The following is a 144,179-nucleotide window of genomic DNA, read 5'->3' as shown; positions in this document are numbered from 1 at the left end:
GCCTTTTATGCCGTTCTCCTGCGAGGGAAGTAAGTGGATAGTGTCGGAAACAGTGGAAGAGGGAGTGGGGATGACACGCGGCAAACGGCCGAGGTTGGGAGTCCAGCATGATTTAACCGCTGAGCTAAAGCGGCGCCCCACAAAAACAGATGTTCGATTTTGCTTCAGAAAATTAAACCTAAGCTAGGCTAATCTTTTAAACGTAAATTATTACCTAGTAAAACTTCAGTTAATAGTGCAAATATGAAATTGATTCATTTAAGATATCCAAAATGCTATTATATGACAAGCAAAGTGTTTTAAGTACATATATGTAACTATAAGTCATGCAAGGCAGAAATTACCAGCACTTACTTTAACCCTGTCTTTGATGGTCAGTAGTACACAATAATAATGCTCCTGCAGAATGCAAAAGATTCGAGGGTGGTATGTTTGTGACCTTGAAACTACTGAGCTTCAATGCTGCTCAGGCAAACAGGAAGGTCACTGTTGTGTGGGAGGAAACAGAGGACGACCCTGTGGTGGAAAGCACCCCCTCCCCAAATGAGTTAAAACATGAAACATTCCTCATTAAGGTTTTTAATGTTTGAGTTGAGCTTTTCACGTCATCGTCACCTCCTGCTCATGCACTCAGTCGTCCGATTATAAGAGACAGCTAGCCAAAAATAATGCAGCCTCTGCAACAGCCCTGCAATAAATCCCTTTTTATTCAGGCTGTAATGTTCAGCAATTGTTTTAGAGGAGTGTTGATTTACCTTTACCCACTTACAGTTTTTCTGGGAGCATATATGCTACATTTAACGGCCGTCCAAGTAATAAAAGGGGTATCATAAAGCAAAATAGTCCCCTTTATCGTGCCCGATCATCTTTTTGGGCGTCTCAGTGCACATTATAGCATTATTCTTGACATCGCAGAGAAAAGCTGCTGACCCACCCTGCATAAAAATATCCTATAAACGGCGTGATTTATTTTTTATTCGGCTTTAAATGGAGGGTTTCATTGTCATAGAGCTCCTAATGCTATTTCAGAGGCCTCCCCAGCTCCCAAGGAGCAACATTTGGAGGAAACACTAGTATATCAGGATATTGGCCTGGAGGGTAGGGAGGATGTTCCTCCGCCTGGCCTCTCTCTCTGTGGATCGTAGCGTTTTAAATGGGAGGTTTGTCTTGCACAGAGTTTCTGCAGAGCAGGCCTCTAGAAGGAAGCGGGTGTCAGGGAGCAGCTACCACACATCCACTGTGTTCGGCCCGGCTAGAATATCTCAAATACCACATCTCTCAGAGGTTCATGATCTTCAGGGGAGATAAGAAGATTGGGAAGAGTTCATGTTTTGTGTAGAAAAACAAACAACAATCTGTGACTAAAACTTTAATAGATACAAAACTCATTTATACAAATAAAATAAATATCAAGTCATGACCAGGACCGGTGCTGCTGTTCTGTTGGAGTGTGCTACCTATACATTTTGCACTTGCAGAATGTGCATGATTTTAGATAGAGAGTCTTTTTTTGGTTGGGGATAATTTTGCTATCCCTAAAACCTTAAAGATCTTATAATGCATGCAATACATCATCATCAAACTTTGCTCCCCATGCAGCACACTTATACCTCTATGTAATCATAAAACTATGCCATTACACTGTGAGAGATACACAACTAAAAATGGAAACCCGCTTTGGAAGCATTTTTTAACAAGGCAGCATAAATCATCAGACCAGTTAAGATGACAGAGCAGTCGTGGGGCTGATCACCCGCGGCGACGAGATGGCCTACAGAGAGGAACGTCCCGGAACGTCTCCAAGACCAAGGGGGGGAAGACACTCACCCCCTAGTCACCATCAACGGCACAGCGGTGGAGATAGGGGACCTTGGGGTTAACATCCTCAAGGACCTGACATGGGCCTGCAAGTTTTAATGATGATAAAATCAGTCTGTTCTCTGCTCTCCCTCACAGACCAAATAGCATGTGACCTCTGATTCTCTTTTTGAGCTGCCTTGAAATCAAACATATTGCAAAATTACACACATCTGTTTGTAATAACCTGGAAAAAATCCTCCAAATAGTCGTCAAGGGCACCTTTTAAGTGAAGCATCAAATCCATTATTCTGCTACGACCAACGTTCCCATGAAAATCCATTTGTGTGTAAAGGTCAAAGGCCGTCTTCAAAGATTTGTTCTCACTGCTAACAGGAGAAACTGAGATGTTGCTAACGTAGACGAGCTAACAAGGCCCGGAGTGTGGAACACCCTTAAAACCACTGACACTGGGAATACGTGAAACTTTGACGTTAGTAATGAGGATGTCACTCAAAACTGCACACTGGTAATATCCTTTTTTGTAAATATGAAGGCAAGGTGTTTCCTTTTTAAATTTATTACATAAATCGTGCATTTTGTTGGACGTCTAAACAGTCAAATTATCATAAAACTACTCTGTAACCCAGACAAATGACTCCCAAGTTATCAGCCGTATAAAGACTTGTACAAGTAGGCAGTGAAGTTGTTGGATGTGGTCTCCAAAAACACACATTTCTTCTGCAGGTTTGAGGTTTAATTCACAGCAACCAAAGGATGTTTTATCAATCAAGCAATGAAGCCCAAGAGAGGGAACATGAGCAGAGTAGCACCAGTAGGCGACTCTCTGTCGATGTCATCAGGACGTCCGTTAACGTCTGATAGAGTGAGAGCTCCCACGCGTCCCAGTAACCGGAGAACGTCCGCGGCAGGAGTGAGCCCCCGCAGGCCTCTTTACACGCTTGATTTGAATTTAAAACTTGAATAGTGTGCGACTGTGTGCGTGTTTGAGTCTCAGTTTCTTTGGATCAGAGTGAGTAGAGTTGTGATCTCTTAGTGTGGGTGCTCAGGCCTACACATTGATCTCATTCACAGAGTGATATACTGTTTGTGTATATTATTTTTCCAAGGTCAGTCTGACTGAGAAAACATCTGTCAAGGAAGAGACAAAGAGAGGCTGTGGATATTCACCTCCACAATACAGAGATGTTGAAGCTGCATCTCAATTCACAGAAAAATCCAAGTTTCATTGTTAACATTTTAGAGATTTGTAAAAGAATTGTTTGACTTTTTGGGATATACATTGTTAGATTCACAAATAAGAAGATTGATACCACTCTTATATCTGTCACCTAATGAGAAGCTACCACCAGCCATTTGTTAGTTAATCCACTGTCTTCCCTCTCTGGATAAAGGCACTAAATATTCCTGTGCGCTAGATTGGAAAATCTATATCTCTCCTACGTCCACAAATTAGCCTAAATATGAAGCTACCGCTAGCAGTTGTTAGCTTAGCTGAAAGCTAGCTTTAGCTTGCTAATAAACACATTATAGCCGTGTCCCAATCCAGGGGCTGCATTCCTCGAAGGCAGTATTTGAAGGCCGACTGCGTATCGGCGGCACGTTGAAGACTGTCCCAATTCGAAGGCAGCCGACAACTGGTCCTTCTTTTCCCAGGCCAAGAAGGATCCATAGGGTGCATCCTTCACAGCCCAACATATCCCAAGATTCATTTCGTGCCAGTTCAAATGAGATGACGGACTCTTACGTGGCCGAGGAATACACTTTTAAATGTAAAACAAATATCTTAAAAAATATAGGTTAAGTTACGTGACGTTAGTTGTGCTAAGTAGCTAGCCCACTAGCTACCTGTTGCTAGGCGACAGGAGCGGCGTTTGGTGACGCAAGGGTAATCCTCCATAGACCAGACTGTCTGATTTCATTTCAGCTTTAGCGGTCTATGCAGGCTACGAATGATTGTGCCTTCCTAGACTGCCTCCTCCGAAGGCTGCAGTGCCTGAATTGGGACACAGCTTACACTGTATCTTGTTTCTTTATTCTGTACTAAAACTGGGCTGTAAAATGGTCAGTTGTAGTTTGACTTAGGGAAATGTGCTGGACTAGCTGAAGCTAGGCTAACTGTTAATTTGCCATGTCAGAAAAAGGAAACAAGCAAAAAGGTCGAGGGAAGTATTTTTGTCAGTCACAGCCAACCTGAACCCAACAGTACCCCAAACCCCAACCCAGGGAGGAGACTATTTGACGGGGTAATTTTATCTTTTATCCTGTCGTTTACCTCACATCGTTCAGCTCACAATTACGATGGCTTCCAGAACTCCACCACCATTACCTGAAGATAGCTCAGCCATGCTGTTAGCCACATAGCAAACAGGTACACACATGGATCCGCTCACTCCCCCGCATACACACACTGGCAGAAATCCACACACACATGGACACACACTGTCACAGTAATCCCTGTGGGAAAGGAGGCAGGGGTTGTGGGAGATAGGGGGAGCATTCATTACCTGTAAGCGATATCCCCTGAACCTGAGCAGAGCCGCCACACAGGTCAAACTAAGCTCTCCGTAAAGTCAGCAATGATTTTTCTTTCGCCTCTTGCTGTCCTTTTCCTCTGTTCGAACTAAAACTTCTACTCCAGTAAGCCAAAACAGGAATAATGTGTGTGCTTTAACATCATAAGAGACAGGATAAGAGGTGTCACAGTTACCTTCTCCTTTCCGAAGTTTCCCAAACTGACAGGACAGTTGCTCTCTGAAAAATCTGCCCGCTCTGGAAACTGTTTCTCTTGAAGGATTCCTTCCCCTTAAAGGCCTGTGCTCCCCGCATGCTTTCAACTTGATTCATTTGAAGTCGGAGCTTATGTAATCTTGCTCCTAGCTTGGCAAGAGTTTCGTTGAGGTGAAGGCACACTGTCCTGATGACTCACTGGCAACACGACCTGATTTTAACGAAGAAGGTTTTCTGTAAGTTCAAGCACATTTTAATGACCCCTGTATGGTAATTAGGTTAAAATAAATACACGTTTGAAAGAAGTGTGACCAAAAGGAAGTAGGTCACTGATATGAAGACCAGCAGGATGAAAACGGCTCCAACACTCCAGAGACTCTACATTTCCTGACTTTTTCCTGATCTGTCACTGTGTGCGTAAAACAAGCTCTGATGGATTTCCTGATTCCATTTATCACGGCTCACTGTGTATTTAACTGTAATTGCTTTCACCCCCCAACTTCCAGCCTTTATTTAATGTCCTCCAGTGAATGCGGGAAGTCTTTTTATCCAGGTCTTTGGAAATGTACCGTGGGACGTCGCTTGAGTTATGCAGTTTAAAGAGAGAAGTTTGTTTGAAAAGTAGGACAAATGTGTGATTTCATGTTGGTTCAAAATGACTAAAACCACCATGTGTTTCCATGGTCGAGTCTCAATGCACTAAACAGAATTGATGTTTAGTAGCTGGTGTATTTTTTCCATTAAGCTCATGAAGTCATTTCAACTTTTGAGGTTATGCGAGGTCATTAAATTCTTACATGCAAAAAGCGGAAACAACTAGTAGCTACTGCATTATTTATTATTACTTTTAAGTGATAACCTCGAAGATTTTCACGTTGATAAATGTCTGTTAAGTCACTATCTATCGCCGAATGAGGTAACACAATGGTGAGTAGTATTACGGACTTGTTGTCGGTGGTGACAGTCGTGGAAAAAATCAGATGCGGCACCCAGTTAGTGACGCGTTTTCCAGAGAGGGTAGGCGGAGCTAAGTGGCTGCTTTTCCGCTCTCTGCAGGTGTTGCGAGTAAACGGTAATCTACTATGGCTGAACAAACAAAGAAAAGATGGATGACTACAGATACAACTTCAACAAGAAGTGAAAATCCAAAGAAAAAGAAACAAACTCGACGCTCAGATGAAGCAAACAGTCTAAAAGGGAAAGCGACCGTCAGCAAGGAAAATCAAGAGTTACAACCGGAGCCAACCGTGGACGTCACACATGCAGCACTGTCTGGATATCTGGGAAGTGTGCTCCTGCAATTTTCGTTTATCGCCATAGGTGCCGCCAAAGAGAATGAAACTACTTTAACTAACAACCTCGGAAACGACATCTCACATCTGTGAGGTGTTCTTCGGGCACAATAAAAGCTACAGACGATTTTCCAGCTCCCATTTTTCCAGCATGGCGTGGTGTTTCTCATTACAGTTTTTCTCTTTATAGAATTACTAATCTGTATTTATACCACACCTTTTATACATAAAGTGAAGCTCAAAGTGCTCTTTAGAAGAAAATACAATCAGGAACTAAACAGTGCCAGAGGCCCCAGCCTGTTAGAGGGCGACATTTTAAAACACAAGTGTTGCCTTCACAATGCTGCTGCTGCTTCCTTAAAAGGTATCAAACCCTGTGATGCTTTTGGTAAACCAGACTTTTGGTAACAGGAAAACTGCTTTCTGATTTTGGACAGGAAGATAGTGGTTTTATCTGCTTTCCTGGGCTCTATTAGGGTGTTTGCAGCGGCTCTGAGTGCCTTTAATGGTCTGCACTTTGGATCTGCTCGGAGAATAAACAGGAACAAACAAAATGAATGAAAATGAAAGGCAGAGGCTTAGTAACACACACACACACACACACACACACACACTTCTTCCTGCCTGCACTGACGCACATTAAGACACAAGCAATGCCATTATTGCTAACATGCTCTTATGCACACAGTATTATCATGAATAAACACACTCAAAGATATTTTTGTATAACTAATATGAGTATGAATTATAGTCTGAGCCTTCTACATGTGAGGTGGTAATTGAGGGAAACAGCGCCCCTGTGGTGAGCAGAGGATAGTACACTGCAGTCAGTGCAGAGAAAGGTAGCCTGGCAGGTCTACTGAGGAAGCCAGCTGAAGATGATATCCTTTGATTTTGATTAACCAATCACATGTAAACACTGGGAAAGACTCTGTTTGACATGGGGTCAGAGAATGACTGGTTTGCCCTCAAACTACTGGAAGTTAAAGATTTAAGTTAGCTAGTTGTCCAGTGCTGCTAATGTTGTTAGCTCAAGTACAAAATAAGCTAGCAGTAGGTGTAGTGAGATTATACAGCATGATGGGTATAAACCACAGTACCTCCATGAAGTATCAGGTGAGTCAATCAGATTCACACCCTCTGTTTCAGTCTTTTGGCTCTTGTCTGTTTTCTCTTGGCGATATCAGTGGCTGAATTGTTGACCAGTTACACCCTGTGTTGTACATGCTAGTAGCCTAGCTTGTAGCCTGTGCTTGTGGTTGTTTCTAAGCTTTTTACCTTAGAGTGTTTATTTGAATAAGTACTGCTTAGTTATTAGTTGGCTATTCCATCCCTTACTATATAGTATATTTCAACACTGAATGTAACAGTATGTAAAAAAGTTAAGTTTACTTAAAACAAATTTGGAAAAGTAAGTAAAATAACTTAGCTGTGTCAAGTCATGTGACACGATTATGTGTTTAGAATAAACATGGGTTATTTGAGTAAGCTGTACTTTTTTAAAGATGTGAGCACTTAATGTGTCCAAGTACACTGTAAAACCTGATGAGTTAGTTCAACTCAAACCATTTGAGAACTTTTTTATTTATTGTAAAGGTAACTTAAATATATTAAGTGAACAGTACCCATTCTATTCAATGAATTGCACTTAAAATGAGTGCGTAAGATGGACTTAGTTAAGTAGTTTATCTCAACTCACCTGTGTCGACTCATTTCAGTTGAGGAAAACCGATTACCTTAAACCTTTTAAGTTGCAGCAACACAAAACAAATACCGTAAAATTCGGTGTATAAGACGCACTTTAAAAAAAAAAATTTTTTTCATCAATTTATAAAAAAATTCAACTTTTTTTTTTTCAATAGCTTCTATGTCATGTGACCCAGTGTCCTCTCATCAATGTCAGATGTTAATACTCACCTCGACAAATAAGACACATCTCATTGCTGCTAATATTTGTATTTTATTTTTAAGAGAAATTGTTTTTGTCAATAGCTTCCATGTCATGTGACCCAGTGTCCTCAAATCAATATCAGATGTTAACACTCACTTTAACTGCTAAATAATTACATAACCCACATACGTATAAATAAGTTTGTAATTTTTAACATGTGGTACAAACTATTGCAAATATCCCACAAATCTTAATTTGTGATTATAATTTAATGATTTCAATGTGAGTTTACAATAAAAGTAGATTAAGAATAGGTCAAAGGTCAAGTCCAGTGGTCAGGGAATGATTTTAGTCTAATAAATGTGCTCTACATGTGTTTTTGTGCGTTGTATTTCCACCCCCGGTCAAATGGAAGGACCACCTGTGTCACCCACTCTGTTCCTATCAGCTGCAGTGCTGCTTTTCCTGCTGCTGTTTCCTCTCAGAGGCAGACTGGAAAAAATCAGCAGAAAAACAGGCAGCCAGATAACCAGACGGTCATCAGAGCACAGCCGATTACTCTCCTTTTAATAGTCTTTATTCTAAGTCTGACCATCTGCTGTGGTTTCTGTTTTAAGTTTACATCAGAGTGGATTTTCAGACTAAAACTAAGGTTTTAAGTGAGTCCTTTCTATTAATTAGCTTTATTTTATATCTTCTAAATGTGTATGACTTAAATTTAGAGGCTTATAATGAAAAAGAAACACAAGAAACCGTTCTTTCTGAGGTCATATTGTTCCCACAATCACGTTTTCAACTTCATCACTGATCATGACCCTGTAGAGACTTTGTGTCTCTGTTTGATCCGCACTGATCCGCAGAGAGAGTCATGTTTGATTTACACTGAGCCAAATAGAAATGACACTGTGTTGACACTCTGACGACATGTCTTTATTATTACTGCCAATCAATTACCAGTGTCTGCGTGAATTCAATAATGGCACATAAAAGTGTCAGGATGTCCAACCTCTGTAACAGAAACAAAGCGACCCGTCCTCAACCTTAAGAATCACTCTTTGTTAAACAACACCGCTCTTAAAGCCAGTCTTCTTCGGCTGGCATACATTATTTCCACTGATGAGTGTTAATGGATTTTTTTCTTGCTAATTCTTGGATTTGACCGAGCTGTTAAGACTTTGTGATTCACTTTTAACGTTGATCTTCTGGGATAGAGTAAAGGCTCTGGTATCAATTACTCTCCCCTTTTTATCCATTAAAGTGCGAAGAATATGTTTGGGAAAGTGGGACTGGACCAGGCCTCTTTTGAAGACGCTTAACCTGCACAAATGAGACAACGGAAACGGACTGAAAAGAGATGCAGCCCAGACTGTGCTGCAGGTGAAACGGCATCTCTGTTGGATTTAAAGTCACTTTGTCTTATTTAAGCATTTCATATTATTTTCTATCTAAATAACTCATCATGCAGACATTTGAGCCTCATGGCAATAAAAGACCAAACACCAGCGCTAACAGCCGTCTGCAGAGAGCTGGTGGACACTGCAGTGGCGTATTTATAGGAGGTGTCACGCTCAGACTATCCGACCATCATGGGAACAATTCCACCTCCTATGTGACCTACGAATCACAGGCCTGTGTAAATAATAGTTTGACATTATTATATGTAAAATCAGGGGTTACACTCGCCCCGGACAGTCACACTTTCCCCGATGCTTGGAGACAGTATGGAGCCGTTACAAAGGAGCCGTTACAAAGGAGCCGTTACAAAGCGTCCCAGGAGCGTCATGCCATCATCTTGTGTTGCATTTACTTGCACTTGAACATTGGAGTTTCACTCTTCTGAATTTCCGACCAGCCTCAAATACATGCATATATATGTTTGTTTTGGATGATGTTTAATGTAATCATTCAAAATTTGGGTGGCAGCTGGGGTGGCAAGACGTTTTTCAAGGGGGGCAGCTGCCACCCCATGCCACCCTGTTAGATCCGCCCCTGGACCGGATGCAAGAAGTAAATGCACTTTGTAACTTAACAGTGATTGGTTTGGGATATTCTTCATGAATATATTGTTAAAGTAAATAAGGATTGGCTTTTTTACATCTTTTCCAGGCTCACCTGTCCAACTCCTAATTTATATTTCCAGGATGGCGTCCATCTTTGTTCCCTTATCTTTCCAACTGGAGCACCTGGAACTCGTAGTCCCTCTTTGTAACTAAAAGGTTCCTTCAGCCAATTTCCATAACGCTCTAAAGACCCCTGATTAGCAAATTAGTCTGCTGCTTTATAAAGAACAATGTTATTTTTCATCTCTTAATTTATACCCTGGTCTCTGAACACGCGGACAAGGTTCCTCTAAAGGTTAAAGGTCCCTGGGGAAAAATCCTGCAGTGGAAACATGGCTTATGGCGAGATTTGATAAAGGGTGATTTACAGGAGGTGATAAAAAATAATTTAGTGTCGCAGATGAGCAGAGAAAAGACCAGAAAGAGAATCAGGCATATTAAGCGATCTGTAAATGTGGAGTCCTCTTCCACAACCTTCTTAATCACCCGCCTAATTCTTTTCCTCTTTAACGTTCGACTTCAAAGCAGACTAAAACACACACACTTTGTTTTCGTCTGCCGGAAGAGCGTCCCTCCCCCCTGCCACCCAGCTGAGGTCTGGTTTACATCTGTGTGCCACCGCCATAGCAGGCCTAACACAAAGGTGTGTGTGTGTGCAGATTCCCTGGTGTTCTCAGCAGTGGGGAGTGTGTTTGTTCATGGTAGCAGCTTCCTTAAGTCCTTAACACCCCCACTGAGGAGAGCCAGGCCACTCTGGTTGTTTGATATCCTTACACACACACACAGCATCCACAGCTCTGAACCAAACGAGATGCTTTCCATTGCGGTGATACTCACACCAGTTAGATAGCAGAGAGGGAGTCTTTCGCTGTCTTTAGTCCAGAGGAATGCTTGCGATCTGGAAAAGCTGGGTGTTTTCAGATGACAGTTGGCACCAGCAGCGTCCTACATCTGACAGCATGAGCAGGAATTTATTCTGCCTGTAAAGCTTGCGTTCTGGTGCGACTGGAAGCAAGTGTTTGTGCCAGAGATAGAGAGATAGACAGTGAAGATAGAGAGATGTTAATCATAATGTTGGGGCGATGTTAAAACTGAAAATTTAGGGCCCATCGAATCTCTTATCTTATCCCGCCTTCTCGTTGTCCTCTAGGTTATTACCCAATAACTGCGAAGGTAAGAACCGTCGTTTTAGTGAAGCTTAAATCACGCTTTATACCATCCTTGTCCGTTTTAACCGAATGAATCAGTAGCAAATAATTAATGTAAGGGCTGGAGATTCTCTCATCACAGGGCCGATGTTTACTAAAAGACCTTCAGACAACAGCAAGACATTCTCACTCCCAACGCAGCTTCATAATATGATCTAGGTACATCTCCAGCATCAGTTTGGCACTTGCAGGACATGTCTGACAAGTTACTAATAATAAATATACAATAATACGAGACACAGCAAGTCACCAAAACTAGCCTACTTGGTTATTTTTAGTTTTAATTACCTTGTAAAAATCCTCCCAAGGCACCTCCTCCTTCTCCCTCATTAAAAAATAGTCCCCGCCCACTATGTGCTGCGCTTCTCCTTTTGTAAGATTACAGGCGAAAACAAAACACGTCTCTGCCATCATGTAGTGGCAACTTGTTAAAACTTAGTGAGCTGGAATTTTAGTCTGGAGTGAGTTTGCAAAAAGCACGACGGCGGTTACAGCTGGCTCGCGCATCGCCGAAGTGGTTGCCGTGGGTTGCACGTGATGATATGCATAGCGTCACCCCGTCCATTAACGGGATTGGCTCCTTAGGTTTGTGACGTCTTAAACCTGCCAATCTGAAAACGTGTCGTTCAGCCTGTCCTTGGTACACTGCAGTTTAAAAGCAGACAGGCCCAGCCATGGAGATGACTTTCCCTGATATGTGTTGTAGCACATGAAAACACTGGATTTTCACTGGAGGGGGTCTTTAAAGGAAATTTAAACAGCCTTGGCCGACTGCTTTGTATGGGACTTTTTCATCCCATCCGTTGCCCATGACCCCCACCCCAAGTGGACTTTCCCACTCTTCATACCGTGTTCCTCGACTTCAATGCCACATTAAAGCATTAGCTACAGAACAAAGTCCGGAAATGGAGCAAGAGGGGTACCTACAGCGTCATATACTGACGTGTTGGGCCTTCGACCAATCTGCCATATTTGACGACTTGGTAGTGTGACAATAAACCTTTTATTTGAGCTATGACGATGTGAGAATGTGAGATAAATAAATCATTCTGAACAGGGAGCATAAAAGAGATTATTTGTACTTGAAGAAAAGATTGTGTTGGAAAAAATGAGGGGGGAAAAGGAGATTCATGGGGGAAAGACAGCGGGAGGCGCCTCTTGACGTAATGAGGTGTCTTCTACTGATGGAGAGAGGGAGTCAGTCCACGATCAACACCAAGTCATCATTATTAATTCTGCTTCTTCAAGCATCGCCTTTGATTTATTTCAAATACAATGTTGGAATTGGCTCAAAACCTTTCCACAGTTCCTTAAGAGACTATCATTGCAGTGAACTCTTGACCTGAATGTAGTAATAGTATAGCTTTCATTGCAGTGAATTTGCTCATTACTGTTTTGCTCCACCGATTCATGACCTCATTGTGTTTTCTTTGGTATAAATCCACTACAAAGGCTTCATCTTGACAATTTGAGTACATAGAAGTTTTTCAGTTCCAAAGTCATGATGTTGTTGTTGAAATCTTTGGCGTTCATATTTAATAAACCCAGAGGGATTTGAAAGAGACTTCAGTGAAACCCAGAGTCCCTCGTGAATCTGGAGGCAGCACAGAGTGGGTAAACGTCTCCCAGGAGTGGATTTGATGTTTCTTCTGTAAACAGTAAATGTTTGCCTGCAGTAGGTAGGATCCCTGGAGGATAGGATCATACACCGGGGAGGTAAAGCATTATGGGTAATCCTGAGCAAACCTAGCCTTTGGTGTGCATGATGAACTTTAAGTGACTGTGAAATGCGAGGTCATGGGAACAAATGGAAACAGGCAATATCCTCTGTCATGGCTTGTTTTGTAGATGTACTCACTCCTCATCTTTGATAGACCCGTGTTCATGTCTATTGCCTTTTCTTAGTCACTTTATTTGCTCTTTATTTTTTTGCTGAGCATTTATTTCCCTTCTGACTTGATGTTACATTTCATTCAATATCTTTTGCACCTTTGGAAACAGACAAATGGACGAAGCCTCAGGGAGTGAAAAGTGAAACAAATACAGAAGTGCATTAAATCTGCTTTCCCGTTAATGGCCAGAAGTGGGCAAATCCACTCCACTCTTCTATAGAAGTCTAGCAACAGAACTAACCACTGCACCAACGTGCAGCCCCATTCGCATCTATGGCAGTCTTAATCTATCATCCAAATTTGAACAGTTCATAATCCGAAATCCAAGATGGAGACGTCCGAAATGCTTCAAAAAAGTAGTCCACAAACCAATTGGTCATGCTGGCTCCCTGTTACGTAAATACAGGGGGCACAGTGGCAGCATCATAACATAAACGTCCTTTAATCTGAATCTAAAGACTAAATCTGATGCATTTTGAAATGTTTGACAAAGTGCCCCAGCAGCCACTGTCAGGTTTTAATCACCAAAAGTGTCAGCCAACTAGACTTCAGCATCCTGTTGACAAGATTAGAGATGGTCTATGTGGACCAAATTTTATGCAAACGTGTTAAGATGTGGTTTATCTACTTTTTGAGGACTCTGAACACTGTCGACTGTCGGGGGGGCTGAGTGGCTGATTTCCAGCTCCCTCAGTCTACATGTCAAAGTGTCCTTGGGCAAGACACGAAACCCCAAACTGCTCCCGATGGCCATCAGTAGGAAGTTCCACTTTGCACACTTCCTGTCGCTGTAGCTCAGCTGTCTACTACGGGAGAAGGACCGGTTTGCCGTCGTCAGTACAACTTGTTCATGTCATAAAGTAATGTGAACTCCTCATCTGTTATTAAATTGTCATCTAAAGCGTATAACAAGTGCCCTTGGGCAATTGTAGCTTTTTTTGCAGGAAGCAGAATTAGCCGTTTTTACGCGTTGTTGCTTAGTGACATTAGATTTCTATCACTACGGCAACCCCTTGGAATGTTTCACGAGCGCTAGCGCTAGGCTAGTAGCCATCCCTCAGCCGTCGCTGCTTCAAGTCCCTAGTGTGTCAGTTTGATGACTGATGGACAGTTGGACACTTTACGTAGCAGCCTCTACCATCAGTGTATGAATGTGTGTGTGAATGGGTGAATGTGACATGTAGTGTAAAAGCAGTTTTGAGTGGTAGCAAGAGTAGAAAAGCGCTATACACGTACAGTCCATTTACCTGAATGCCTGTCCGTAAGAGGTAGATAACAGGCTTAAAAACGAATGGGGAGAAAATTATAGTTTTCCTTCTGATCATCTTTTTCCACATCCTTGGAGCACACGGTCGCCATTTACGTCCACACACACACACACACACTCACACACACAGTAGGCTATGTGGACAGGACGTGTTAAACATCTGTCTCCATACAAAGATAACACTGACTGATGATATAATTCCTGCCTAATGGAGATAAATAGCCTGCAGTTACAATAGCACACACCCCAACACACACACACACGGATGTGGACAGTGACACATGCACTGAGGTATCAGCTTGTAGTCTCTGCTGCGAGAGATAAGATGGGATACAGGAGATTAATGGCTGTGTTATTGTTGAAGCGGTGGAAAGTCTGGGTCACGCCGGGCGGGAACAATCACTCTACTGTACTGCAGAACCATGTGGATCCCTGACTCCACTAATGCCCTCTTTCAAATGGAATTAATTAAGTTTAAAATCTCTTTCCACTTGAGGAGGATTAGATAATAAAAGGCACGTTTCTTTATAATGAACACAAGACTGATTTTGGTCGATTTAACCGCATCAAAGGGAAAATCCAGTTTCACCTGTCAATGCAGAGACTTACTGGGCAATTTCAGCACTTTAAAGTGTCACTTGGTGGAAAATGTTTTACACTTTAAACTATTCAAGATCTGCAGGTGGAAACTAAAGATTTAAGAGCCACCAAACATCTGCTCTGGTGTTCCTCCGGGCTGGACAGGAAGAAGAAATATGAAACAAATCAAACCCAGGACTCATTGATTGTTTCTTTTTATGAGCCTGTGTTTAACTGGACCCATGTGTGTCTCATGTTAAACAACAGCAGCTACAGGAACTTTGTTTGATCAGCACAGGAAAAAGCATCAGGGGTTGATGTGGAAAGACGCGTGCTGAGCTTCAGACCTGGCAGCGTGACGCTTCTCTCTCGTTACATGCCGGCAAATGATCCCCAAACTTGGAAACTACTGAATTCTGGTTGAAATTAATTTGCCAAAAACAGAAAATATCTGCCAGCACGGAGGCGTACGCCCTCTCATCCCTCGAGAAAACACTTCGCTGAATCCAAATCCGAGCAAAGCAGAGGTTTAGTGGAAATATTTTTGCATAATGCCTGGCAAAAGCACAATGTCTGGCAGAACAGAAGCGTGGATTGATTGGGATTGTTCGGAAATATACACCCGTTTTAATCCCAGACCTGGCAACCCAAGGGGTTGCAGTCTGTGATCGAAGCCTCTCTGGAAAAAGACTTAACCTGAAGCCAGCGAGACAGAGAAAACTCCTCAAGACTGATGATCTGCAGTTTACAGAGTATCCCCGCTCTGAGTCCTCTGACAGCAGAGTCTGGCGCCGCTTTTACTTGTGAACGGATGAATTGCCAGCCCGGCGGCAAAGGGAAAACAAAGGAACGTTTGGAGAGTATGTTGACAAGAAGTGGAGCCTCACTCAGCAAAAAAGCATCAGGATGCAGTTAGATCAGCTACTCAGAGTGTCTGCAAAACAACAACATCTGTCAGTGTCTTAATATTAACCAAAGAATATCATTTCAGCCAACAAAAATAAGCTTCCCTCAGGATCCATTTAGGAGCTGTTCCGCAGCTTTGGATGGCACTGCTTGGTTGTAATCAGCCGACTTGGGAGTTTTACCCAGATGTTTAGGAAAGTATATTATTACATTTTCATGTTTTTGCAAGCATTTTAAGTTCTTCACAATCCAAAAATATGGCAACATTTTGCAGTAATTAATATTGTTAGCTTGAAGTGGAAAAATGTGTCTCTCTTGTCAGCGTGTAAAATACAGTTTGAGATTAACTGTTGTCCCGCCTCTTCTCTTCAGTCAACGTCCTCCTCAGTGTTTTCAGCTCTCTATGATGTCGCCTTCAGGCTTTGCCGCTCTTCTCCCACGACATGGTACCCTCTTCACCCAAGCTATAGTGCAAAAATAGGCCTTCGGGTCGTGGAGTATCATCAACGTTAGAGACCACAAAATTAGGGCCTGTTAACGGCGTTTTTTGCCCTGGCAGCCCTCACAACCTCAATTTCAGAGCGCTTCTCACCGGCGCTTACTGTTGCTAGGTTACGAAAGTTAACTCGCGGCACTTCCGCTCCCCTTGGTAGTGACCGTTAAGTTTGTTTTTAATCACTCTGAATGCTTAAAATTTGCTTTTATTCAAGGACATTTTGCAATAAAAACAATGGACAGGAATCGTGTCTTGGCATTAGCAGCAGCTCCACACCTGGAAATCGCACCCTTGAAAAAACGAGAGGATTAACTTCTCCTCCGCCATTGTTGTTGACAAAGTTGAGATCTGAAGTTTTGATTGGTCGGGGAGGGAGAAGTGACAATGATGAGTGTGGCGGTTTTCCAAAAGTTAAACTATTTTCAACTGAGAGCGCAGCGACAAAAAACAGCTGATGCCGAGGGCGTTTTTTTGTGCTCAGGTCGCTGAGCGCTGAAAATACTGAACCGCATTGGTTTTTGTATTGAAAATAGGTGCTGCCAGGCCAGCACAAAAAACGATGGCAAGTTTTGAAGGAAGGGAAGGGATGCAAACATCGAATTGGACAAATTTGTACACTTTTAATAGAGATACTGTTGGTGTTCCTTGTGCAGACGGTCCTTTGGCTACCATTGGAGCCATCTGGCTGCTAGAACTGGAAAAACAGTAAGACAACATTAACAGCTTTGTTTTAATAATTTACTGTATGTCCAAAAAGACTTCCCAAGTTGAGCTTTATTGGAACTCCTTCAGATGTGGCATTATGTAACAGCCTGTAATGTAAAGTAAAATGTTATGACCTTAGCAGGCAGGAGGATTACATTTCATTACCTTTACTCTATGACGTAAAACACGGACTCCACTGCGTCCACTAAGAACTTTATATTCTCCCCAAACATTCAGTATAAAGCTTCTTCTTGTCTCCTCGCTCTGAAACAAATCAGAGCAGACAAACAGCTCCTCAACCTGAGAGTGACGTCCATGAAGCACTTATTATTTCCATGTCCTGTCTGTTTCAGGCCCTCTTCATGTATACTCTGTGTTTGCGAGTGTGTCATGGAAATGTAAAGCGGCCTGTCGGTGGTGTGTTCATCAGGGAAAGAAGAGGTCACACACAGCCGCAGTGGAAGCACAGAGAGAGGAGGAGGAGGAGGAGGAGAGGGCACCATGAACACAACTGTGTGTGTTCTCTCTGCGGAAAGAGACAGTCACTTTAGTTTAATTTAGTGTGTGTTGGTGTTGTTACATCTAAACGGCACGGGTTACGTCAGGGTCATAATACTGTTGCAAATGTTGTAATGGCTGCGAGACACAAACAAGCCTATGCAGAAACTGTTAAATGTACAAAAACACAACCCATCTCCTGAGGACTTTTTATAATCCTTAGCATTTTCCAAAAGACGTAAGACGTAAGGCTAACATTTCTGCTGTTGTGTTTATTAGCTGCTTCATTGTAGACAGAGGAAAAAAAGGAGCAGCAGCATGGTAAGCCAGGTGCCGAATTCTCCACAACAACTCCGTCTCTTCATTACAAACTCATCTGGTAACAGGAAGTAGTAAAAACACTAAAAATAGCACTTTCACGTAAAATTGTGAGTTTTTACAATGCTCTTTGGTTTGGCTCTCTGCTTACTACCTCTGATGGTGTTTAGCAGCTAGTTAGCATTGACGCAGCATTGTAAACAAAGAAGTAAGCTTTGGTGCTGAAGTGAAAAAAGATATCCACTAGTGAAATCCATTAGACATGCTGTGAAACTTTAATTTGGAGTTTGTAAGTTCCTGCTCTTACAGCCTTGATACATTTGTTTACACTTTCCGACTCATATGACCTCAGACAGTTGAGGCTTGTGGGACTGAGGGTGACTTTCACTGTGGTTCATGAGTTAAATGTTTAATTGCCATGTCTTCCTCATGAGGTCATGTATGGTCAACCGTCTGTACTGACAATATGGGCTCAAGACGTTCTTTATAAAGTGAACTTCTCGCACAACAACATAAAAACAGTTTTACAAAGGAAGTAAAAAATATGTTGATAATCTGTGTGTGGTTGTAGTTCCTGGTTGTACCCGTCCTGTCGCCCAATGTTTGCTGGGAAAAGTTTTAACCCGTCTTATTTATTTATCACTGGGCCTTCAGGACCACTTTAAAGGTAGTATTGATTAGGACAAACAATCAGAACATGCTTAGAATGAAACTGTATTTCTGGATGTTAGTGATACTCTGGAAGCCGTCTTGAGGCAGAGATACTTCATACCTCACTCCTTCTAGATAATTAAACTCTTAAAGTGGTCGTCTCAAAGATCAGTTTCGTTGTCTTTGGCGACACCTGTGGCGATAAACGGTAATTGTGGGAGCACACTTCCCAGATATCCAGACAGTGTTGCATGTGTGACGTCCACGGTTGGCTCCAGTTGTAACTCTTTTCAGACTGTTTGCTTCATCTGAGCGTCAATTTGTTTCTTTTTCTTTGGATTTTCACTTCTTGTTGAAGTTGTATCTGTAGTCATCCATCTTTTCTTTGTTTGTTCAGCCATAGTAGATTACCGTTTACTCGCAACACTCGCAGAGAGCGGAAAAGCAGCCGCTTAGCTCCGCCTACCCTCTCTGGCAGACCAACCACTGCTGGGTGATGGAAAACGCGTCACTAACTGGGCGCCGCTTGTGATTTTTTTAACGAAAGTCGCCTCCAGACACCCAGGTACATTAAATCAAAGAATCTCCTATTGCTAAGCTAACACGGTGGATTCAAGCCCTACTTGGAGTGAATTCAACTGAAAATCTAATCTTGAAATCTCCTGAAACTTCTTCTATGCTGATGAACGCTCAGCTGCACTGATGAAAACCTCGACCCAGCAGTGACCTCAGTTAAAAGAGAAACCTTTGTCTGCTCGTCCTGCAGTCAGACGTCCTCTTTTATTGGCTGCCAAAGTTAAAAACTGGAGCTTCTTCACCTGCCTGCAGCCTCCGTCAGCTTTTAGATCCTCGCTGAAAGTCGAGTGTGTTTGGCGACTTTCATCAAGGTCTTACCTCACAGCCTTTACAATAACACTCCGCCATATGTAGTCAGGCATGTCCTTGAAGAGGGCCGGGGAGATAATGGGGAGTAATATAGTGCTGACAGTAAGCTGAATGGTTGTTAAGCACTCTGGGCCGTCTGTAGACACAAAGAACAAAGACGCTATCAGTCAGGGAGGTTAAGAGAAGAGGCCTCTTTGTTTTTGATTATTTCCAGTTTCATCATCGGGCTAACAGGTGTGTGTGTGTGTGTGTGTGTGTGTGTGTGTGTGTGTGTGTGCGTGTGTGTGTGTAGCAAGCATTCGTATTGCAAATCCTCCATGTGTGAGCATTTTCCAACCTCGGCCTTAAACCTGTCTCCACTGATAAGATCATTTCTCACATGCACACATTTACTGTCAGATCTTCCAACAAAAGTCATTCTTTTTAGGCAACTTTTAGTAACTTTGAGGAGTTAAAAAAGGCGAGCATATTAATCATATCCGGATGATCACACACTTCCCGATCGTAAAACAAATCAGCCTCAATTAAGAGACTCCGCAGACATTCGTAAATGATCAGGGAGGTCCGATCTAACCCACAGACCCTTTCTCCCAGCTGATTTCTCCTCGGAGGGCAACTCTGGTACTGATTACTCCAAGAATTTGACCACTGAAGAAATTGTTTGCATCCACCCTTTGTTTACATCACGTCTTCTACTTTGACAAGCAGTTGCTTTCTTGCCAAGCTTTAAGTACAGCTACAAAACGCCTCTTCAGCCGTGGAAACCAACCGCAGACGTAGATCCGCTGATGATATCTGGGACAGACTTTGTGGATGACCTCAGCTGGCGTTGCTGTCGACCATCAGTCTTCTCCGCTTAAACAAGGGCCTCGCTGCTTGTCAGGAAGGAAACTGACCTCTTTATGAGGCTTACATTTTGACAAAGTAACCGTAAAATCTGTAGCAAAAGTGGAAAAACCTTTGCAGTTGCGTCAGAAAGGGGAAAGTCCGTAGTCATTTTAATTCCATCCAGTTTTAACATCATATATTCCATGAGGTAAAGGGTGTTGGTTGGTACCACCATGAGCTAAAGCAGTCCTCTACGTCAGTTTGGAAACATCCCAGAAACATGCCAGTGCACTGATATGTGCCAAAGGAGTGAAGTAGTTGTTTCATGCAGATGCTTGACCATTTCTTCATCCAAACTCTGTTTCAGTCTTCTTCTTCTTCTTCTGTCTTCTGCAAAATGCCATATTGGAAGATGATGTTCTGCTCCAGTCGTCCAGTTAGAGTATAACAGCCCAGGTTGCTCCCATTGTTAAGGTTTGGCCAAGTTAAAGAAACCTGAGCGGGTTAAAAGAAACACAGGGGGACAAGATGTGAACCTTGGCCTCTGGCCTCATACGTCCCAAATAACCAGACATCCATGGTTGGCTCCCTTTGTCACAGTTGTAACTCTTGATTTTCCTGGCTGACGGTCGCTTTCCTTTTCAGACTGTTTGCCTTCATCTGAGCGTCGAGTTTGTTTCTTTTTCTTTGGATTTTCACTTCTTGTTGAAGTTGTATCTGTAGTCATCCATCTTTTCTTTGTTTGTTCAGCCATAGTAGATTACTGTTTACTCGCAACACTTGCAGAGACAGGAAAAGCAGCCGCTTAGCTCCGCCTACCCTCTCTGGCAGACCAACCACTGCTGGGGGATGGAAAACGCGTCACTAACTGGGCGCCACACACCAGGCACCCAGTCTGTAATACTGCAAATGTAGAGGCTTTCATCAGTGGGCCATAGGCTCAATCACCACTGTGTTACCTCATTCAGTGATAGATAGAGACTTAACAGAAAAGATCATATCTTTAAAAATGCCAGTTTTAACAAGGGTGGGAATACGAGCTGTATGCAGTTCCTTGAAGGCCATGTGTTTGACACTCTATGCACGTACTCATGAGATAAAGCAGCCAATTATAGCCAGACTGTTGCAAGTCAAACTTTAATTTGAAAGACTAGTGTGGTAGAAACAATGAAGGCTGAAGTCATTTCATTGAGATTGCTATGATTAATTGAAGTAATGCTACATCATAAGTATAACCAATGTTGGCTTAATGTCAAGTGTGATGCAGAAGACGAGGAGGAGGACGTACCTCAAAGAAACTCAGAGCTCAAAGTCCCTGGCAACCTGAAATGAACTCAACTTTGTCATTTGGCATTAGACAGCAAAAACACTCCTTTTGTTGAAGCATAAACTCTTCCTCACCTCCACTGAGATCTAAATCTTTTCTAAAGATGACAAAAGTGACTGAACACAGTATAAAACCTTCATGAATACTTCAATGGTCTTTTATCCCGAGTCTGCCCCCATCCTGGCTCATTCAACAACCCACAGCTTCATTTCACACATCACTGCATGGTGTTGAAGTTAAACTCAGCTCTGCTCCGTGCACGCTGTCTGCAGAAACATATACCTTCAGTTATAAAATCAGAGGATTCTTGTTTCCCCATCTGGAAAAGTGACTTTTGATCGATACTCAAATATGCGATCCACCCACAGCTCAGACGTCTGTCGTCCGAGATGTGAATGGAAACGCTGGACGGAGCGATGGAGATTATTTATGGTCCGGAGGGGCTTTTGTCCGGGCAGCAAACACGAGGGGGAGAGGCCGGGCTGTCCCGAGTCAGATGTTAATACCAGACATTTGGAAGAGACGATGCCAACACTCGCTTGCAAGGAGAAAGAGTTCCCTGTAGATGATTCCTCACCTTGACAACATTTAGCCTCCACATTTGCACAAGAGACATTTGAATGAAACATCTGGCCCCAACTGTCTGTCTTTCCCGGAGCATTCTCCAAATTGTCTGAACAAGGACGGCGCTTCTCCCAAGATAACTCGTAGTTGTTGTAATCTCTACTCGTTTGGGTAATTGGTTCATTGTGTCTTCTTTTCAGACACATGTAAGTGTTACACCCCTGAGTGATTCAGCGATGTTTCCTCAACAATAGTGTTTAGTAGAGTGTACAACTTTTACAGTATACCAGTAGAGGTAGGAAGTACACAGCTTATTTAAGCAAAATATTTCACAGTAATAAATCACTTACGCACACATTACGGTTGAGCATAAAACATTAAAGCTTAAATCCTCACCAAACTCATAAAAGTGCATGAATCAAAACACACAGAAAACAGTACAACAAACGTTTTAAACATGAACATCTACCAGCTGAATAACTGCTACCCTCGGCGCAGCTACGGAGTACCCTGTTGCATGGAGCAGGGGCTAACGAGCTAACTTCTACTGTTCACAAAACTTTCTCAAACATCACAATAATACCGTCGAGAAACTCTCTACATGTCAGCAAGACATTTCCAACATGTTAGCTCTGTTTGTGACACATACCTGAAAAGGGGAAAAAATAGTCACGAGAGTGATTCAGCAATGTTTCCTCAAAGACAGCGTTTAGTAGAGTGAGGAAAACACAGCAGGTAGGGCGGAGACAAAAGCAATCGATCCCAGACAATCTAGCTCATATCACTTAGTAGATTACAGATAAACATCGCTACATATTAATTTCAACATTACAGGACAGAGTGAACCATGTATATTAAACACTCTCTTTGCATCTTACCTGTTTTTGTTTATATACAACTGATATATTTATATTGAGTATACAATCTTTTTATCCACAATTTAATTTCCACTATTACAGACGATGAACTCGCTATTTTATTATAAATTATTAAAGTCGAGGTGAAATGAAAAATGTCATTTAAATCCTTTTAGATCACATCCCCGGTCATATTGTGCATCTATTTGACAATATAGGCAAAAAAAAATACAGAAAATCAATTTCTTCGTATTCTTATATCAAAATTTGATCATTTTTTCTTCCTGTAAAAAAAATATATCCTGTGTGCTGACGTAAGCTAGAACCAACCAATTTCAACCAATCAATCTGCAACATTTAGCCGCAGATCACCAAGAACGCTCGGTCAGTGAGCTAGCTACTGCGCTGTGGAGAACGTCTGTCTACGCCCACTTCTCAACGATCAAATCAAATCCCTCTAATGATATGTCCCGCCTGCACGTCCTGTTTCACTCGGAAATACGTCACGATACGAAAGCTAGATACTCTCGAAAAGCCATTTCAGCTCGACTTTAAGTGTATAACTTTTTAACATGTCACATATGGATGTCAGCAAGCTTTTGATACTAAGCAGAGGAGAAGTGAACTAAACAAGGAGTCAAAAAGAAACCGAAAATATTAACTCATTTCCCATGATGCATCAGTGTAAATTATTGTTTTGGACTCTTGTGTCTCTTCAGTAAGAAAATGGGGGGATTTTGGAGGAGTTAGAACAAAATAAACTCTCTGATTGCAGTGTGTATGGTTATAATTAACACAAATCCAAGCAGCCCAAACTTGTTAATCATCATGTTTACATGTGCTGATGTAGAAATAAACTCCAAGCAAAGGGCGAGGAACAGTTTATTTTACGTTTGTTTCATTTGCAAATGTTCTTGCATAGAAAGATCATAAAAGTACGGTTACATTAAGAGAGATTTCAGCAAACTTCTTGACCCCGTTCTCGCGCTACTTGATCCGGGAAGGTGATGATGTACAAAAATGTTTGAACAGCCTCTGCTTTATGAGAAATAAAATGTGGTCCATGTTGAACTTCTTGGCAGGCAGATGTCAGTATGTGAGAGAAGGCAGTGAATATATTCTCCTGTCAGCGGGGTGAAATATGGCAGACGCAGAGCTTAAGGCCGGACCGCGTCTCTGTGTTTACCCGCCGTGTTTTTCTTTAACATCAGAGGAACGAACGGACGCCGGGGGGGGGGGGTGCTGTAGGTGTCAGCAGCACCTGTACACACACGCTCACGAATATATATGCACATACATGCACTGGTGGATTTACAAGACACACAAAAAGGTGTTCTATCAAGGTTGTGTTTCACTATCACACTCCCTCTCTTCAAAGTAGCTCTTGCAGCCATATTAGAGGTCAGCTCTGAGTTTTCATGCCATGCGTTTAATCAGTTAGTGCTGTAGCTGTTTCAGATTATTTTACATAGGATTAAGTCTTGTGTTTAGACAGCACTTAGCTAGCAGAAGTAGCATTAGCACTAAGCTGTAGGGTTTACATGTGTTGCTTTGATAAATTAGCCGGCTAGCTAGCCAAAACAAACAGTTAGGCTACACCCAGCTTATTCAGATAATCTGATGAATCTGAAACGTTTATTTTGGCATAAAGACAAAACACATAAAATTTTATTTTATTACATTTTTCCTTAAAGCCAGCCTGCAAAAATCAGCACACAGTACTTCATATTTCCTGGTTCATGTCTCACCATCAGGTATGTTGCATGGTGCTACTTTAAATGCAGACTATGCTATCTTTATTTTAAGAGTCAGCGCCCATTTATTAAAATGAGAACGTTAAATATCCATCAAATAAATGGGCCAGTTTAGCAACACAGGCTAATTTTCACCTGAAGTCCAGAGATTGATATACAAAAATAAATAAATAAAAGCATTGAGTCTGACTCAGAATTAAAACACACCCACAGACAGTATATAAGAAGTAGATGCAGCCTCTTGGTTTCAAATGTAAGGCCTTAAACCTGCATTGTTTCTAATGGCCAGCAGGGGGCGTCTCCACTGGTTGCACAGAGAAGTCTGCTTGTATGCAACCAAATTAGAAAATGACCCTACTGCTCAGCTTAGTATTTTTCTATACTGTATAATGTTTATTTTACTTTAAATTAGACAATAATGTGCAGTATGGACAATTAAGCAGGATATGCTAGGGTAAGGCTACCATTGAATTTAGCTGTGCAATCAATTTTCTATTATTCTTATGTGTTTTTGAATCACGTTGGTATCAAGTTTGTTTCGTTTAGAAATTGTATACATATTTTAATTTAATTATTTTTCGGAGCCTCTTCTTCCTCCTGAAACCAACAAGCCGTTTTGCCATTCAAAGGTTGGACCTCAGCGACCATTGGCTGACAGTATTTGGAGTGACCGCGTAGCCCCTCCCCCATGTGTGCGATCCCATGTGGGGGGAGCGGCCACACTGCACTGTCACTCCAATGTTGTAGAAAACATGGCCACTCTAGGATCGATTATTCGGCTTCGAGCCAGAATCATCAGGAGGTATGGGAATGCTAAATTGAAGTCTTGACAACGACTTGATGGTGAATGACGATTGGTCGATTCCAGCGAAAGCACGGTTCTACGTAGAAACCTGCAGCTGTTCTGCACGGCCCGTTTCAGAGGCGACCTTTTTAAAAATGTAATTCTGGAAAACCACGGAGTTATGCAGTTTTCACTTTTTCACTGTGAACGATAAACACCCAATTTAAAAGACATGGCCCCTTTAAGAAGAACCAAGGTATAGCAATGTGTATCCACCCTGTCATCCAGCTATGGTCTCTTCCGGCTCCAAATAATGGCGAGAACCAAAATGCCAAATTTGTGGTTTCAAAACAACCAATGTTTGATTCTTATCAATGCTCATAGCAAACAATCTGACAATCTCTCAAAAACCTTTGGTCTATGCCTTTAAGAGGGACCTCCAAGAAGCCAAACATTGCTCCTGTGACATATTTAATTTAACACACTTAATTTAAAAATATACAGCGTTTTTATTGAAGTGAACTAGAGAGGATCTTAGCAGCAGGCAGAGCTGGAATGCATCTAATCCTGAGCTGCTCATTGAAAGCAGCTGCTGCTCACCCACGTTAATCACCTGCACATCTGAGTTTGATCTCATAGATCACTAAAAAACAAAAGGAACGTCTCTCTCTCTCTCGCTCTCTCTCTGGTCACTTGGGACCTCCGTACAGCAGTCTGTCTCCCACGCTTCCAGGCAAAACTCCCCTGAATTTCAGCTTAAATTTTATAAGCCTTGTTTGACTCATAAATTAGATTAAATTCAGATGTTATTGAACTCTTATTCTCGTGTCATGCATACCAGAGGCGACCAGGGATAAATCAACAGAGAAATCATTGCCTAGTGATGCCCCCACGTGCTCAAATACATCACTGTTAGCTAAATTACCAAACAAATACCGGTGGAGGAGGAATAATCTTCTGCATTATTATGCATGTTGTTTTAGAGGAACCAGGCAACCAATTCCCCAAAATGAGGTGTAGGGAGTACAAAATGTGTTTAGAGTGAGTCATACAGGAACCTGAACTAAAAATAGATTTTTTTAAAACAGTTTTCAGTTGAAAAACGAATCTGTGTTTTTTTGTATGACTGTTGCTGAAGCATAAACATCTTCCAATCTTCCTACCTCCAAATAAAACACCCGTCATGTTCTTATTTTTCCACCTTGTTTTCCCCTCCTTGCTGCAGCTGCAGCCGAGCGCAGGATGAATGAACAATGTCTGGCTGCTGCTGCTACTGAATCCTCCCCTGACTGACGGTTCCATTACACTCAGGCTGCTTACATTTACCCTTTAAATTCCAAGCAAAGCGCTAACACGCTATGACAATTTAACATCATAATTACCACGCAGAGTGCTGCCTGGTCTTTTACACGCAATCCATCCTATCATCACCCGGCGTTACATACAGTAAGAAAGCCTTGTGCATTGTTTCGGAGTCAAGGACGGCTGGTTCAGAGGTCAAGCTTTTGGCATTTTACAGTTCCGTATATATGCAGCCAGGAACACCTGTTAGGATGATTTCACCTGCAGGCAATAATTGCATCCACACTGGAGCCGTAACTCTAAAGATAAATGGGATTTAAAATGCAACCTGACAACACTGGCATCTCTCCCTGCCTGGCCGCTCTCTGATCCAGCAGTTTAAACACCTGTAAACGCAGCCACGCTCCTATAAAGTAACAAGAGTGGAAAGGAAACATTAGTGGAGCTAGTATGTCTTTTTCTGAGTGGAATTTGGGCTGCATTTTAACTCTGGAAAACACTATTAGTTGCTGACCATATTTAACTAATACCTACAACGTTGAATAATGTGACAAACTTCCATAATCCCAACAGGGTTTTGTCTTTCCAAGTTACATGCTTTGAAGAGCTTTCTATCTGCAAACATTCCTGGATCCAAATCTTTCTTAACCCATCGTGATTGAAAGTATAAGTCTGTTTCTTATGGCTATTCAGCGTCTTAATCCATGTGTTCTAAGCTCATCTTTCGCTTCTACAAAGCAGCTTGACCTTCTTGCTCATGTCCCTGCCAATCACTCCGAGACTCAATATCGGACTCCGTGTGTGTTTTCAGTAGCGGGGCTACCCCCTTTGTTAACATCGCGTTTGAATTTCAGCTTAAAAAAACACCAGAAGCACTTGTTATTTTCTGCGGGACCACGTACTGCAACCTCTACCATCATCCCACCCTCGGAGACAAAGTGTGACCTTTGAACCCACAACACGCCCCCCCGGCTTTGTGAAGAAGCTTCATAACGCTGCAGACTCCTACTCCCAAACCTGAGAGCAGGGGAGTCTGTGTCAGTCATTCTGCGTGTGAAGGAAGTGAAAGTGAAAAGCAAAGAAAGAGAGGAGGGAATGAGGGGATAAAAACACACAAAATAAGTAAGGATTGGTCAAGGTAACAGGCAACACATCATCACCAGGACAGGCATCGACTTTATTGCTCTATTTAAGATGTACGAGATCTGGTAAAATGGTAAGGAGCCGTCACTGCTGCATTATGGAAAACTGACCATTTCATACGTCTCATTTCTAAGGAGCTCCATCAAGAGCTCCAACAAACCTGAAAGGCCGTTGTTTTCTCTTTGCATTGGCAGCACCAACAGGAACGCTGAAGTAACTTATTCCTGACAGAAGTTGGTATAGCAACACAAACAACAACCAACCAACAACCACCAACCACCATCAATCAACCACCACTATCAACCAACAAAAACCACCGCCAATCACTGCACATTATGTACCTTGACGTTTGCATTGGCAGCGCAAACACAAGAAGAAGTGCCTCCAACTTCTCTTAGAACTCGCCTACTGTCAAAAATCACAACGGTAAACCACAGAGACAGATGTGCTTGTTACTTGGTGCGAGTTCCATGATGTATTTGGTGGCATGGATGGTGGCACCTGGACATGCTACGATTAAACCTGTGAATACCAACTCGTTAAGAAACATGCGGTAAAGTCTTTAAACCGTGAATGATATTTAACACACAGCAGATGAACTGGTAAAATATGAATTCGGGGGAAGAACTAGATCGCTCACACTCTTTTTTTAGCTCTTGAAATTACATTGCATGAACAGGAATCTAACACCTGATGATGCTTGAATGAGCCACAGACTATCTGGATTTGTACATATTAACCACCTCAATCAAATCTGCTCAGCATCCCTGTGCTCATTCTCTTCACACAGCATGCATCACTGTTTCCCTCCCTCTCTGGGTTAATAGACACCTACAGTGGGTCAGGGGTGCCGTGAGGAATCCTGGCCTCCGTGATAAGAAATATTTCAAATATGAGCAGCAGAAAGGTCTGCTTATCTGGAGTAAAGTTGATGTTTTGGGGCCTCATTCCAACCTCCTCTCACTCTGTCCAACATGTATCAGGTCTGCCTGCCTACTTCTGCTTTATACAGTTAAATCATCTTCTCTCAACATCAATTAAGGCTGAAAATCCAGGATTGAGAGATGGAATATCTTCGGGTTTTGGTTAGTGCTTCCATTGATTTGGCAATGAGTTCTATCAAATTGAACTCTAGGTGGGATTGTCCTCGACTACATCTCTGACTGTCTGTTACAGCCACAAACCGCCTGGGTCAAAACATGGAAATCCCCCTTAAAAGAAATATGCCCCCTTTCAGAATCAAAGCCAAGCCCTGCTAGCAGATGTGTTGTCTTTCTCTGTGTTTTGTTGTCAGCTCACTCTGGTTTCTCACAACCGCCGGCTAAACAGCAAAGACAATCTGGTATCTTCACTGACTCATACCAGCAAGACCTCTAACTGGACCCCTTTTAATCTGCAGCCACCCACAGGCTGAAATCCCTCCCTTTCAACATCCCCCCTCCCTCACTAGTCTGTGTTACTGTTTTCTTTGCATAGAAACGCCGGCCTGTTTCTCTTTGTCTCCTCGTCTCTCGACTCACAAAGAGTGGGCTCACTTTGTTTACCTCTAAATACACAGACTACTATGGAGATCTCCGAAGGACACTCATCAGAAAGTCTGAGTGTGGGTGTGGTGGGGGCGTAGAGTAATCTTGGCAAACCACAAAATGTATTTTTTCCACTTGAGATTTTGTCAAGAACAAACATCCATTAAGAAAATCGTAGCTTTCCCCACAAATTTATGAGCTGATAATCCATCTCCTTTTGTTTTAGCTGCCATGAAGCATCCACTTTATATAATGTTCCCTGGCAAATATACTTGGGAGGAGATGTTATTACTGCTTCTATTAGGTGCCCTGGCATCATTTTGCTCCAATGGACAGAGTGTGACGTTCTTGCGAAGTCTTTGTTCTGGACGATGGTTGATTTTTCACAGCACCTGTGATTTCTGGGGCAGCACGGAGCGAAAACACTGGGGCAAATTTCAAGGAAAAAATGCCTTCCACTCATTACATCACCAAGCAGCTGTGTTGTAAGGTAGACAGAAACACAAACACTGACTCCTCTTATGTGTGAATGTCTCACTCGAAACCTTATTTTTACCATAACAGACCTCCATCATCTGCCCTGACTCAGACACAGTGACTGGACACCTGTGAGGCAAAGTGAGCACCTGCACGTCTTTTCCGTGTTGGGTCATTAAGACTTCCAAGTAGTCTAAACAGGTTATTGCAGGAAGCACTTAATGCTGTTGCAACAACCCCTAATAAGGCCAAAGGTCTCCAATGACAAACTCCAATTTCAACATTCCAGCCCTTCATTTCACGGTTGCAGAGTCCTTGATAATGACTGCTTTAAAACATGGCATTCAGCCGAAATCCTAAAAATGGATGCAAGAAAGGAGCCCCCGTCACTGTCAAGCATGGGGAACTCTGACCTTTATTTGTGACCCAACATTTAGGCTATGGAAATTAGATAAGACCATCATCTGACATAAGATGGGCTCATTAGCCAAACACAGCATTTGACAGACTTGCAACAATCCTGCGAGGAATGTCGTCTGACAGCAGCACTGGTCAGCCCGCCTGAGGTCAGTGGAGTGAGGACGGCTTATCGCTGATGCCGCCTCTCTCACAGCATCACTCGCAGGCTGCGATGGCTGTTATCTGTCCAAGCTGTCAAAGACAAGGTCTTAACACGTCTTTATCTGTCCTCCCCACCACCACGCTGGCTCCTGCTGCTAGACTGGTTGATGTTGGTGTGTGTGTTGTTGCAGGCAGATTCCATTTGGCACCACTGTGCAATGCTCTTGAGTCCAGACATTTTGGCAGATGAGTCAGTGATAGCATCATCCCAGCAAAGACGTGTTAACTTATTTTGACATTTCTGGAGATTACGTTATTGTGTTCATCTCTTATTGAGTACATACATTTGTGGTGTGTGCCAAAGGTGTTGGTTGCCATCAGTTCACTTTAAAGCTGTCTGTCTAGTCTTAGGATCACACCTCTATGCAGATGATGTTATTCTTTCCATTGCATCAGTTTATGCATCGAAGTGTCATTTTATAGAGTGAAGTGAGACTGAAGGCAAGGCTTACCATTTGCTATGGTGCAAATCTCACTTTCGGCCATTAACTGACTGTTGCATCCCCGCATGGCGCCAAAAAGAACAAGCCACACAACCCAAAGACAACAACCAGGGGACAACTAACACATACATTCTGTTCCTGCGAGAGAAAATAACTTACCTTACCAGCAGGTGGCGTTAGTCTTTTTTCGTTATTCAAAAAGAAAATCCAAAAGACCTACGACTGCTGATATACAAACCATCATTTTTACTTCCATGTTTCTCTTCTAGCACTAATTCTTTTAGCTGAACTGCTAATCGGAGGTATTTTTCTTGCCAACAGCCTCCGCCACCAATTCAACTTTGCTCACGCTGCCAAAAGCTGACCAGTGCCAACCGTTGGCGGGGACGCATTGGGAAATCTAGGGCCACAGACACTTAACGATGGCACAACATTTTGCAGATGGCTAACCTTTGGTCTGGTGTGTCAAGGACCTCAGGAGCGGGATAGCGAACTCTGAGATCATTCTAGATGTCAAAGTTGAACCAAAAATGATTTCAAATAATCTGTCAATCAGGGACAGCTGGGATGTTATGGGATCTGATCTGCTTGCCTCCTGGATGCCTCCCTGTGGCGTACAAACTGGGACACTCCACGATAGACCGAATGCAGACTGGGATAAAATTTCCAATTTGCCCTGGAATCCCTCAAGATCTTCCAAAAGGAGCTGGAAGAAACACTTGGGTAGAGGGAAGCCTGGACTGCCTTGCTTATCCTTCTGCCATGACTGGGACCTTTGAAGCAGCTTTAAAACATTGAAAAACTTCAGTGCTTTTGTTGGCTGACCAATAATCTTAGATTTTATAGGAAGTGAGAGTTGGCATTTTAGTCTGACAGCAGATTTGGTTGTCACAAAGAAACACATTCCTGTAATGCCAGTGATCGTGTGAGTGTGTTAACTTTGATCCAACGACAGCTTCTTATCTTTACTAGATACACTTAAAAGAAAGGTTTTGGACATGATGCTGCATCTCCTGAGGCATCTTCTCCCATAGGTCAAGGCCACACAAGAAAAGTGCCTGAAAGCACGGGGAAAGTGAGAGAAACCACACCAGTGAGGAGGAGCAGGGGGAGCGCGGGGGGGGGAGGAGGACTTAGCTGGAGTGTGTTAATTTGTATTTGGAGTTGTGATGTCTGAGGGGTGGGCTGGATTAGAAAAGCAGTGGTCCATAGAGAGACACGAGGAGTCAGATTTCAGCTTTTGCAAGGGCCCCTTGAGTCGGGACGCACTGAAGCTGCCTTTGTTTGACCGGGAACCAAAAAGAGAGTTAGGGAGAGAGAGAGAGAGGAGGAGGAGAGTGAGAGGCTTTTAGTTTGGTGTGAGTGAAAGAGAGAGGCAGAGCGGGCTCCATCTCTCTCTCTCTAACCAAGGCTAACACACATGAACAGGACAACTTTAGTGTGGATCTAAGCTCACCATCACTGAAGATGACTTCACGGTAAATGAAAGGCACATTGTTTTCTCTAAAGAAGCTATTTTAAGTCACTTTTCCAACTCTTTACTCTTGTTTTTATACAGCATTCCTCCCTGGTTCTTTGGATTACTTCTACTAGTCCTCCGGTTCTGCTGCCATTGCTCCTCTGCCTATCAGCTGTTGGACGGTATGTTCTGTTTCTCTCTGTTTCTCGCACATTGCCGGATGAAGTAATTTTCTTTCTGCTGGCTCGTGAGTTTTCATCTGCTGAATGTGATTGGTAAAACTTTTGTGCTGTGGTGCTGGAAGCTGAACTTTGTTCCAGTGAGGCAGAGGATGATATAACTTTGGGAAAGATGCTTAAACAGCAGAATTACAACACGACCTGCAGGCTTGTTGCGGTGACACCTTCTGTATATCGTGCAAAATGTGATTTTGTAACTTACAAACTTTTCTGAAAGGCAAAAAAAGTTCAAAATTTTGAGACATTTTAGTCAATTGGGGGAGATTATTGGAGCAATGCCACTGTTTTTTAATTTCCTGCCATTCATTTTGTCTCTTTACTCCGGTATGGAAGATAATTAAAGTATATCCTAAAGACATTGGGAATGTCTCATGGGCTTTTCAGTCGGCGATTAGATGGCATATTTGCATTAGAACCTCATTTGAAAAGATCAGAACATCCCATGGGATTCTTCATGATGCATTGGACCTGATCCAAATTCAGTGTTTATACTTGAAACAGGGAGGTAACAGTGTGCGGAGAGAAACCTGGCGTTCCCAAAACTCTTTGGAAACTTTGGGAATCTTTGGAAACCAGATTAACTTTGGGACATCAAAGCCCATTAAGGAGATACCTGCTAGCTTCTGTGCGGATGATGGTTTCAATTATATCCTGACTGATGTGTTTCTCAGAGTCCCTGCGCAGTGCCTCGCTGTCTTTGCAGATTGTTTTCACAGCTTAAATCAAGATTTTCTCCATGATGAATGGATCAATCAGGACGCTTCAACGTGTTCCCAATTAGTGCCAGAAGAACTGCAGATTTTCTTTTCCACTGCAATTGGAAGCAGGCAAAACCTCACAGCGTGCGCATTGGCAGGCTCTGCAATCAGTAGCACTGCATGATTAAGGTGAAGAAGATGATGTAACGCTGCTGATTTTTTGAGCGTGTGCTGGAAGGTGCTTGTCAGAGATGAAGGTCATTGTCAGTTATGTCTTCTCTTTATTGGCTTTTCCTCGTGGCCTTGAGACTGCTTTCGTCACTGTGCTGGAATCCAGATTGACATTTGCAGCCATGTGTGTCTATTTATGTGTGTGTGTGGGGATATGTTGACCTGTGATCACCACAAGGACCTCCGTGTCACAGAAGCAGCATTGTCTGGGCCCACTGAAATAATTACGGGGTCTCTTTAGCTAATGTGGCCCCACAGAGCTTAATTGCCGGAGTCTGACATTTTGAATTAAACGCCACTTTGGATGTTTGTGGCTAAAAAAAAAGAGTAACCGCTTTGCTAGTGAAATATGATCCTCTAAGAATGAGTTTTGCTCAAAAGCAGTCGTAGTAATGTTTGAGAAAGAGTGGAACTTGGGAAGGTGGGAGGACTTTGTTTGATGCCTGACTCAAGGAAAGTTTTTAAAATGCGATTTCATGGTTCAGTTTCCTTTTCTGAAGATTCTGCAGAGGCCGGCTGAGCCAAAAGCTTCGGTTTGAAGCTTTGTTTGTGCTTTTGCCATATTCATAATCCTCTGCCATGATTCACTGTTTCAAGAGGGGGAAAAGATACGTGAGTGCTCACTTGCCAGAGAGAGAGAGAGAGAGAGAGAGAGAGAGAGAGAGAGACTTGGGACAAATATTTCCAGGCTGCATGCTGTAAATATTCTTGAAAACAGAGCTGTCGCTGTGGCAACACTCACATTTCTGCGCTGGATTCTTGAAATAAAGCTGATATAATCCATTTCCTTTGTGTGAACGAGTGCACGCTGCTTATTTCAGTCGGGCTGTGTGAGCTGGGGCTTCGAGGTGGATACGACAGAACTGAGAGCCGGAGCTGTGTTTTGTCACATATTGAGTTTGACAGGAATAACAGAAGAAGATCAATCACTATCAGCAGTGTTTGGAATCTGCCCATGTAGGCTTGGTTGTACAGGTGAACACCAGCAGGAAGCGAATGAATGAAAAAAATCTGAAAAACAAAAGTAAAAGTCACAAAAACATGGAGAAAAATAAACAAAATAATGAATGATAATGTAATAAAGATAAATGAATTAGAAACTGTGTGAATACGTGAATAAATTACTCACTCTATGAAACTCAAAATAAGTGAAAGATACAAAGATATATGAATGAATGAGTGACTGGTTGCAAATGCATCAATGCACATTTTAACAGATCCTTAACTACATGAATCAACCTTTTTTGTACCAAGCAGATAAATAAACCAATGGTTAAATATCTGAGCACATGAATGAATGAAGGAGTGAATGCAAGCTAGAGAAATGCATGTGTAAAAAGTGGATAAATGGGTGAATGAATGAATGGATGGAGTCATTAAAAGATCAACTTGAACATGAGTACACAAGGGTATTAACGGCTACAATGTGTAGAAGTGGATGGTATGATGAATGAATGGTGCCCTAATTAATCAGCATGTAAGCAATGAATGGGTGAATTAGTGAAAAACAATATGGCGGAACATGGCGCCAAGTTGGGCGGACTGTATGCACCCATTGCTGTGGAATATTCCCAGTACATAAACAAGTAGAGAGACCAACATGAAAGCAATACGATGGCTTTTATCCAACATCGTGACATCAGTGCACATCAGTATAGCCTTTGTTTTCCATTCTACAGAGGAACCATAAAGAATCCTCTTTGGCTTTAAGCTGCTTTGAATCTTCGCTAATCAGAATCATGCAGACAAAAGCAGCATTCATCAAATCATCTTTACCCTTAGGTGGGAAAGATGCACACGCGTACACTCGCCTGTACACCACAACCCAAAAACAACAGAGACATGCAACTCACTTTTGTTGATCTCCATCTGCAGGACACATGGAAATTATTCATAAATGAAAGTGTTTTTAATTATAGATGATGTAACCGTGTGAATACCCAGGACACAGTTGGCTATTAGGGATGATGAAAAAGATGATGATGTGGCTGACGATGTGAGTCTTGGAGAAAGGGGGTGTAATGAATATAAAAGGGTGATCAAGGCGGGGTCAAAGGTGACAAAGAGAGTGCTGAAGATAAAGGGTGTATAAAACTTGAAAGGCCTTTAATCTAGAGACAAAAGGGGCTTCAAGTTAATTTGAAGATTTATATTTTCAAAACAAGACTGATGCTATTTTGAAAAACTTTGTATCTGACCTTAAAGTTAAACAAAGCCTGCTCTGCCATCAAAGGCAGGACTCATTATTCTCTTCTTGTTATCTTGTGTTTGTTTAGAGAAGGTCGACTGAGTGTGTTTGCTCTTTTTCTTTGACCTCACCTCCCCTCCTTACTCAAGGTCTTTCAATTTTCCCGCTGTTGTGGGGTCAATTTACGGCCTCAAAAACAAGCCTAAATCACCACCCTTCACATCACCTCTGGTCCTGAACCAAACCAAAAATTCAGTGCAGGTGACGTGATTCCAGAACCATCTTAAAAACCAACCAAAACCCATTGATTTCAAAGATGAAAGAGTAAAGGGAAAGAGATTCTGGTCTTTTGTAGTAAAGAGAAAGATGTGATTGTAGTGTAAACTTGACTTGGATGTAGTTGGCTAACTGACAAACCAGCCCTGCCTGTGGGGAATGTGAGCTTTTTACATGCGATCGTGGAATTCACTTGATAATACCTGCAGTGCTCAGCGAGTTGACGTGGGTTTTTCAGACTTGGAAAGACCCGCTAATAAATGCCAATTGTCTCTTTTCCCTTTGCTAGTGGCGTGGACTCCTCTAGGTCTCTTTTCTGCTGCATCACTCTCTGACGTCACAAACGTGCCAGGAACAGATCACACGCATTTGTGAAATTGTTTGGTCAGCGCACATTTCTGTTTCCTCGTCTCTCCCACACGTCTGTCCTCTACTCATCTTGCTGCCCGGCTGTGTGTCTGTCTCTCCAAGTGTCAGCACCCTTTAACAACTCACAATCAAATCAAATCAAATCAAATCAAATGCACAGTGTTTTGGTTTGCTTCCTATATTAGGTCCTACTTTAAGTCTGTTTATGTTCTCACCTGAATCAAACTGGATTGTGGTTCGTTTGGAAGCGGACTGATGCTGCGTTCCAGACAACTGGGTACACGAGAACTTCCCAGTAGAAATGTCCAACTTCCGATGGTGAAGTCGGGGTAGATGAATCTGCTTCACACAGTTTGGACATTGGAAATTTCTACTGGGAAGTATTCGAGTTCCCAGTTGTCTGGATTGCAGCATGAGCCCCCTCTATCAGGCGGACTGTGGTCCAGTGGTTTGGTCCACACCAGCATTTAATGCGTGTTCTCACTTGTCCAAATGAACCGGACCTTCCGAGTAAAGTCCGAAGGTCCCTACCAAAGCTGTCGGGTGTTTGGTGTGTGGTTTTTTGGTGCCCATGGTTTGCTAGTTTCTTGATGAGATGAATGTTAATAAGGCTCCAAATATTTCTGTCAGCAAACCGTCATACAGTATTCCATACATTATGTTAGAAATACACAATACTGTCTTTGTGTTTGTCTGCATTTTTGAGCTCGGCTGCTGCAGTGACTGTACCTTTCTGTTTCCAAGTTCTGGAAACTATTAGGCAAAGAAAGCTAATATCTTAGTGTGCTAAAGAAAGAGTGTTTCCTGTGTCCAGACAAAAGCAGGCGAGAAAACTGACACAGAAGTGTTGATGACGGTTACACAAAACCAGAGAGGAGACGGTAAAGCACAGAAAGGAAACCCAGCAGTAACACATGAAGAATAGACATTAGGTTTTCATTCCGGATTCGTCAACAGAATTAAGATGACCTGGAGTTAAAGGAAGTCTTCTGTAAGCTGTTCCACATCCATTTGGTCTTGATTCTGTCATAATGAGTCTCTGGTTTGGCTCCAGTTTGTTGTAGGTCATCTGGCCCGCAGCCCAGTGCAGAGGTAACTCGTCAGGGTTTGATTTAAAGCACAGTAAGATTCTCAGCTTTCTCCAACGATGATTTCATGAATGAGCAAGAAAAAAACACACACAGCACTGGAGACCTTTAAAGTGTTTGGCAGTTTCCTCTAAATGAATGTCCAGTTTGTTTCCATCCACCAAAGTATGAGGCAACTTCTATCTAAGAAAAGTCCTGGAAGACGTCTTGGTGATAAAGTCTTTTAAACATTCAATTCTCTGAAATGTTTACAAGACTTTATGACTTTATCTCCTCTCGTGAACTGTATTTCTTCGTTTGTTTATTCATGGTAGAGTATTATGACCCCTTCCTGTATCCATTTACACTTTCATGTGTCAGCACGCTCAAACTAATTCAAGATGCACTGCAGGGTATGTGTGCTGCACATGTCTCTGCATCCATGATTATTCCCGTTTACTTTTACCATCCGCCAAATTTGGTCCGTTCGACAGCTGTTCTCGTCTCATAATTAGCTTCTTTCGCTCATAACTGACGCAGTTTGTTGTTTGCGTGGCCCCCTCCCGCTGTTTCGACGTGCAGCCTCGGTTTTATTTCTTGATGTTGAATCTTTTGGGTTAATAAATTTGATAAACCTTTCACAGAGGAACAGGAGATTAGAACAGCCCCTGGATTCTGCTGACTTCACACTTTGAGGAAAGCTGCTTCACAGTCTCTGGCGTTCAGTTGAAGTATCTGCAAATAATTTGAAGCCATGAAACGTGGGTTGTCCTGGAGGGTGAACAGGAATAGCTAAACGTGTCCCAGACAAATACGGCACTATTTTGAGACGTGGACACAGTTTGAGATCAGCATCTTTAAAGCATGAATGCAGAGGACAAACACAGGATGTGTTAAGTACAGGATGGATTCTGTGTGGGAGGGTGAGGGTGTGACGCATAGTGTCACTTTGACCACCATCCTGTGTACGCTTATAGTTATTTATGTGCATCCTATTTAACACGCCTAATTTTAGTGTCACAAAGAGATAATTAAAAGCTCTTTCAGTGAGAGATTTTGACGATGTATTGTTGCTCTTGAGATAGCAACGCTTTGCTAATTAGGCCTTTATCTGAACATCAGTCAGCAAATCAAAGCTTTGGCCATCAAAAAGCTTTTAAACCAAACAACTTTCTTTGATGTGGACGACTGTTTTCTTTCTTCTGCCTTCTTTTAATGTTTGATGATGCAGATCAAATGAAGCTAAATTTTGACTCCTTTCATGCAGCTGTTTTTTCTTATCCCGTCTCTCCATGCTTTCATGTTTTATTTAGAAATTCTGATACAGCTTAATATTGATATCTTTCTACATCATTCCCATTTCTCTGCTTTGTTGTTGCCTTTCATACATTCAACAGATAATGAAATCCAAAGCTTGTATGTCTTAAAGTTCCCACCTAACCATCTTAGGTGATCAACAGGCGTTTTTTTAAACCAGTATGCTGTGTTACCTGTGCTGTCTTAAAGCAGCGGTAAGATTTAGTGGGATTCTCGGTTGCATGGCGATAAACGGTAATTGCAGGAGCACACTTCCCAGATATCCAGACAGTGTCTCATGTGTGACGTCCACGGTTGGCTCCGGTTATAACTCTTGATTTCCCTCGCTGACGGTCCTTTCCTTTTTCCATCTGAGCGTCCAATTAGTTTCTTTTTCTTTGGCTTTTCACTTATTTTTGAAGTTGTATCTGTAGTCATCCATCTGTTCTTTGTTTGTTCAGCCATAGTAGATTACTGTTTACACTTGCAGAGACCAAAGCAGCCGCTTAGCTCCGCCTACCCTCTCTGGCAGACCAATCACAGCTGGGTGATGGAAAACGCGTCACTAACTGGGCGCCAAAGACACCCAGTCTGTGATACTGCGAATGCAAAGGCTTTCATCAGTGGGCCATAGGCTCAATCACCATTGTGTTACCTCGATTGAGAGTCTTAACGTCCACGCATAGGTCGTAGGTCAAGATCTACTTTGCAACAGGGTTCTGACAGTACATTTATAGAGCTTAGGGGAGCAGGCCTGTGACAAGAGGACTGTAAACTCAAGACCAGCTGGAACAAAGTCGAGGAAAACAACTTTCTGTCACTTCAACAACCACTGGTGAAGTTCTCTTGAGCCTGTTGCTCATGTAGAGCTGTTTAGTGGCTCATAGTAGTCTGTTGAAGGTTTGAGTGAGTGCAACTGTAAATGTGACGCAGGATGAAAAGAAAATTCCCCTCTGTAGCTGAGTGTCGGAACATCACAGCACATAAACATGGTTACAGCTGTAAAGGGCAGCGTTGTGACCGGACTACAGAACATCCTGTGTGCTATGAGGAAATTTAACTCGATAAAACTTGACACTTGATATAAATAATGAGCCTTGATGCATTCGTGGAGGAAATACCACGCTCATGTAGTAGGTTTGCCGTCAGTAGGGATTAGAGGTGCATCGAAACTTTAATTTACGTTAACTCAAAGTGGTCTGAAATAGCGTGTTTGTTTTTCTGGGTGAGGCCGGCTCGCTGCATTTCTGCACTGCACGCGCCAGATCGGGGAAAACATGGAATTTCTAACAGTCTGGAAATTTACTGTCAGGGAGGAAAGACGGATGTGAAACAAGCAGGTGTCTGTTCAGCTGTGCGGAGGACGCAGAGCGAGAGGATGCATCGCGTCACAGAGCGACGGAGCATCTGAGTGTCTAATGAGGTCATGCAGCTGTGTGTGGCTCTGAAACATGGAGAGGCATGTGGGACATTAAGATTTAAGTGTCCCCAATTAATTTAAATCCTTGTTACTTTAGAAATCTGCATTCTGTATGTATACATGCTTGTGTTTGGCTGTGCATATATACAGTATGTAGATGAGTGTGCGGCACATTTCTACTTGAGGGCTCAAATATCACGTTTTCAGCCCTCTTTCTATATTGAACTGAAAATTATATCTCACATTTCACCCATATTATATTGCTGAATGTCTCATCCCAAAACCATATGCTGTACCTTGGTCCTTTAACTGTCTTAAATTTCCTAGGAAGGCTTTCCACGAGCCTGGCTCCAATAATTTGCTCCCTTGCAGCCACAAGAGAACTTATGAGTTTGGCCACTAAATTTGGCCGCTCCAATTCATCCCAAAGATGTTTAATAGAGTTGAAGCCAGAGCTACGCGACAGCCAGTTAATCTAATTGTCCCAAATATCTCTCTTAGATGTGGACAGGGGTGTCAACTTAATTTTGGCCCTCATAGTTTAAAGGCAAGTTTATCTCTGCGGTCATCTTCGATGTTGTTTTGTAAATCAGAAGACATTTTTGAAACAGGGCCGTAATGATGCTCTGTGCTCATACTTCCACAAGGTTCCACCAGGTCACAGCTCAGCAGGGTTTGCTGGCATGTTGACCCAACCTTGAACCTTTAATGGCTCTGGTTCGGCCTCCTGTCCGGCTGATGGATGACTTCTGGTCATTAGCAAACCAAAACACAGACTTCAAACAAACGTTTCTCCTCTTGAGCTTTGTATCTTCTAAAAAAGCTTTTGATAAATGTTTGTTGCGTGTTAGACGTCTAAGACCTTGTATGATGTAAGTTTTCTGATAAACATTGTGTTTTATTTGAAATGCTAAAGTGTGATAAAGGGAGAGATCAATATGACAGGCATCTGTAGGGAGGGTCCTGATTGTTTCCCAGTGGGAGGTGGGATTAGCGGAGGCGTTGATGGTGTGTTGATGGTGTTTTGTGACTTGTGTGTCCCTGTGTGTGCGCACAGCTGGCCTGCAGCTGCGTTGCTTTTGAGCAAACTGTCAACTTACTTCCTGAAAGTCCCGTCGAAAATCTAATTATTGGTTTGGTCCTAGTTTACTCGGTTGCTTCACCATTACTTGCAGGTAAATATTAAGCATCTGTGTCTGTCTCCTTCTCCCCCTCTCTCTTTACCATCTCTTTGATTGTTTGATGACTATTTGACATGTCACTTTCTTTGCTTGTAAACCCTTGTAGTTCTTAAAAAGCTTGGTTATTCTGCCTGTTCACTCTGGAAATGAATGTAACTATGTGAAAATCCCAAAGGCAATTATGTCCTTGGTTTGCGGTTAGCTCCTCGCTGTTGTGTCTGCTGTTGGCCTCTCATTAGCACTTCCAGACATTGTGTTTGTGCATGCTGTAGACTCTTTTACGTCCACCACCATTTTTGTGACATATACAGTATACCTCTTTCCTCTACATTGAGGTTGTTGCTTCCAATTTAAGTTCACAGAATCTGCAGCAATGTTGACTTGTTCGATGTTGTTGTACCACAGTTTACTGATAATACCAAACTGGGATTTGTGCCACATATTTCATAATATTTTGAGCTGGTTAATCTGGATTCAAGAAGCCTGTAAACATGACCTTAAGTTTTACAGAAAGGAGACCAATGATCTCGCGAGCGGTTTCCTGGTGGTGCTTGTAATAGATAAGATGTTTCTCATGGCTCTGGTTGGCCTATTTCTGAATATAAAATGTATTTTTCTGGTATCCAACATCAGGGTCCTTAGTTGATGACGTCTGCATAACTATAATTGTTGATTGTCTGCAATAAAGAACTTATTGAACTGGTCAAAAGGGCTCACATTAGTCTCCCAAAGGGATCCTAAATGTCCATCCAAACAGCTCCGATGTTGATGAGAGAGTGTGTTGGATGTTTTTCATCTCTTCCCTCTCTTTCATCCTCGCCAAAGCCGAATCCTTGGCTTCATTAAATATGAAACACTTACAATGACGAAATGTTCGAGCGGCCAGAGGTTTGATTTACATTATCACCCTCTTTGTTTGTGGTCTCACAACAGACAAAAAGTTCACTTACAGAAAAGAAAGTTTCACATTTTGTCACGGCCAAATGTAAAATGAAATCCAGGTTTATGTACTAAAGTTGACAAGCAACAGTTCAGCAGGAATCGGCCATATTGATTACTTTAAACTGATTTATTAGTCCTTGTAGGATAAGAGTCATGTTTTGTCATCCGGCAGATTCAAGTTTCTGTTATATCAGTACATCTGTAACTTAAGTTAACAAATGTGATAGGAAACGTGTATTAAAAAAACATGTTTCTTGTCCTCAAGACTTCAATAATTCCAAGGAATATTGAACTTGACTGCTGCTCCATTGGATGAACATTGCAGTAACCCTCCCTTTGGGATCAACTTCAAAAATTCAGCAGAAACTTGCCTGTTGTGAAAACCATCGCTGGTCTGGTTGGTCCATTTCTGGTGAAACCTTGAAATATTATTTCAGGAGCGTGTAGAGAGCCTTTCTTCTTCTTCTTCAGGACTTGCTTGAACAATGCTGTCATCAGTCCGTCCATCATGGCGACACCAGACATCCCAGTCTGGTGCTCAAACTCCTAAAGCTTTCAGCAGCTTCCTTTGACCACAGTAAAAGGAAAAATTTTGGAGGTTTAAGGGGCTGAAAATGTGTTGACGTGATGTTTTTATTACACTTTACTGGAAATGCCTGGTTATTTTGCGTATATTTTGTTCGGGCTTTGGAATAACAGGGACTTTACTGGGATCAAGGGATTGGTTTTTTAATATAAAACCACCCTTTTGTGTGGCGCTCTACCAAAGAGTTGGGAAAAACAGATCTGTTCTCCGACCTCCAAAGAACATTAGAGCAAAGGTCGGTCCTGATTTAGCTCTGGTCCCCCCAAAGATGCCATTTCCATGCTGTTTCAGCATCTTCTTTCCTGTTCAGTTAGCCACCCCTGAGTCATAGCAGCTTTATCCAACAATGGGATTTGGAATAAATGCTATTTAATAGAACACAGGCTCAAAATAAGCATAAAAACAGAAATTCTTTTAATAGTTAACTTAATCTCCACCAGATTGGAATGACATAATCAGCTACATTTTGTGTTTACTTTTCAGAATTGGTGCTGGAAAGAAGTAATTTGCCTTCCACCAAAAGCAGCTTCTTTCAGTGACGTGGTACCATAAAAACTGAATGAACCTTGGCGATGTGGAGCAGCTGAAGAAAGTAGTGGAAAGTCGTGGTGGTTAGAAGCATGTATTTGGCAAGCAAAAGTTATCGGCAGTTTACATGAAATTCCTGCTAAATGTTGCCTGTGGTTTGTTTGGCAATCGTGGAGGTTTCTCCGGTAGGGAGATCTTTTCTCATTCTGCTGTTTTATTCTTTAATGCATCACAGCTGTACAGTTTCTTCCTTTGGTAAAACTGTACTACAGACTAGAACTGTTTTGTATTGATATTCTCCTTTCATAGTGAACAATGCCCTCTACATCCCCACATCAGCAAACTCGAAGAGCAGAGTCAAACCTGGCAACGTGTCCAAAGGGAAGAGAACCAATTTAATGCGTTGCGGTTTTCTGACGAGACTTCTGACTTCTGCAGACAACCCTGGATTTGATAACTCTCCCGTTGGCAGCAGATGCAAAACAAAGGAATGAATTCCAGCCCAATTTCCCTCAGCAAAGAACACCAACTGGGAAATGGCTTTACTTCCATTTCATTATTGAGCATCAACCTGACTGTGAACGCTCGTGGCAAGAGCTCCAATTTTGGCACAAGTTGTACCTTTTGTTTTGATGTGTTCCTTTTCTTCTTCAGGCTAAGCTGAAGGAAACAGAGCAAGCCTTGTTAAGCAGATAGTTATGATCTGTGAAGGCATTGCCAGAGTTTGTGGCAATCAAAGTCGTATTTTGGTTTGATAGGAAGTTGTATGTGGTGGGCAACCAAAAGGAAACCTTAGGCGTTTGTTCATTTTCTTTCAGGATGTTGTGGTCAGGAGAAACATATTAACACAACTTAAGAAACGACATGATACTTAAAGAAAAGTGAAGTTATACAACTTCTTGGCAGCATGTGTTGGGTTTTCAAATAAAGTTAGCAGGCTGTATCGTTAATTCTGACAGACTTGAGGCTGTTACTTGGCGTCAAATTTACTTTTTCTCTTTGACAGTTTCCTTTCATCCCTCTTCTCCCTCATCTAACTCCTCAAGACGTGTTATTGATGGCAAGATTGTAAACCTGACCGCTCACCCCTGACCTGTAAGTTTTGAACAAGCTGCTGTGGGTCTTCAAGGTCTTCCTGTAAAGTTTCCAACAGATGATGCAAGAAGATGTAATGGTCTGGAACAAGAAAAAGGGGGACAGGCAATATCATTATTATTATTACAGCTTTGGCTCGTCCTGGAGAGCTGAGGTGGAGGGTAGCATGGAGTTTGTCACGGTCATGAGTGAGGTTTCCTCTACTTTATGATGGGAAAGGATTTGTGGTTTCAGATACATGTTTCCTTCATGTTTGTTGAGCAGCAGTGGTCAACCATGACTAAAAATGTTTAGAGGATGTGACTTGGATTTATTACGCCCCGAAAGGATGTTGTAGACTCAATTAAAGTGTAATCGCACCGCGGATCTTTGGTGTTCGCACCAACTGGGAATACCATGCGGGAAGTGATCCTCAGACCAGTTTGGTTTGGTTTGCTCAACCTCTAAGCACGACTAACTGATGCCTACAAGTTGCCAATATCGTACTTTTTTAAAGTGCTTCTTGAATATAATTGGATGAAAATACGCTGTAAAGGTTTGGGGAACATTTTGAAAGTTGTAAGAACTACGATGCCTTTTTAACTGCATAATGTTTTAAACGATTTCCAGTATGTCGACATTTTCCAATTAGTTTTGGGCAATATTTTATACACCTAATTGCAGAGACTATATTAAGCCTCTTCTGGTCAAATTAGGCAAGTAAAGGCCAAAACTTTGCCTTTGCCTTTCACTGGACTGGGTCATCCTGCCTCGAGGCATACATTCCTGTCGGTTTCATCGTTGCCTCGTCGGGTCAGACTCTGGATATGAGTAAGTCTTTGGCAAAGACACGAATGGAAACACAAACATGTCCGCAGCATCCAAGAATAAGAGCTGTGTGATGAGATAGAGGCAGCGTCTCAGTGTTCAGGACACGTGGCCGTCCATCCTGAACTATCCCAGCAGGTGTTTTGGCTTTTCAGCATTTGTTACTCATTTGTAAGCGTTGTCAGTGCAAGGGAGAAGAGCTGGAACCAATTAACTTTGAACAATCTAATTTATATACAGTAAGTCTTGTCTGGAAACATAAGGGCCACGGCTAATCCTCAAAAGCAAATCCTGATAATCTGTTGTTTGAGATACTTAGTATGCAGAGTAGAGACTGTCACTTTGTGGGTTTATGTCCTGGATGAGGAAATGAACTCGAGGTCGGATGTTCAGGATCAAAGAGTGTGTCAGGTTGCCAGCAGGTACTTGTTGAGGATCTTTATGGAGGTTAACAGCTATGTGTGATCTCCCCTGTTTGAGGATGACTGTTGGCCAGAAGAGAGGCCAGCTTCTAAATCTGGAAAGCTTTACACCGATGCAAGAACTCACACCTGCAGGTGGACACCTTTAGAACAGCTGATCCACGCTTGAGTTGTAACACTCGCTTCTGGATTAAGTTACCACAACATTGGCCCCGTAAATCAAAGTGCTCATTCTGGAGAGTCTGTTCATTATTAGAGACAGAAAAATAAGTCTGTGTGTTTATGTAAGAAAGAATGATTGCTTCGTACACATGCAGCAGGTTTTAAGGGTTATGAAAACAACATGAGACGCTTTCCACTCAGGCGCTGTGTCAACCAACATCTTAAGTTTATTAAATTATCTTACACTGTAAATTTTTGTGCTGGCTGAAAACAACATTACAAGCAGGATTCCTCCACAGACAGTCCTTAATGTTAAAGAGTCAGATGAAAACCTGAAACATCATCACTCTGCTCAGCGCCACTCCATCGACAGTAATTAAACCTCGCAGAACGCGGGAGGTACTTGTCAGCGGCTGCCTCCAGAGACCAGCAACGTCCTTCTCTGCGAGGGAAAGTGACAGTTATTGTCAGTGGAGTCTCGTGGTTTTTAAAGAAAGCAATGTAACGTTTCTAATTAGAAAAGGGATCTCACCTCAGGTTGCTTTGTTAGAAACTTCGAATAACGGATCATTTATGAATACAGTGATAGATTTATCACCGGCAGCATTTTAAGTTATTTGAAACACCTGAGGTCTGCTGACTACAATCGAAGTCTTCAGCATTTTGGCCGCTATCTGTGCTTTTTATTAGTTCAATACAATTTGCATATAGAAGAATCAAAATTGGTGTTTATTGCCAAGTAGGTTTACACATACAAGGAATTTGTTTTGCCGATTTTGGTGCAGAACAATTAACACAGAACTAGAATAAAATTAAGTAAAAGACTTAAATAGAATAAGATAAAAAATAGGGTTAAGAATAAAAATATAAAAAGCAATACGTATAATACAAAAAGTACAAAATATGTACAACAGGTGTGATTAAAAACTGTACAGGTGTGCAGGATATTGAAGGAGATATTGAAGCAGAAGGAGTAACCAGGTGGATCCAGTACCAAAATTCACTTTATGGACCTTCTCTTTTTGCTCATCCGTCTTGATTGTCCAACAACAAATAAAGACGGGACACCACTTATGAGTCAAGCTTCGCCAAACTCTTTCCATGTGTGCCACTCGCTGTAAAAGATCCAGTAGTAACAAAACAATAGCTTTCTATTTGTTTCTTCTTTGGTGTAAAAATGAAGCAAGCTTTCTGATTATCTCCACAGCTTTCCAATCACCCATAAAATAACTACAAAATCTGTCATCAAGCTAAACATGATGTACGTTTTACGTTGAGTTGACCATGGGGATACACAAGGCAAAGATATTCTCTGTGGACTTCTAAGTGATAATATGGCAAATAAAGTCCTGTTGGATCGGGTTGACTGTAAAAACAGTGCAGATGTTTCCAACAGGGACAGACATCACAAGGTTCAGGGCTGCTAAGGAGCTGGACCGTTACAGTGAGCACGAAACAGGACTGTTGGGATGTTGGTTTTGAAGCTGAGAAACGAACACAAGGCCGTTTGTCTGCGGTATTTTATGTGCTTGTTTTAACCAAAGCCCTTTTGGCTCCTCTTTGATTTTCTTCCCCTCAAGCCAAGACCAGAGGAACAATCACTAAAGTATCTGTAAGTCGTGCCTTTAAAACTTTATTAAAATCTAAGTTCAATCAGACTTTGCAAATCTAATAAGCCATTCAGAGCATATTTGTGGGTCATATCTCGCTCTCCGTATTCATTGTTTGTTTCTTCTAATCTACTGTATGCTTTCTCTTTTTCACTTTCTCACTTCCACTAATCCTCTTCTGCATGCACGTCAAACGCAAGGCCAAGTTCAACACACTCTACGCTGTCTAAACCCTGCAGATTAGTAGAATTAACATACTTTCCTGAGCTTGCCCAGACGACTAGAATGTGACCATGTCCAACTAACCCTGCAAGAAAAATCCACCCACTCTGTAAACAACTTCAACGTCAATCCACCTCCAAATAAATCCTACTGAATCGGCTTGTCCTTTGTTTTGACCACACCGATCCAAGCACTTGGGAGACGAGAGGAATTTCAAGTCAGAATAACAAGCCAACGAGCTTGACCTGGTTCTGGCCTGACAAATGATGCTAACAGCTGCTGAGTGTTCTAGTTGTTGTAGGACGCCGGGGTCAAGGATTGGGATCATTTCCTGTCCAGGGTGAACCTTGAGTGCATTTTGACCCAATTTAGCAACTAATTGACCGACGCATGTTGAGACGGTTGGGATACAAGAAGGTTCATTCTGTGATTTGCTCAGAGACTTTCTGACTGCAGACTTCATGAAATTGGGTTTTCTTTAACCCAACGTAAACGTCTTTCAGCGCTGGGCACTTGTTTTGGGTAACAAGGCCGTGCTCTGGAGGAATTGGCTCCCAGTTTGAGCAATTAATCAATCAATTTAGATTTTTACAGTTCAAAATCATAACAAAAGGTATCATTGACACTGAAATATAGAGCAGGTCTAAACTGTACTCTTTGCAAACTTATTTACAGAGACCCAAATCTTGAGCAAGCACATGCACAACAGCGGCAAGGAAATTATTCCGTTTAACAGGCAAAAACCTCGACAGAATCAGACTTCTAGTTGGACAGCTGACCAGTTGGCTTTGGATAAAAGAGAGACAACAGACAACAGCAACAACAATAAGTGGGATTGGGGTCAGGGTTTCCCAAACCTGAGTGGAAGTGTTTTTCATGAACCTGGATTTGTGTACATGGGCCTTGTTTTATTAGCACAGGAAAGGGCCTTCTCCCAATTGCCATTGAGTCTAAAGTCCGTTAATGTCCAAGAAGGATTCTCCTTATCCTGGGCGGCTGTGGCTCAGTGGTAGAGTTGGTCGTCTTTCAATCGGAAGGTCGGAGGTTCGATCCCCCGCTCCCTCAGGCTACATGTCGAAGTGTCCTTGGGCAAGACACTGAACCCCAAATTGCTCCCGGTGGCATAGCCAAGGGGTATGAATGTGATAACTGATTGACAGTTGGGCACTTTATGTAGCAGCCTGTGCCAACAGTGTGTGAATGTGAAAGTGTGAATGGGTGAATGTGACATGTAGTGTAAAAGCAGCTTTGAGTGGTCGCAAAGACTAGAAAAGCGCTACATAAGTACAGTCCATTTACCATTTACCATTCACATGGACCACATTTCAGCTTTTCACGTGGCTCTAACAAAGTATTATTATACATATGATACATCTAGACATTTAAGAGATACTGGACAAACATTGTATCTCCTTCTGCATTATCTGTGTGACTAAAAGAATATTTTATAGGCAGCACTTAGCTCCATGACTATCTTCAAAAACATCACTTGAGAGGGGCACATTGAGTTCAGGTCTCTAGGTCAATCTCATCTGAGTCCGCCCAGCAGGTCAAGACTCTTTAAACAGTGACAGTCGAACGGCGCCATCAAAGCTGCAACACTTGAGTCAACGAACGGACAGGACTGCGAGTGCATTGGCCGAGGGCCCGCTCTTTAAACCGCAGCAAACAACTCGCACTGCTGAGCCAAAGCAGATGGTATCACTCAGGCTCCTCCGCCCCTCCACCTTCCCTTTGTAGGAACAGTTTGGATAAGCTACACGAGTATCTCCTATGTGATGAATGCAAACATGCCAAACCTTCCCCTGCTAGCGAAGCTTTGGCATCCATCACTGGAAAAGAGGGAAAGGGGATCTGAAGGGATTTCTTTACGGCTTGAGGAGCTGCTATAGATGGAGATGAAAAGGTCACAGTGAGATGTTGACTTGCAGATGTTGATCCCTCAGTTGCACCTTAGTACATTTGCTACGGTTAAAGTTTTTCTTGCTCTTGTCTCGGTCTCTCTCTTTGTCACTCAAGCAGTCAGCACTTTTCCATTCCTTTCCTACTCCTTCCTTTTTTAATCCTCTGGCAGGAGCCTTGACAAACCGCAGCCATGTCAAAAGGCTGCAGTTTTTTTCTTGATTAAGTGGGAAAGAAGCCTTTACCCTTTCCTTCTTCTTTTAAACTGATGATAGAGTGCTCCTATCTTTCTTCTTCGCATTCTCATTCGCTTCTCTCTCGCACCATTTCCCTCTTTCATCACATCTATTTCTATTGAGAAATCACCCATTCATCTTCCCACCTTTTCCAGAACTAAGTACGGAAGAGGCTCCTCTCTAAAAGTTCTGCTGGCTTGACCTGGAGGCGGCAAGCTGCCAAGAACAGACAGACTTTGTTTTTAGTCGGCCAATGATTCCTCTGACACTTTGGTCAGAGGGCAGTTTCTACAGCTGGTTAAACACAGCTTGGGGTAAGCCGAAACAACGTGCCGTTTACACGGAGCCCCATGACATCTGACCCCTGTGGACATCCGCTTTTACCACCAGCCTCTCGCTGCTTTAATTAACTTCAAGTCAGAGTAAGAGGATTCCTTCGAGGACTCTTTCAACACTAATGGTTGTCACTTTATATATTGAGTGATCCAAATTGAATGAGAGCTAAAACCCTAATGAGCGTAGGCCTCTTGCATAGATGCATAGATCGTCTGCTACATTTACTTTTTGGATGCTATTCTGAGGCTTTGCAAGTTAACCTGTGTGTCTAAGTTCCCTTTACTGTCACACAAGGGTCTTTAGTGTTTTTGTATTCTTGAGAATCTCTTGAAGTACCTGTGCTGTGAACTCTTCACAGTGAGGACAACTGTCAAGAGCTTAAATCTTGGTGTTCTAGTGCAGGGGTTCCCAACCTTTCTGACTACATGGACCAGACAGTAGCAATAATATTTTTGACGGACCGGGGGGGGTTTCGACACACATGCGCATAAATCACGGTCACACGCATGGAAATACAGATAGATCGTATCTGTATTTATTCAGTGAGGAGACTGCTTCCAAGTTTTTTATATTACGGGACAAGCCGTCGAGAGGGACGGCGTGATCAATAGTGTGATCCTGGCAGTTTATGTGAATTTATAATGAGATCCAGCAGTGAGCAGTTTATAATCATGCAGCGCAGCGACTGATCTGTGTGTTTCTCAGGGTCTGCCCCTGACTTAATAGCATTGTGATCGGTCCCGTATTTCCGTGAAAACCCTTCATAAAGCATAAAATACGTCTTCACACGCTGTGACTGAGATGAGCCGGAGTCAGAGTTATCATGCCGCGCAGGGAGGAGACAGCCGTTAGGAGAGGAGCGGATGTGACGCAGACCTGTGTGTGTGTTTGATGCTCATACCTGAATCAATAACGTTGCGATCCGTCCGTATTTCTGCGCACAGTTAAAGTATAAACTTCGTCTCCACAGGATGCCCATATGCGGTGTAGTTCATATATTTCACTGATAAACACAGAGCTTTAGAGGGGCATCAGGCTTCATGATCAAAGTTTCATGGGATGCAACGCCAGGGTTGCCAGGTTTGCGCTTTTTCCAGCTGAATTGGGCGACTTTTGAAGAGTCTTTAGAGGCGCGAGGCCCTGTGCGGCTGCACACTTCACACAGCCCATTCGACGGTTCTGACTCCGCGAATGTTTGGAATGTCACAGACACATATTGGGTTTCGCGGCCCGGTGCTGAACAACCTACGGCCCGGTACCGGTCCGCCGACCGGGGGTTGGGAACCCCTGTTCTAGAGCGACTAGCAGACTTCATTAAGCTGCATAAAATCACATTCCAAATCATGCCAGGATTTCCCTCTATTGATGTGTGATTGAATAAGCGACTCAAAATTTGGCATGACCACTTCTTGAGAACATTCAGTCCCAAAGCTGTTTTTGGCTCGTCTAATCAGACCATTATGTGTTTAGCTATAGTGGATGGTACATTAAGAATACAAACCATGCAAGTACAATAGGAAGCAGAATGAATGTACGGGCCAAGGACACGGTTTGGCTACAGCGATGCAGATGTTTCTCTTTACGTGTTTACCTACACTGTAAAATAGAAAGAAACGTCCGCTCTTCTTGTGTTTCCAATGCGCAGAAACATGCTCCTCAAAGCTGCATGTAACTGAAAAGTGACCTGAGGGGCTTTAAGTGAAAAATTAAGGAAAAACATGGCAAATATTCTGCGTACAAAGGTGGTACTGTTCTCTTGCCAACTGTGCCTAGTCGGTTTTCCATATTAAGATTGGACGATAAGAATTCTGCAGGAGCAGGGAGCTGGCGGCTGCATGTGTGTATATGTGTGTGTGTTTTGGGCGAGACGGACAGAAGTAATACTTGGCTCCGCTGACCTAACCGACTAAACTATTTGGCCTTTGGCTCTCTGCAGCGTTGGAGCTGCCAGCTTGTACGGGCACGGAGAAAAAAGACCCTTATCAGTGACCCCAGACCTGTCCAGTGTTGGCTTATATGGGCACAGTCCAGAGCTTTGAATTACTGGTGCAGACTTGCACCTAAACAACTTTAAATCTGCAGGGACACGTTGAATTTCTCCTCGCAGAAATAAACCCAGTGTTCACCTGTGCTGTTGCCAAGAAGAAAGCAACTATTTCCTGAGTGTAACTCTACATGGGAGGGCATGAGCAGTAGGGATTATTCACAAGTTATTTGAAACAGGAAGTGGCCACCCTGCACCAAAGAAACAGTCAGCCCATTCATGTTTAGAAATAAAGTCTTTAAGAACACTTCAACATGGACATAAATCTCGACGCTAAAAGCCTTTTCTGTCCTGACCTGCAACGACCCCGATCCTCCTGCATGCTACAATTACACGGTTGTCATTAGGAAGTCATTATATGCTCCTCTTCCACGGTCTGCTGGAGTCACACTGGGACCTTTAACCCCTTGTGAAACCTACAGCAATGCTGCCATTAAACCCCAGAGTAGCTTAGCAAGGCTTCCTCTTCACATTTGCTCTGTTTTTTGAAGAGGATACACCATTAAAATGTTTACTAAAGATTGATGCTTTCTTTCCTTTATTGCATTTAAAAGTTGCATTTTCCTCTGGTCGACGTTTTCAATACACCGTCTGCAAACTGCTTGTTTTTGCACAAAACTGCACGTCTGCCCTCACGGAAGAGAAAATGCATCAAAGTGTAGATTCCCACCATATGTAAATGTATATATCTAATGGCTTTAAACTGTATACATTATCATACATTAGACGGGCAGTAGTCTGTAAGACCACCGGGTGAGCAGGAGCTGGTTCGCCTCACTGAGAGACGGTCAACTCGACTCCCTAAGATGAATGTTGGATGGTACACAAGAATGCGCTCCGCTTACCGCTCAGCCCCTTTCACCCTGGTCCAGACCTCACTTTACCTGTCACACATAAGGCTCCCGTTGTGTGTGCATATGTGTAGGGCAGTGTGAGCGCCGTAGAAAAAGAAACCTCATTCAAAAGCTGAGCTAAGCAAGATTTCTATGTAGTAATAAAATGATTGTTGCAGCTTCCAGCGTGTGGCAGAAATCATAAAGACCTCAAGCAGTACAAAAGTTGGGCCTTATGAGGAACGTACAAGGACTCTTCTCAGAGAAGTCTGGACTCTCAAGATGATGGATGAAATGTCCAAAACCGTCCCCGAAAATCATCAACAAGAGGAAGAAAACTTAATGAGTAATGATTCCTTAATCCTGCTGAGCACAGCGGTAAAGCTCCCTTTCTTCAGCTCGGGGATTACCTGAAGTGAAAGTTGCTGTTACAATCTCCATACTGCTATAATGGAAGCTAATTGGTGCACCTCTTTTTTAGTGTAAGCGGTGCTGCAGAAGTGCAGGGAACCGAAAAACAGACATGTCATCCATACATTTTCTGCCCCTTAACCTGCTGCTCCTGTGGCTGAATCCATTCCCCCCTGGCATCCGTCTACCCAGTCATGTCTCCGGCTCTTCATGGGTGATCCTGAGGTATTGCCGGGTCATATGGGATATATAATCCTCCCATTATGTTCTCTGGTTTCCCAGGAGGACTCTTTTTCCCAGAACGCCTCTACAGGAAGGTTTGTAGGAGCCATCATGATGAGATGTCTGAACCACTTTAACTGCCTGCTTCATTTATTTTGGTGAATTGATTCCACAGTTTAAACCTTGTTACAACCTGCTTAGAAGTCATTACAATTTATGAGGGATGGGGTATAATGGTCGGCCGATATTTTCCTGCCAATATAAGCCCATCAATATATATTGATAAAGGCATAAATGCATAAAACACTGCTTCGGACGACTTTTAAATGGCATCATCACAGAGTTTGTCCAGCAGAGTTTACGATACTCTCAGCGCTGTCTGCCACACATGTAGCAATGTAGCAGAGCGTAACGGCACTAGTTTGAGCTACAATTGGTTGATAATATTGTTAAATATTGATGTGTTGAAATGTCTTTTAGTTCAGCTGCCTTTTTGAGAACCTTTATTGATGCAAAATCAAGGTAGAAAACATTCTTAATACGTCAGCGCATTCCCTCTAAAATTGAAATCTGTATCGGTCTCAGAAGTCAAAAGTCAGTCAGGCTTTAGTTTGGATTGTAGATGGCCTGGCCTTCATCTTTAGGAGGCAGATCTCTGCCACCAGGACAGTAAAACGCCTGCATTGCTACGAACACCTCACCTGTTGTATTTCTTGGTGAATAATATGTAACGCTACTTCATCACCGTTGGTTTTTGCACCTCTTACTTTAACGCTTACTAATCCCAACACTTACCAATCCAATCCACAGAGGTCACTTTCTAACAGAGCCAACAGAACTACATCATTGGCAGTAAGTTGATGCAATGCTGAGGTCACCAAACTGCACACTGCTCAACTGCACCTACTAACCAAGTCGGTGACGAAGCCAACAGTGTGCAATAACGAATCCCATCACCTCACTCGATGGTTTCAGCCCTGCAGCTGGCATCAATAAGAATGAGACAGTGCACTACCTCATCTTGCTGCGGAGGGTACGGAGTCATTTTTTGGAGCAGAAATTGTTAGATTGGAGCTGGATGTGGTTCACTTGTTGAACAGCAACACATGCAGGTGGTGGATTGGGCAACAGCTGCAATATAGTGATACAGTTCAAGCAGGTCTGAATTTGACAAATTGTTGCAAATGAAAGTGATTTAAAAGAGTTTGTTGCGTGAGGTTTGCTGGCTGCTCCCTAAACACATTCACAGACAAGAAGAGCAAAGTATTGTCATTTTTATTGGACGAATATATTTACTGCAAGAACAAGGAAGGCTTGTTGGAAAGTTTTCCTGACTTTTGGAAATACTTACCACAGTGATTTGTCTTCCTCGGCCTGTAACCAAAGCCACCAAACGTTAGCTCCGAATCCAGCTTATCATTTCCTCCCTGCGGGATCATGTATTATTTATACTGGTTTGGCTACTGTGGAATTTCCCAGAAAACATTGAAAGTTTAGGCTCCGTTTCCCTCTCCCCGACAAGGTAATTGCCTTTCCTTTTTTCTTTTCTAACCCTAACCCACCCTGGGAACTAATTGCTCGTGCCCGAATAATCAGCCCCCAGGACAATGCTGAAGTAGGCCTTTTTTAAGCGGGGAAGGGGATTTCTGTAAACGGGGTTAACTGGGGACAGAGTTTTGGTTGAGTCATTCTTGGCAATCTGACTTTGCAGAGCAGCACGACTGCGCCAAGAGCAGAACATGGAAAACTGATTGGTTATGAAATGTGATTGGTGGTGATGTTGTTAGTAACAGCAAATTATTGCAAACAGGATCCTCTTCCCTCCTTCAGCGTGTATCATTTCCACATTGCTTTGGTTCGTGTTCTCAGCAGCTGCATCATGAGTGCTTTGTTTGTGTAACCACTTAGATTGCATGGAGCACACCTACTCAGCATCGTCTGATAAATGTGGCATGAAACAAGAGGAATGATCTCATAAAGTTTGAGTGGGGAAATACCCCAAAACTCTCTCTCGTGGACGGTCTGTGGGAGGCTGATTAGCTCCTGAAATTAGGCCTGCATGTTTCTGCCAAAGCCCTGATAAGCGTGCTGAAGTGGAGTCTGCTGATAATCTGAGAAAAAGACAAAAAAAGAGGGTTTTTAAATATGAATGAGCAGTGACCGGGGCGATGTTTCCCGTAAACCATCTGGTTCATCTCACAAGCAGATGAAATTTAAATCGCTGTAAAAAGCTGTTTCCATTTGATGGTGTAATCAGCTGCGCTGTGTCCTGTTGATGTCCTGTTGCAGTGCTATTAGAGCATTAACTCATGTTGGCTTTATTGTGGAAAATGTCCTCCTACTTTACGAGGAGCCGAACAGCCGGGCAGAAACAAACATCTCGTACTTCTTACTATAGTATGTTTGGATCTTGTGTATAAAGTGAACTCTCTTGCAAAGGTCACTTTGCTCAAAGGAACCGAGAGTCGCTTGACATTAGGTGAGCTTCCTGACGACTCTGACATTCAACCAGCATGAGAACAAGCTCCTTTTGTACCTGCTGTACATTAAAAGCTGCACTCGGTAACTTCCCACTCTGGAAACCAGACATGGCAGCTCCAGATATCTATTTGCATTTCCGAGCATATGAAGGCCTTCATTGTAAGTGTGCTTCCTAAGGACTGAAGTGATGCATCTAGGGTGAATTCATTGCTTTACCTTGAAGCCCTTATTTTATGAGGCTTAAAGTTGCGCCATTATTCCCCAAAAAGTGCAAAAAGTTTTAGTTTTGAGGCGCCGACACTGTCAGCAGTTTTTACAGAGAATCTTCTTTGGGTAAAAAAATAGTTCCTATGGATTAATTAAGGTCGCTTAATCTTAAAATACTTTTTTTTTTTCAATACATCACCAACAAAGATTCATTCACCTCCACAGTATGAAGGCAAACTTCTTTCAAATCTGGAGAGTAGAACTCAAAGCTATCTACATTAAAGCCCGACAGATATATAAGCCAACCGATATTATCAACGATTTGGGATATTACAGATAAATTGGTATCGGCATATATTTTACAGAAAATATAATGAAGAGAATAATATTTGAAGTGGTCTAAAATTGTTGTCATCACATAATCTGTCCAGCAAAGCACGCTCAGATTGCATGTCGTTAAATGCAGTGCGTGCAGCAGAGCATCACACCTGAAATCGATGATGTATAATAATGTTTAATACGAATTAATAAAGTTACATGTTGAAGAAAGCAGCGTCATACGGGTGCAAAATCCTCAAAGAAAAGAATGTACCATATTAGCTGCCATATCAGCAATCACCATCGATATCGGCCTCAAAAATCCCATATCAGTCTGCCTCTAATCGCCATGGTTACAACAGATAGAGTGAGAGTATTTTGTGGGTAAAGTCGCCATTTGACAGCAGGATACATTTTCCCATACAAATCATTATTTGTCACCATGTGGGGCTCATTTGGTACAGCTGCTTCAGTAAGGTGCTTGCAACACCATGAAACCCATTTCCCACCAGCGGGAGCAATAAATTGATGCAATATCAACCACAAACTGTCTGTTTCGGATCAAACATGTCTGAAAAGCTGCATCAAATTGAACGGATCTGGTAGCTTGCTGACTCTGAGACATTCTTTCTGTGTTACACCGTTCGTTACCGTGCAGATAGTAGCACTCAAAGCCTCCTGCTGCTATCTGAGCATGGCTACCACATTCTTTACATACAGGACGGGAGCGTACGCAGGTGGGAGGTCATTCCTAGAATATATGCAGGTCACATTTCTGCTTGAGCACATTCAACAAGCATGATACAGTTATGACCTCCCTGTTTCATTGGTTGGATTTCTTAGAGTCTAAATTTCAGAATCATTGGAGGAAAATATAGAATTTTAGGCGATTAGATGAACATGTATCAGCAGTGCTAAATGACCCTCTTTCTAGGACATACAAATGTTTGGTTAAAGCAAAATGTGACATATCAAGCCTCCCTGAAGTCAAGAAACACAGTTACTAGGGAGTCTGTTTGCTCTGACACATATTTAATCTCTGCCGTCAGACATCCATGTAAGTGTAAAAAAGTACCTTTGTTAGTGACATCACCCTGAACAGCATCCATTCATCGCTGAGCTAAGCGCTGCGAGTCTTTGATCACAGCGAGAGCGTTATCACTTAAGCTTGCTCCCCTCCTCTTAATGACCGTGCTCCACTTCAGCGCAGCGCTGACAGAGCAGCTTTGTGCTAAACGGGAGGCCTGCAGACTCACCTGGTCACACACACACGCACACACATGCTTGTGTACGTACTAAAGCTAAACACACAGGCTGTGTGGTCTTTGCAATTTACTTTGAACTTCCTGCTTCGCGCTAAAGCACACAGCTGACATCACCTCTGCTCTGTCAGTCAAACGCCCGAATGAAAGGGTGTGAGGTGGCGTGTTTTGTCTACCTGAGGCAAAGAATGGAGGCCCTTTGGAAGCAGCGTTAATCTGTGTTTGCGGAGTGGAAATCCCGTCTGAGTCTGATTATTTAACTTAACTTTCTTTAAACACAGAGATCTGAGGAGCACATCTGGATATCTGCAGTAAGCCTTGTCCGTTAAATCTTGTTTTCTTTAAGCCTATGAACCACAAACAATATGATGCTTCTAATTTCCTAAATTCAAATCAATAATTATAATAATAGCATATTTAAAAACAGGATTGACAAAGTGCAAAAAGCAGGATAGTCAGACGGCAATACAACAACAGAAAGAGCCATCCATCTGGAGCCAATCCCAGATGTCATTGGGCGAGAGGCAGGGTACATCCTGGACGAATCACAGGGCTGACTCATCGACAGAGAACCTTTCACGCTCACACCTACGGGCAATTTTAGAGTCACCAGTGAACCTAACAAGCTTTGGACTGTGGGAAGAAGCCGGAGTACCTGGGGGGAACCCACGCATGCAGGCCCGAACTGGGATTTGAACCAGGAACATTCTAGCTGTGAGGCGACAGCGCTAACCACTGCACCACCGCACATCTGCCAAAACCAAAACAATAAAGCCAAAGTAAGCAAGAGTTAGAGTGAGAAAACAAAAGTTAAGTAAAAACATGTGAGAAGAAAGACGGATGATGAAAAATGAGAGAAGAAGAGATAAAAGACACTAAAAATATAAAAGTATTAAAAAGCCATCATGTCTAAGATTTGTTTTCTACCCTCAAAACAGCCGTTAGATTTAATCAAACTCACATGAGGTTTGTTGGGTTTCTATGTTTGTCAAAAACAACTTCTTGTTGTTGTTGTTGTTGTTGCCTGGTAATGCAATTCATAGCAGGTGCATTCGCCTGCTGCTGCATTCAGGGACACTCAGACATTCAATAATTCAAATTCTGCTGGCAAGAAGCAACTTTTTGTGCAAGAAATGAACACTTTCACTTTCCTATTGAATCAGTGTCTCTATTGTGTGTGCCGTTAGCTTCAACTTTCCCTGCCGTAGCTCTTAAACCACGATTATGACATTCACATTTTATGGATGATGTGCTTTTATATAACTAAAATGTCCGAGTCAATCAAACGTAAAGATGTTTGGGATCAAAAAAGGGTTAAAGTAATCCAACAGTGAGGTAGAGCAGGGGAGAGAGAGCGGTGTGTTAGTAAGATGTGGTGTCACCGCAGCCACAGAGGGTCCTCTGTGTGTAACAGTGAGGTTTTGTGTCTCCAAACACTTGGATAAACTTTATGAACCTTTGTGAATGATTGTGTTTGTACGTGAGGGAACTTGCACATTGCAGTGGTAGCCTCACTGCAGAGCATGTTCCTATCCGAGTATCTGAGATGTGGAGTTACAGATAATTGAGGCTGATTAGATTCAGTCTCTTATTAGATGTGACAGCTCATTACAAACTGCTGCCGACTGACTGACAGCTGAGGGACTTTGGCTGGCACCATTAAGAGCGGTCCAAATACTGTGTCCATCATCACCACATTATTATGACCTTTCTTATTCTCTTTCTTTCTTCATAATGTATCTTTACATCCGAGCCAACTCCAAGGAAAAGCTCACATTCCAATCGAAAACCTGAACTTGTATATGGTCTACCCTTTAGCCATCCTTAAAACAGAGCATTGATTTTGTTTGACATGGTGGTCAGCACACATTCGTCAAGGGTCTGTGCTCACTATGTGTCCGAAATACGGAAGGCAACTGAGCTTTCCATTTTCTAACACTGAACTTAAAGGCTGCTTTCACACTTAAGTCCGTTTGTTTGATCCGAATCAAAGACCAAATTGTTACAGTGTTGCATTTTTTTTCGAGTTTGGTTTGTGTTCACACAGCAGCTTTTACCAGCCAAGGAAACTGCTCTCTGATTGGTCAGAATTTCCACGTGGGAAAACTCCATGAAGTAAACAAAGAGAGAGCACACTCCTCAATCCCTCTCAACACGATCCCGGACTTTAATTTGTTGTTGTCTGAGTTTTATTTTAATTTTTACCGACATTGTTCCACAGCTCGCTCAGGTCCACTCTCCTTTAGTTTTTCACTAAACAGTTTGAACGCCTCCGTGTTCTCGTGCACTTCGACAGCATTTGTGAAATTGTTTGGTCAGCCCATTTTCCTATTTCCTCGTCGCTCCCTCACGTCTGTCCTCTTCTCATCTTGCTGCCTGGCGGCGTTTCTGTCTCTGCAAGTGTCAACATCCGTCAACAACTCTTAACGTGCAGTGTTTTGGTTTGCTTCTTATATAAGGTCCTACTTTAAGTCTGTTTATGTTCTCACCTAAATCGAACCGTAGTTTGTTTGGAAACGGCCCGAGTCCCGTCTTTTCTGGCGGACCCCCGTCCGGAGTTCGATTGCTGTCCATTCTCACCTCACCTGTCCAAACGAACCCGACTTTCCAAGTAAAGTCTGAAAGTCCGGCCCAAAGCTAAATCACCTGTTCGGAATACAGATTCCAAACAGTAGGTGTACAAGAAGCCAGCAGTAAGTTTGGTTTTAGTAAAAAGAGTTGAAAACAAACACCAAACTGCATTTCTACTATTATCCGGTTGAAATTTGTCTATACCCTCAGGATGACGGAATCTGCAGCATCTGTATCTCGAGGTAACAACGGCGCACCAACGTAAAGTCAGATGATCATAACTCGTATCCCCAGAGATCAAATGCACAAAACAAACAAAGAAACCGGATTAACTAACCTCATCAAGAAAACCAGCTTTGTTATCTCGAGATAACGAGAGAAAATAAGTCTAGAGCTCGAGAAAACAACCAGCTATGTATGGATGTATGTCCGCTTAGGGTTTCCGTAGGTAGATACAAAAGGATTCTCTAAAGTGGCATTAAAAAATCCAGAGATATACTGTCTGTTCATACGGCCTTTACTACTGGAAAGAAACTGCTTATATGCTAAACATCTTAACTCATTAGAAGTACTAGCAAAGCTCTTTTTCTTCTCAATTTTGAAAATCCCCGCGCTTATAAAACAGCAGAGAAATGAACTTTCTGCTCATAACTGTCTGGATTTTGCCGTAGCTGTGAGTAACCCGGGGACTTTCTCAGTCAAGAGACACGCACTCTGTAAACACACTGACCCATTTAGGAAACGGGCCTGCAGAGCGCAGGCGGCTCTGTTTGGATCGACTGTTGCTCATTTTGGAAAGAGAGCAGGCATGCAAACACTAGATACCATGTAAACAGAAACACGGACACACACACACACACCCTCACTTTCACTCACTGTCAATGGTGATTTCCTTTTCTGTAATGCAGCTGTGCCTGTTGCATCATCTTCTGCTGTGCCCACCTTCAGTGGAGACATTGATGTCAGTTGTCTGTTCTCACTCCTAAGTCATTTATCACTCCAGCTTGGTCAGTGGCTGAACACATTAAAATCTGACCGTTTAGGTACCCCAGTTAATTTGATAAAGGTGTGTTGTATGAAGAGTGTAAAAGTTTTCATTCAGGAGACCAGGTTTGATTCCTGTGCGAAACAACAAGTCAGTGTTGACTTCTTTTAAGAAGTTGGAGTGCAGCTCCTAAGTTATGTAACTAGTGTAGGTATGTTTGTTGTTATTAAAACTCAAACCTCACCATTTATTTTGAAATTTTAGCGGATGTTCCTTTTTTATTGTTGCACAGTTGACTGCTTTATTTTGAAAGTCTAACAGAAAGTTACATATGTGTTGTCGCTCACTTGTTGGCTTTATTTTGAAAGCCCAATTGACTGCTTTATTTTGAAATTATCATTATCATAGTCACAGAGTGGAAGCTGTCCAGGAAGTCCTTGAGCCAGTTGTTTTTACTACAGCAGTCCGGTTTACTAATTTCCCAGTTCATAAGTATTGTCCTCTTTACAATTCGTTGAGTGGTTCTTGCATGTATACTTTCTATTCTATTTCCCAGCATGCATACAACAAGGCATTGAAGAATATGAATATTATCCCCTGGAGAACATCGATTACCTCAGACAAGAATTTTTCTACCATTGGACCGGACCACAGTAAGTGCATAAAGCCTAAATTCCATAGGATCCGTGTGCGCCGCGACCTCCGGAGTCGATCGCGCCCATTCAAGTCAATGCTCATGATTCCACATCACGTGTCGCGGCCCGTCTCCGGTGTGTCCCAGATGTGCCTCTCCACTCTGATACACAAAAGATACGCGTCGAGTCTATTTTTGACGGCGGCCGATTCAAGCACGCGTCAGAGCTGAACAGAGCAGATCGTTCCAAACAGGAAGTAAAACAGCATAGAGCATCCGGTCATTTCAAAATAAAACACCATGTACAGACCGGTACAGACTCTTTTATAACTTTTTATGACTTTTTATAACATCAACACACTGAAATCTTGGAAAAAGAACACTTTTAATTAAGTAGTGTACTCACTCATGGTAGAAGCACAAAAATCGCAATGAGCAGATAAACAACCTCAGAGGTACAAACTGAGCTCTTGTTTGTGTGTTGCTCTGTTTGACATTGATGTTATCACGTGATTTTGCAATTCTTGCGCAATAATGTAGTTCGACTACAATCTTGCAAATCCAGCTGCTTGGGCCAGCGCTCCGCTGCGGACCAGACACGCTTCCTGTGGGGTAGGACGCACGCTGTCTGACGGACCAGAACTGTGCCGAAGACATAACGCGCCAGACACAGATCCTGTGGGATCCAGGCGTAAGAGAACCAACCGAACCGCAGCCATGCCAGCAAAATTCAGAAACATTTGGATCCATTTTTTTTAACTTGCTCTGTGAATGACCTTCATTGAATAATTTTGTATCTCACACAGATGTTGCACGCTTCAGTCTGGAGTCCCATTGATCCCCAGTAAGGGATGAACCAGTGCCTCGTTCCCATTGTAATTTGGTGGGGATAGTGCTGTCAGGGCGGGGTACAGTATGAAGCAATTTTCCAATTAAGCTCCATGTAGTTTGCTGGCGACTTGTCCAACACGACGTCCGCTTCCCAAGAAATGGGAGTTCCCCGTACAAAAGCCAGTGGTATTCCTCAGTGACTCACTGAATCACTGTACTATCTTGTATTTATTACCCCTACTTAGAAGATTCTGCATCTCCTGAGTCGTCTTCTTCTCTGCTCTCCTTCTCTCACCATGTGCCAGAGCAGGTGTTGCTCCGACTCAGCCAAGCCTGATTACTCTGAGAAGTCCCACCCTGACCCGATTACTCCCGAGTTTCCCACAGCTCTGGGATGTTTTACATTATCCCTGCTCTGCTTTCATTTTTCACTGTATTCTTAAGATGCTCTTTGATACATGACAACAAACATGGCTTTGGGGTGATGCATGAAACAGGACAGACAGTGAGTTGGCGAAGCTCTCGTTGCATCATGAGAACTCGAGCGAGTTCAGGGAGTGTATTTCAGTCCATGGATGTCCGTCCAGCTGTTCAGCCTCTGACCCAGCGGAGGAACATCTGCAGTGATGTCACTTTCGGGCAAAGACGAAGCAAAGCGACAGGCCGAGCAGTGGGATCGTTGGCTGAAACACTCTGGCAGGACTGTAACAATGACTAAATTAAAAAGAAATACAGCGAAGTTCTTGAGTAGTGGAGTAGAGGCCGCCAACAAACCGATCACCGAGTCCAGGCTTCTCTGGAATCAGGAACGGGTCAAAGACAACTTGGAATATAAGAGCATGTTTTAGGTTGTTTCGTTTTCACTTCATCAGCTTCATAAAAATGAATGCCTGAGAGTTTTAAAGCCTCAAATGAAGTAACTAAGAACTTTAACTGTGGCAGTGGGGCTTTCAGTTGGCAAGCGTGTCTTTCAAAAGAGTGTAATGCTTTAGTTTAATGAAGTATTTCACTGTTCAAAGGCCGCTTTATTACAATCACATCCAGATTTTGGCTTCACTCTCACACCCAAACAGAGCTTTCCAAAAACACCCCACTTTCGGGATACATTTGGTTGAAGAACACTGAACTTGTGGAAACTCAAATAAGCTTTCTCTGACAGTCAGAGCCATTTAGGTTGGTTATATAGTGTCTAGCAGTTGTTCAAAAAGTATGATGCAGAAGATTTGGGGCGGCTGTGGCTCGGTGGTCTCGTGTCTCTCAATCGGAAGGTTGGGAGTTCGATCCCTGACTGCGACAGTCACATGTTGCAGTGTCCTTGGGCAAAACACTGAACCCCAAATTGCTCCCATTGGCACTTAGGCCTTTGCCATCAGTGTGTGAATGTGTGTGTGAATGTGTGTGTGAATGTGACGTAGTGTAAAAGCAGCTTTGAGTGGTCGCAAGACTAGAAAAGCGCTCTATAAGTACAGTACCATTTACCATATTGTTTTTGGCTGACTCGGATAAACAGCCATATTTATTCCAGCCAGTGGAGCGACACTGACACAGAGCCTGAGGTTGCTCAAGCGCAATGCATCCTGGTGCGTGTAGGCACCAGCAGGAGGACGCAGCACAGGACAGCACACTGAGGGTTTTAATGTGTTGAATGCAAACGTACCACCAACGCAGATTATTTCATGGAATTTCTTTTAAGAGAGACAACTTTTAAATGCAGATATAGCTAGATCGCATGGTGCATGGTGTTATCATCGACCTTTATGCTCTATCTATGAAGTATCTCTCCCAGAAAGCTTCGGAAGAAAAAGAGGCTGACTGCAAAGTTCTCGTCCGTCTCCATTTTTGTGACATATGAGATTAACGGTGGCTATAACCATTAAAATCTTATCCCAGAATCCCAGAGGTAGAAGTAATTTTAAACTACACCCCTGCTGAGGTACAGTATTCAGCTACAGTGGAGGTTACACAAGCAGAACAGTGTGGGTTGCACTTCATTGTTATTCTTTAATTGCACCGTCTGTGGGGGTTTAAATCCAATTAATGCACGGGGGAAAAAAGTGTGCCCCTCGTCCTGTGGGGAGCCTTAGCGGCCACACACACACACACACATAGCTGCACTCCTGGAAGTCTTAATGTTTGCATTCTCCGGCTCTGTCTCTGTTTTTCCCCACTTTTTGTGTTTCTGCACACACACACACACACGCCACGCGGTAAGCCTAATTAACAGGAGCTGCCACTGCGCGGCACGTGTGTATTAGTCTAACCTAATGCCTTCCAGATGCCCGGCCTCTGTGCCCTGCTGCCCACTGCACACTCTCAGAGAACAGACGATTGTTCCAGGGGGCTTCCACGCTAAGGAGAACCAGGTGTAGACGGGACTGTAAGGGAGGCTGGCAGAGGGAGAGGGAGGGCAAGAGGTGGGAAGACGTGTGGTAGGTGGGCATCCACAAAGTGCTTAAAGGAAACATGCCTGTGCTTGTATGATGGGAAAAAAATGGAGCAGGAAAGCATGAATTCAGCTCCACATACAAACATGGTACATAATAATAATATGATGATGATGGGTGCAGCCGTTAGACAGATGGAAGCCTCTGCGCAAACTTAACGGAAGTGCACGAAGCAACAGTTGGTTTGTGCAACAGCCTTTTTCGGCATTTTGCTGCCGCCATCTTGGGGTTTTTTTGGAATCAGAAGTGACTATATTTGGAGGTTGGATTTGGAGGTTGGATATGCATTGTTAAGTGTCTTCCATCCTGGTTGATAGCAACTTGTCACTCACGAGCAGCCATGCCCTAAAGCACAAACACTGCTTTATCATCTATTTTACTCTGAATGGGTCCATGATGTGCAAGATGAACATCATGCTGTTTTGAAGAAGACTCAAAACAAGACCAAAAGCTAAGAAAATGTTTATTTGGGTCATAAATCAACCTAGGAAGTAGGTTCATGTTCTCATTTGGTTCTGTAATCAGAATCCTTTTTGCCACCAGTGGAGCTGCCCCCTGCTGGCCATTAGGAAGAATGCAGGTTAAAGGCACTTCCCTTTTGAAACCACGTCCACTTCTTTTATACATAAGTGTCTATGGTTGTATCTTGCAAACTTTGAAATGTCTCAAGGCAGAAGCGAGGACGGTTAGAACCTCCCAGACTGAAGAACAGGTGTGGATATAGATATCATACATGATTGCAGATTGCTACCATTAATTCAGATCCCCCGCAGCTCCCATACTGTCTGACATGTGGAATGCTTTAATTTCTAGACTAACACATCCGCCCTCTGACCCACGGCCGGATTAACCCACTAGGGGGCTGCAGTGCAGAAATGATCCGGGCCCCTCCTTCCTCTGTATGGATCGTGTACGCTGTCATCTTCAGGCGCATCAAACACTGAGCACACAGCACACTGCTTTAACAGCAAGGGTTACAACTTGAACATTGTCTAAATAGCCCTGACAAACTGAACAAACTGACCTTATCTTTGTTTTAGTGCTTTAACAGTAGCAGGAGTAGTGTGTCTTCTTGGAGGTAATTATGGCATAATATTTTTTAATACTTTCATTGATGTTTGTCATGTTTCACGGGGTGGATTAAGGTCACTAAAGGGTCGGATTTGACCCGAGGGCCGCCGATTGAATAGTTCTGTCCTATTACCTGGCCCCGGGTTTGCCCTTTGTCTAATTAGTTTAAGGTAATTTTATGAAGCACTAATGTAATAAGGTATAAATGGCTGAGTGTGTTTTAATAGTGTGTAATCCTGCACAAAAATATGCACCGTGTCAATCTACCCCAGACTGACTGACACTTTGCAAACTCTGTGCTAGTGCAGCCCACTGAGGGCACCTGCCCTCTGACCTTTGCAAGGTACAAACTGCACAATGATCAGCATGTTTAGGCGCGTAAGAAAAAAAGTGTGTTAATCATTCACAATTTTACACTTCACTTTAAAAGATGTTTGAGTCTGGCTGCAGGTGCTTTCAGTTAAACAGCATTAATACACTAATTGCAGTGACTTGGATGAGATGCCAAATGTTTCCTTATGAAAGCAATCAGTGTTTTTTGTTTGATGATTGACAGGTCTCAGTTTATTTTGGTTTGTTAACAGTTATTTACTCTGTTACACTCATGTTTGTATGGTTTATTTATTTTCTTCTCCCCTCCGCTGACTTGGTTTCCGCCTCTGTGTTTTGCTTTGTTCCAGATCGCGGTTCTCAGGGAGCTTTGGACCTGACGGAGCTGATCGGCGTTCCCCTCCCTCCCTCCGTCTCCTTCGTCACGGGGTTCGAGGGTTACCCCGCCTACAGCTTCGGCCCGGACGCCAACGTGGGCCGCCTCACAAAGTCCTTCATCCCCGACCCGTTCTACAATGACTTCGCCATCACGGTCACAGCTAAGCCCACCACACGGCAAGGAGGGATGCTGTTCGCCATCACAGATGCTTACCAAAAGGTGGGAAATATAAAACTCAACTTATGCTTTTTTTTAACTCTTTTAATCTTTTCTTTTAACAAATGTCTCCATCTCTTTTTCTCAGATTGTACACCTGGGTGTAGCCTTGTCCGAGGTGGAGGATGGTTCCCAGAGAGTCATACTGTACTACACCGAGCCAGGAACCAGAGGTGGTACGCAGGAAGCAGCTTCCTTCAAAATGGGAGACCTGACAGGAAGGTGGGCGAGGTTCACCCTGACTGTGCAGGGAGCAGAGGTGGGTGTAAACATGCTCTGTGTGGCCTTTCAGCATCGATAAACCATGATCATACTGTGCTGTAAGATGTTAGTGTACTGATTTCTGTAATCCACTGAAAATGATGATGAACGTTTTCAGATACTTTTTTTAAATAAATACTTTTCTGGAAAAGCTAGGCGCTGTAGTTTAAAGTTAATAATGCTCCAAATCAGTGGTTCTCTACTGGTCTAACCTCGGGACCCACCACCGCCTCCTTAATGACAGTTGGTGACTCAACCACTCAAATTTATTTAGGGAAAAATGTTGCAGTTTGGACCTGAGACGGAACAAAATGTCATTATCACAAAACACAATATAATGTTCAGCCAAAATGACAAGCAGGAAGCAGTGTGAGGAAAATATTTCCTCTAAAATTCATTCAATTTAAAGCGTTTTTTCAACCGAAATGAACTAAAAAAAGTGCAACATAAATGCAACTATCGTAATACTGCATGCATGTCAATGGAAACCAATGTCCTTCAAAATAAAAGCGCAGCACGGTTGAGAACCACGGCTCTAAATGATGCAAGTGATGAAAACTTGGGGACTATTTTCACCTATGGATGTGTTGCATTAATGATTATTTACAGCAGAAGCATGCTGTTTGTTGAATTTACACCAAATAAACTACAGTGCCTGTGGTGTCTGATATTGTGTCTGATGTGTTGTTTTGGACTGAAATGGAGCTCTATGGCTCAGAAGAAAAAGAATAAGGATTTGGATACAGAAGTAAACCTTTCTTTAAGGTTTAATATGCTATTGGTTTTAATCAATCATGGCATTTTTTGACAAAAATACAGAAACATCATATCATCAGACTTATCTTTTCTCTGACTGAAAACATTATTAACAGAGAAAAGTTTTTGGTTCACGCCAAGAGACATCAAGGAAGTCAGAACTTTTCCAGTCTTACACACGAGTGTTTAATCTTCCACATGCGGCTCTATATCTCGTACAGACTTTCATCTTTGACGTGAGGATGTTTCTGTAAAATGAAACGAGACTGAGAGCTTCTGTAATGTGATGTGGATATGTAACGACAAAGATGTTATTTATTATTTATTTATTTTGTTTGTTATCAGCTGGTTAAAATAAATGTATGTCCTCGTGTCACTCAGGTGCGTCTCTTCATGGACTGCGAGGAGTACCACCGAGTGGACTTCATCAGGAGCCCTCAGCCTCTGACCTTCGAGGCCAGCTCGGGGATCTTTGTGGGAAACGCAGGCGGGACGGGCCTGCCGAGGTTTGTGGTGAGTCCGCATGGTTCTGGGTTTCTTCTCATGTCTGGTCACAATAACGCTTTGGGGTTTTCCTCCTCTGCATCTCATTTGTCGGCCCTGTATGAAAGCTGCGTTTCTGTGTAGTTAATCCCTCCTTCCTGATGTCACAGAGTTGGGATGAATGAGTCGACAATAGATGTCAAATCCGCTCCCTGCTGCAGAAACAAACGTGGCGTTTGGGCGGCTGCCTGTTTTACATTTGACACATGAACACAATAGTCTTTGTTGGCAGCTTAACGACCGCCATGGGAGACGAGGAATGAATGACCACATGTGTTTGTGAGCGCTGCCTTATCCTGTGAGAGCTCATAAATGACAAGCTGTATGTGATTTACATTTTTTGGAATATGGCTGATGTCTCATCCTGAATGACTTACAGTGAGTGCAACCGTGAGAGCAAACGCCAAGATTTAATTAAAAGGAGCAGAATCGAACAGCCGTACGGATGCAGGGGTGGATGTTCCAACGTCGTGCATTCGTTGAAAAGCCTTTTGGTGCAGTATTCGGCTCTCACTGCTCTTGTAAAAGAAAACAAACCAGTGAATGCTTTGGCACTTTCCTCCCAATCATCTATGATTTGCTGTTTTGTAATTGCAAGAGAGAGGCAGAGTTCGTCCCACAGTAACAGGAGGGATGATGAGGAGAAAATAGTTTAGTGTAAAGGGAATACCGTTCAATTATGTATGGGATAAAAGTAAGGAGATGGATTCTTTGGCTCGGATGCGAAATCGACTCATCTGAAACTTGTCCAGAGCTTTCAGAGAATATTAAACTTTAACTAAAACATGCCAGAGATGACTTCTCTGAATAAATTAACTCATTGCTGGTGGCTAAACTACTAAAATACTCGACCTTTGACCTTAAAAACAGAACCTCCTCCATGTCGTCCACTGATTTGTAGTGATGTAAGTTCATGTGACGGACAAACTGAGAGATGTTGCAGACGGAGGAAAGAGGTTCTCGCAGCCATGCAGCTCTTTTCCTCTCATTAAGATTTTATTAGAGAAATCTGAGGAGAGTTTCGAGAAATGCAACGAGCCAGGGAGGAAGAAAAGTGTTTATGCAGGATTTTCTGGTCTCATAGGGGAGTGTGTTTTGTTGCTGGAAGGATTTCTTAAATAGGTTTTTCTACCTTCTGTAGTTTAAAACCAACTCTGATGTTAAGAGCTGGAGTTGCTCTGCACATCAGAATCCCGTCTGTCTTGCAGCATTTAACATTCAGTTCAAATTCTGTTTGTGTTATTAAGCAGGAGTGACACTGGCATTCTTTGACGATGTTTTAGTGGCTTGTTGGGGCAGATGGCGACACAAGAGCGATAATAAAGACAACAGGAAGCTGTTTTCTCCATAGTATTACTATTTAATTTACCGTCATCTCAATTGAGATAAAATTATTATTATTTTATCCCAAGAGTCTGAGCCATTAGGACTCTGACTAAGTGGCATGGGAACAAAATGTTGTTGTAGTATCTTTGCCAAAATACTGAAACGAGCAGCAGTGAGGTTTTAACAAACACAGCAAAACAGCTGAGAGGTTTTGAATGGCACTTTATGAGCCGTCCACAGTCTAAATTCCCCTATGACTGCGTGTGCACCCAAACACTCCTCCTAAATGTAATAACTGCATGTTTTAACATTGCAGGAATATTTAAGCTGTGTCCCAATCCAGGGGCTGCAGCCTTCGAAGGTCATATTTGAAGGCCGACTGCGTCACAGCGGCGCATCGAAGGCAATCCCAGTTTGAAGGCTCCTTCAGATGCAGCCAACAAATGTGTTCTCCTTTTCCCGGGCCGCGAAGGATCCATCGAGTGCATCCTTCGCGGCCCAACGTATCCCAAGATTCATCGCACACCAATTCAAACGAGATGGCAGCCAAGGAATACACTTTTAAATGTTTTTGGTTTCAACTCAGTCGAATAGCTGCAATACACGTTTCACTAGCAAGGATCAAACCACCAACAGGATGTGATTTAACAATTTATTGATGACTGAGATTGATGATGGTGATGCTTGGGCATGGAGATGCCAAAGTTCTTGGAATGCTTTACTGGGGATCCGCCGTAGCACCCGGGCACGACGAACCCCTAGGTCAAGTTAAGTGACATTAGTTATGATAGCTAGTTAGCCAACTAGCTACCTGTCGCTAGACGAGAGGAGCGGCTTTTTGTGATGCAAGGGTAAGGGCGGAAACAGCTTGTAACGCAAAGAGGAAATCCTCCGTCGACTAGATCGTCTCATTTCAGTTCGGCTTTAGCGGTCTGCGCAGGCTATGAATGACGCATCCTCCGTCGAATGCCTCCTTCGAAGGCTGCAGCCCCTGGATTGGGACACAGCTTTAGTTACATTAAACTTATGTCTATTGTCCCACAATTCCAAGCAGCTGTCCTAACACACCCACCTGCCAGGACGCTACAATACCAATAATTGCTATTATAATTATTCTAAGAACAGGTGTTATTATAATAGTATTGAAGATAATATGAAATTAAGGAATAATAGGTTTGTTTTAAAAAATTGGTAGGGGCTGATTCCCCTTGTTTCCATTATTTATACTAAGCTAACATAAGCTTAAGTTCATATCTTTTAAAGCAGATTTTCAAAGCAGAAAATCGCCTGTCTGTTCACACTGCTCCTTTCACCCAGAGGCACGCTACCGCCACTAAGCTCCATCCTTTACACGTCTCCTTTCCCCTCTCTTCATTCAGTCCTCCCCTCTCCTCCCTCTCTCCTCCTCTCTTTCAGACAAAGTGGAGCAGTCGTGACCGTCTGTTTCCAGCTGTTCGATGTTTGAACTGGCTGCTCCGTCACAGATCTTCTATCTGCTCCCAGGGAGAGCAATAACAGACACGCAGCAGCAGTACACTCACACACCGCTTCACATGCAGACAGGCTGAAATATTTTCTCTTATTCACTCATATGTGGGAGAGGAATAGAAAGAAATAGAGAGAGTGCGCAAATCACTTTAGTTTTCTGATCCTCTCTGAGCAGCTGAATGTGTTTTTTATCCATGACACTGGGGGGGAAAGTCAAGTATCAAGTTCACTTGTGTTCAAAATGTTGCCCTTAAAATTCTGGATGCAGACTTGCTTTCATTTTCAAGCAATTGCAACTTTTTTCCCCCCAAAAAACAGCTGAATTTTCCTTTTTAAAGTTGTTGGCCTTTATATCATGATTTTAGCTTTTCAGAAAGATTTTGACTGGCACAGCTAGCATTAAAAACCAGCTCATACGCCTACTTCAGTGTGACAGCAAAGTCAAAAGTTTGGATTGAACAGTGAAAATATATTCTGAGGTCTGTGGGTTCTGGATAACATTCCTCAAAACATTTACATAATAACAGAATGGGTATCTAATCCTATCACTTTACAGTCCATGGGTCATGGTACATTTTTGCTATAATCAAATTAAGTGGTGACCCCTTGTGGCGAAAAGAGGCTCTCAGCACATTATGTGATGCAGAGTGTTGCCAGTGTCTGTGTGAAGTTACATGTGTGTCTGAATTCAGTTAAAGGTGGGTTGCAGCTGCAGCAGTGAAATTGTTCTCAGAAAACACACACACTTGGCCAGCAGCCGATGAAGTTGCCTCCCTTCTTTTGCTTTGGCAACAACGCTCTCCTCAACATGGCGACTGCCAGGAGCTGCAGACGCAGAACAGCACCGTACAAGTCCTTAACCTTTTTCCAAGTCATCCCTGACATCTGAAAAGTACCAGTCTGTGGACACTGAGCAGACTGCAAAATACACAGGCTGTCTTTATTCATATCCAGGACTACAGTCAGCTAGAGCTCCATTAAGAGTTAGACCAAAGAAGTCTCAACCAGGGAATATTTGTACTTTCTCACAGATGATGTAGTAAATACCTTGTCTTTAATACCAACAAATGAATTAGCCACAGGGATTTATCTTCTAAGATAGAATCACCCTGACATTGCGCTAACACCAGGGGTCACTTCCTGGTAGACAGCTAGCTTAGATAACCACCAGTCTGTAGAGATAAAGCAATGTGACATTAGCAAGGTTGTTTATTTAATGTCATGTCCAGCTGTAACTATAAGGTTTTAACATAATACAGTTTTATATATCGACCTGTTCGATGTTTCTGCTGTGCTTATTTAATGTAAAGTAGTGCTTTGCTAACGCCTAGCATCATCTCACCGCCCCAACTAGCTTAAACACAGTTCACCCTTAGGCTCTAACATCAGCTAAACTAACTTAATGACCTGCTGAAATACTTTTAAACCAAACATGTGATAATTAAAATCAAAAGATATGATTATAAAAATGTCCACTAACGCTAACATTATTTCAAAAAGAAAAGAGCGTTGGCTAACTAGCCTTAATGCTGAGTAGCGTTAGCCTAGCTTACCTCATTATCAAACACTGAATCTACAGCTGTCTTTGAGCATGTTTTCTTTTCCCTCGTTGAAATCTTGACCCTTCTCCACATTTTATTGATAACTTAACCCAAGAAAACATGTGTTTTCTCTTTGTTCCTCGGCGTGTATGCTACGTTTCATTAGGCTAGGCTATGCATGACTCGGGTGTTTTCTAGCCTGAAGTTATACTAAAACAAAGAGTCCTGAGCCTAAAATAAATTGTTTCCAATGTTCCCAAATCTACGCTTTAAAAATCTCCTCTTTTATGTGCACGCATGCAGCATGTCTGCATTTTGTATAACTTCTGGATTGTGTATTACAGGCATATCTGTGTTAGCTTTTAGCACGCAGCCATGAACGTGTCGATCGAACAAATCCTCCTGCTGCCTCCAGGTGTTTACATTCACTTGATTAAAAGTTTTTACAAAGTGACCACTTCTGTCATGACTCATCCTCTTTCTCGTGGCTCGGTTTACGGGGGAATTCAGAAACTAAGATGTTTGAAAGAAGTTGGAAAGACATAGCCTACATGCTGCATTCTTTGTTTATTTCAGATGTGTTGTTTACAGCACAAACAGATGTCTCTGATTTGGTTGCTTCACTCGCTCTTCTTTCCCCTCCTTCTTTATTTCTCACTTCTTCACCACTATTAGATTTCATAGACTGAACTCTCTTATATCAGAAGCAGGTGTCTGTTCTCTGGCCTGAAATCAATGTCAATAAACTTGGCTGGAGTTAAACAGATCTAATAAGATGACAGGCACACTGACTCCCACATTTAAAGTTCCATTTTTAAGTTGCATGTGCACACACTCATAAAAACACACTTGTATCACGCAGATAAAGTGCTCTGTTGGCATATAGAGGTTGCATGCATCATGAAGAGATTAAAGGACTTAAAACTCTTTGTGAGAACTTGAACAGAAGGTCAGAGCTGTCACACTTCAGCACATTTGGCAACCAGACTCTAAAAACACGTTTGTTCTTACAAATAACAGTTGATTAAGACACGTTTCAGAATGATACTGACGTCATTTCAATTCTTGGAGGTGCATTATCACTGACAACAGGACTGGAACAAAAGGAGTGGATTTATTGAAGAGCTGTTGAAAAGTATCGTTTGTATAAGTAACATCATCTGAAAATGATCGAAAGAGTGGAGCTCGGGTGAAGAAGATCGGGGTGCAAAGGCCCAGACACTGCCTCTCACTCCAAAGTATTAGCAGCAGACATCACATGAAAGCAGTGTTGTAGGCAGAAATTTATTATTGGATAGGCCTCAGAAAATAATAGGTCGGCATGCTCTCAGGCAGCCCAACAGCAGTCCACACCATTACGGTTGAAAAAACACGCAAGCAACTGTACGACAGCGAATTAGGGCCATTGTAATTAGAAGAAGAAGAGGTGTGGTTGTCTAGCAATCCCCCCGACGATATTCATTCCACAACAATGATCCGCTCCCTGTACATTATCTCTGACTTAGTGTTTAGTGGAAACACATCACAATAAGCATCTGGAATTTGGCCTATTCTGACGTAAACAACATAATTTATGACTTCATAAACTCAGAGAGTTTTTCAAGTCTGACAGTCTTTGCCGATTTTCAACCTCAGTCCCATCATGCTGTTATGGGGAACTAATGCCATTAAGATGGAAATATGGCTCTGTGCCTTTGAGGAAGCTATCTGCTTCTCCAATGGGCCTGGAAAACCTCCACCAGACTACGTAACACGTGTCATCTGGCGGAGGCCAGGGAGCTCGCTAAACTACACTTTCTCAATCTAGTATGCCCGCCTCCGATGTCATGTCTCGTTCAAAATCGTCAGGTTTGAAATGTAGACTGCCGACCTGCAGATTTTTTAGACAATCCACCGGTATATTCTTGTCATATTTTGGATTCTGTATCGCTCTGAGCCATTGCCTGCAGCGATACAGTAGTATTTCACTCCAGCGTCTCTCGCCGGGCCATTCCTTTCAGAGGGAGGTGCGCAATGCACTCTGGGTGTTGTAGGAATGTAGAATGGGCGAAACCATGAGCTGTTAAATATTATTGCTTCTATCAATTACAGAGAACACCAGCTTTGACTGACAGTGGCTTTTTCCAGTTGCTACTTTAATGGGCACGCCTGGGTCATTTGTTTGTGGGCCAAGGCACAGCCAGGTCTACCCTTCCCTACATGCCTGCATGAAATACTCTGCAACTGGCACAATCAGTCAAGGTAAAGTCATGAATCTGTGTGGAAGACAATCATGATATATTTCCTGCCAAGGAAGGTATTAGTCACTCTGTGACACAGGACAATAAAACCAGTTTGCAGGGTTACAACTTCCGTGTTCATACTCCCTGAAAAACGGGTACTGACGACAAAATAATGCTTCCTGTTCCAGCACAAAACCCAGAGGTTGTTCTGTAAACAATTGAAATGGATTCTAACCCACTTTTTTAACAAGATGTAACATCTATTGATCCACTCAAATACAGTTGTCTACATAAAGGAGCCTCCACCTGTTTATGTTGGCGCACTGATGTCTGTATTATCCGCTCAAATGATGGTGAACTGTTGCAGTGTTGAAGTGTTAACACGACTACAGGTCCCTCGTTGAGCTCGGACATGACGTGTAGCAGCTGTTAGCAGGCAAAACGATTATTTCTATTGTTTTGGACTCAATATTGTGTAAAACTAAGTATTCAAATAAGAGCAGGAAAAATCATAGTATATAATATGAGAGTTTAATTAATGAGTCCAAGTACATGGTATTTATCCACTATATAAACATGGATGAGCCTGGGACACCTGTTCAACTGCCAGATGTTTGTGAATGTCCATCTGCATGTGCGCGTTATCTCTGTGTTGCATAATGTGCCGAGTAATGAGGGAAAGAGAGACAGATCAACTGTTATCATGCTGAAAGAAAGGGGCAGTATAATGGTGTGTGGGAAGCGTACACTAAAGCTCTAATAAAATTTAATGACACAGAATGAACTAAACTACAAGAGAACATAACCCAGCTTCTCCTCTGCTCCCCCCCCAGGGCTCCATCCAGCAGCTGGTGCTGAAGTCGGATCCCACGGCCCCGGATGACCAGTGTGAGGAGGACGATCCGTATGTGAGTGAAAACACACACAGAACACAGAGTCTGAAAGACATTATGTTCTTATTCTGTTAGAACATGCAGGCGCCGGTGCCGAAATGTGGAACTAGTCCTCCCTCTAGTGGCAGAAAGGGTGCACTACAGTAAACCTTGTGGACAGCTTCTTGCATGCTTCAGTGTGTTGAGTCCTTATTTTTCCAATTAAAGGAGAGAAAGAGTGTTTCTAGAAGGTTCCGGATGACCCTGTTTTTCTCCCCTGCACAAAACCAGGTCCATAATATAGAAGAATTTGACTTGGCTGCCCTGAACCTTGACCTTTAACCTTATCTAAAACTTTTGGACACTTAACACCAAGAAAAACCTCATCGCCCAGCAGACAGCAGTGCCAAAACTAACTGGAAACAGAAAATGTCACATCAGTGTAATGTGAAGGGATACTTTTGGCTGTGTACTTTATACTGTATATGACCCAAAGCATTTAGATTAGTGTGCTCATAAAGATAAGGGACAGTTTAATGTCAGGGGGAGTTGATCTTTTGTAGCTAAAATGGAAGCAGTGAGAATTTATTAGCTCATTTCTCTGTTAATTCTTCTGTCAATATCTTTTGAAATTTTAGAACAATTTTATGCAAACAATAAAACATCCATCCATCCATAATCTGCACCGCTAATCCTGTTCAGGGTCGCGGGACGGCTGGAGTCCATCCCAGTTGTCATTGGGCGAGAGGCAGGGTACACCCTGAACTGATCACCAGTCATTCATAGAGACAGACAACCTTTCACGCTCACACTCACACCTTTAGGCCAATTTAGAGTCACAAATGACCCTAACGAGCATGTCTTTGGACTGTGGGAGGAAGCCAGAGTACCTGGAGGAAACCCACACATGCAAACTCCACACAGAAAGGCCCCATACATCCAACTAGGAACCTTCTAGCTGTGGGGCAACAGCGCTAACCACTGCACCACCGTGCAGGCCAACAGTAACACTCAAAAATAACAAGACTAGGTCAAAACCTAGTATGTGGCTGACCGCATCAGGTCAATGTGCACTTTTGTGGGCAATGTGTTACAAGGGCTGTCCTTATGAGGCCGATGACAACGTGTTTGAAAGCAGGTGCAGACGTACTGTAGGTGAGGATAGCGGACAAGCAGCGGAGGAGCAGCCCCGCCTACTCCCCGAACAAAGTATCCAGAGCCGTATAGACAGAGAGTCGCGTCAGCGGAGGTCCAATATGCTCCATGATCCGCCATTGCGATGTCGCAACTCTCTCTCTCTACGGCTGTGAAAGTACTGTCACTCACTCAGTCTGTTACTCAGTCAGTCACACACAGACCCGTGTGTAGGGCAGTCAGCCAAAAACAGTGATTCATAAAGTGTGGATTAAGACACACTCGTAGCTGTAAGGCACAAAAATTGTAGCCATGTCTGTTTGTTTCCACTTGAATGAAACAAATTCATAGTGTGTGTGTGTGTTATAAGGAGGACCTAATCTTCTCTGTATAACAGCAATTACAATTGACCCTTCGCTAAGTCCCGCCCCCCTTGGTTACTGTTGCTATGCATGTCAAGCTTTTGCATCGGCATGTAAATATCATGGCGTTTTCAAATATAACAGTGAGAGATGTTTAAGGGAAATAACAGCAAATTTGTGGAAAAATAGTTCCCGAATATAAGTAGACAGAAAGGACGACAGTATGCATTTGAAAGCTGCATCTATAATATCATTTGTCAGCAGAGTGTTGAGGAAGAGGACATAAAAATCTGGTGAGGTCTTCCACAATTTTTAATCCATGTCCGACATCTCTCCTCTCGAGTTTTTGGCTTAGGAAAAGCAAAAAATATAACCCCCCCCCCTAAACTTTGAGGACATCTGCAGATTCCATATACACACCGTTTCAGCATTTCTCCTTGTTCTGGAAGCTTGACAGGCCTCCCGCGCCTAGTTACGGTTGCTAACGTAGAATTTGACAGCGGGCGTTCAAGGGTGAATTCAAGCGAAGGGTCAATTGTCAATTTTTTTTATTTCTGTACACTTTTTCCGCAGAAGATCTCAATCAGTAAAGGCATCCATACTAAATGAGGCACAGCAGTGTCCTTGTGATGCTAAGCATGGTTTGATATCTTCCTGAGGATAAACACTTGGCCTGCGCTCCGAATCAACAGTTTCCTTCTCCTCCTATCATTGTTTGGAACATGAATAAACTTTGATATCCAGTGTTTTCATAGTCAAAGTTGAGCTATAAACAGTACAATCAGTGTCATGATGGAAACTGTGGGAAAACAAACACTTGGTACCCAACATTTTCTTTTATTAAATGAGCGTAACTGCGTTTTTGGCGAGCGTCCTCGTTTGGCTTCCTTGAAGGGAGCTTTTAATCATTTCTGTCTGTTCATCCTCTCACTCCTTTTTGTCTGCAGGCGTCTGGATACGGCAGCGGTGACGATGCTTATGAAGACATGGAGGGACGAGAGGAAGTGAAGAAGATTGTGGAGGAGAGAGAGTATACCATGGTGTGTGTACACACTCACACTGACTCAATACACTCCACACTATCTCTGCATCCTCTTTTCCATTCAGCTGGGTTGGACATGGACCAAAGAAAACAGCTCTTATCCTCTCAGGCTGGTGGAGACTGGAACACGGTGATATGTGCGGCTCCCTGCCAGCTCTGTGCTCTCTGAAATAAAGAAAAAGAAAAGGAGAGACAGAGATGGAAAGGATACAAGATTATTTAACTTTGAGAAAATATTTTAGGATTTTTGTCCTTTCCTTTTTATGCTTTGAAAAGGATGACAAGATTAGTGCAGGAAACAGCTTAACAGCAAGCAGTGGAGGCTGCAGAGAGTCACTGAGCCAGCCAAGAAACAGCAACTCCCTGTACCACCTTTACATCCTGGTTAGTGTAGCTAACAATATATTATGTGATATACTGAGTTAGCTTTAGAGCTGCTGGCAGCTGAAGTGAGGCTAGCTGTCCCCCCCCTGCGTCCTGTCTTCATGCCAAGCTAAGCTAATTGTCTTCTGGATCCAGCTTCATTACTACGATACAAACACTGTCGGCTTTACATTTGGGGTAGATGGTAGCTCAGTCTGTAGGTGGCTGGTTCAAGTCCTGGTACAGACCAACCATGGCATTGGGGCTGGTAGCTGGAGAGGTGAGAGCTGTTCCTTTCCTGGGCACTGTCGAGATGCCCCGGAGCAAGGCACCAAATCCCCCAACTGCTCGGGGCGCATGTCCATGTGCAGCCCCCTCACTCTGACATCTCTCCATTAGTGCATGTCCATAAGGTCCTGTTCGTGCATGTGTGTATTTCAGGCCTACGTGTGTGTAGCATGTTTGTAAAAACAGAGTGAAAAACAATTATTTTTCAATTCTTCTTCTTCTTCTTCTTCATGATTGTCTTCTTTTCCATCTTTGTCTTCTTGTCTTCTTTTTCCTTCTTCTACTTCTTCTGTCTTCCTTTTTTTGTTTTCTTCTACTTCTTTTGTCTTCTTCTTCTTCTGTCTTCCTTTTCCGTCTTCTTCTACTTCTTTTGTCTTCTTCTTCTGACTTCCCTTTCCGTCTTCTTCTACTTCTTCTGTCTTCCTTTTCTGTCTTCTTCTACTTCTTCTGTCTTCTTCTTCTTCTATCTTCCTCTCCTCCTCCTCCTCCTGCTTCTTCCCTTTCGTCTTCTTCTGCTAACACTCAGCAAATAAGCCGGAGAATCATTTCCTAAACAACATTCAGACTTGATGAAATGATTTACTCCCAGCCTACCTGTGGCACTCCGCCCCTGCACTCAATGCGCATGAGCAGTCCCTCTCTCTACCACAAGCTAAAGCTAGCAAGCAAGTTGCACAAGAAAGACGATAGTTAGATTTGCTCACTGCAACTAAACTGATTTAAACTTGTGCCTACATTATCAGGAGTACTTTTACTTTTACTGTTACTTTCCTCCCCTGCAGGAAAACCAGCCTTCAAAAAGTGAAATTCAGTAAAAGCAATGTCACTGAGATTTGGAAGTATGAGGTGTTTTCCAGAAGTCTGACAGCTCTTATCCGGCACTCTTCAGGGAAGATGATATTTATTGCTTTTTAGCTGCTACTCATTTCCATAGATCATTCACAAACAGGCCGGCAGGACATGAGCTCAAGATGTTTTATCGCCGCATTGTCAAAATAATGCAGAAATGATGATGTACCGCAGCAGTGTGAGTCAGCCTGGTGTAATGTGAGGAATGTGTCTCTCCGTCTGACACTGTAGTCGCATCTGCTCTGAGAGAAACATTTCCTGCCGTCTGTGGCAAACACTCATTTTTCTCTTTTATTCAGAGAGACTGTTTTTGTTGGATCTGAAAATAAAGTTTTTATGCAAGTCAAAAGCTAAAATATGTATAATATACTGTAAGAAACTCACTCTTTGGCTTGTTAATCTTCTTTTTGAAACATTGTTGTGGAATATTTTACTCAAAAACATGCTGATTGAACAAAAAAAGCCCTAAAAAATATATATATGCAAATGATTTCCTGTCAGATTACGAATTTCTAATCTGGTCCTATTTACATTTAATAAAGAAAATGATACAATTTCTTACAGACCATCAACAACTACCAAACAAAAAAGAACTTGAACTATTGATTTGCACGTTTTTGTGAGGTGACGCTGTCATTGTTTTAGCCCCTCCCAGAGCTGGACCCCACCGACAGCGCCCCGGTCCGAGCTCCGCCCACTGAGATGTCCCTGTTTGACGATGAAGACATCGAGGAGACTTCCGGAGAGGAGGCAGAGACGACCACAGTCAGAGGTGACAAAAGATAACAGAAACCTTGGTTATATATATCATTATATGTTGGGAGATTTGTCTTTGGGTCGGACATACAGTAAAAGTGATGCTGTAAGACGTACATGACCAAAGCTGCTTCTCCATTGGTGTAATACCTGAATTAGCCAGCAGATGGTGCTAGAAGAGACAACATAGCTGTCTTCACAGTTAAACGACCTTTTCTGACTCTTTTTCTTTCCCCTTTTTCTCTTCGCTGACTTTTTCTAAGTTAAGGTTTCACCTCCTGATTGATCACATTAGTTTCCATTCTGTATGCTTCCACCTTTAAAACCGTCCTAACGAAGAGTTATCTTACTAAAAACTGAACTCCAGTTGTTCTCATGTGATCGCTCTTTGTCTGTTACAGTGAAATCACTCAGGACGGATCCTACTGCCTCCGTACCCGACACTGTGAGTGCTGATTTTCTTCATAATTCAGATTATTATTGAAGGAAATGCAGTGGCTATTTAAGATTTTATGATTAAAAATTATCTGTTTTATTAGAGCAGTAGTTTGCAGAATATATTGTTTAAATATACCCCTCCCTTCAGCCGAAATCCTGCAGTGCAAAGGTATCACAATCACCCTAACTGAGGCTCAATATTTGCCTAATTTAAAATTTTAATCATGGGTAAAAGCTGGACTAACCGACATTATGATTAGTACATTTATCACACAAAACCAACTTGTGTTTATTAACGACTGAGTCTATTCTACCTTCAGTCCCTGCAGGTGTCTCCAAGACAGAAAGGGGAGCGAGGTGAACCAGGTCCATCTGGTCCCCCAGGACCTCCAGGCCCTCCAGGACACGCCTCGGGAGACGGGGAGGGAGGGGAGCCGGGACCCCGGGGTCCACAGGGGCCGCAGGGTCCTGCAGGCAAAGCTGGAGTTCCTGGAAAAGATGGACAACCTGTGAGTTATATTTATATCCATTTGATATCCTACTTTCAAACTAGGTAGCTACAGGACGCCAAGAAGCTGTTAGAGCACACTTGCGTGGGTCAGTCCTGCAGGTCAAGGGATCAAATGATGGATTGTTCTTCCATTTTTGTCTTTTCTCCAGGGAAGCAAAGGTGAAGCAGGCGCAGAGGTAAGTCAAGTCTTTGCACTGCTGTAGATTCATGGTTTCATTCTTGTGGAAGTCATTTTTCAGTGTCTCTGGTGAAAGCTGATGCAGGAATGTATTATAAACACTCAGGTGCTAACGTAAGAGCTGCTCTTTATACTTTTGCTCGTCCAACCCAGCTGCCGTTAATGACCTCTAGAGGGGCGAGTCTGGCCTCTTTCCTGCTTTCACCACCTACAACTGGACGAAGTATCAGCGTGCTACACTTACATGACCTCTGATGTATTACTTAATACTTCTGAAACTTTTCCCAGGGTGCAACTGGGATTCCAGGATTTCCAGGACTGCAGGGAGACCCCGGTCCTCAGGGAGAAAAGGTAAGCAATACCCTCTTTTCATATCATGACACTTGGATGTAAATATGTCCAGGATATTAGTACTTACTTATCCCTTATCACTATTATTGTATAAATGTACACATTCACAGACATCTCACTGCTCTCCCGTCTCCCTCAGGGTGATCCTGGTGTTGGTCTTCCAGGCCCTCCTGGTCCTCCAGGTCAACCTAGCAAGTCCTCCAGGTTCCTGGTAGGTTTCATTGGATTCATCTCCTAAAAAAATCCATCATAACTTTTCAATTAAAAAGCCTTTCCTGTTTGCTATTTGCAAATCTTGTTGGGTTGTTTCACATTACACAACACGTCACAGCTGGTCTTTAAGCTTTTGGATAATCTGGTTGATTTTAATTCGAGCAAGAGGAGATTAATCCCAAATAGCTGAACCCGTTAAGGTTTATTCTTCCAAAAAACACTGAAAAATTCAGCTTCAGTTCTGCTCTTGTTGTTTTCCGTTGTGTTTTCATTAGGAGGGGTCTGGATTTGAAGACTTTGACAGCGATGCAGAGATCCTCAGGGTAAGTGAGCTGTGTTTGTTCTCTCTGTGACGTTAGAGAATATTTAGCATCACGTTATTTTCTTATATCCAGTTTAAGGTTGACTTTTATTTTATTTTATATTACACCGACTAAAAACAATCTCACTTTGTTTGCTTGTTAGCTAGAGATACGATCTACTTCCGTACCCCTTAATATAACTCAGATATGTCCTCTTTTATCAGGGGCCTCCGGGGCCTCCTGGCCCTCCTGGACAGCCAGGGCCCCTATCCAAGGACTTCTTCCCCGGACCACCTGGAGTCCCTGGGAGAGATGGGAAGGAAGGAGAGAGGGGTGGACCTGGACTTCCTGTAAGTAAAACATTATTCCCTCCTTCCTTTTTCTTATATTTCATGTATGAGAAAGCTTTTATTTTGTTGAACAAGACAGCAGGGAGTTTGTGGAAAGCTCTCTTCTCTGCATTTCTTACCTAGCTTCTGTTTTCAGGTGATTGAGGACTGGTTTAGTGCCTCTGGTTCTGGGTCTGGTTCTGGTTCAGGGTCTGGTCAGGTATTAACAAGTGGTCCCATCAGAAGGGGCTGAAAAGACAGTATTTCCCCCAACTTTATTTTGAAAACCCATGTTCCTTCCCTGCTTTCCTGCAGCCCAGTATACGTCTATAGGTCAACTTTGTGTGTGGTTCAGAGAGACTACGGCCGCTTACATACAGTGTGCATATTGATTATAGGTTTGAAGTATTGGCAGAAAGTACTGTAAGCGCTTCAGAACATGGTCAGCTGCAGCATCTGTTGGGGGAAATGTGTCTTTTTGTTTAAGCTTTTACTAACTGTGTGAATGGAAACAATACACAAAGGTTTATAATATTTACTACAGCTCTGTTTTGGTGCATTAAAGGTTTCACGTCAGTTCCTGGGAGCCAAGTAGCTCGGTTTAATACGCTCTCACATCCTGTTAGCTTGCACCTAGCGTCCACCTCTGGTCCCATGCTAACTGTGTGGTTAAAGTACAGTTAACTCCTACTGTTGTCGGTGTGTGGAAAGGAGATATATGCATGTAAAATCATGGATGTAACTGTAGTGTTGTCACCTTTGCAGGGAGTCGATGGAAGAGACGGGGATCCAGGGCGTGCTGGGGAGAAAGGAGACAAGGTGAGGCTCATGAGTGCATCCTCCCAATTTATTCTGACTATTAAGAAAGAAACTAGAACTAAATATGTCGACATTTTTTTGACGCCTGGAAAACCAGTCAAATCTGAAAAGCAGCCCGGACCAGCCTCTTGCTTGCTTGTTGTATGAGCTCACAGTGATTTCCCCTGAGCAGGCCTCTTAGTGCTCTGTTAGCCAAAACAATTACACTCAAACTAAACAACCAGCTAACACACAGAGCCAAGCTGTTAATGAGGTGACCCCCGAGGACTAATAAAGCCATGAGGATCGAGTGTAAACAAGCTTGTGTTGCAATCGCTGTGCAGTCTTTCTAAGTCACTGCTGGAGCTCATGTTATAGTTGATCTGTTTAACAGGGAGAGCCTGGTGTGAGCGGGGTACCAGGAGCAAAGGTAAAATCTTACTGCTTCCCCCTCAGGAATTGTTATTATGTATCTGGTTTCATGTTCACATTGCATGGATGATGATGTCACATGTCTTGCAGGGAGATCAGGGCCCTGCAGGGTTTCCAGGCCTTCCAGGCTCAGACGGTCCAGAAGGGCAGCCTGGTCCCAGGGGTCTACCTGGCCCTCCTGGGCCTCCAGGTCCTCCAAGCAGAGGCTACACCATGGACTTTGAGGTACAGTCTGTTGTACTAACTCGTACGTATAGAGGCCCTTTCTGTGTGGAGTTTGCATGTTCTCCCCGTGCATGTGTGGGCTCCCTCCGGGTACTCGGGCTCCTACAGTCCTCAGACGTGATCGTTAGGTTCATTTGTGACTCTAAATTGCCCGTAGGTGTGAGTGTGAAAAGTTGTCTGTCTATGTGTCAGCCCTGTGAATGATCAGTCCAGGTGTAACCCCGCCTCTCGCCCAATGACAGCTGGGATAGGCTTTAGCCCCCTACGACCCTGAACAGGATAAGATGTATAGATAATGGATGGATGGAATTAGGAAATATTGGCATGCAAACATCCATTATATATTAATAGCATGCTGTTTTTTGGCACAATCACATCAAAACTTACAGTGAACTATGAATTCCCTTTTGTTCAATTGTTCAGGACTTGGAAGGATCAGGAATACTGAGTGGCTTTGGACCTGCGCCCTCCGGAGGCCCACAGGTACAACTGCAACTGTGTTTGCACCAAGATCAATATTTTGCTTGAATCATAATTAAGTGGAGTTTTTTTTGTTACCTCAAATGAATTAACTTGTATTTACTACACAGGGACCTCCAGGAATCCCGGGCTTGAAAGGACCGCAGGTGAGATAGATGTGCTTCAGTGATATGTTCTGTATTAGTGAAGGTGTTTGACTGCATTTCCCTTCTGTGGACTGAAGGTTATAGGAGGTTTAAAACTTGCTTAATGTTACTGTCAGGGCAAATTAAAGATAAGCATATACATTTTAAAATTCAGGTTTTATGTTTGGGTTTTACTTCAAACATCCTTTTTCTCCTTCTTGCCTCTCGCAGGGTAAAGATGGCTCAAATGGCTTCCCAGGAGAGCCAGGGCAAAAGGTGAGTGTGCCGTCAGGTGACTCAGCATGAGTCGGAAAAGCTTCTTAAATGTCTGCAAGTCTGAGGTAAACAGCTGTAGAGCCAATTACATCAGGGTATTGACATTGCATTTTACTTCTGGTGAAATGAGGGGTGCAGGTCATGTCATAGTGATGGATGTTTCTTTGTGGTGTCTGTAGGGGCAGCCTGGCATCATAGGACGACCAGGGTTTCCAGGATTGGAGGGACTGAAGGGGGCAGAGGTCAGTAAAAGGAAATACTTAAAGATACAGGAACTAATTAAGGATTTCATTAAAATAACAGTCTTTTGTTGGACTTAAAGTTTACTAAAATCTGTCGGTGAAAGCGACTCCTTAAAGACAAGCAAAGAAAAGCAAAGGAACAGCAGGTTTTATGGATGGAAATAGTTAAAATACTGAGTGTTTAACTTTGTGTCTCATCTCGTTTCATCTTCAGGGCCAAAAAGGGAACAAAGGTGATGCAGGACTAAAGGTGAGAGCATCCAGGAGGGAGATGTGACGGCCACACTCACACATGCACGCCTTTGAAGTTTGTGTCTGTCAGAAAATAAAATGTCAAACGTGTCTTTCAGGGAGAGGCGGGACGGGACGGTCTCAGTTTGCCCGGGCCTCCAGGACCACCTGGACCACCGGGACCAATCATCAACCTGCAGGATGTAAGTAACACCTGAACACAGCTCTTTAGGAGAAGGATCACGCAGTGCCAGTATCTACGGACCTGCTGAGCGATGAGAACAAAGCACATCTGTGTGGTTGATTTGCTCAGTGAGCCAGTTTCTCCTCCTGCCTCTCATCCAGCTCCTGCTGAACGATACAGATGGTGCCTTCAACTTCTCAGGGATTTTTGAAGCTCAGGGAGCAGCTGTGAGTACAAAACATCAATCACAAACCGAATGAATGTGACGTCATCGCAACAGAAAGTGTGTTTGGATTTGAGTTATTGTTGCAGAGAGTAACCGTCCCGTGTTCCAGTAGATGCGCTCAGCTGTCGGGTTCACTGTTCCGAACAAATTCAAACGAGTGCACAAACATGGATTTGACGTCATGCAGAGAAATTGTTTTAACTTTATTCCTAACACGAAATTAAGACCTGGAGTTATTTTAAACTTTTGTTTTCGATATGTTTGCAGGGACTGAAGGGTGACATGGGGTTGCCAGGAGTTCAAGGACCTCCAGGACTAAGAGTAAGAGCATGCTCACATATCTTTGCTCACGTATTGTGCTTGTAAGATATCTAAGCAAACTAAAAGGACATGTTCCTCTGTCTGCTTTGTTTGTTTGTTTACCTGTGTGTGTGTGTGTGTGTGTGTGTGTGTATATGCAGGGTGAAAAGGGTGAGCCAGGAATCGTCATCGCAGCAGATGGATCCATGATGTCAGGCCTGGCTGGTCCAACAGGACCCAAAGGAGACAAGGTTATATTTGTTATCGCATTCTTATGACTTTAAAGTGATAATCTCGAAGATCTCAGTTTTGTTCTCTTTGGCGGCACCTGTGGTGATAAACGGTAATTGCAGGAGCACACTTTGTGACGTCCACGGTTGGCTCCGGTTGTAACTCTTGATTTTCCTCCCTTACGGTCGCTTTCCTTTTCAGACTGTTTGCTTCATCTGAGCGTCGAGTTTGTTTCTTTTTCTTTGGATTTTCACTTCTTGTTGAAGTTGTATCTGTAGTCATCCATCTTTTCTTTGTTTGTTCAGCCATAGTAGATTACTGTTTACTCGCAACACTTGCAGAGAGCGGAAAAGCAGCCGCTTAGCTCCTCCTACCCTCTCTGGCAGACCAACCACTGCTGGCTGATGGAAAACGCGTCACTAACTGGGCGCTGCTTGTGATTTTTTCCACTTAAGTTGCCACAGACACCCAGTCTGTAATACTGCAAATGCAAAGGCTTTCATCAGTGGGCCATAAGCTCAATCACCATTGTGTTACCTCATTCGCTGATAGGTCGTGACTTCCAGATAACTTTCCTTGCATTATTCTTGCTTTACGTGCACTAACACAGGGCAGATATTCTGAGCATCGGTAGTAGCAGCTTTATGGCAAAATAAAGCATGACTTTTCATTGGAATTGTACTCTAACTGTTACTATATCTTTTGCAGGGAGATTTCGGTGTAGCCGGTCCTGCTGGAATTCCAGTAAGTCTTAACAGAGAGCAACAAAATCCAAACATTTCATAACGCCCTTAACTACCTGATTCAACAGCTCTGGATGAAGGTGCCTTAGTGACTTTATCTTCTACTCTACAGGGCCCTGTAGGACCATCAGGACCAAAAGGAGAGTTTGGTTTTCCTGGAAGACCTGTAAGCACCATGAAGTCGCTAAACATGTTCGATTCGCTGAACAAACTGTTCCTGTTGTAACCTTGATGCTTCTGCATGTCTGTCTGTGTAGGGTCGTCCAGGTCAGATGGGACTGAAAGGAGAGAGAGGGGACTCTGCAGGCCGGCCGGTGAGTCACACACCTGAGCTGATTAAGAGCGTGTGAACAGAACTTTGTATAATAGAAACGAATCTGCAAATTAAACTTCTACAGATTTAGTTTAGCAACTTTACAACATTATAAAGTTTTATAGCACCTACTTCTCCTTTAATCGCTGTGGATATCAAAATGTTCGATAAAACTCACCCTGTTGTCTTTTTTATTACCTCTCTTCCTCGTCTGCTCTTCTCAGGGACTTCCTGGTCCTCCGGGGCCACCGGGCCGCCCAGGAATGTTTAACTGCCCCAAAAGAGTAAGCACACACACACACACACATATGCATTAACACACACTCCTCAATCAGCAGGTGTGTTTTATTTGTAGTGTGCTCACTGTCCTCTCTGCTCCTCCGGTTTCTAAAGACAGTGTTCCCCGTCCCTCCCAGACCGCACTGCAAAATGCCTGTAAGTTTCAGTCAGTGCAGCCATACTGCTGACTTAACACGTCTTTAAAATGGTTTTTAATGATATAATTAATTACTAATGGATATAATCTTTATAACTCTTATTCCATCTTCATTACTCCTCAGCTGCCTGCACAATCTAAACCATAAGCACTCTTTTATTCTGTCTCTTTCACACATCCCCTCTTCTTCTTCTCCTTCAGATAAAGTGCATGTTGTTCTGTGTAACACTGGTCCTAACCTTTTATCACTCAGAACGGTTCCAGAATGGCTCTTAAATATTCCTGCTCGCTGCATGTCCGGTCAGGAAAGGTGAAGGCTCATTGCCAAAACAGAAATGAGGTATCACTAAAATCCACTGAAATTCTGCACGTGTCATTTGCATGTTGATAATAATATTAACAACACAGATTAGATGATTTAATATTTGATGATGGATTGAAATATTGTCACTCTTGTCGGGTAACTAACCTACGGTGGCTTTTGAGTAGGGGAAAAATCCTGAGATCCATTTTCCAAGTCTGATCTGAAATACTCTCCCTCCTGTTTTATGACTTAAGAACAGGTGGAAAAATAGATATAAAATAACTAAATATAAAAAAGTTTTTTTATTGGCTAGAAATAAAAAGCAATACCTTACGGAAGAGGATTAGGGCCACTGGAAAAAAAAAATTAAGGTCCAATAAAAAATTTTTTTTTTTTTTTTCGGAGAAAAAAAGTCAGAATTTTGAGAAAAAAGTCAGAATTCTGACTTTTTTTTCTCTGAAAAAAAAAAAAAAAAAATTTATTGGACCTTAATTTTTTTTTTTCAGTGGCCCTAATCCTCTTCTGTAATACCTCCATGTGAGTATGCTACATAACTTTCTAACACACAGTAAACATGAATCGTTTCTACACAGAACATGGGTTAGTGGTGCACTTCAGCCTCTTGTGGCCTAAGTGAGTATTACAACAAACACTTTTTTTCCCAGCTGCTTAAACTTTCACCACCAACTTTTAACAGCTGGGGAAAAAAGCAGCTTGGAATGGTAACCTAGCAACCTCAGTCAGACTAATAAAATGGATCATTAATGTCTTATTTTTCCCACTTGCCTCTCCGGTTTTCTGTACTCTGATGTTTATTCTGGAGATTTTAAATGTTTTATTGTCCAAACTTTTTCTTGTCATCTCTGACTGCTGTTAATGTTTGTGCTCCTTTTTTTGCAGCTCAATCCTAATGGAACTATTGCAGCAGGTAGGTTGGGTCATCTTCTTTATTTCCCTTCAATTATAAAACCTTTCAGTATATATATATATTTAGTACAGGTTGTTTTACTTTAAACTCCTCATCAACAAAAAAGGAAGGAAATATAATTTAATTTTTTGTCTTCTTTAAGGTAACTGTCAGACGGGACTGAAAGGAGACAAAGGAGAGAGAGGCCTTCCTGGGATACCAGCTCCACCAAGTGAGTCATCATTTCAGGTTTAAATCAAATCAAAGGATCAGAGCACTCCCAGGTGATAAATGTTCAATAACACAGAAACAATAAATGCATTTAAATGCACTTTAAACCTACCAACTTCTTTATTCTTTTAATTATAGATGTACTTAATTATATTAGTACATCTTAATGGATTTTGTATTTTAATTTACCTTTTAATTGCTCTAACTTTGGGTTTACAAAACATCTCCCCTTTAAGGTGATTCAAACATCCTTCTATCAACACTTTGCTGTCTGTTTTTTAATTGCTTTTCTAATTGACTCAATATGATGGTAAATGAGGGTTGTCCCTCAGTGATCTCTGGAGAATAAACAAAGGCTGATTAAAAAACTTTCATTTGAAGAAAAGAAGTTCATTTAAAGCTCTGTTTTTTATCTTTAAAGTGACATTTTATTCTCGTATTTATTTTTGTTTTAAGAACATTATTTGCATTAAAGAGAGAAATCACACTCCTGAGAATAAAGTAGTTCTTAGAATATGCAGAGACTGTTTGCGTGAGATAATTAGACATAAATCCCTCCTCTGTTTTTTCAGACACGTTCCTTCCCAGAGGCGTCTGGGTGAGTCTCACATCAAAGTGTAGCTTTAACACATTCTTTATGAGCCACTTCAACCAGGACTCATGTGTGTTTACGTGTGGGCATGTAATCGCAGGGGGCAGGAGGTGACCTGGGCTTTAAAGGAGAGAAGGGAGACAGGGGGGACAAAGGCTTTCCTGGACAACCTGGGATCCCTGGAAGACCAGGTCCTGTGGTGAGTCGAGTTCCCATCGATACACACGCTGAACCACTTTGTGAGGAAACAGTAATTACTAACTTCTTCCTGACACGTTTCAGGGACCCAAAGGAGAGTCAGTGCTGGGTCCACAAGGCCCCCCCGGGGTGCCGGGGTCATCGGGGATCCCAGGCTATGGCAGACCAGGACCGGTCGGCCCTCCTGGCCCACCGGGGCCTCCAGGACTCCCCGTGTCATCATCAAGATATGGCTCAGGTACAACTCATCAGTCAGACGTGTGTCATACATCTACATCCTCATTTAGGTCATGTAAGCAATAACAGCTGTAATGAGGTGTTGTCATGTTTTATTACGACAGCTCTGACCTTCTCTGGCCAGCCTGGTCCACCCGGACCTGCTGGACCACCTGGGCCCACGGGGAACACAGCATCTGTAAGTGAACTTGCCAATTAACCACACGTGAAGTATATATAGAACGCCATAAACATTTGCATGATTACATACCACACACACACCACACACACACTCAAATCCAAACCACAACAACCTTTGTTTTTTTCAGCTGAGGACCTTTTCGAGCCGCGAGGTCATGATGCAGCACACGGTCAGGGATGCAGAGGGGACTATGGCGTTCGTCACAGGAACAGGAAGTCTGTTCCTCAAAGTTTCACAGGGATGGAAAGAGATACAGGTACTGACTTCTACAAGACCTACATCTTTAGGTTGTTGTGAGTCTAATATTTAGTTCAGTCTATTAACACTTAACATCGTTTTAAACATCATACATGCATGTATATGTCAGAAAAATAAAAAAGGTTATTTTTGGCGGTGCCAGTTTAGCTCAGCGGCTAAATCGCGCATCTCACGTACAAAGGCTCAGTCCTCAAAGTGGCGGCCCCTGGTTCGACTTCCACCCTCTGCCCTATTTCCCCCCCTTGACTGTATCCACTATAAACTCTCAATAAAGACATAAAAAGCCCAAAAAAACTTTTAAAAAAGAGGGTAATTTCCTTGAATAGTTGTGTAACCTTATATGAACCCTCAGTGTACAGGAATCTGCCCCACAGCTGCACTTTGTAAAATAGAATAATGTTACAGAAAGTTCATCACTTTTCTGTTTATGATTTTTCACGTCAGCTAAACATACTTTTAGTGTAATGTTTGTGATTTAATCTCCAGCTGTGATTCAACAGCGTAACATCTCTGCTGGTTTCTGGAAATATTTTTAAAGGCCAACAGGATCATTATTAATCAACTAGTGTACAAAAGTATACGTTTTCTTTACTGATAAACAATAATATCAACAGTTTTACATAAAAGTGTTTCATTCAACTTTAATGTATGATGTTTTTTAATCAAAAACATTGTGTTTAAATGTTATACTATAGTTATAATAATAATACATTTTATATATATAGCACTTTAAAAGGTACTCAAAGGCACTTTACATGAAAGAAAGAACAGAAGCAACAATAGCAAAGACATTAAGAACATATACAATGAAAAAAACAAAAACAAAAAAGCAATCAAAGTACAAAAACTTACAGTTAAATAAAATATGTATATAAAGGTAAGAGAAAGTGAAAAAAAATAAAGAAATAATAAGAGATCGTAGGTTAAAAGCAGATTTAAATAGATTGGTTTTGAGTGCGGTTTTAGAGGAAGGAAGTGAGGGAGAGTTTCTAAGATGTTGGGGGAGAGAGTTGCAGAGGGAGGGGGCAGCAATGGAGAAGGCTCTGTCCCCCCAGGTCTGGCGTTTGGTTCGGGTGAGAGGGGTGGTGAGGTTGGCATCAGTAGATCTTAGGTTGCGGGTGGGAGTGTATTGGAGAAGGAGGTCAGTGAGGTAGGAGGGGGCAAGATTGTGAAGGGTGATGTAACAAACAAAGTGGTTGTGGGTAGAACATACTGACTATAATCCGTAGTCATGATTTGTCTTGTCTCCGCAGCTTGGCAGTCTGATCTACGTCTCCAATAACATCATCCCACAAGATGAGGTACTATCTTTTTTAACATCTTATTCATCAGTTGAAAATGTTTTTGTGGTATTTTGTACTCTATGTAATATTTCTTTCTTTCAACTGTTCTTTCAGCCTCGAGTCTCATATCTGATAAGAGGAGACACGACGGAGAGAGTGCGTTCAGCTACAGAGAGGGTGAGTGTCAATAAGGCTGCTTTGTTTTAAACATAACCTCTAGCTTGATTTGAGTGTTGACATTTAATTACTAAAGGGTGAATATTCTAGGACAAGGAATTTTAAAGATGGAGGCTATGACATATAATACGTAACACATGCTATATTTTTATAAGGCTTTCACAGCACAACTTTGTTTGATTCAGAAATACACAGAATTTGTTCGTGTTTGGTCGTTTTCCAGCATGTACACTTAAGTCAAACTTTGAGTATCCTTTGGTGGAATAACATCGACCTGTTTCTTCCTTCCAGCTCAACCTTGTGGCCTTGAACCAGCCCCACTCAGGCGACATGATGGGGCTCGACACGGCCGACCGGATGTGCTACGAGCAGGCCAAGGCGATGGGTTTGCCTCCGAACTACCGCGCCTTCATTTCTTCCCACAGGCAGGACCTGGTCCATGTGGTCTATCCCGGATTCAGGGAAACTCTACCAGTCACCAACCTCAGGGTGAGTCTGCTCAAACGACTAAGCTTTTATCCTTCAGGAACAATATGTCTAGCAGTATCTAACCCGCTTTGTTTCTACTTTCAGGGAGACATAATGTTCAGGAATTGGCGCTCTATTTTCAATGGCGAAAGTGGGCCAATCAATGCCAGGATACCCATCTACTCCTTTGATGGCCGGGATGTTTTAGCCGACCCCTTCTGGTCAGTGCACGTCACCATCACATCTTCACTGTTGTTTCTTTTAAATATTTTCTGTCGTGTTAATATTTTCTGTCGTCTTCCTCTCAGGCCTCAGAAGAGCATCTGGCACGGCTCCACCAGCAGAGGCCTCCGAGTGGTGGACAAACACTGTGAGACGTGGCGAGCGGACCACATGTCCGTGGTGGGCCAGTCGTCGAGCCTGACCTCAGGTCTGCTCCTGGGCCAGCAGACGCGAAGCTGTTCCAACCAGTACATCGTTCTTTGCATCGAGACCCACAAGAACTCTTAAATCCCCCCCCAATACCACTCCGCCAAAGAACCCACCAGCGTAAATGTTAAAGACTCTGGGAAAAGATTTGAGTGACTTTCTTAGAAAAGGATGTCGTTTTCAGCACATCTTTGGTGCTACGTGTAGCATTTTGTGTAAAAACAGAGGACCACAAACAGAACCTGTCTTTCCAAAAGAGGATATAAGTGCTTTTATTCTCTGTGTTCTGTGTTTTTTTTCTGAAGATTTAGAGGCAGTTATAAACTCTTGACACCAGCCAAGGTATAATCTGGGAATCTAAGCTAACGTGAGGAAGATGCTACGTTGTGGCACTGGAATCATGTCGCCTTAAAGGAATGTCCCTCCGATCCAGAAGATTTCCCCTCATATTCAACCTGGTGGCACATAACGTTAAATGCAGCACATGGGCTGATTGATTTTGTAGCAGTTTTTCTAACGCTAACAACAATGCTAACATCTCAAAGAGAATGTGGTAATGATTTACTAACGTTAAAATGAAACACGCAGCACCTTTTTATTCAAGGGAAGTGGAGTCATTTGCAACAAGACACATCTGCGTCACTTTAAATTAACTAAATATGGCTTATTTTTTTTTACTACAAAGGCTCCGTAGACTGTGTATAAGAAGTGTGTACAGCCACCTTGAAATTATCCATTCATTGGTAGACTACCTTTTTGAAGTTTCAGCCACCATCTTGGTTTATTTGGAGCCAGAAGTGACCATATTAAGACAACATGATGGATTTGCATTGCTACACCTCGCCACGCCCAAAAGCCTGCCCTTCTTTCTCCTACATTTTACTCTAAATGTGACCATATTTTACAAAACTAACAGCAAGCTACATTGAAAAAGACTTGAAACAAGCCATTGAGACCATAAACTCATTAGGAACATGTTTAATGTGATTATAAGTCAAGTTTGAGGTGACGTCGCCTCCTGTTAGCAAGAACGCGTAATGCAGTTTAAAGCCGGACGTATACAGTACTTGGTTTAAACTACACGTTTGGATACACATGGTGGCTGCCACGCGTTCCCTGTGTGTGTCTGGAGCGTCGGCTGTGCACGTCCTCAAAAATTAATGTTACGTTAGCGTGTGATGCAGTATGCACATGAACGGTAGAGGCAGAGGGGATGTGACGGGGTTAACACCACAGCAGCAGGGACAACAAGGGCAGAAAGTTTTGAAAACAAGCTGAGAGAAGTCTTCAACATCCACATCTGTACGATGTGTCATTGCCTCTGCACAGCAATAAACATGCCTGTCAAAACAGCTGGAGACAGATAGGTTCCATTTTAGAAGTCGACGTAGAAACCTGCAAAACTAAATGGAAACAAGTCCGGGACCGTTACGTCCGTGCACGTGGAAAATGTTGGAGAAACGGAGCGGGGACGGTGCCGACGAACACACATAAGCTGTCACTCTGCTCTCAGAGTTAACATCATAGTAACCTCCTCACCAGGTCTGTTGTTTACATGCTGCACGTACGGCCTGAGCTCTCTGGTGTGCCCTCTAGAGCAGCCATTACCCGGCCCACTTGCAATACCCCCGCGGCCCACCGGGGGGGGGGGGGGCAATCATTTGCAAAAACATGTAATTATTTAGAAGGGAAAAAAAGTTTCTAGATATTTTAAACCAAAATGATTTTTATAAACATTTTAAATATTTAAAACAGACCTATCATTATGTATGAGAATGTATTTCTCCATTGCTGAATGATACCATTATTTAATTTGTAATTAATTATTCGTTAATGAGCCTTTATGTTTCTGATCTCTGTGTGGGGATGGTGGACAGCTCCTTTCATAAAAGTGCTCTGAGCACACATCATTTGGCCTCCGTGTTGTTGATGGATTGTTGATGGATGTGGGCCGCGAACATTTTTGAGATTCTCAAGTGGGTCATGAGTCGGAGAGGTTGGGAACCGCTGCTCTAGAGGTATCTTCCAGTAACACATGTAGTGCAAAGCCAAGTATGTGAACAATTACATTCATGACGCAGCCGGTTGTGTACGCGAACGCAAGGTTAAAAAGCAAGTACATCTCAAGCCTAAGACACTTCAGCATTGGCCTCGCTTTTCAGACCCGGAGGCTACATCCACTTCTTATACACAGTCTATGAAAAGCACCCAGGTGTGTCAAGGACAAGATGACCCTTCTTATCAAGTTGACTTTCCCTTTGTTGTTGAGCAGAGACTGAAGATGCAGGAATCTGCTCCTGTCCTGAAACGTGGTCGTTTTTACAAGTGATAGATTTCCAAAGACGTTTGTGATGGAGGCACAAAGGGCTGCTGTCACTGTCATGTTTACAGGCTGTCCTCACAGAGCTTTAACCGTTTCCTACTCGATGTTTTAAAGGCAAATAACTCACATTGTCCCTCGTCCGACAGTGGGACGACCTGAAAGCCAGTGTTGCCACCAAAGTAATTTTTGATGCACTGTACTTTATTTTTAAAACTATTTTTTATTTCTATTATCTTTAAGTGTTGTTTGTGTCGTAGCTTTTTCATAAATCTCACCTCTTAGCAGCTCTTTCTCTCAATAGGCTATTTAATTTAAATTCCATGATTTATTTATACCGTCACAGCACATAACATGAAATCAGATGATGAAATTTAAGAATGTAATTTATCTTTTGTTGTTTGTCAGATGTTTGTTCTCACTTTTTTGCCCCTTTTCTATTCTTTGTACAGTTTTTTTTTTACGATTTTGGAAGAATGTTGTCAACAGTCCAAACCAAATTACATCTAGATTAAAAATAAAACAAGCTAGATATTTTCAGGCTGAAAAAATACTCGAAAAAGACACTCTAAGGGAAAAAGTGAGAGCACATGTTTTTGTATAAATAGTGGTGCTTTGTTGAATAAAGTTTTCTCTTTTCATAAACTTTTTTCTGTCTCATTTCAGCTCTTAAAATAACTCAAATACGTGGCGCCGGTTTAGCGCAGCACTTAAATCGCACGGCTCATATACAAAGGCTACAGTCCTCGATGCGGTGGCCCCGGGCTCGACTCCAACACTGTCCACTGTCTAGCTATCAATACAGTCATAAAGGGCCAAAAACAACAACAAAACAAAAGTTCACTTTAAGTAACACTGTAAAAGACAAGCAGCAAGGGTTTCCCCCCCCCGTGGTGCAACTTAGCTATGGCTCTTAACCTGTAATGCAGGGCCACAACTTTCAGTGTTTTGTAATGAGGACGCTACTTAAAACAACAACACAATTACCCATTTTTTGTTCTGTCTCTCATGGGCTTCGATCACTACCACTACAGGGAACTATTTTCTCTAAAAGAAAAATAAATCCTTTTCCAAATGAATGCTAATGTTGCTTTGTGTCTGCTGTAAACAAGCTACCGTTGCTAACTCGTTAGCCGTAACAAATCTATTAATGCTGCCCCGCAGTAGCCAGAAAAAGACCTGAGTACTTGTGTTTGTATAATTTGGTTATGACAGATATGTCCAAGATCTGCTCTGAGCGGGACATCCTACAGTAACGTAAACTTGTTTGAACTCTCTGTCGGACATTTCAAGATAACACTGTTTCTAATTTTCCTATCTTAACTTCTTTTGGTATTTCTTTGCTGTGCTTTATTGCTTCTGACTTGCCAACATTTAGTATAAACATGCATACCAATAATTATATGTGATAATCCTAAATCAGTTGAAGACATGGGGCCTGAAAATATCCCACCTGGGCTCTAGATGGAATCCTTAAAGTGGTAATGTCGAAGATCTCAGTTTCGTTCTCTTTGGCGGCACCTATGGTGATAAACAGTAATTGCGGGAGCACACTTCCCAGATATCCAGACAGTGCTGCATGTGTGGCGTCCACGGTTGGCTCAGGTTGTAACTCTTGATTTTCCTCGCTGACGCTCGCTTTACTTTTTAGACTGTTTGCTTCATCTGAGCGTCAAATTTGTTCCTTTTTCTTTGGATTTTCACTTCTTGTTGAAGTTGTATCTGTAGTCATCCATCTTTTCTTTGTTTGTTCAGCCATAGTAGATTACTGTTTATTCGCAACACTTGCAGAGACCGGAAAAGCAGCCGCTTAGCTCCGCCTACCCTCTCTGGCAGACCAACCACTGCTGGCTGATGAAAAAAGCGTCACTAACTGGGCGCCGCTTGTGTTTTTTTCCACGAAAGTCACACCAGACACCCAGTCTGTAATGCTGCAAATGAAAAGGCTTAACAGACATTTATTTAAATGAAAGTCTCCAAGAGTATTACTTTAAGGAAATAAATGAGGTTTAATAAAGAGATTTTACAATAAAACTCAACGACTCTTTAGAGGCAACACTGAAGCCTGTTTAAGATTTCACTTCAGGCTGACTTGAAGTTTGGACTTATCAGTATTTTACATAATTTTTGACTACATTGTGCAATGATAAGTGCTGTCTGTGCTAAAGGTTAAAGGTACTCAGTATCCAAATATAGCTCCTCAAACACAGTTTCCTTCCAAAGGTCCAGTTTTTTGGATGTTTTCTTTCTCTCCATGGCAAACAGCTTTGCTCACAAGTCCGAGTGCATGAGTAGTAATAGAGAAATACAGTGTGCGTGTCTGTGCTTTTTTAAAGTGTTTTCTTTAACATCAACAGAGATTCTTATATGGCTACACCAACATGAAGGCATTCCAGGTACTGTTAGCATTGTTGATTTAATGACACAATATTAAATATCCGTATCAATCTTTATGAACTGAGGACTGGATGCGGTTTAACCATTTCAACTGTTCCAACTTTGATATGAAGGTCCTGTTTGTGCTTCTCCTGACGGCTGCAGCGGCTGACTGTCAGTCTTTCCACCGCGGACGCTGCCCGCAGCCGCCTGTTCAAGAGAACTTCAACGTTACAAAGGTTACATTTCAGTCTTGCCTTTCTTGTCTGTTTGATATCTTAGGGTAGATTTTTAATAAAGAAGGAAATACCATTAACACACTGCTACCAGCTTAGTGTAGGCACCAACAGGCTCATGTATAACCTCTGTGTCCTTCTCCCTCTAGTACATGGGCACGTGGTATGAGATAGAGAAACTCCCAGCCATGTTTGAAAAAGGAAAATGTAACCAGGCTACGTACAGTCTTCTCGAGGATGGGACGGTTAAAGTCCGAAATGCAGAGCTGCTGTAAGTATTTAACTTCCGGCTGCATGAGTCAAAACAATGCTTGCTTGCATTTCTGTGCAATATTGCAAATCTGCAGAGGAATAATTGATGATGGATTCGCATTTCTTCTCTCCTTTCCAGGTCTAACGGGAAGATAAGCTCCATTGAGGGTGTTGCTACAGTTAAAAACTCATCACAACCTGCTATTCTGGATGTCAGCTTCTTTAAAGGTAAATATAAAATGGAAAGATAAGCAACAACATACTAAAATAACATAGAATACTTTACAGTCATTTATTTTATACCATCCAGGTGTTCCAGGTGCTCCCTACTGGGTGCTCTCCACAGACTACCACTCATACGCTCTGGTGTACTCTTGTTCGGATTACTTTGGCCTCTTCCACGTCGACTTCGCCTGGATCCTGGCTCGACCTCGGGTGTTGACCGAGGACGTCATCAGCCAGTTGCATGACAAGCTAGATGCTGCTGGTGTGAACATAAAGCGCCTTCTGGTCAGCGACCAGACAGGATGTGATGTCATGACCTGAGGTGTGATCAGGAAAATAAAAAAGGAGAAGACAGTGCCGAATACCTGTTTTCAACTGGAGTGGAAACTCTGATATGTTGTGCCCTGACATAATGTATTTTTTCAAACCTACTTTTTAAAGGGTTTTACATTAACATTGAAAATAAACAAATAAGGTCAAATTATTTTATCAGCCCCTTTTAATGGAAAGAGTTAATAATGCCTCACTAATACTAGATTACTTTTACAACTGTAATTGGATTGCCTGGAAATCAGAGGAATTCACAATAAAAATCAGATTACTTGAAAAGGGATGACTTTTGAAATTGTAATCAGATTATTCATATTAATCATTTATAATTGTAGTATTTGTATAATTGATAAAAGGGTCAGGAAGAGTGCACTAGAAAGTGTGATTTAATAGGTTTAGTCTATACACATTTTTTTTTACCAAATAATTTAGAATAATTATCAGTACATAAAATTTTTGCATCAGTTTATCAGTTCTGTTTTTTTTTGTCAATTTGTGTTGAGAAAAGAGTCAAATATGCACTCAACATGATGGTATACAAAGTAATAATAAAAAATTTAATAAATAAACTAATAAAATAAAAATGTGTTACTCTATAAATTCACTTTACGTGTTTGGGTCTTCTATATTATTTAATTTCACATAAAAATCCAGTAAAAAAGAAAAAGTCGTTGAAAGAGTTCATTTAGAGGTCAAGCGTGATGCTTTTATCTTGAAGGAAGTATCCCGGAAGCTCTGTGGACAGCCAACAGCTAGCTGGCCGGATGGTGATACTCAGAGAGGCTACAGTATGGTTTTATATAATAATAACAGTATACATTTAAATAAAGAAATAAATAAAGATACAAAACAGTTACTTTTCTGTAAAAACTCCCTATACGTTTTTGAGTGGTATTTATCATTTAAATTCACAAATTCAGAAAAAAAGAAAAAGTCGTTGAATGAGTTCATTTAGAAGTCAAGCGTCATGCTTTTATTTTGAAGGAGGAATCCCGGAAGCTCTGTACACGGCTAAAGACCTCGGCAGTAGCATGGCGATACTCAAAGAGGTTACAGTGTGTTTTACATTTAGAAAAATGTTGTTTTTATGTTGCATTTGTCTTTCGTGTCTGCCGTTTTATTCTACAGCCGAGAGAAATGACAGACCAATTATTGGTAAGTTTATTTAATTGTTATTTAACTTTGGTTAGCAGTGTAACTTAGGCTAACCATGTTGTTGTTTTAGTTGAGGAATTGATTGCGTGCCTACAGACTGAAGTGTCGATTCACGTAACTTATAAAGTGTTGACACGGGTTTTGTTTTTTAAAGGTGTTCTGGCTCAAGAGGTTAAATCACCAAAACCAAATCAAACCTCTTATATCGCTGCCTCTTATGTCAAGTTCCTGGAATCAGCAGGAGCAAGGGTCGTACCGATCATGTGAGTTTTTATCTCACACACATTTCAACACTACACAATAGCTTGTGTAACAGCATATTTATACACCCTCTGTGTAAGAAGTAAAACCTCTAACCACTTCTTTTCATTTGTACAGGATTAACAAGACACAAGAGGAGTATAAGGCACTGTTCAACTCTATTAATGGGTAAATGTGATTTAAAGCTCCTGTGAGGAGTTTTTAGCTGGTTACGAAATAGACTGAAAATAATACTGATGCCTCTACATGAGCAACAAAAGCTAACAAGACCATCAGCGACAAGATTGATTTTATCTTTATAGTTATTCGTGATGCCTGTAACCACTGCTGGGGGGGGTAGGTGTCAGACGGGGCGATTAACTTCACGCTGCCAAACCAGCTTTTTTTCTATATTTTCCTTGGCAAAGATTCAAAGCAAGTGATGTGTATGTGTAGTGTAGTGACTCACTTCCTCTTTGTTGTTCCTTTGGTTAACAGGATCCTTTACCCGGGCGGAGGTGCCAGCATCATCTCCTCTGGTTATCAAAGGGCTGCAAAAGTCTTTTATGAGCTGGCTATTGAGGTGAAAAACATAAAATAATGTCAACTTACTTAATTTAGTGTGTTGATGCTGGATTTTGCTTCATACTATGTGTGGTTTTTCAGGCAAACACGAGAGGCGACTATTTCCCTGTGTGGGGCACCTGTCTTGGATTTGAGCAGCTGATGTATTTGACGAGTGGAAAGCCAGTGCTGACACGAACCAATACAAGTGGTATTCCACTGCCTCTGGAGTTCACTAAAGGTATGGCCTTTGTCCTAATATGTGCACTACTTATTACTTATCAATCAGAGTCTTAACATTTAATCAGCAACATATGCGAATCAATACAGACATAAGGAAACTAATATCGTAGTTTGAAAAGTTTCATGTTGGTAGCAGTTATCATAATAATGTGTAAACATTTAGCCTTGGCCAGGCTCGTAGCCGCTAACTAATTAGTAACTAACTAGTGACGAATGATTGTGAGACGTGGTAACAATGCTTTATTCACTCAGTTCAGCAAACACAAGTCACTGCCCTTTTCACAAGCGTTTACTTGAACTGAGCTTACATCAACACTTTTTGCTGTGACTTGAAAAGCATGCACTTCTCTGCGTCTGTGTTGTGACGTCCTGCTTTTCCGTAACTTAGATACAGGAGAGACTTACTTACCTAACTGCCCGTCTCTGTAACATGCCTACGTTACCCACAGGGTTACCTCCCTGTAAGAGGAAGGTTGGGACGATAACACCACAGGTAGATCTTACAGAAAACCGACAAGGTGCAGCTCCTGGGTGGAGTTTGATGCTTGGTTTTTCTGCGTCAATTTGGCAGCTATTTTAGTTTCAGTCTTAGTCTTCAGACGACAATGTTTATTGGTTTTAATCGCATTTTAATCACTTTTATCCTTAATAGTTTTAGTATAGTTTTAGTCGACGAAAATGCAAACATTTAAGTCCAGTTTTAGTCAATAAAACCGTCCCCCTCTTCTCGGTTTTACCTGTTTGCTTCAGGTAAACTTAAGACTTTTAGCAGATCATCCGTACAGTCACTGAACGATGAAGATTACTTTTCATCATCGCTTCTCATTTAAACAGTATGACTGGAGCAGGCAGCTGATGATCGCTCCTTTTTGTGCAGAAGAAGCGTCAAATGCCCCTTTTTTCTGTGAGCGCGCTCAGAGCCTGAAGCAGAAAGCCTGGGCTAACTGAGAAGGCTCACAACCACCTCCGTGATACCCGTTATCGCCAACCGGGTTCCAACCCAGTTACAAGAATGAATTGCTTGTATTTTGACGGACAGATTATACGCACAATGGGGGAAAATATGCATTTTGAATGTCCGACAGCCCACCACTAACATTTTAGTTCTCTCTCATCTCATTAACGAAAACAAAACGTACGTGTCGTCAGAGTTTTTATTATCAAAGATCTATTTTAAGCTCTTCAACATCTCGTTTTTGCATGTACAAAAGATCGCTGACGAACATTTTTCATCATTTTTTTTGATAACCAATGACAACTGACAGAGTCTTTTCACCGACTCGTTTCCAGAAGCCAATGACAGCCGGTTGTTTCAAGGCTTCCCGGCTGAACTCCTGAAAGATCTGGCGTCTGAGCCGCTGACGGAGAACTCTCACAAGTGGAGTGTGGCAGTGCTGGTACGTTTTTAATTACCATTTTAATGAGAGAAGGATTCAGTCAATAAAATTAGCCACAACATTTATAATAGGGAGTGCAATGCAAGTGCCACAGCAGCTATATTATTGCTTAACCCTTAGATGCATAAGTGGGGTCAAAAATGACCCCATGGGTTGTTATTCTTCAAAATCTTTGAAATGAAAAGTTTTTATATTTTCATATTCCAGGTATTCTTCATAAAACATGTTTGTGACATGAGGCCATTTGCATTTTTTAAAAATGTTTCATTCATTTTAAGAAATTGCAGTTTTTGTATCACTACCCCACTTTTCCATGAGCGGGGTCAAAAATGACCCCAAGCATTTCCTATGGCGTCTCCTAGGAACCTTTGATTCTTATCAACTCTGACTGTCAGTATACATTTACTGTCCCACTTACACATCTGATGTCAGCAGTCTCACCACCCAGGAGGTCATTTTTACACAGCAACATACATGTAAATATTATCTTCATTTATGAACTTATTTTCCACATCCATGACTTTTCTGTGATAGAGTATAACACTATCACACTAGTGTTAGCTAACTACAAAGTAGGCACTAGTTGGCTAACAACAAAGTAATGTTAGTACTTTAATGTTAGCTAGTTTAGTAAGGTAGCTAACATTACTGCATTTGTTGTGTAGAGAGTGAGACTCTTACTATATTTATAACTTCCTTGTAATCAAAGCTAACCTGTTAGGTAGCCTATTATACACATTGTGTGTGTGTGTGTGTGTGTGTGCGTGTGTGCGCAAAGCTACCAATTGCTATTGGAAATGCAGTACCCCTGTGTGCAATGGTCACAGCCAGAAGCAAGTAGTCTGTGACAGCTGCACACAGTGAGAAGAGAGAAGATGTTTGTGTGTGTACATATGCGTGGACAGTGTTATGGTCCCCGGACCGACTGAATGTTCTCTGTTCGTCCTCCATAGTCAAACAGACGGACGGACACACAAACAATTGATTTTGACATTTTTTGATACCTGCTTGATTGATTGTTTTGCGATAACATGTGAATAAAAAGTGATAAATGAACATGTCAAAAATGAAATCACTCTTTTGTTAACCAAAATTAAAGACATTTCGTAAGTTTATTGCAAAAACGCATTGATTCTAATTGGGGTCATTTTTGACCCACTCATGGAAGAGTGTAGGTATTGGTAGGTCATGCATCCAAGGGTTAAGGAAATATGAGCCTTTCCCTCCTGATAGTCATTTTCCAAGAACATAGAAACCAAAGGAAGAAATGACAGAGTCGTAACATTTTAACTTACCTCTGTTTCTTTTTCAGACTCATGACACAACTGAGGAGCTGAAGACCTTTTACAAAGTTCTCTCCACAAATACGGATGGGAAAATAGAGTTTGTGTCAACAGTGGAAGGTACAATGCAGCATCACATTATACAAGTTATACACGTTTACAGAGAGTAAACAGTGCTTTCTTCCTCTACCTCTCGGCAGCGTATGATTACCCAATTTATGGGACACAGTGGCACCCAGAGAAGAATGCATTTGAATGGAGGAGGCCTTACGTCGCACATTCTCCACCAGCGATAAAGACCACCTTCTATATGGCTGAATTCTTTGTCAATGAAGGTACGAACACGGCTCCATTTTTGGTTCTTTTATGAAATATGCAGCAGCTGCATCATAAAGCCTCTGTGATCCTTAAATCTGGCATTGATTTCTCTCCCTACAGCGAGGAAGAACATGCACAGATTTGACTCACAGGAGAGTGAGAGACAAGCTCTGATATACAACTACAATCCTGCTTACACAGAACCGGAGAGCATCTATGAGCAGTTATATTACTTCTGATCTTATCGGTCTGTTTGCTTTTCCTCACAGCGGACGATTGGCTGCATCAATCACGTGATTTGTGAATGTTTGCGGATGATTTGCTTTGTTTGATTTTGCACAGGCTGCCAGCTGCAAGTGTTGACTCTGTAAACAGGAAAGAGTCATACATGCAACATAATGTATGAAGCAGGGCAGGTTTTAAAACTGTAGCTGCGTTTACAGCCGAGGAGTTAAAATAATTATTGCACAGTAACATTCTGTTTAAATGTTTACCGTCTACAGTTTATTACGTTCAATAAGCTTTTATAACCTGCTGTATTTTGATGATAACATGTTAATTTTATTACAGCACATTCTTTTAAAAACTGCACTAATCAAAATGTTGTATTTACAATGGATCAAATGTATTGGGTGTAATGTAAAAGGGACCAGTTTAAGTTGAGAGTTAATACCTACCTCGGGTGTTTCCATTTAGCTTTAATCATTTTTTTTTTAAGCTGCTTTGATTTTACGTTCTGTAAACTGTGAAATTTTGTTGACGCCAAAAAAAAAAGCCTTGATAAACAAACTTTACCTCACAAGCATTAGAACAGCAACCCCGGTTATTAAAACTAACTAGCCAACACAGTGAAGCATTTAGCGACTGAAAAGCCAGAATATTCTGTCAGGGTTTATTGCAGAGCAAAACTACGGAGCCCTCCAGGTGTCAAAAAAGAGCCATGTGTAAATCTGTACTCTTGCTTTACAAACCCACGCGCACGGATTTGGAATCTGTGGTAATTCAGAAAACAATGCCTGGACCATTTCCACGGCGACCGCATCCGCCATTAATGCTATAAAATGCTGATTTAATGCTTTGTTGTGTTTTGTATGGACCTTCACAGCTTCCACTGTGTAACGTTGTGCTTTTACGACAAAACAGAGTTATTATCGTTTAGAAAATTCCATTAGTTTATTTAGTCTTTCTGTTTGTTTTTTTATGTCACTTTATTTTGTTATTTTTATGAGTTTTACTTTTATTTTGAGAAATTGACAAGTTTTAGTTAAGTTTTTATTTAGTTTGAGTTTTTCAGGTATTATGAGGAAAGCCTTGATTTAAAGAAGCTGTTAAAAGTAAGATGAAAAAAAGCATGACATCGAATTTGATTTACAAAACCATTGTTTATACCAGTGGTTCCCAACCTTGCTTGTATCTTAGGAAGGCTGAGCCCCTCTAGCCCACACACACCTACACTAAAACAACAAAGTGACTCATTCCAAATCTTTCATGGCAAAAATTAACACCAATCAGCCGATAGTTCTTTATCAAAGTTATCTTTAGTTATTATAATAAACACCCCATTTTGTTTAATTTAAATATGTGGATGTGGGCATTTCTTCATGCATGTATGAACGTATGAACAAAAATATATCTTTTTGATTATCAAGTTTTTTTTTAATGATTTTATTTAATGTGCAAATCTAATCTTGACAATCTCGGTGCAGACAAAGCCTCGCGCCCCACCAGCAATCTTTGGTGCCCCCCTAAGGGGGCCCCAGACCCCAGGTTGGGAACCACTGGTTTATACCATTGTTACTGTGTCATCTTTTTCTAGGTTCTTTTAATTAGGCCAGTGTCTCTCGTCAAACAGAATACGAAGCTGATTTTACCTCCAGTTCTACTTTGTTAAATTGTGTTACACTGTTCATTGTAGTTTTTATTTCCATTCTGTAGTATTTAGCTGTTTTTATTTTTATTTCAGTTAACAAAATTATTTTTTCACTGCTAGTTTTAGTCTTAGTCTTAGTCTTCGTTAACTACAACAACCCTGCTCCAAAACCAACGTTTCAGTTTACGTGGTGGATGCGGTTGCCGTGGAAATGGTCCATTCCTTGTTATCTGAAGAAAGAAATCGTGTTTACAAATCTGTTCGCACGGTTTACGAAACCGTGCACACAGATTTATAAAGCGTTCCCTGTGATCTGCAATCTGTGCGCACAGTTTTTTAAAGCGACAGATTTACGCATAGCTTTTTCTTACCTGACATCAGGAGGGGCTCGGTACAAAACAGAGCTGAAAAGAGAGGTTATTCTGGATGTACATTCCAAATGAATGCTACTGTTGCTTTGTTTCTCTATACATGCAAACAGGCTAATGTTTGAATAATAGCAACAAAAGACATGAGCCAAAAAAGTCTGAGGGCTGATAAAATATCTATTTTATTCTAACATTTACCTTCATGCCACAATCTGACATCAGTCTATTTCTATGCTTTGGATAACAAAGTTGAGCATCTTGAAAAAGTCCTCGAACACGAGCAAGAAAGTTCGACGTCGCCTCTGGCGTTTAGAAAGTCCACCTTCAACTGAAGTCAAGGACAGCAACAGGAGAACAGAACTGAATAGTCAAATGTAACTTCCAAAATGCTTTATGCACAAATAACACTCAGGTAATATTGTTTCTTCCTTTTTTTTTCTCTAGAATAAAATGATATTTGAATTACATTTATACATCAAGCTGACGAGACTGGGATCTCAATCACAATACTACTGGAAATGTGATTTATGCAATCCAGTAAGGAACATTCAAGATGTCAGAATGACCATGTGGAACTGAGCTATCGGGGTAGTGCTGCAAATTACCTCTTAATTAACATGCACTGAAACGCAACACAAATGGCCATTCAAATAATAAAACATGGAAAATAAAATGTGCCTCAAGAATATATTAATTTGTGTGTCTTGTTTTCATGTCTTCTTACTGAAGCTCACACGTTTCCATCTTATGTACAAATACATCATTTCTCAGGGTTTAACACTAATCCAAATGACTTCTTTAACCTTAAGCAATGTATTCAGGACTCCCTAAAAACACGGTGTTTCACCCGGGGTTCTCGTCGCCTCGCATTCAGCTCCTCTCGTCAGTTTTCGGATAAACCAGCGAACCTAAAAAGTTGTTTATTAACCGTATATTTTCCTTAACTCCAAGAGTAAACCTACAGGTGACCTCACACCTAACTGAGAGGATTATTTATATCTTTGTGATCGCTGATTTACGAAGATATACTTAGATTGTAGCGCATTGAACTGCTGTCACGGCTTCAAGCGTGACCAGACTTCCCTGCAGATTTTCACTTAAATGACTTCGACCCGACAGTTGACAAATTCACACACTGACCATCGTAACGTTATACTGGAAAACATGAACAACTAAAATATATTGACATTTAGATAGACCAAATTATGTCCGACAACAAAAATATACTTTTAAATCAAGGCATACTACAAGGCAGTAAGCTTACATGGACATACTACGGTGCGATTCACGTGTTGTTAGGGAGTCCCCAGTGTATTCACTGATTTAAGCCAAGTGTAAAATGACACTTTAAATAAACAGTTTCTGTTCTGGTTATAATTTTTCCGTCACCTACCGTTCTTAAACATCTTAGAAGCGACAATGCATGCATACTCTGTACATTTTAGCGAGGTGTAATTATGTTATTGGGCATATTTCCGATCAATACTTATTTCAACATCCCATGAAACGTCTTAATCAAACATTAGCTGCTGAAAGTAGCTAATTAATGATATTTTAACTGGCTGTTCATTTTAAATAATGGCTGCCATTTTGGGAAATATTTCAATGAGCTTTCTTGCTGAGAGTTACATTAAAAGATTGATACCACTGTCAAATACAGGCAATACAGGCTTAGCTTAGCTTAGCTTAGCTTAGCATTAAGACTGGCCAAGAAACTAAGACATTTAAGAAGTAACAGTATAATGCACCTTCTAGTTAATATCAGGTGAGCTAAAAGCAGACCTTCAGTTGGAGCCACGCTAGCTTTTTATCCCTTTGTTACTTTATTTTTGCTATGCTAAGCTAGCTGAATGAATGAATGAATGAAATATTTATTGCCCCTAGGGGAACTTTTCTTGCACCAAGAGCATGTTTAATGAAAGAAGGGACAGGCTCTTGGTGCAAGAAAGAAATATCTCCAAGGGGCAATAAAGGTTTCATTCATTCATACAGCTAGCTTAGCTTAGCTGGCTGCTAGCTGGAACTACTGTATTAATGTGCAGAGAGTGTAATCAAACTTCTGATCAGACTCTCAACATGAAAACAGATAAGCTAATTTCCCAAAATGTCAAATTATCACTACAACATCAGCTTCATTGTAGTTCCTAGGCGTAGTCCCACAGCAGGATGTTTTCTGGTAAAGTAAGGCACAGTGACTAAAACAAGTTTTTGAGACAGACAATAAAACTGGAGCGTCACAACAAAACTTTCTCAAATGAAGATGCGTAAGAAACTTTTTTTTTCTTCCTAACATTTAGCCAAAAGAGGATTCTGTCAGCATCACTGAAAACAAAAAATGAAGCTACGAGATGAAACCAGCGTCGGGGCAAACATGTACACTGAAAGAAAATATATCCGTAAGAGCTGAGTGAATGTTCGTGTGCTATTTTACATACTGTTAGAACAATAGACACAACCACAGTCCAACATGAAAGTTCTTCACGACTTTAAAAATAGTTACATTTCCTGTATCCGCACATTTCCAGACACGCAGCATGAAGAGTGTTTTTCACCAGGCGTCTGATTTTCATTAATATACAAGCCACACGAGTTATGTGCTATAAGAAGTTCCCCCACAGCTGCAAAGTCTGTGTGAGAGCTGAAGCTTTCTCCACTGCTTTTAAGGAGCTGTTCCAGCCCTCTGTGGAAGGAGACCACTTCCTGTTTAAACAATCAGTATATTCCAAAACATCACGTCGGGTCTTCAGTCTTTGTTGGTGCTCTGAAGAATTGAACTCAGGGCAGAGGATGGGAGGATGGATGTGGATCGTCGTCTGCTGCAAAGGCAGTCTCAGGTTCAGCATGCGGACACAGGAAGTCCAAATGCAAACCAAATCAAACTGAGCAAGAACAGGTGAGAGTTGCATTTTCGTGGACTGTATGCCGGTGTTGTGCTTGAGCACAGGGACAGGATGGAAGTTAGGGCAGGCGAACGCATGGTTGGGAGGGATTCTGGGTCACAGGAGACTCGGCTAACCCTCGTCTTCACTCTCCTCCTCCAGCGCCTCCTCAAACACTATCTCTGGTAGCCTGAAGCACTCCTCGAAGAAGTTCACCAGGGACTGGCTGAGATGCTGCCTTGTTGCTTCACTGTGAATGAAGTGGCCTTCATCTGGGTAGATCTGAGAGACATAGAGCAGGTATACAGGTGTAAGAGTTACCATATTCTGTTATAGACACAACAGTGGATACAAGATCAGTTTTTGCTCGGATCATTTTTGCTTCTGGAACAATTTCTTCTGCATTTGGCTGGTGGATGTACAGACTAAACGTGGGTGAAGTTTCAAATCCGTAGGTGAAAGTACAGCAACGCCAGGTTTCAAACTGTTTTTTCTACACGCTGCACTTTGTGACGTCACAATGACATCCCCATGACTCCAATCTAAGGATAAGGACTGAGGGCAACCCAGCCAAAATATACACAATTATAAAGCGAAAAATCTAAACTCATCCTTTCAACTTTCATGGACAAAATCACAAGTGGTGCCCAGTTAGTGACGCGTTTTCCATCAGCCAGCTGTGGTTGGTCTGCCAGAGAGGGTAGGCGGAGCTAAGCGGCTGCTTTTCCGCTCTCTGCAAGTGTTGCAAGTAAACAGTAATCTACTATGGCTGAACAAACAAAGAAAAGATGGATGACTACAGAAACAACTTCAAAAATAAGTGAAAATCCAAAGAATAAGAAACAAACTCGACGCTCAGATGAAGGCAAACAGTCTGAAAAGGAAAGCGACCGTCAGTGAGGAAAATCAAGAGTTACAACCGGAGCCAAACGTGGACGTCACACATGCAACACTGTCTGGATATCTGGGAAGTGCCTTCCCGCAATTACAGTTTATCGCCATAGGTGGCGCAAAAGAGAACGAAACTGAGATCTTCGAGATTACAACTTTAACAATTAATCAACAGAGCTCACTGCGAAGTATCGTCTTGTTCGACCAAACGTTTCAAACCAAAAATGATTAAACATGCTGATAAAACTTTCTGGACTTGAGCTTAACAGAGATATTGTAAAGGAGCTATCATATTTACTTGGGTTGACCTAAAGCCTATTAGCGGTAAGAGGAACCACGGTAATGTGAGTGTGCACGGTAACCTGTCAGTCAGTCAGTAATAAGCTCCTACACACACTCAGCCTCGGTACATTGTATTGTAATTGGATTAGTCCTGGTGTTATTGCAGGATGCCCAAGAAGGTCTCATAATCTCATTATGCTGAATGAAGGCATTGTGAATGAGGGCTAATCCTCCGCCTGCTGTGGGAACCCTCCTGGGATCACAAAGCTCCCAGAGGTTGGAGAATAACTGAAGCAGGCGAGGAAAGACGGGCGGAGAAATTGGATCAGAAGCAAATGAGTGAAAGAAAAAACCTCGTACCTGTAAGGTGTAGTTGGCCTTTTCGTTGATGAGCTGGGAGATGAATTTTGCTGTGTGCTGGAAGTGGACTTTTTCTGGGAGAACATAATGAGATATATCTATGAGAGATTTGTGCTTTATGAGATTAAAAAATGATTGCAAGGCTTTGAATTCCTACCATCAGCTGTTGGATGGATAATGAGGAACTTCTTATCCATGAACTGAGAGGCTCTGTGCGCTAAATTCGCCATCTGAGGAGAAGGAGACAAAGCAGCGTGATGGAGATGAATGCGATACGACAGAAATGATCAGAACTTCGATTTGAAACAGGAAAACTGCGATCGAATCCTACCGTGTACGCTCTTGGATCAGGTTTCGGCAGCCCGAGGTATCTCTCCGAAAAAGCAGAGGCTACAGAGGAGAGAAGGTTTCAATTAGTACTTTTAATTCAATATCAAATCAATGTGATGTGTCATCTCTGTGCGGCCATTTTGAAGGGAGAGACTCCACATTTCCAGGTTCGTCCTCCTCCATATTCAAATATATTCACCCATCTACATCTTCTTCCGTCTCAATGTAATTTGCAATTCCAAACTTATACAGCGTCGTGGCTTGTCTCCCTCTTCCCCTCCAGCAAAGCGAGAGAAATCAAATGGATGGGAAATCAGTCACAGCGCGACGCACGGCTCCTCCTTAATTTCAGACTCGCTGATGCTACAAGAGCACCGTCTCTCCGTCTTCTTCTCCGTCTCCGGCGCTCTCCCCGATGCACCAGTTCTACATTTCACACTTCTTATTCCTTTGGTAACGGAGGTGAGGCTGCTGTGGTTAACTTTTAGGTTTTGGTGTGTCTCATCTCTTTCCTCTCATACACACACGAGTAAAGGGGTTAATTTTCTTTTACCTTTTATGAATAATTTCTGACATCACTGCCAGAGCTTGAATAATAATGCAAAGATTCTGTATTTGGTAGCTACATACAGCAGAGGCTTTTTTGCATGTGAATATATGCATAATAAATTCTGTGCAAACCAACAGACTCACCGTATAATTCAAAGTCAGTGATGGGTGAGAGGACAGCGCCACACTTCACAGGGGACTCCTCTCCGCTGACCAACAGGCTGGTCACGTAGCCTCCATACACCTGAGGAACAACAGGAAGCATATTATCCAGGAGGAAGTGCTCATTTAAATAATTGACCATACTCAGAGAGCGGCTGTTCTTTCTCTTGACGTTTAGGAAGCCCAAACTGTGTTGCTGGTCGAAGATTTTCATGTAAATAAATGTTTGTTAAGTCTCTATCTATCACCGAATTAGGTAACACAATGGTGATTGAGCCTATGGCCCACTGATGAAAGCCTTTATATTTGCAGTATTACAGACTGGGTGTCTGGTGCGACTTTCGTAGAAAAAATCACAAGCGCTGCCCAGTAAGTGACGCGTTTTCCATCAGCCAGCAGTGGTTGGTCTGCCAGAGAGGGTAGGCGGAGCTAAGCGGCTGCATTCCGCTCTCTGCAAGTGTTGGGAGTAAACAGTAATCTACTATGGCTGAACAAACAAAGAAAAGATGGATGACTACAGATACAACTTCAACAATAAGTGAAAATCTAAAGAAAAAGAAACAAACTCGACGCTCAGATGAAGCAAACAGTCTAAAAAGGAAAGTGACCGTCAGCGAGGAAAATCAAGAGTTACAACCGGAGCCATCCGTGGACGTCACACATGCAGCACTGTCTGGATAAAAGTGTGCTCCCGCAATTACGGTTTATCACCACATGTGCCGCCAAAGAGAACGAAACTGAGATCTTTGAGATTAGCACTTTACCAAAGAAATGCATTTTGTTGACGGTTCTTACCTTCCCAAAGGCTCCGACTCTGGTTTTGTCGATGTACGTCTCTTTCAAAAGAAAACTACAAAAAATAAAAACCTGTTTTCAGTTTTGGAAACATTTCTATTTCTATTTTTGCATTTAAATTGTTCACACTGTTAAATGAAGCTAATGCACAGAAGGTGTTTTTAGCAGGTACTTATATAATAAACTATTGATAGAGACAGAACAACTAAATCTAGCACTTAAGGCTATTGCTTATAGATAACTGTTATGCAATATAAATAAGAAAACAGATAAGATTGTAACTGTATTGATTTCATTCTTCAGTTATTAAATCCGCAGCTCTTTCAGACAAACTACTTCTTTTGTGTGAGGATGCTTAAAATAAAACATTCAGATATTCTTAAAACATTCAGTAATGATGGGGGTGTTTGCCTGAGATGTTTTCGCATGTTTAATTTAAAGGTTTACACTACTTTTCATCACATCACATACTTAAGTGCGTCCTTCTGGTCCTGCTCCTCGTACACGCCCAGCTTCTTCTGGATGCGGTGCAGCAGGTTGGTGCCCTGGAAGCCGCTGCCTCGCCCGTCGCAGCGCACCACGATGGCCCCGAAGCTGCTCACCAGCACAGTGGCCCAGTCCATGTGGAAGCGCTCTGACACCATCTGGCCACCAGGTGTCCCGTCACTGCACACACGCACAGCCACAAACAGCTAGATCAGAGCAATGAAGGCTGCTACATAAAACTGGAAACTGGAAAGGAATTTAAATAAGAGCTTGTGTCTGTTTGGGACACCGGGTACACAACTGCTTTGTACTCTTCACTGTGGATATCTGTGAGCCGGCATTGAGCTACATTGTGCAGAAAAAGTACTGCAGATGAACGATACAAGGATGAAAGAGAACTGAACTCTTAAGTTGCTCCAAATCAGTGAAATCTTATATATTTTATCATCCTTATTGCAGATAACCTCTGCTTGCTGTCTTGATTATTCAGGACGTGTCGGAGCTTAAACTGCAAAACCTTTCATTTGGAAAGTCAACTACATTTCTGCTCAAACTAACGAGGCGTAGTGTTCATACATAAGCCGTCATGGTCAATTTCATAAGCTTAAAAAATGAGCAAGCGGCAAAATATGGTGGTGGAGTTACTGAAATGTGCAGAGAGGCCAAATCCTGAAAAACTTCAGCAGCAGGGTAAAAGACAATTAAAGGCTCGAGGACAGATTCTAATGAAAGAGCAGGACGGACAGGAGGACGTCATTATAATCCAGCTGGAGTAGGAAGTCTCCGTTGATGAGGAGGGCCTCCTACAACTTGGACCGGACACAAGCTTTTTCTTTGTGTGTGTGCACCAGTGTGAAAGCATGCATCCATACATACACAAGCAGGAGCAGAGGGTAGTGTGACGTGTCCACGAAGCTGGCGGGTTTGAGGATCTGCATGGACAGAGCTGTAACACAACATACAGTCAATACACAATGACTCTCTAAGCCTGCATTTCGAGGCAAACTAGGAGATGATACGTACTGTAGTCGTCCATGTTGATCTCCTTGTACTCCACTGTTGGCATCTGCATGGAGTCCAGGGTCAGCCTCAGGTTCTCGTTGCTCTCCAGTTTGAACACTTCTGCGATACCTGCGAGATTAACAAATAAAATATACAAAGTTTAATGACCTAAATTTCAGCAACATGGCCAGTGAAACTGCGAATGCGTGTCAAATTTCAGAGCCCCTACTCCTTGATTTCTTCTACTTCTAGTCATCTCTTTTGTGTCTTCCCCTTTTTCTTTTTGAACAATTCCCTTGTGTGAGCAGGCTTCATTTCTTATTTCCAAATCCATCCCATTATTCTTATTAATCCTTTGTTATATTTTGGTTTTCCTACAATGTTTTAATGCATAAAACTGGCTGATGTAAGCGTGAGTGCTGCTATCTTAAAGTGCTAATCTCCAAGATCTCAGTTTCATTCTTTTTGGCGGCACCTTCCCAGATATCCAGACAGTGCTGCATGTGTGACGTCCACGGTTGGCTCCGGTTGTAACTCTTGATTTTCCTGGCTGACGGTCGCTTTCCTTTTCAGACTGTTTGCTTCATCTGAGCGTCGAGTTTGTTTCTTTTTCTTTGGATTTTCACTTCTTGTTGAAGTTGTATCTGTAGTCATCCATCTTTCCTTTGTTTGTTCAGCCATAGTAGATTACTGTTTACTAACAACACTTGCAGAGAGCGGAAAAGCAGCCGCTTAGCTCCGCCTACCCTCTCTGGCAGACCAACCACTGCTGAGGGATGGAAAACGTGTCACTAACTGGGCGCCGCTTGGGATCTTTTTTCGCGAAAGACGCACCCACCTCACTCAGCGATAGATTAACAGACATTTATTTATTACTTTAACATTGCAGCAAACTAAGCTAACCTTCGTATGTATTATTTGTGCAGGAGCTGGTACAGACAGGAAGATTTCCCATGGAGGTTTTGTTTCTCAGTATTGTTCAGGTGTGCCTCACTGTGCCACCCTTTTGCTCTTTAGGAGAGGAAGTGGAGAAGACCAAGTAGGTTCTGTTTCTGTATGTAAGGGTGACAATAAACGGTGGGCAACCATAAAGAGAACCTGGTCTCCACTTGTTGGTAATTATGGTCACCTGATTGCTTCGCTGTGATGACAACTTGCAGACTTTATCAATGTCAGTCATGTTAATGTCGACACAGTTTCAGATGTCTCAGCATAAAGAAGCCGTATTAAAAAACCCTAACTCACCAGTGTGATCGGTGAACACTGGGTAAACATTAACGCCCTCACTAAAGAGCTGAATACACAGAATAATGTATGCTAATGAGATTTCACTGCAGCATGTACAGACTGCTTTTAACATAACAACAGCAGGGACATCTTATTGGTACGAGATGACACTGACTGTCACACACACACACACACACCAATAGACACTGCAGTAATCAAATTACAGTATGCTGATGTTGCTGTTGAGCAGCTCATAATTTAATGAGGACATCCATCCTGAGGAGTGATGTGATTACCGCCATCATGCAGGACCTGGCCTGGAGACAAACAGTGACTCAGTGTACAGGTGGTCGCTCTGCACCGCGACAGAAACACTTCTCCACCCTCTCAGCAAGGTCGTCTTCATTGTAGCTAATATGCTAATGTGCACAAGGTGACTTGTAATGTCTTTAACATAATTCAGAGCCCGTGCAATGATTGAGTCGGTTGAAATACTCACTCTCTCTGTCCTGCGTCTCACTTTCTGCGTCTCTCTGTGTCTTGTAAACGGAAACAAACGGTATGTCCCGGCCTGAGGAGAAAACAGGAGAGTTTGATGAGCAAATTTTAGTTAAATGACATCCAGGTATCTCGTTCTTGTTAGTGGCAGGAGCATCGTCTGTTCCCCATCAAAATCTTCTCTAAATGAGATCCCAAAGTGTTTACCTGAAAGGCAAAGAGACGATTCTTTGCTTATTTGATTTATGTGCTGCAAAAGCCGAAATAGCTTTTCCATATCTAGGCCACCATGCGAGGCAAAGTCCCTCACACTAAATAAAGCCCTGAAACCTCAAATCGCAGAGAGAAGGGACAGGAGAAAAAGGGACTTAATGCAGTTGTGTGCATGCTCACGCTCCTTTTCTTCCTCCTACCCTCTCTCTCTATCCTGGTTGTAATAATATCACAGCCTCATCACATAAACTCTTCTGGACGGGCTGTGAGGAGAGACTTTGATTACTAATGCATGAGTTACAAACCACTGACTCTGAGCCTTTTCTGTGCTTTGATGGCGTTATGGTCATTTCCTGTTTGATCTTGAGTTCAGTGATGATCACTCAGCGAGGTTAACAGGTGATTGACACTGAAGGGTTGGATCAGTGATTAAATACAGAAGCTTTGAGGCTTCAGTCAGACTGAAAACGCAAAAGGCACCCAGATGCTAATTAGCTTATAGCTAACTCTGGTACAGCTAAGAAGCTGTGCATTGTCCCCGTCTTTTTTAACTCTATATTTTTGTTTGTCTTTTTATGGCAGCCTGAAGATAGAACTTTGACATTTATTTATCTTCAAGAACATTTTAGCAAATCTTTTGACATTGGCATGTAATAAAAAAAAATATAAAAATACAAATACGCTCTGATGTTGGACTAATAGTGTCTTAAAGGCGACAAACGACCAATTTTGGCAACCAAAAGTGTCTCTAAGGTTACAAAAGACTGTATTTAATTTCTATATTTAATACTTTAATGGCCATCACTCCACACTGTAACCTCCTCTGAAGATAATCCATTGATACTTGAGTGCAATAAACTATTGCGTTATTATCTACTAGAGTTAAAAAACATTACAACAAAATCATATGTAATTGAATACTGTACTATACCAATAATAACTTACAGGAAGACATGAAGTAATGTATAACTTTACTACCCGAGAGCAGTAACAAAAAATCGACGCCCTCTTTGACTTTGCGCACATGCAATTAGAGCTTCATTGTTAAAATAGAACCCTGTGGGTGTAGGTAGTTGAAGAGGGACATGAGTGGAAGTCGCTGTGTTAGCTACCTTGGCAGTTGAGCAGAAAGTAGCTCATGTTGAGGCTGAAGGAGCCGCTGATGTAGCCGCAGCTGTCGGACAAGGCGCACGACAGACAGCGGCGGTTGAACGAACCAAATGTGTCCGCGCTACGGAGACAGAGACGTGGATATTTAACCTTTTAATCCAAACAATGTGAGCGTTAAACAATGGCTCATCATAAAACATAATATCAAGAACAGCTGTTACCTGTACAAATGTCTGCGCTTTGGACCATCTTCAGTGCTCAAGAAGTATCTGAATGAATATAAGGGAAGGAAAACATCATGGCAGCAGATTTGAGTTGAGCTGTAACTTGAAATTCATCGCTCATTTGTTCAGTCTTTTTGTGGGGTTTGCAGAGCTGTGTTCTCCAATCAGCACTGGGAGTTGGGAAAAACACCTGGAACACTAAAGCAGCAAGCCAATTACTCTGTAGGAGTAGGAACACTGTAGATGTTTCCTAAATGAATGATGGGAGAAAAAGCGGGGACTGAATCCTTTTAGAGCTGAAGTAGGCCAAGTTTTACCCCCTCTGGGAAGGAGTTTTTATCTAAGAGAATTTCTCAAGTCTCTTCAACACCTGGAGAACAATGTGTAACTGTGTTTCTATATATGTTGGTGTGAATGCATGTGAGATCATGTTAGTCAGGTCACAGTTGCGTTGTGGCCCGAAGTGTGGGTGTGAAATTAACTGGGAGTGAGGAGGATGAGTCACAGTCCTCATGGGTGCAACAGAGATGCTTTGAGAATATTTAAAGCTGTTAATTGTGTGGAAATATATGAGCTAAAAGAAGAACACGCTGCTCACCAAAATAGGCCATAAATTTGCCATTGATGATATTGAATATACATATTGAAAATATGCTCCGTCCATGGTGCTGAAGCGTTCAAACGCAGCAGGGACAAATATATCTTTAAAAGTGAGCACTGTATGTGTCTCTGTCTGTGGTGCTGAATCATTCAAACGCAGCAGGGACACAAATATATTTGAAGGGGGTGGTTCTGTCTGTGTCTCTGTCCATGGTGCTGAAACATTCAACACATTGGCTCTCTCGGAACACCGAGGCAGTAAACAGCACAGCACTTACATCAACTGGTTTTCCTCATTGTAGGCCAGGACTTGGGTGACGTCCCAGTCTCCAGACGTGATGGACTGCAGCGTGTCTGTGCTGGTGTTTGGCTTTAGAGATAAACAGAAAAGTAAATGTTTTTTAAATGATAACAGTTGCATATTAAGACAGCTGAAGTGCTGATTTTATAACCTAAAATGTCTATTCAACAACAGGCTAGTGAGCTACTTAACCAACTGCCAAAATGATGACGCAAATACTTACACAGCTGTTGGAACCAAAACATCAATTTCAGATTAAATTTAAGTCTTTTATAAGAGTCATTTGGAAGTATGGATGGTGTAATAAACATGTGTACTGCGCACATAAATATTCTCCTACCTGTGAGATGGACATGGAGATGTGGAAGAACTTGCCCCTGCCTCCCTGAGGGATGGCGCGGGTGAAGAACAGCTTTAGCCCGTCTTTGGAAAACAGAGGCTTCTCATTCTGAAGGCGGAGAGACAATTATTTAAGTATTTACTGAAAAGTAGAGCACCTCAAAGAACTCTAGAAATAGGTTAGAAAATGCAAAAGTCCCAAATCTACCATGAAGGAAAGAGAACATGCATTGCCCTATAAAAATACTTATTGCTGTGCGACACTGAGTTACAATCAGGAACAACTAGCTGGACAGTAAAGCTAAGCAAACACTGAATCAAGTTTAGGAGAGTCATGGAGGAGAAATGTACACGCTTAAATCAACAACTCCAGATATTCTCACCTGTCTGTGCAGCCATCCTTCACTTTCGTCCTCATGTTTCTGTAGAAACAGATTGATATGTTGTATTAGCCCCAGCTGTCTTTGATACATACAGATTACATATAATTGTAATACAAACATACACACACACACAGGGCCGAGGCGTACCTTTGTGCACACTCCGGTCGTGGCCTCACACAGCGTGAGGATGGAGATGTTCTGGGCTCTGTTCAGCCAGTTGATGGCCAGCTTGGTGGAGGTGGCCCATTTCACCATGGTCACGTAGTACTCGCTGACAAACAAACAAACTTACTTTACATTGTAAGTTCTGCTAACGAGCATCATCAGTGGGTAAATGACCAATCACTGCGACATTAATGTTAATACATAATGTACAATGTGACAAAATGTTTCCATTTCTTAATTAAAGATAATGATAAGACTTTTTGAAAGCGATAGAGCATTCATGGTGACTTGCAGAAAAATGGAGCAGCATGTAATGAGCCGGGGAGAGAAACGATTAAAAATTAGACATAAATACGAAGAGATTAAATGTGGGCATTAAACTTAATAGAATGAAACATGGGGCGACATTAAGTTAAAATGCATCATTGGAGGAAAACAATTAAATGATCTTTGCAGAATAATAAAGGAAAAAATACACTGATGCCAAGGAAATATGATATTTGAGATTCATGCACACAGAGATTGAACGCATGGGGTTATATTACACACATGAGAGAATATATGGAAATGGAGAAAAGATGTAAATGTATGGAAAAGATTCAGGAGGTGGAAAATATGCATCATTTGACTGAGTGGACAGAGTGATTGGCTGACAGTTTCATGCCTCACCCGATCCTGGGATCATCAGGTCTCCTCATCTCGATGGTGTGAAGAGGGCCGTTAAGGTTCACCACGTACAGAGTGATGACTGGGTTCTCCTCCCCGGCCTGAACGAGACGAGGAAGAGAATTAAAGAGATATAAACAGAACTTAAATATAAGGGAAATATATACTTTAGTTATATAGTAAGTTATACCTTAGGGTAGTGGTACTCTTTCCCCATCGGGTAGGGCGTTCCTGTGAACATGGGCAGCTCCATCCTGGGCACCAGGGTGTCATTGATGGTGGCGTACGCTAACCGGGCACCATCTGGAGACCACCAGTGAGCAATATGGGACTGGAAAATCTCCTCTGGAAGAAGAGAGCGAGAAGGAAATGACCATCAATCATAATGACAGAGAACAAAAACTCACACAGCAGATACAAGTTAATAACGTGGCTGCCGGCCAACAGAATCACTCTCTGCTGCTGAGGGGAAAATATCCTTTAATACACAAACTGCTGTATCATTAGTAACAGTCTTTGTATTGAACTGCTCACAGTAATTAAACTGTTTATGCATAAATGTTCTCCTGTTTAATTGGCAATTGTACAAGTTCTGTGGATGTGAATTTGAGTCGTTGTTCAGAACACATCACTTAAGAATATTTAGCTTCAGCATTAAAGTGTCTAAACCTCCGGGACCTCTGAAAAGTGAAGCCAGTGTGGACGTGCCTGAAGCCTGCGTTCTTTCTGTTGACTCACCAGGTTGCAAAAGACGTCTGATTGTTAGAATATTACCCGACGTCTCACTGAATTTATCACCTCAATAAACCTTTTTTCTAAAAAAGTTTATGGTCTTAATGGCAAGTGATCTTCGACAGAGCCAGACGTTAGTAAATTATGGTCCCATACAGAGTAAGATTTATGATAAAGGAGGGTGGAGGTTTATGGCGTGGCTCATGATACGATTGACAAATTGCTACTTTGGCTTCCTGAAAAATTCTCTGTTCAGTGTTGCTTTTACTTCAAGGCTCTCTCTCAGAAGATGTTGTTAATTTTGTTGATAAGTACAATTTCAGTTTAAAGCCAAAATTAGCATCTGCATTAACATCACAGATTTCATGAATTGCCTTGCTAACAAAGCTAGCTTTAGCTGATAGCTAAGAGTTTGCTAACCCTTTTTGCTGCTCTACAGTTCCTCCCTCTTGTTCAAATACAGCACACTTGAGGCTCCAACACAGACGTCTACACACAAATGGGTGACATGACGATGGCTAAGTTCACTTCTCATATATTATTGTATATGTATTTTTATGGACTGGGTGATGACTACAGATAAAACTTCTAACATAAGTGAGAATCCAAAGAAAAAGAAACAAGATTAAGTCGCTCAGATTAAGTCAAACAATCTACAAATGAAAGTGAGAAAAATCAAGAGTTACAACCATGACAAAGGGAGTCAGCCACAGACATCTGGTTAAATTGGGGAGAGTGCTCACATAATACCAATTATTGCCAGTGGGAGGCGCTCAAGAGCACAAAAAATGAAATCTTTGAAATTGTACTTATATAGCGCTTTTCTAGTCTTCCAACCACTCAACGGGCATCTACTCTAGATGTCACATTCACACACTGATGGCAAAGGCCTAAGTGCCAATCTCCAGTCAGTATCTATGCCCACTCATACCCGATGGCCTTAAGGAGCAATTCGAGGTTCAGTGTCTTGCCCAAGGACACTTGTGACGACATGTGACCGTAGCAGTCAGGGATCGACACGCAAACCATCCAACTCAGAATCAGAATTGGTGTTTATTGCTGAGTAGGTTTGCACATACAAGGAATTTGTTTGGGTGATTTTGGTGAAGAACAATTAACACAGAACTAGAATAAAATTAAGTAAAAGCCTTTAATAGAATAAGATAAAATAAAGGAATAAGAATAAAAATATAAAAAGCAATATGTATAATACAAATAGTACAAAATATGTACAACAGGTGTGATTAAAAACTGAACAGGTGTCCAGGTGTGTCGTCAACTGAGAGACGACAGCTGCCCCTGAGAGATTGCTGAGCCCTTGCTCCTCTCCGGCCTCCGTTTCTTGTCCAAATATGCCGAACTTGAGGCTTTAAAACAGAAGTCCGTAACCAATGGGCGACATGACCATGGCTAAGTTCACTTCATATATAGTGAGTGTCTGGACGCCCAAATTACCCAGAACTATGAAAATGCCAGTTCTTCCAAAAATCCAGCCAAAGTAGCAGAAAACAGAAAGTTATCCTCTCTGCGATGTTAGCGACAAAGTTTACACTTGCCTGACCCGTTTTTTTTATTTGGTCTCTCCAAAAACACTAAAAGGACCAAATGTTGAGGTCATAAATCACAGCTTTTAATCTCTGTACAGCCCATCGACCGAAATAGAACTCCATTCCTAGAAACGAACCAAGCAGCAATTTCTCACCTGGAACAACTACACGCTGTTCTCCAGATAACTTTTAGGGTTGTTGTTAGCGCTCTGTGTGTGAGTGTGTGTGTGTGTGTTTTTGTGTGTGTACCACTCTCAGCAAGAAACTCAATTCAACTCATTTCAGACTTTCAACCTAAAGGGACCCCTTGAGACCCTCTGAGTGCAGGTGTGTGTATTTAAAGTCATGTAGCAATCACACACACTCTTGTTCTACAGACAGAGGGAACACAACGAGGGACGAGAGCAGCCCGGGTCCTTCATCTCTGCTACACACACACAAACACACACCAACTCTGTAAACACGCAGTGAGTTATTAAGAAATTATGCAAATAAAATCTCACTAAGGGAACTTTCTGACAACGTAAAGCTCGGCCGTGACGACTCGACTTCATTATGGAGTCTGTCGGCGACGACGCAGACGGCATCGAAACACTTGGACTTATTGTTACAGCGCGCCACCGGCTACATTTAAATCAACTTTTGCAATTAAAATTTCATTAATGCTGTTTATCTGTGGGACTGGGTGCTGGCTTTGGGGAATTAATAGACATCAACTACCAATTAGCATTTTCATTAAGCGTGCACGCTTGGTGGAATTACTTGATATGCGGGAACGTTCGACAAACAGCCCCGGTACAGGCGCTTATTCACATTTGTTTTCTAATGCAAATGTGCCTGTAGCATCTTTCTGTTGGACACTGCTAAGATAAAACAGACATCTCTAAAGCAGTGACCTGACCAGAGAAAGAAGCTAATAGTAGCATTTTGCTCTCCACCTGCACCCTCAGCAGGGAGTGATTGTTTCCCACTGCCTGATGATGAGCGGGGCAGCACGGTGCAGCATTTTGCTTGCATTTGCAAATGACGGAAAATAATAAAAAATATTTCCCACATGGCCACTTCGTCCTCCTCCGCCCGCCTGCTGACTCCAACCAGCGGCGGCTTAAAAAGCTTTCCACGTGGAGTGGAAACGCCGGGCTGTCGGATCCGCTCGGCCGGGGGACGCCCAGTCACCTTGGCAAGGCGGAGAGAAAGTTTCTAGAAGCATCTTGATGTGTACGTGAAAGAAAGTGAGGCGACAAAAGAGGATGAGAGCAACGAGAGGAAGTGAAGCACGTTCTCTCATTTCTTTCTCTTAAGTAATGAGTCTCCTTCTGTTTCCAGACGCCTCACTGTGATGATTACTAAAGCTCATCTCCTCGCTGCTTGTTCCCCATCCTGCGCTGCAGACTACATTATTCACTTAGTAAAGGTCATTATTAATGCATGAGATACTATAAGTCAAGGGGCTGAGGGGGATTAATGAGAGCAAGGTGACATATGCAGGCAGGCTGGACTGATGAGAAAAAGAAGGGTGCATTTAGTTCATGTCTTGCTATTAGTAAGAATACTAAGTCTAGCAAAGTTTGTGAAGATAAGGTCACTGCTCCTGCATAAAACGACCACATGTTTCCAACAGAGGGCAGCAGTGTCACATGTAAAAAGCAGAGTGGAAGTACTGCACAGAAGAAAATGCTCAGATCTCAGTGTGCAGATTATTCTGTTTTTAGAGTCGAATAACTTCCCTCTTGTGATGTCTGAACATTCATCCCTTTGCACTTCATCCCGCCATTCACAGGCAACACTTGCATCGATGCTACGGCCACCTGTGCCGGTCATACAAGAAAAAAATGACCCCAGAAAATCTGAATGTATTTCAGCCTGGAGAATCACTGTATGCAGACAGCAGAGACACGCCCTCTTCCTTCTGCTGTGAAGCGCAGGTTGGTGAGATGACATGACATTCCAGTGTTCCACCCAACACGCCTGAAAGCATGCCAGAGAAGCAGCTGCTACTATAAATACTGTACAGTTGCCACAGTGCTGACTGAAGCGGCGATTAATCAGGAATAGAAACGCACATGACAGAGTGAGGTGAGATTTTGCTCGGCATCTTCGGAGACATTTTCTCACGAGAAGAGGGAAAAGATGCAGGAAGAAAATGCTCAGAATTTTTGCTATATAAAACAATGCATCATGGGAAATGAAGGCTGCAGTGTCCTTGAAGTTTGACCCATACATGAGGCTAAAGGTCAGGTTATCCTGGCCTTTGCTGTTCCTTTCTTGACATGCAATATGACATAGCTGGAGCACCCATTAAAACCTGCTCTTTGCACAGACACCTGTCAAACAAACCTGTTGTTTGTGTTTCCTTGCCATTACAAACCCCTCTTCCTGCCAAAGAACAGACAACACATCACTTCTCTTCCACTACATCGGTTTGTAGTGCATCAACGGGCAATAAAGAAAAAGCCAGCGTCTCTAAATCTGTATCCTGCAACGACAATATCAAAGAAACAGACACCAAATCTTGCTAAACAACTCATTAAGTCCCCCATTGCGCTGATACCGACTCGTAAACCTGATTTAAGTGTGACAATCTGTCGATTTGAAGCACTAAAATAGTTCTACAAACTTATTTCCAACTGTGTGTCTCACTTCAGCTTCAGCTCGAACTCAAACCGCCGTTTTCCTTCCCTTTATTAACCTTTCCCTTTCCAGCACGAGTGTTGATTATGCCGTAACTCGACGGCCCGCGGGCTCAGCCACAAGCCGGCCGATAAACAGACACGGCTCTACCAACGAGCCTCTCGATGCAAACAGTCATCTAACCAAACATCTACGGGGCAAACATGACTCAAATCAAAGCGACGCCGCAGTTTTATCTCAGCGCACCAGAGCCCCAATAAACAGTTTGTCTTTTCCTTGGGCTGCGTCACATTGCAGGATGTGTCACTATCAGTGCGGCCTCCATAATCAGACAGTTGGCAGATGACAGAACACTCCAGACTCTCCTGAGGTGGTTTGGACTATTACTCACAGCCCACAGGGTCTCTTTAATTGTTATTTTCCCCCTCTACCATCTCTTTCTGTCTCCTATATGTACACACACACACACACATGGATTAAACAGCAGTGCCTCCAGAGGGTATCCAAGCCCAGGAGATTATATGCCGACCTTTCACCCCTCTGCATCAAATCTGCCGCGCAGCGACAGTCAGAGCTTAAGACCTCATTTCTCCTCCTCGGCGGCAGTCTGAGCTTCAGCTTGACCTTGGCCAGAGCACAGTCTGAGTCATTAGCATGAAAATCTTCTGCCCCGCAGACTCTCTGATGAATGTAAACATTACACAACCTGGCGCGGCTGCTAAGCTCCCCTGCAGATGCTGGCATCAACACTGGGCCCACGCCAAATCTATTTACAGACTTACAGAGCTTTTTCAGAAGGGATTTATCATTAATGGGAAGGAAAAGGGACTTTTAGAGCAATGGCAAAAATAAAGATGCGTCATTTTCAGATGCTTGGAGTCCATTTTTTTCCCCCATCATTGTTAAATATCTCATTCTGAACCATAACAGCTTCCTCTCTTTCCAAAAGCTTTCCAAAAGATTTAGGAACCGGGCTGCAGGGATTTGCTCCCAGTCAGCCACACGAGCATCAGTGAGGTCGGCCGCTGATGTGGGATGATGAGGCCTGGCTCGCAGTCGGAGTTCTAACTCAGTCATAAGCGACTGGACGGGGTGGAGGTCAGGACTCTGCGCTTGCCAAAAAGGACTTCTTATGAAACCTGGCGTTGTGCATAACAGAATACCAGAATGTCGTAAAACAAGGAAGTTGTATAAGGATTTCCCTGAACTGACACTGAAACTAAAGCCTTTTTCCCACTGGTCAAAAAACCCGCTAACACCCGGCTTTTTTGCTTAAAGGGAAAGGTTACAATCGGCATTCAGACCTGGGTCAAATCACTCTGCAGTAGACCCGGGTAATTATCGCCTCAGCTCCGATCGGAATTGATGGGAACACAAACCTGTGTCGACCTGTGTAATCTCCGCCCCCCTTTCCAGTGCGATGCTATGCTCCGTCGGTAACTTCTGCGACTCCTTGTCATCTCAGCTACAAATTCTGCCCGTCTCCGCCTGAGCAGCGCTCGAACATCGTTCCAAATTTGTTGCCGGCGAGTTTGATGAACAGACTGAATGAGGGATTGATACAATAAAGACCTAACCACCGTAACATCTTCACTGTTTGCTAACCCTGTCTCCGGCTCGTTTGTGACGTCAGACGGTGACAGAAAAGAGGTCGACAGGTGTATACTCCACTGGCAATGGGAAAAGAGACAATCGGCATTTATTAGCGGGTCTGAAAAACCGGCGTCAACGCGCTAATTTTGGTGGTAAAGGAGTAAATGAGGAGTAGCAATGAGCACAACCACAACGCTCAGCCCTGTCTTCATGGCTCCAACGCTATCCACAAAAGTAAAACTACAGTCCAGCCTCCAAAATGAGCAAACAGTTCATTCAAAGCTGCTCTTACATTATTGAAACTGAAACTGAAGATTTTAACCTTAGATCAAAACCAAAGCAACCATGATTATTAATAATTAGTTTAAGCCGACCTCTTACCTTTAAAAATATCTCATTATCCTCAGATACTGTGTTCAATATATATCAATGTTTTATCTGATATGAATGCAACATTAGAAAGCTTATTGTGTGTTTTATCTCCTGGTGAAGGTTTTATTTGGTCAATAAAAAACGAGCGTAAATGACCCTGAGCAGCGCATTAATATGAGTCAGGGGGTCCGACACTGTAATAACGCTCTGATTAATGTTTGAATGGCTGAGAGTGGATACCGCTCTTGAAGTATGGACGTGGTTTCCAATGTCAGGCCGGCTGATGCGGGAGATAAGAGGCGCTGAGGGTTGATAAGATTGAACAAAAACACAGAGCATGTCTGAAGCAGCCGCACAGCGCTCGTCCTGCTGCGCGGATGACCTCAGATAACCTCTGTGTCACAGCTTGTAAATCCGCAGATACCTCCTGCGTAGCAGCTATTCACATTATCAAACACAAACGTATTGTTTTAAAGCGCTACTCGAAGATCTACAGCTCAGATCAAAGTCTGTCTTTACATCTATCTGCTCGCTGCTCCTCATCTCCCTCTCGCTCCGTTATTAAAACGCTGTTCCACTGGAGCAGAGAGTTCACCCAGCGCAGCAGATAGACGTTCATTAGCTGAATGCTAACACGTTTTTTCACTGCGAGGCACACAGGTGAGCTTTGATCGTCGGCACTGACGCCTGGAGAGAACCTTGACATCTGTATCAGAGTGTGTACAACACACGCCACCGCTGAATTAATGCAAATCAACCCATGTAGAACATTTATTCATTTACAGGGCTGGTGTAAAGCAGAGGCAAATTGACAGAGTTTCCATTTTTAATTCACCTGCAGGAGATCAAAAGCTACACGCCAAAAATACTAACGCGGCTGCAGACGCTGGGGAGGCAGACTGTCTCATGTCATTACTCCCTGATACATGTGTATCTGCAGAACCTTCAAATTAGAGTAATGGGATAGAAAAGGGAGGACCGGGGAGGAAAGGGGCTCATTAAACATATTTTCCATATTGGTCATCACGACTTAAGTCTGCAGTTTTCAACCTTTTTACCTTATGACCTTGAAAATTAAGTATTCTGTACTTGCAACCCCTCCTAAAATGTGGAAGTATGTTTTGTCTTCTTTCCTTCCTGTAAAGCACCCCTTTCAGTTTATCATGTAACCCCCGTGAGGGTTTGGTGCCTACAGTTTTGGAACCTAAATTACTTCATAGACTACGGCCGCCTGAAAAAAGTAGTTTGGGAAATAAGCTCATTCGCTGAGAGTTAGATGATGGCCAGTAGGGATTAGCTTTGTTTAGAATGAAGACTAGAAACAAGGCAAAACAGCACAGACGTTGGACATTCTGAATCTTTTTTGGTGAAATTCATAGAAAACCAAAGTGGATAAATGACAATTCTCCGATTTTTGTGAGATTATGAGCGGGATTATTTCTTGGCCAGATGCAGTATTAATCTTATGAGCTTTAAAGCTGCAGGCTGGATGACAACCAGGCTAACTGTGTCCCTATTTACAGTCTCAAAAACGTCTGCTAAATACATCTGAGGGTAAGTAGAATGAGTTTGTGTAAGCCAAGTTGTCACTTTAAAACAATAGTTGGAGATTTTGGGAAACATAGGACATTTACCTTATTTTAGTTTAGTTTATTTTTAAGTTATAATCTGGAAGATCTCAGTTTCGTTGGCGGCACCTGTGGTGATAAACAGTAATTGCGGGAGCACACTTCCCAGATATTCAGACAGTGCTGCATGTGTGACGTCCACGGTTGGCTCCGGTTGTAACTCTTGATTTTCCTGGCTGACGGTCGCTTTCCTTTTTAGACTGTTTGCTTCATCTGAGCGTCGAGTTTGTTTCTTTTTCTTTGGATTTTCTCTTATTTTTGAAGTTGTATCTGTAGTCATCCATCTTTTCTTTGTTTGTTCAGCCATAGTAGATTACTGTTTACTAGCACCACTTACAGAGACCGGAAAAGCAGCCGCTTGGCTCCGCCTACCTTCTCTGGCAGACCAACCACTGCTGGCTGATGGAAAACGTGTCACTAACTGGGTTGCCACAGACACCCAGTCTGTAATACTGCAAATATAAAGGCTTTCATCAGTGGGCCATAGGCTCAATCACCATTGTGTTACCTCATTCGGCGACAGATAGTGACTTAACAGACATTTATTTAAATGTAAATCGTCAAGATTATTACTTTTACTGCAAAACTGCAAACTGTGTCTCGGTTCAGGCTTGATACTCCAAACACAGATGTATGTCTGGTATGATTCAAACCGTGGAATTCCCAAAAAGTTTAACTTTTCCTCTAATGGAAAAATGTGTTCAGCCTTACCTTCATACAGCCAGTCACTGAGCCCATTGAAGATGACGCCCTCCTTGCCGGTAGACACCAGACGAATGGAGCGACTCTCCACCGTAGAGCGATAGTAGATGTTGTTCTCAAAAATAAATATCTATAAAAGCCAGAAAGAGAGGAAACATATTTTCAAACTTGAACCAACCAAAAAGCAAAACCCATGAAAAGAGCTTCTTTTTCAAGTCCTGGTACCTTCAAGCTGATCTTTATCTGACCCTGACTGACAGCCTTCCTCCACGGATTATCCTTACAGTGAAAATCTTTTTATTTATCGTTATTATTATTGACACGCCCGAGAAGTATCCTGGGGATGGTGTGGTATTTATACAAAGAGGTTTAACCGCAAGTGGGAGACCTGGGTAAGGCAGAAGTCATGCTATCAATGCTTAAGATCAGCCCGAGGGTCAAAACACACAAAGGGCGGTGCTTCTTTTTTACCTCTCACACAAAAGAGATCTGTAAACATATCGACAAGAGCGCCTTTTTATTCAAGGAAGAACAAAGTTTTTGACAAAATACCGAGAAGAAAGGAGAAGTCTTTAATTTCTGATAAGAAGGCAAAACCTTGGAACCAAACTCCGACTCCTCCACAGGCCTGTGGGGCCTCCAACATATCTGAAGGTCAATTCTTTCATTACAGAGAATAATAGATCATCAGCACCCAGGGTGAGCGTGGTAGGGCGGGCCTGCTCTCGAGGCTAGAATTTTAAAATGTTACAGCCTTAATGCCGCGCTGAAATCAATCGCAGGCTATTACAGAAAAGGGTTCACTCAGTATCTCAAGGATTATGGAATATCTTGGCCTCGAGCCGGTATCATGGTATCAGTTTGCGAATGATTCTTGAAAAAATATTTACTCTGAGACGGCTAACTGGCAGAACGACATTCAGCAGGAAATCCATGACAGGAACTGCTTACAGGAGTTGCATGTTGGTGTTTTATTTCTTGTGTAAAAAAAAGGTTCAATGCTACAAAGACAACACCACCACATGAGCTTACTTTCATTTATCATCTTGCAATATCTTATGATACACTACGTCTGGCCTTTGTTAGCCGCAGTAGCTAGCAAAAAGGTTTCTCCAGCTTACCCTGCATCTTTTTTTGAAGTAACACAAATGTGTCACAATTACTTTCTCTTGAGGAGACGTAAGCCGGGGGCCCAGGTGGTTTAGTGACACTTTGCTGAAGAGTCCCTGTATAGAAGCTAATCTAGGCCACAGCACAGAGAGAAGACCTGGCCCCGTTCTCGGAAGGAAGGTGCGACTCTGCCAGGGATGGCTGGCATCCACATCTATCCTCAGACGGAGCATTTGGAGGAAACTATAGAAACTTTGCTACTCAAGTTTAGTTTGTGTTTGGTCTGCATAGAACGATAGCATATACACCAACGGAAACTGCCCCAACACAGTTGCACCAATTTCACAGCTTTACTTTATATGAGGAGTACGTTTTTAAAGACTGATCTGTAAATTTTGGTTTTGGACTGGAGGCAAGTTTTAGCAGGCTAGCAATGTTGTCTAAAGCTTTGGTTTAGTATTTAGCTTAGCTATGCTTTGTGTTTAGTGCTAGTTAGCTTACATTTTCTTTACACACTATAGGCTACTAAGACTTGTAAAAAGGGGTAAACATTATCTCTTTTTTAAGCTAGCTAGCTAATTTCTGTAAGGCCTTGGTTTCTGATTTCAGCTGTTGTTTGTGTTAAGTGCTATTCAGCTAACGTGCATGCTAACAAACCACACACAAGACATTCACACATGGTTAATGTAACACCGAAGCATGTTAGCACTGACATTGTAAAGTTGTTGGCATTTAGCACTTAGCACTGCTCTGCCTAAAGTCTCAGAAAGCAACAAGCCGTGGTTAAAGTCATTTTAATCCTTTTAGATCACATCCCCAGTAATATTGTGCATCTATTCGACAATATAGGCCGAAATCCATTTCTTCGTATTCTTATATCAAAATCGGATCATTTTTTCTTCTGGTAAAACTAAAATTCACGCGTGCTTACGTAAGCTAGCACCAAACAATTTCAACCAATCAATCTGCAACATTTAGCCGCAGAGCACCAAGAACGCTCGGTCAGTTAGCTAGCTACTGCACTGTGGAGAACTTCTGTCTATGCCCACTTCTCAACGATCAAATCAAATCCCTTTAATGATATGTCCCGCCTGCACGTCCTGTTTCACTGGGAAATACGTCACGATACGGAAGCTAGATACTCTCGAAATGCCGCTTCAGCTCGACTTTAGGTGGACTTTGAAAGATTAGCATTAGCCAGAAAGGCAGAAAGAAAGATGCTATCAAGATGCCTTATTGGAAGTGTAAGTTTCAGAGTTTTTCAGATCAGTATTAATCTTGAAAGTCCCCCAACTTAATGGAAGTGCAAAACTGAGCCTACAATGACAGTTTTCCAATTTCCCGTGGTGGAGTTGGCCTCCAGGGGCAGAGCATCCAAACTTTGATTGTGTGAATTGTCAGCGACATGTTGAGGATTTTTTGGAAGGAAAAAGAAAGTCTCCCATCCACAAGGGGATTATCTGTCCTCAAAAAATGTAAGAAACATCTTTGTGCAGACACATGGACATATGATGCCACTTATTTACCAAGTTATTCTTTAGCTCAACAAATAGCTCAACATGTGGCTGAACAGCTGTGTTTGTGGGTGTACATATGGGCATACATGCGCTTATGTGATTTAATTAAGCGCATAAGGGATATGGGAGCATAACAGGTGGGCTGATTTATATTAGACGTCTAAATATGATGGCGCATGTGTTGGCTTGCAGACTTTGTTAGCTTGTTTTAGCTATTGGAAGTCTCTCAACTTTAACCTCCACCTCAGCAGAGGACATCTGAACCTTGAGGGAAACCAGTAGCTGCTCAGTTTCACGCTAACATAACCCGCCTGATGGAAGTCAAACCACTTCATGACTAATGGTGGGAGACTGGAGGCTATATCAATCTAGCAACTGTGTTAATTAATCCACCGACGAGATAACAGGTAATTAATAGCATTGTGCTGCTGGATGTTATCAGTTACAGCCCCGCAAACCGAGCAACTGAGGCTCATTAATACTACGACAAGTTTGACTGTGTGATGATGGAGGCGGAAAATGACTCATCTTGGAGGACTTGCAAAGGACCATTGCTTCTTGTGCTTTCGAACATCAGTGTTTAATTTTGAGATTTGTTTACTGGGAAATCTGAATGAATCATTAGGATGATTTAGACCCTGAGGAACAAAAGAGTTTGTGTGTACTGTTTTCAAGCAATCAAACTTAAACTACACTATCGTCTTAAGGGAAATGCTCTTTCTGAAATATTAAGATTATCTCGAGTCTCAATATCGAGTTTCTTCTATATGTCTAGACCATAAACTGTATAAAAAGATGGACGACATGACAGCTCCCTAAAAGTGAAGCCAAAACATTTCAGGTGCCCCCTGCTGACTGGCTGCAGTACAGCTCATATAGCCCACCTCCTCCATGTTAACAGATGGGACATGAGTCAAACTATAAAATCAAAATACAAGCCCGATACATTTTTCTCAAACATGGTTTATGTCATTATAGTTAGTTATTATCATGCTGATTTACGTCCAAGTGTTCATTTTTCTGACAAGTTTATTTTTAATTAGTTATTTGAAGCTGTCAAAATGATGATTGACAGCTCTGTTGACAAATTCGGCTCCTGCAGCCGATCTGTTCCGGGTGAGCAGAGTGGAGGACGATCCGCGAGTAGAAACGTAACTAAAACAATCACAACAGTCATTGAAGTTTCCATACCTGTGAACGTTAACCTCAGACCAACACAAGAAGCTGTTCTGCTGTTAAACACGCCGGTGTGCGGGATCCTTGCTGTTTTTTCGGTAAGTCAAGTGTGTGTTTGGGTTAGCGGAAGTGGCTACGGCCGCTTCACTCGCCGATCTCTACTGCGCAGACTCTGGCTCCGTATGACGTCACCATCGCAAGATGGCAACGCCTATCGCAGGGGCTATTTTGGCATCAATTACGTACAATGGGAGCAGATGGAGACGCGTTGTCCATCTTTATATACAGTCATTGGTCTAGACCAACTTTGACTTAACAGAATAACAAGGCCTGTTTCACGTCACATGTCAACGTCTTTCCACCAAATCCGGATGAAACAACCTGTAAATCCTTTGCAGACCTTGGTTTCCCATAATCCACTGTGTGCTGGTCAATTGGTTGGTGTAATGGAGCATTCAGGTGTTCCTTGTCAGCTCATTGAGCCAGAAAAAGGGTTGTAAAATTATTGGATATTTGTGTTCAGGGGCTCATCAATCACTTGTAAGATACTTGAGGATGCAAATAACAGGAGTTTGACATTAAGTCCATTGTTTGTTTTGACATCTTGTGAATCAGAGGGAAATTTGAAGCTATTTTAATACAGTTACCACAACCCAGTTCTCTTGTGTCCTAAAGTGAAATGTCACCGCTCTGACTCTAACCTCTGGTCTGATGGAACCTGGCCCTTTTTACAAGTGATATTCAGTCAGCCGTCTCAGGTTAATTTCCTGAAATATCTGACTTTGTAATTGGACAGGGAGCACTTGAATGCATCATTAGTTTTGTTCTATGCAAATCATGACCCACCTCCATCGGCTGCAACCTTCAAAGGATTTGACACCGGTACATTACTATGCGAACCAAGTAACCTTAAAGCTGCGCCTATGAATAGTTTTGTATTAACAACGGATCAAATGACTGCATTTTTGTAGAAGGTATCACTCATGCTAATGTATGCCCACAGAGAATCTCCACCAAACTGTGCTGTTTCACTCGACTCGAAAGAGCATTTTAGCGTCAGTGTTCCGATTAATCTAAAAAATAACACGCACCGTGTCAAGCACAAACATACAGATAAAGTAAACTACTAGCTGGCGAACACAGAGAAGCATAACCGACTAAAGAGGTGAACAAGTGCCTAAGGAGTTGGTAGAGAGCCAATCTTGGATCCCATCGGCTATAGTCCGACGGCGATATCGCCTCTGGGGACAACAGTGAACATGCTGGGCGTGTAGCCAGCGGTTAGCAATTAACGACTTCCAGCCAAGACATTCTTATCCGCATCCTGCTTTGTTCACAGAAAAAGAACCGTTTTTTCTTGTGATTGACTTTAATTAACGGGTCTCACCTTTGCCAAAATTTCAACATCATGATGCAGATTAGTAAAAAGTGAAAATGAAGCTTTGTCAGGTCTGTCCTCAAGAGGAGAAGAAAACTACTTTTAAAATGCTCGTTTGCTGAACGGAGGTCGGATCGGATCATTTCTGATGCATTCAAGGAAATCGGGAAATCTAAACACTGAACGGTTTTCGTCACACAGCGTCAAAAGAATTTATCTCAAGTTGAATTTTACATATAGAACAGATTGTTAGCTGAACCTGCTGCAGATGTCTGTTTATAGAGATTCATAAGAAGCTAAATCATCGTCAGATGACACTGATGGGAGCCGGGATGTCATTATGACGCTCTGCCTGCTTTTGCTCTCCACTCGGACTGTTTTTCCTGCATATGCCGCTGCCTGCTGATACGTGATTGGTTAATATAACTTGGACTACAATCGTACTACAAATGGAAACAAGAACACTTGCCGTCCCTAAAATCCACGTCCCTGCCCTGTAAATGGAGCTAAGCGGAGAGCAAACCCAAGTTTAAACAGAGTGAGTATGACTGCTAATGTTGCACCGTACCTGCTGCATGTCTAAATAAGCCATATCAACTTCACCAAATAGCCCCCCAAAAAGTAGCAAAAAAATCAATACTGCAGGATTAAACTAAGGAAACACAATTACCTTTCACACCCCTCATCACTCATTCCAGCACTCTCATCAAGGGCCGATATAAATTTCCCTTAAATCATTAATTCTCAGTCAGTAAAGGACACTGCATGCTGGAACTTTGCACACAATTTGCACATGGTTACTTCTCCCTAATTCATATTAAATGTATTCTTGTAATCCGTATGTTTTTCTGTTTACCGTATGTGTTTTTAACTTGTGCAACTCATTAAATCTCAATAGATTGAATGTTAATTTGAAACATCGCAGGTCAGCAGACAGAGATGAGACCAGGGACTTCATGGAAATTGTAGTTCTTACCAGTTGCTGTCCCTGGGGTCCCCAGCCTGCGTACTGCAGCTGAGCATTTCGCACCTCTGGAGGGTTCAAGTTCCACGTCTCCCTGGGGTGCACACACAGGGGGAAACAATGCCATCAGACAGAATCGCAGACACATTACACATGGTGACTGTCTGCTCCCAGCACGGCTGCAGCAGGGGAACAAGTGTATAAAATCTAAGAACACAAGGTTTAAGTGTACCTATAAATACCAGAGCTCTATAACAGTGTCACCTCTCCTTATTGGGGAAAGTGCTGCGCAGTGCAGGCTGCAGAATTAGAGGTGCCGCTGCCTGTACGTCTTTGTCTGGAGCTGAGGATGAATGAGGTCATCAGCTGAGATGGGTTTATTTGGCTTGTTGCCACTGGGTGGCAGCACACAAATAGATTTGAGCACAGGAGGTGCTCACAGAGCTTTAATACTGTGACCTGTAGTTGAAGTAATTCTAAAGGGAAATAAGAGAGGTGTCTGCTCACTGGACATCATGCCCATAATATGTGGGCTGCAGATTAGAAGTTAACTAACTGCTACATGCTCTGGCTTTTTAAACTGACATAAAGAACATTTTTAGCTCTTCTTCTCTGTTCTTTACCCAAAATTAAACGAAAAAAATTGCAGAAGAGACTTTTTCTTTGCTATATTTTAACATTTGAACACTGAAGGACACAAGCGTTACAAGAGACAGTTATTTATTATTACAGCATTCTGCAGTGTATCGTAGCCCCTCTACATCAGCCAGTCTTATTGACCTCCCTATCCAGATACCATTGCATTAAATAGTTGAAGTTTGCTGTTTGAAAAGCTTGTTTTTTAGTGACTAAAAAGTAACATTCTGCAGATGTTCTAACAACTTTGGCTGCCACTTGAGGTCACACAATCCTACGCAACTCTTTCACTTCACAGACTGAATCGGAGGAGGATTAAGAGTTAACAATGGAGCTGATGTCAGAGGTGCTGCGTGGGAGTTGCGGTGAGAAACGATGGGAATGAGTCGCTTTCAGTGTCGCAAGATAGCGAGGACAGGTGAGATATTACAGGATAATGACATACAATATAAATGGAACAATGCTGCCCTGTCGCCTACTTACGGAGTCTCCAGACTGCAGATGATGTAGAAGGCTGTGTAAGAATGCTGGTACACCTGAAAGGAGAGCAGATGGAGAGGACGCACATCAGGTTCACCTTCGCGTCTTGATTGACACTGAGTTGTTTCCTTTGTTATTTTATTTACTGGGGACGTTACGGCTAAACAAGACTTACTAATAACATGAAGTATGTAAAAAAAGGAACATTCTTCACTGCAATAAAAACATAGCTAGCTTTAGAGCCACAGCTCACAGTGACCTTGACCTCTGACCTTTCTACCTACAAAATCTCAACATCCTTGAGTCCAAGTTCGGCTCTAGTATAATAATGAAAGGTTAAAGAGTAATTTAACAAACCCTAAAATCTTGCTGCTGCTGACCTCTAGTGGTTTAATGTCTCACCTTGCTGCAGTGAGGTACATGTGTGGTTGTGTCAGTACACTGTAGCCTCTTTCCCATTGGTCAAAAAACTTGCTAACACTCGCTAACACCGCATACAGACCCGGGTCAAATTACTCGCGATGACGCGCATTGAAGTTCTGGCTGCTGTCGCGTAAATCCAGAAGAACAACATACAACGGCGAATTTGTTTTTTGTTTCGTGCAAGATGCAGCAACACTGGAAAGACAGCGAGGGGAGAGAGCTTCTTCTGATCCGAGGGGAAGAAGAAATAAGGCGACAGGTTTCTGTTTACTAACCCTGTTCCCGACGCGTTTGCGACACCAAACGGTGACGCAGCAGAAAAGAGACCGAAGGGAGTATACTCCACTGGCAATGGGAAAAGAGACAATCAGCATTTATGAGCGGGTCTTCCGGGGTCTGAAAAACATCACTGCCTGGTTTGGTTACAGATAACGCCCCTGACATTTAACCAAAGATAACACAAAATATTAAAATATTATAATTAAGTTTTTTGGATTTTGAAAGAAAGCTTTCTTGGTTTCCTTCGATAGTGAAATAGTTTCATCTTGTATGCAGCAACTTCAGTGTTTATCAACAGTGCAGGAATGTATGAAGCAACTGCCCTATGGAGACACATTCACATTCAAACAGAACTGTTTGTATGTGTTAGTATTCAAACACTGTCTGTTATTAGCATCTGTGAACCATATAACCATGCTACACAGATGAAGAGTGTGAATGTGCATTTTCCACTGCGATTGTGTGCTGCTTCACTGAGTGTATAGGAGGAATGACTGTCATCCATCAAGGTGATGGAGGTTTGGATGGAATAACAAATGCAAACACATGCATTACAACCCACTAGACCATCTCTAGTGTGTCTAATGTGTTCTATTCATATCAGGCAACAACACAAGGTTGTTATTCTGCCGGCAGCCTTTACATACTAACAACAGAAAATCTCCACAGTGACAGTTGTGAAATAGAAAGAAGTAAACAACAGCTAGTGAGATTATTCAATGTATTTGTTTTACCTACATAACACTTTGATAACAAGTTAGCAAAATAGCTCAAATTAGACTACAGCCAATGTTAGCTTTCACCCACTTCCTAGCTAACATTAAAGTTAGGTTGATTTTTACACCTTTCCTAAAATCTGCAATTTTATAAGACTATCACATGATAATGATAGCATTCAACCTGCCTAGCTAAAATGTTGTTAGCAAGATTTTTTTATCCTTTCCTAATGTATTGTAAAAAAATTTTAAAAAAATTATAAAACACTATCACACTTTAGGACGCAGCTGTGTTAAATGCTTGATTCTGATTGGTTAATTATGGCATTCCGAGGTCTGTTATTTCTCGGTAACAGACTGTTGTTTTGAAGAACAGACCGTTGCTAGGGATGCCGCTCTATCACACAATCCTGAGGACTAACTGTAATCATATCAATCCGCCAAAAAAAACTGAAGGCTACGACAGGTACAGAACACAGTATGGGATACGGCGGTGTCCCTCAATCAGGTGCTGCGCTGATTCCTGCGGTCCTGTTGACTTTGTCTTACTTCACCATCAGTGGAAATGTTTCCATTTAATGAGAGTAATAACAGCTAGGTTAGCGCATTTTAATGTGAGTAATATTAGCTTATTTTATAAGGCTACAGAGTTAACCGTTGCTATGGACGCAGCTCACCCCCTCAGGGTGAACCAAGACCCCTCGACTTCACAACACGGTCCTGCTCCCTGTCAGGGTTCCATTCCGCGATAACAACCTGCTCACTACACATTATCCCTTAGCTACATAATGTTTGCTTTACTATTGTATCATATAATATATCAAACTAAACAGTATATCAAGCAGTAATTTTAGCTTTCAGTCACTTTCTAACTAACAGTAAAATTAGCAAGAAAGGGGCTGAATGCTAACATTAGCTGTTGTTTGACGGTAGCTAAGGGGTTAACAAATATGTTGGTTTAACGTGGAATATTGCCCCACTATGTTCATGTCTTTCAGTGGCTGATGAAACTATAAGCAGTGAAATGCTAATGATTTGTCAGACTACCACCCTGAAACAAAGCAGCCTGACAACATAACAGCATTTGAGCTTCCAACCCTGAGGGTGACATCAGAGGAAAATGGCCACCGTGTGAATATGCTCAATACCTGTTCCTCCCGTCGATCTCATCTCCCTCCCTGCGAGCCGCTGCATCGCCGAGGGGTTTGTTTGTGTTTATGCCTCCCTCGCTACAGTTCCACTCGGGTGCGTTGGCCCCCGCCGCCATCGCTGACAGGCAGCGGTGTGCGACAGGCCTTCACACCCCGTCGTGATTACTTTCCCCTCTCTGCCTCCTTCCTCTCGTCTCTGCCTTGGCTGCACTACGAGCCTCCAACACACCGCAAACCCCCCCTCAAGCGGAGGCGTCTGACATATTTAGCTGTCAGTTTGCTAATTCAAAAAACAAGCAAACAAATGAGAAGCTCACCGGTGCAACGTTGTAGGCCAGCAGCACATGCTTCATGTCAGGAGACACCTCGTACTTGCTGGCTTTGTACATTTCCTGTGAAGGAAAGTCAGACGTAAAAGAGAAAAAAAGACAAAAAGATAAGACCTTTAACCATGCTTGGTATTTTTTCATTAAACTAGTCCTTAAAAGACTGCTTGACAGATTGCTCTGCTCCTGAAGCAAATGGGAGTTGCATTAATCTTTGCACCGAGGCTTGGCAATTTGATGGCAGACATAATGTTGTGTGTCGTCACCCAAGCCACTGCAGCACTGACGCTACTTCTCCATCTTTTCCCCACTTGGGCACGCCCCAAAGTTTTAACTATGCAGCTCACATTTCAAAGTAAGAATGGATCATTTGATTCAGCTCTAAAAAAAGAAAGGGGCTTTGGCTGCTTTGATTTGCTGACACTATGAGAAAAGTTTTAATTTATTTCTTGAGCAGCCATGGTCAGATCTTTAGTCCTGTGATTGTGAGAAAGTCAGAGTGAAGAGAAGGTGACAAAAGACTTACAAACTTCTTGTTATGCACCAAGATGGTCTTCTCATCTGTGTCCACGTTGAGCTTGACGACGTCGCCTTCACGGTTACGGTACAACAGCTCATTACCTGCAAGGAGAAAGAGAGATATTATTTCAGACATTCCCAAATGTAACATGTAAAATCACCGTAAAAGTTCCTTCAAAATAAAACAAATCCTTCCTGGGGAAAGAAGACTTTATGACCCAATAACTCGAAATTCATCCTGTGGGTCAGACAAATGGGCCGACACACTCGCTGCCCTTTTACAGCCAGAACACAAGAGAGCAATAATTAAGCGCCTTACACAGAACGGACACCCAGCATGCAGAGAACAAATGTTACTCTGTGAAATGAGACAGGAAGAGCGAAAGATCATCTAGTAGTACTCAGGAATAAACTTGGCCCTCCATTGTAGTTGATGTCCAACATGCCAGTCATAAAACAAGGGATTGTCTGGTTCCCTGCATATTTATTCTGAACAGGAAGTTGCACTAGAAATAAATTGGCTGGTGTCAAACAAGAAAAAATAACCTTAAAAAATGTGGTATTCAATGTTTATGGGGTTATTAGTTTTCTTGAGCACTGACAACATAATTAAATTTTTGGGGATGCTTCATTTTATTAGCTTTTTAGCATCAAAGACGGATTAAATTAGGCAATGTGCAACTATTATCTACTGGTACCCATGTGACACAAATATCCTTCATAACAAGGCAGCCTTGTTAACTGTGTCACGATTGTGATCGCAATTTTGCATTCAACAGTTTATCAAACTTTTTCAGTTGCAGAACTACAGCCTAGTTATGTGTAAAGTGGACTGTGTGGGCAGTCACAGGTCTTAAAGCATGGTGTGATTAAACACGTTCAGCTTCACACACATGCAGCTGCGGGTCAGTCTGCCAGGTGACCTGCAAGTATATAAGAATAGTACTGGAATCCAACATGACGTCTAATCACTAGTTTGTGACTGTCACTGTTCCTGTCACTTCATCTAAATTGACTTATTTTCTGTAAGTCATAGGGACAGATCATTCACAGGTTTACTACACCAGCTGCAACTTTTAAGCCCCAGTTTTCTGCACTTCGTAAAATACAGCATGAATTGATTAATGAATAGTGATATCTCAAAGATTGTCTGTTAAGTCGCTATCTATCGCAGAATGAGGTAACACAATGTTGATTGAGCCTATGGCCCACTGATGAAAGCCTTTGCATTTGCAGTATTACAGACTGGGCGCCCAGTTAGTGACGCGTTTTCCATCACTGAGCAGCGGTTGGTCTGCCAGAGAGGGTAGGCGGAGCTAAGCGGCTAGGGTTAGGGCTAAGCTGCTTTTTTGGCTGAACAAACAAAGAAAAGATGGATGACTACAGATACAACTTCAAAAAGAAGTGAAAATCCAAAGAAAAAGAAACAAACTCGACGCTCAGATGAAGCAAACAGTCTAAAAAGGAAAGCGACCGTCAGCGAGGAAAATCAAGAGTTACAACCGGAGCCAACCGTGGACGTCACACACGCGACACTGTCTGGATATCTGGGAAGTGTGCTGCCGCAATTACCGTTTATCACCGTAGGTGCCACCAAAGAGAACGAAACTGAGATCTTCGAGAGTGTGGGTCTTTCGCATAAAAATGAACATCCTTTACATTTAAGCCCTTGCGAGACGATTTAACACAAAGCTGATTAAGCGTATATCTGCCAGGTACATCTTTCTGTATTTCGCAGCATACTGACGTTCAATCAGGTGTATGTGGCGCCATTCCCCTGCTAGCACGCAGGTAGTTAGAACGTAGCAAGTGTCTCAAAAAAGTTTCTGAAGCTAAAGATAAAAAAAAAAAAACACTCTGAGGATTCCAGTAAAAAAAGGAAGCAATAGTGAGGACAAACTAATTAATTAGCTTTTCATCGTTGGAGACTGCCGACAGATCAAGGGAAGGAAATACTAATATCCAAGTCCCACCTGTGTTTGTGTCAATACTCTCATTGCCAGAAAGGGGAGACAAGGCTTTCCAATGCTTCTGCTGTTTAAGTATGTACCTGTTCACTAGGATTGCAAGGGCTGCGGATTTCACTGATGAAAAACCGCCGTAGAATTTAATCACAAATTGACTCCACTGGTGCACATCTTAAGTTTCCAACGGAGACCGCCCGCTTGAAATCACCACTACACTGGGAGGTGTAGTTTGATGCCAAGTCAATTCTAACAGACCATTCCTCACGCTCAGTATTTATCATTTCAGATGTGGTGGTGTCTATCTACCTTATTCCATATAAAGATATCCCTAACGCCAATAGGTCTTACCTATATTTCAATAAGATAGACGATCACAAGTGTAAAGAAAGACCACTCTGTCGACAACAACACTTAACTCGAAGCTGAACACAGGATAGTGAGTGTCTTCATTATGTACAGAATTAATTTAAGACAAAGGAGAGTTTAGAGGTTACACCGTGCCTGGGGAAGCCTAACACCCTGAACCTGACCTCTGGGTCCATTTGGGCCTCAGTGGATGTTTCACAGAAATCTTCTACCACAAGAAGAAGCTGTAGGGAAAACTAGACAAAAACAGTCCTAACTTAAGAAGAAGATTGTGTGTTCATGTCGGATCCCATCGCTCATTAAAAGACTATCTTTGGAAGTTGGTCTTCAAGGTCTTTGAAACGCCTTTGGGGTCATTCACACAATGCACAGAACTGAAGAATGACATTTTCCCCGAAATAAAAATGTCACTTTTGAAGACATTCAACTCAGTTTAACGGTGCTCTCGATATTGACCTATTGGACGCTTCAGAAAAGGCACAGCTCTCAAAGTGCTGAACACAAAAGCCTCCAGCACAAACACGGCGAGCTCGGGCCTCCAGAGGAAACCCTCGAAGGCAGTCATTATTTGACAGATGTATGAAAGTTCAGGCTGCTCCTCATCCATCAGGCCTTTATCAGGGAAGGATAAGTTTAATACAGCAAGTGCCCTTTTTCACCTTCAATCTATCTGCGCTCGTCTGCCTTATTGCTTTCGTGATCCATAGGCGCACGAGCAACCACGCCATTTGGCGAGGTAATTAAAACCCGGAGAGTGTTATGCAGAGTGCTCTCTATCTGCTGGCATATCTAATTGTCCATTAGAGGTGACAAAATTACCATCACAATGGCTTTAATACAGAACGTGCTTCGGGGAGCAGTTTGAGACATTTTTAGATCGGCGTAGCCACAACGCCCCCGCAACAGCTTTTGTCTCCTTGTTTGAAACCATCGGCATGCTAACACGGGGATGAAACAGACTCCTTCATGATGATCCTGCTGATAAATAAAAGATGCTGCTTTTTCTCCCCCATTATTTTTCGCTCGACTCCGCTTGTGATCTTGATAAACAGACTTCTTTTATATATGAAATGGTAATTGCAGATGATGCGGTGCGAACGCGCAGAAAGAAAGACAATTGGGTGATGAATGAGCGATCAGAGAGATTGACTGGACTTTATTTTTGCGTCGTGACTCGCTCTGTTTTCACAGCCGGGCTTCATTTAAAACTCACAGACCTGCATCTCTTTAAGACGCCTCTTCATCCTTATTCCTCCCTGAATCACTGATCTCCGTCTCTTTTATCCACATACCCCCAAGACTCCTCAGATCTCTCAAATCCTTCCCATCACCGGCCTTTTATAAGCCCTCCTGCTGAGTCCA

The 144,179-nt window shown here is 42.3% G+C and overlaps 4 protein-coding genes across 5 annotated transcripts; 3 read left to right on the top strand and 1 right to left on the bottom strand.

Annotated features, from left to right (window-relative positions):
* The first annotated feature begins 32,218 nt into the window (after positions 1–32,218).
* On the top strand, positions 32,219–94,688 carry LOC138595989 (collagen alpha-1(XVIII) chain-like). 2 transcript variants are annotated; one of them, XM_069667541.1, is made up of 44 exons: positions 32,219–32,300; positions 32,381–32,463; positions 67,089–67,336; positions 67,422–67,592; positions 68,732–68,863; positions 76,304–76,378; positions 78,786–78,878; positions 81,026–81,152; positions 81,538–81,581; positions 81,895–82,083; positions 82,235–82,261; positions 82,552–82,614; positions 82,754–82,825; positions 83,103–83,150; positions 83,354–83,479; positions 84,224–84,277; positions 84,651–84,686; positions 84,779–84,913; positions 85,337–85,396; positions 85,504–85,539; positions 85,750–85,794; positions 85,974–86,036; positions 86,251–86,286; positions 86,387–86,470; positions 86,613–86,678; positions 86,945–86,998; positions 87,139–87,228; positions 87,917–87,952; positions 88,064–88,117; positions 88,209–88,265; positions 88,489–88,548; positions 88,658–88,699; positions 89,905–89,932; positions 90,075–90,143; positions 90,715–90,740; positions 90,835–90,933; positions 91,017–91,170; positions 91,274–91,347; positions 91,478–91,606; positions 92,862–92,909; positions 93,006–93,068; positions 93,360–93,557; positions 93,642–93,757; positions 93,845–94,688. In XM_069667541.1, exons 1-44 carry the CDS (start codon positions 32,290–32,292, stop codon positions 94,044–94,046), a joined length of 3,723 nt encoding a protein of 1,240 aa, XP_069523642.1. In that variant the 5' UTR covers positions 32,219–32,289; the 3' UTR covers positions 94,047–94,688. The 2 variants fall into 2 exon arrangements, with proteins under 2 accessions (XP_069523642.1, XP_069523643.1); XM_069667542.1 differs by lacking the exon at positions 88,658–88,699.
* A 4,101-nt stretch (positions 94,689–98,789) lies between these two features.
* On the top strand, positions 98,790–99,695 carry LOC138596062 (apolipoprotein D-like). Its single transcript, XM_069667644.1, has 4 exons — positions 98,790–98,900; positions 99,047–99,168; positions 99,289–99,377; positions 99,460–99,695. Exons 1-4 carry the CDS (start codon positions 98,790–98,792, stop codon positions 99,693–99,695), a joined length of 558 nt encoding a protein of 185 aa, XP_069523745.1.
* A 1,050-nt stretch (positions 99,696–100,745) lies between these two features.
* On the top strand, positions 100,746–107,818 carry ggh (gamma-glutamyl hydrolase (conjugase, folylpolygammaglutamyl hydrolase)). The gene is made up of 9 exons (XM_069667544.1): positions 100,746–100,859; positions 101,014–101,122; positions 101,238–101,288; positions 101,598–101,682; positions 101,766–101,904; positions 103,197–103,303; positions 104,616–104,706; positions 104,787–104,921; positions 105,025–107,818. Exons 1-9 carry the CDS (start codon positions 100,781–100,783, stop codon positions 105,141–105,143), a joined length of 915 nt encoding a protein of 304 aa, XP_069523645.1. The 5' UTR covers positions 100,746–100,780; the 3' UTR covers positions 105,144–107,818.
* LOC138595990 (A-type potassium channel modulatory protein DPP6-like) lies at positions 107,303–140,567 on the bottom strand. The gene is made up of 23 exons (XM_069667543.1): positions 140,492–140,567; positions 139,957–140,031; positions 137,074–137,126; positions 135,967–136,048; positions 129,819–129,939; positions 120,795–120,949; positions 120,608–120,705; positions 119,921–120,044; positions 119,774–119,812; positions 119,392–119,499; positions 119,029–119,120; positions 118,148–118,195; positions 117,929–118,047; positions 116,605–116,676; positions 114,900–115,007; positions 114,753–114,822; positions 113,862–114,056; positions 113,391–113,445; positions 112,578–112,677; positions 111,886–111,944; positions 111,712–111,784; positions 111,555–111,628; positions 107,303–110,303 (listed from the first exon to the last, which is right to left on the bottom strand). Exons 2-23 carry the CDS (start codon positions 140,026–140,028, stop codon positions 110,154–110,156), a joined length of 2,067 nt encoding a protein of 688 aa, XP_069523644.1. The 5' UTR covers positions 140,029–140,031; positions 140,492–140,567; the 3' UTR covers positions 107,303–110,153.
* Between the last annotated feature and the right edge of the window lie 3,612 nt (positions 140,568–144,179).

This window comes from Semicossyphus pulcher, unplaced genomic scaffold, assembly GCF_022749685.1.
Source record: "Semicossyphus pulcher isolate SPU_LCO1_2020_fin unplaced genomic scaffold, fSemPul1.0.p SCAF_18, whole genome shotgun sequence".
Lineage (NCBI taxonomy): Eukaryota > Metazoa > Chordata > Actinopteri > Labriformes > Labridae > Semicossyphus > Semicossyphus pulcher.
Note: the sequence above shows the minus strand (reverse complement) of the source record. Positions and strands in the feature narration are given on the sequence as shown.

Excerpts from the sequence above, each read along its gene's own strand:
- LOC138595990 (XM_069667543.1), bottom strand. The coding sequence starts at position 140,028 with ATGTACAAAGCCAGCAAGTACGAGGTGTCTCCTGACATGAAGCATGTG. Across the intron at positions 114,823-114,899 it reads GATCAACATGGACGACTACA|CTCTGTCCATGCAGATCCTC; the intron begins GTACGTATCATC and ends GTTGTGTTACAG. Across the intron at positions 112,678-113,390 it reads GAGTCGGAGCCTTTGGGAAG|GTGTATGGAGGCTACGTGAC; the intron begins GTAAGAACCGTC and ends GTTGTTCCTCAG.
- LOC138596062 (XM_069667644.1), top strand. The coding sequence starts at position 98,790 with ATGAAGGTCCTGTTTGTGCTTCTCCTGACGGCTGCAGCGGCTGACTGT. Across the intron at positions 99,169-99,288 it reads GTCCGAAATGCAGAGCTGCT|GTCTAACGGGAAGATAAGCT; the intron begins GTAAGTATTTAA and ends TCTCCTTTCCAG. Across the intron at positions 99,378-99,459 it reads GGATGTCAGCTTCTTTAAAG|GTGTTCCAGGTGCTCCCTAC; the intron begins GTAAATATAAAA and ends TATACCATCCAG.
- ggh (XM_069667544.1), top strand. The coding sequence starts at position 100,781 with ATGTTGTTTTTATGTTGCATTTGTCTTTCGTGTCTGCCGTTTTATTCT. Across the intron at positions 101,123-101,237 it reads GCAAGGGTCGTACCGATCAT|GATTAACAAGACACAAGAGG; the intron begins GTGAGTTTTTAT and ends TCATTTGTACAG. Across the intron at positions 103,304-104,615 it reads AGTGGAGTGTGGCAGTGCTG|ACTCATGACACAACTGAGGA; the intron begins GTACGTTTTTAA and ends TTTCTTTTTCAG.
- LOC138595989 (XM_069667541.1), top strand. Across the intron at positions 84,278-84,650 it reads CTGGGGAGAAAGGAGACAAG|GGAGAGCCTGGTGTGAGCGG; the intron begins GTGAGGCTCATG and ends TCTGTTTAACAG. Across the intron at positions 93,069-93,359 it reads TGCGTTCAGCTACAGAGAGG|CTCAACCTTGTGGCCTTGAA; the intron begins GTGAGTGTCAAT and ends TCTTCCTTCCAG.